General features: G+C 41.3%; 1 long non-coding RNA gene across 1 annotated transcript; it reads left to right on the forward strand.

Moving 5' to 3' along the window:
• Positions 1-39022: 39022 nt before the first annotated feature.
• LOC117063042 lies at positions 39023-102717 on the forward strand. Its single transcript, XR_004428689.1, has 4 exons — positions 39023-39328; positions 87755-87817; positions 90002-90075; positions 101758-102717. It is a non-coding gene; the product is annotated as an uncharacterized LOC117063042 (long non-coding RNA).
• Positions 102718-144179: the final 41462 nt, after the last annotated feature.

Genomic DNA, 144179 nt, shown 5'->3' on the forward strand with positions numbered 1-144179 from the left:
TGGCATATAATAGACTATTCAGTGCCTAAAAAATAACTCTCATTATGATTCATTTCTCTAAATTTTTACATGTCAGCAGCATCTCCAATTTGAGGCAATGGGATCCCCTGTGTAATGGCTCTTAATGCTTTCTAACATTCACAAAGCAGAGAAACAAACCAAAACTCTTCCTAAGGGGTGGAAACTTCTCAAACGTAACCCAAGCCAAGAACATTGACTTATTTTGGAAAGTTTCTTTAAAAATTCATCAGGCTGTTGTTTCTGGGTTTGAGTTTGATTTGGTTTGAATTATGTTAGTAATTCAAAAAACAAAATAAATTGTAAATAAATAACAGAGATACCCTTTAATTTCAGAACTGAGGAAGAAAAGTACACTTTGTGCTGGATTTGCATCCAGCCAGTTTCCAGACAAGAGTTCCTGAAGATCAGGCCTCTCCCAGTAGTCTGATTGTATGTAAACCAGTCAGCATAGGAATATTCCTACAGCCAGCACCTGGCCAAGCAGTGGTCAAAGAACAAATCATTGCAAGTTCCCTTGTGAAGAAGTCATAGTGACAAAAACCTCTTAAGGAATTTTAAAAGTCACCACCAATGTGCATTTGGGTCTATTGGCTGATAAAGCTGTAAGAAATGGCCTTAGTAACTTTCAGATAGGGACCTCTCATTGATATTGAAACAGGAAAATTTCCCTTGTCCTCCAGGCAGGGCATGCGACAGGGGGAGTGGCCAGCTTCCTCAGTGCCCCACTGCTCAAACCTCTAGGGGAGCATACAGATGGGCAGGCTGTGGGGCTGACCCCACCGCAGTGTCTAGGGATGAATGTTTCCATCTGCTGAACTCCCAGTGGGTGGGTGTGTGTTACAGGGCGCTCTTTCAGCTTAGCCATCCGCAAGGTGGCTTGTGTTTAACTGTTCAATCCCAAGGACAGGGGGCTTTCTGGATACTGGGGTTTCTTGTCTTGGTGTACCAGAAGAATCTGATCATATGTGGGCTTGGAGAATGAGTGCAAGGTTTTATTGAATGGAAGTAGCTCTCAGCAGATGAGGGTGCCAGAGGGCAGATGGAGTCGGGCTGCTCAGCTGCCCAGGTTCTCTTCCGCCTGCCCCGGCCAAGCTCCACGTTGTTCTGCCAGTCCGTGGCCTGCTGGCCTGCTGTGGTCAGTCAGTGTGCTTTTCCAACGATGGCCTTTTGATGTGCAGCCACTTGTATCTTCTTCCACTGATGTGTTCCTCTCGATGTCCAGCTACTTGTGTCTCTGCCTGCCAGGGTCTTGGGGTTTTTATAGGCACAAGATGGGGGTGTGGCAGGCCACAGTGGTCTTGGGAAATGCAACATTTGGGCTCGAAAACAGGAGTGCCTGTCCTCACCTAGGCCAATGGGCACAAGCCCAGGGGTGGAGCCCTAGCCAGGGACCATGCCCTTCCCTTCCCAGCACTTCCCTGCCCCACTTCCGTATCAATACTGTAAGGTATCACAATGACTTCGCACAGTGTCATGCTGTCCTTTGCTTGCATAGCACTTTGTCGTTTGTAAAAGGTTCTCATTTACAGGATCTCCCTTGAACTTCAGAGAGATTAAGTCACCTGCCCACATGAAATAGGCTCTCATTGCCTAACCAAATTTAGCTTATATATTTTTTGAACACTGATATGGTTTAGATTTGTGGCCCCACCCAAATCTCATGTCAAATTACAATCCCCAGCATTGGAGGAGGGGCCTGGTGGGAGGCCACTGGATCACAGGGGAAGATTTCCCCCATGCTGTTCTCATGATAGTGAGTTCTCATGAGATCTACTTGTTTAAAAGTGTGTCGCACCTCCCCCTGCTCTCTCTTCCTCACCTTCCCCTGCTCTCTCTTCCTCCTGCTCCAGAGGATAGGACATACCTGCCTCCTCTTTGCCTTCTTCCATGATTATAACTTTCCTGAGGCCTCCACAGCCAGGCCTTTTGCAGAGCCTGTGGAACCATGAGCCAATTAAACTTTTTTCTTTACAAATTATTTAGTCTCAGGTAGTTCTTTATAGTAATGCAAAAATGGACTAATACAAACACTTTCTATGTGCCAGGCATGTAATAACCATGCTCATATACATGCCCTCCTTTGATCTATTTGACCATTCCTATTTTACAGACAAGCAAATGGAGACAAAGAACATTGAAGTCACTCTCCTGCTACACACACTGAGGTGATAACCAAAGCAAGATTTGAACACCACTCTTTCTGATTGCAAACCTGGTTGTTTTCTTATTATACTGTTATAGTCAATAGCAAATATAGTAAGTTGTTATTTACTTACTTTCATGCTGCTCCCGCTGGGCAAAAAGAACAAAGGAGAAATAAGAGGAGGAGGGAGCAAGAGATAGAGGCAAGAAACTGTACTGGGAATCTACAATAACTCATGCAGGGAGGAAATGTCTTACAGAAGAGGCATTAGATCGAACATCCGGTGGTGTTTTCTCCCCCTCGGTTTCTGGAAAACTGTATACTTTCATTTATAAACTCTATGCCCAGACCCCAAAGTAGGAATCAGGAGCTCCTTTGAGAACATGCAACCCTTCTCAGCAGTCTCACATAACAGCATGAGGTAAGATGAAGGCGGCACTGCGGGTCCAACCCTGGCTGAGGATCAGGATCTGGCACCCTGATTTCTCCAGCGAAGATTCAGGTAGGATAGGGGAGAAAGAGGAGGACCAGGTGCTCCCTGCCACCTGGGAGACCCACTGCTTGTTCAAGCCTGTCTGGGCCCTGCCTGGAGTCAGCCACAGCCAAGCAACACAGACGATCCTGGAGAACTGAGGATGATTGGCTTGATTGACAGGAAGGTGGTAGGCTCCAGTAGCATCACTGAGGAGCCCAAGGGCAAAACTTGGGGCACGACAGTATCCAGGCTGATCAAGGAGCATCTGGCCAGAACCCAGATCAAGGTAGCAAGGGAGCTGCACTTCCTATGCCTTGAGGGTCTTTTGACAACCAGCCTTTTGTGTGAAGCTGGTTTCTCTAAAGGAAGTGAAAGCATATGAGTATGGCAAGCTGCAGTAGGGGAGGAAACATCTTGTTTACAAATGTCGGGCGGTAATTAGCCCATTTTAAAGAGAGGAGCCACCACTGATGGCTTTTGTTAGCTGAAAACCTCAGTGCTTTCTTGTGGCTGTGCTTGAAGAGGCCGGGTAGACACAGAGACTCTGAACCCAGTTCATAAATAGTTGATTTCATATTTTAAAATCTTGCACTAAAACTGTCACCCCCTCTCGTGGATCACAGATGGTGAAGAACTAATTTGTTACTGTTTGATAACTGCTTTTATGTATCAAAGCTCTTATTTACTACTCTGTGGGGGAAATGACAGACTAAGAGCAATTGTGTGTTTTCTTTCCGTTTTTCTTTAACCGCTAGGCTTCTTGTTTTTCCCCTGACGTGTTTCTTCTTTGAAAGATAAAATGGTGAAGCTTTTGCATATGCCAACTTGGCTGAACTCAGTTTTGGGGGAATTGGAAGATGCCTCTCCCAGCACAGACCAGCAGACTTTTTTTTTTTTTTGTAGGTACTTTTTAATGTGCCCATGCTCCATAGTAACATTCAGCCCAGCCTCTCTTCTCTCTTAACTCACAAAATGTTTCTAATTATCTATGCAAAGTGAGTCTTTGCTTGTAAGAACTGTCCGGCAAATGTAAGTGCAAGAAGATGGGTAAGCTGGATCCAGCTCATTAGACTTTCTTTCCTATAACCACTCACTCATTCATTCACTCAGTTCATATTTGATTCACTTTTTCATTCAATTAGCCAGTTGTTAATTCTTTTGGAGTTTTTGGCTAGATCAGAGCTTAGACTGTGGGCACAGTGGAGGCTGACACTGGTATGTACTCACCCCTACCACTCCTACCTATGTCCTTGGCATGTCTTGGTCATTACATAAAATGCCTAGAGAAAAAATCCAACAATTAGTTAGCTCAGTTTGGCCAACTATACACTGTAAGCTAAGAATAATTTTTATATTTTCAAATGGTTGGAAAAAGTCAAGAGAAGAACAGTAATTCTTGACATGTGAAAATTATCAGAAAATCAAGGTTCAGCTTTTTGGAACACTGCCCCACCCACCTGTTGATGTATTGTCTGCGGTTGCTTCCTGCTACAATGGCAGGGTTGAATAGTTGTGACTGAGACCATTGTCTGCAAAACCTAAAATATGTATTACGTGGCCATGTGCAGAAAAACCTTACCAATCCCTGAGCTAGCTCATCACAGCAGGAACGTGCTTCAACCATACCCATGGTTTGATTCAGGCATACGCAGCCTCATCACTTGCTACTTACCCTTCGCTCACTGTGCCCAGTCATCCAACCCAAGGTCACCTCCTGCCCTGCATCTTTGCACCTCCTATTCTGCTTAAATGCAGAGCTTTTCCTATTCTTTCTCCACATCAACTTTATTCGTTCTTTTATTTCAGATTTTATATCAAATACAATTTTATCAAAGAAGACTTCGTAAATCCCCAGACCAAATTAGCTCTTTGTCGTCTGTTCTTTTATGGACCTCCATTTTTTCTTTTTTCCTTTGATAAGAGCATTTATGAAAGTTTTCAGTTATGTTTTTCTTAGTGCCATTATTTTATTAATATCCTTACACTCGCCTTTAAGATTTCTGACAGCAAAAGCAATGACTGCTCATTTTGTCATTGCACCCAGGTGCTCAAAAAGGGCCAGTGTGCAGCAGGGAGTGCCAGTCTGAATGAAGGAAGCATGCGTGGCCTGGAGCCTCACCGTGTTCCAGGCATCCAGGTAAGTGCTCTGCACATAATACCACACGTTGCGTTCCACGATAAGGTATTCATCTCATTTTACAGATGGAGAAAATAAGGATACTTTCCAGAATTTGGCAGAGCTCTGTCTGGCAGATAGAAACAAGTTCTATTTGACTCCAAATCGCTCATCTCATTCTTATGACTATTTTACCGATAAGGAAATTGTGTGTAAGGCATCACAATTCAAATTAATTCTCACTGGGAGAGAAAAATGCCATAGAAAACATTTTATTCTATACACAAAAAGGTTTTCTCAGCATGTTTTATCAACATAATCATCGTCACATTATCATCATTAAGACATGAAAGAGGAGCATACAATGGAGAGGCTCTCCTTCCCTCCTCAGTCACTCGAGAACGCGATGGTAAATGGGGTTTTAAGCTGTGTTTTGCTCTACTTTTAATCGTGTTTCCTTTCTCGAATAATCACAAGATGCTAGAGTGTTAAAAAGAATATTAGAGGGAATCTAGCTCAGCCAGTTTCCTCGTCACACCCAGAAGTCTGAGATCACTTCCCCTGGTCGGAAAGTGTGGGCTGAGGTAGATTCCCAGCACAGACCTCCTCCTCCTGCAGCGTTTGTTCCCAGGACCTCTCCTCCACTCCACTCTTCTAAAAGCACAAAAGAAAATCTCTCCAACGCTTTCTGTAATTGAGAATACATTGCCCATTTGCAACTTCATCCTGTCGTATTTTGAGATTTGAAATTGTAAATGTATTTTCATGCATGTTCGTTCCGTGATGCCCCCACACTTACCCTGTTGCCATGTTAGATTTTGGAGTGCTGAACATAGAAAATCAAGAAAACAAATTTTCCCATGTCACTCTTTGGAAAATGTTCATGCCTCATAAATATTGGAATGCGGATTTCATCCTAAGTCAGTCTATGTTGAGTGCCCACTCTCTTCCAAACTCACACCTCCCTTCTACCCTTTGTTCAAGTGAAATTTAGAAGGGTTAAATGTTATATTATCAACAATTTGATGACATTAAAAATGAATATGAACAGAGATCAATAATTCAGCATGTAGTTTCAGAGTGTCCCTTAGCTTTCGTTAGAGTAGAAGCTGATAATAATGATGACAGTTATGATGATTAAAACAATCTCTATTTAGGAGCTATTTTACATTTGGCAAAGCCCCTTCATCATGAATTTTCTCATGAAATATTCACAACTTTTCTTGTTAGTATCATTCAGTATTATTACTGCCTTATACAAATGAAGAAATAGAGCTACAGAAAGTTTATAGGAATTTCCACAAATCATATAATAAATAAATGATAGAGCCAGGGAAATTATTCTTTTGTCTTCTAAGGAGTAGAGGGAATTTCTGTGTTACCAAATATATCTTGTCATCTTTTCTCTAATTCCTAAAATTGCAGTAATATGAAGAAAATCTATGAAAGAAAAATTCCAGTGGAAGATTAAAATACTGTAGTCAACTCACGTTGGAGCAAAAATCAGTGGCTGCGTATTTGCCTGAAAGGGTCCAGTTCCTGCTGCAGCCTCATGTCGTAGTTCATCATGCGTCCCTTGCTGTCACCAGAAGTTCCCAGTTTGGGCAACAATTGTGTACTCATGTGATCGCCCCAGAGACAAAGGACTGAGCAGGCTTGCATGGGGGTCAAGGAAGGAAAGGACAGGAGAGGATACCAAGAGCAGAGGCCCAGGGTCACCTTCTCCCCAAAAGCTAGCTCTGAAGTGGTGAAGGCACAAGCTGGATTCCACAGCAGTCACTGACTTGGTGATGTGTATCTTGACAGGACTTGGGGTTTACACAGCATCCAGGAGCCCCCCATCTAAGCTCCCTTTCACAGCCTCCATATAAACGTCTCCCATCTCCCCAGTACCCTGCTGGCCTCTCCACACTGCCCTGTCCCTCTCCAGCCATTCTCAGCTTTGCTAACATTTCATGAAAAAACACCTTCTTTCTCTTTGTGCCATGGTCTTTTTCCTTAATTATACCAAAACACTTCTCAGGTCAACTAGTCTAAGCATGTCCTACGGACATCCCGGCCTTCTTTCAGCATCACCAGTGGACAGTCTGCAGCCAAAGCCGGTATCCAACAGAGACCCTTATGTCTGACTCCGTCAAGGAAGATCACATTCCTCCCCGACTCTCAGGAAAGGCTCACATGGATCCCACAGAGTTCCAGAATCCCCAGCCCTCATTTCCTGGATTCCAAAGACCCACCATCCCAATCTCCCAAACTTTTCTCTGCAGCTTTGCACATGCAACCCAAGTGTGTGCGTGTGTGTGCGTGTGTGCGCGTGTGTGCGTGTGTGCGCACACACACACACACGCCCATGCACGTGTGTATAGGAGTGGGGGATAAAATAGAAACCTCAGATAACACATTCTGAAGTCATCCCTTCACCATCATCTCTCATATGTTTTTGTTTTTTGACTAAAAGTGACAACATGTTTACTATTACTCTGAGCCCCACATGGCAAGAGAAAGGCTCATTTCATACATTCCTTCTTGCACATTCTTCTTAGGAAACACTAATGTGCATACTTTTCACCAAAAAAGAATCAACAGTGCCTTTGTAAAGTACAGTTGGTGCCTGCAACTGAATGCATTCAAATCTTAAATACATGGAAGTATAGAAAAGGATGTCTGTATACTTCTTAAATATGTTTATATTCTAACATGGGAAACAGATGTGAATATAAAGAGAGGGGATGTGTTTCCACAAAGCCAAAAGTATGTGAGAAATGTTTAAAATGGTCACAAAACTGCTCGTATAATCCCCGACAGAGGGGTTCAGGCCGGCACTTCTCTTCGGCCCACTTTCTGTATTGCTCTGGCGGCCGTATTGATTTGATTTTTCGAGTCTTCATGCCCTGACCAAGGTCCTGCCTTCTGAATGGGCATCATTAGGGCTTCTTGGTTTGTTTCTCTCGAGACAGAGGTTTTATGACCTTGAAGGTATCAGTTTTCATTTAAGTGGAGGATTTAGAGATGCCAGGCTAAGGCATTATTTGCCTGTATTTTACCATAATACACAAATAAGTTCTGATTTTCTGCTTGGAAACAGGAAAATGGTCATTTAAACCATTTAAATATTATTAACTTGCTTAGGAAAAGCGGAAAAAAACCCCTCAAGCTATAATGGCATCTACAGCTCACAGGATAGATTTATGGAAGTTTTTATTCCTTGGTAGAAATATATCTACAGATGCCCCATGGTAAAATTAGGTAGGCTTATGGCACTTAGAAAACTGAAATCTAGAAACACATGGAATGAGTAAGATGATATTTCCAGCAATCAATGCATTCTATAAAGTGATTGGAGAGCGCTTCCTCTACACAACAATTTTGGACTTAAGATTCCAATTCAGTGTTTCTTGCCCTAAATTATAGTAAAGGCTAAATCTCATTATGACAAACCGTAATAGATCATCAAAATTCTTGAGTTAGACCTAGAAATCTGTTGCGTTATGCGCCTTGATCTAAATGTGACTGGGACTTGGAAACCTTGTTATACTGAAAAGTCTGGCTATACAGATATTTGGCTGATGTATTCAGTGATTCTCATTCCTAGGGCAGGAAAGGGAATGAAGTATAAAAGTTTCAGATTGTTTGGTGAGCCGGATCAGATCACAAAGTTGGTCGAGTCCAGGATGGGGGCACTGACAGCTCATAGGAAGCCTCTGTAACACCTGTTTACTGCTCATCCAGCAAGCAAACAAGCTTTGAGAACTCTTAGAGCTCCCTGGGTGGATTTGGTCACTGAGGCTGGCTTTGTTACTCAGGGAAGTGGGACTCAGGTCTGGATGATCTTGGCCTAGCCTGAGCATAGATTCTGCTAGGTCGTCAGAGCTGTGGACTGACGAACTTCCCCCAGGTGGGCTAGGTGCAGGTGATCCTTCAGCACCCAGTTGGCCACCCATCGTCATACAAAAGAGTTCTTCATGCGTGGCCATTATATTGGTCTACTGAAGATTTCAGTGCAGGAGGACTAGCTACAAATGAAACTGCTAAAATAGTCTCCTGAAATAAAAGATTATGCTGATACCTGATGTATTGGTCTGTTTTCACACTGCTGGAAAGAACTCCCTGAGACTGGGTAATTTATAGAGGAAAGAGGTTTAATTGACTCACAGTTCCGCATGGCTTGGGAGGCCTCAGGAAACTTACAGTTATGGCGGAAGGTGAAAGGAAAGCAAGAGGCGTCTTATATGGTGGCAGGAGACAGAGAAAGCAAAGGGGGGATGGTGCCACACTTTCAAACCATCTTGTGAGAACTCACTCACTATCACGAGAACAGCAAGGGGGAAATCTGCCCCCCAATATTCAATCTCCTTCCATCAGGTTCCTCCCCTGACACATGGGGATTACAGTTCAACATGAGATTTGGGTGAGGACACACAGCCAACCCATATCACCTGTGTTTGAGAAAACACTCTCCTCTGAATGGTAAGATAGTAAAACAATGTTATTTAAAAATATATAAAAAGAAACAGAAGCTAGCATTTTAGAACCCAATACTTTCTTCCTTTTTGATGACAGACTGCCAAATTCCTCTGGGCAAGCTCAGAAAAAGAAAACAAAAATATATGAATAGGGCAATTTCCTCTAGATGTGTAGCTTAGCGTACTCATCTTATATGGAAAAAATATCAGCTTTACTCTTCATCCACTAGAGAACTAGCAAAAGAGTGCATTCCTATGGGAGTTTGTACTCCAAGAAGTCTTTCCATATGTGACAGAAGGGGAAGAAATATCCTTTCACACACGTGCCACTGAGCAGTCTGTTCTTTTAATTTGGCCAAATGTTGTCTAGGCTCTTCTTGGAGCCTCACTCACTGAGACATTTTATTCCCTCATCTTACCCTTATTTTAAGGTATATTGAGAAATTAATAGGATCCGTGAACTGTCTTTGGTAGTTCATGCTAATATAGTTCTGCCTGAGAATCCTAAGAGGAGCTGTCTGAGAGCTTTCTAATATCAGAAAAGTTATCTGAAGTTAGGAAATAGGCAAAGAAGATTAGTAAGTATTTTCTCAGTGCAGAGCTAGTTTTGCATCTTTGATTGACTTTTGTTGACCGAGCTATTTGACAGCTTCATTAGGGGCAAAGTTAACTTATAGATTTTCATCTGCTAGAGATGCAAATAATTACCATCCACTGGGGGAAACCTCCTCCCAAATATAGCTTATGACCTCGTAAAATATCAATCAATTGTGTCTCTCACCTAAGCAATCTTTTCCTAATATTCTCATATTAAACTGTCCATAAATATCCAGCTCCTCAAATTCTCCTTTGAATCTGTATTAACATCTTAGCGGCTTCCTCACTAATTAATGAACTGAATAGAACTTGGACATTATGTTCATATTTGTGTGAGAGTTGTGTTTTTGAACCTTTTGAAAATTAGACAAGAGCTCTAGGAAATAACACAGTCCAGAGCCTTGAAATTTTCTTTGAACATTTTACATACTTCTTTGACTAGCATTCCATTTTTGTACCTATGCTCTACCCATGGAGCTTTTCTGAGAAGGATTCAATAACTATCACTCTTCCCAAGAAAAATGTACAACTCTGTCTGCACATGCCAGTGCCATCTGGATGGAGATCGGACTCCACAGCAAACAGGATGAGGCAAAGGAAGTCCAGTGGATATTCCCTCGTTTAGAAACTCAGACAGCAGGATGTGGATGTGCCAATCAGAGTCAGATGCTGCTCATGACTGTAATAACAGATGCCACTCAGAAGTCTTGTGCCCCACCCTGTGGTCCTCTCAGTCCTTCCAATCAGATCCATCCACCTAGAATGACTGTGTCTGCTTCATTCACAGAGGCAAGTAAAGTCTCTGATGAGCTTTTACCTACCTGCCCCTTTCAAATTGGGAGATTTGCCCTCCTTGTCCAGGTGCTGTCTTGGCTCCAGCCTCATGTCTGTCTCCAAGAGACCCTGCTTTGTCTCAGAATGCCACAGGGCTATTAGCACAACTCTTTGATGGTTAGTCATGATAATTTGTACCTCTGGCTTCACTACTATCTACAAAAATGTGCTTCATGACTCATTATCTGTTCCTGTCTTCTCCAATTTTCCTTTTCCAGGCATTGTACTCCCTCTTTGGGTACCAAGACTACTTGGCATCCTCTCTTTTTGTATTGTTGAGTAATTCATCTCTTCTTTTCCAGTGTAAGTCTTGGGGATTTCAACTTAGAAAATAGGACAGTAAGGTATTTTGCTAAGCAAAAGAATTATAGACTCCAAGAAATGTCAATTCTCTAGGAATTAGAAATAGCTATAGTCAGTGTTTCTATCAGTCTGAATAGCATGACTTTTAATGTTCACCCTACACTAGCAAAGGAGGCTGGATGGGAAGTGGCACCAGCCACTGAGGAAGTAACCTGGAGAAAGAATTGGTTTAGAGGGATAGTGGGAAATTTGGTTTTGAAAGAGTTCCAAGGGAATTTCCCATGGAACATCCACAGTATCATGGGATGACTTCCAAAGCTTGGAGAAGTTTGCTTCCCCGCTGAAACTTTCTGTCCTTCTGCAGAGTTGAGGAAAGTCTTTTCCTCATTTTGGCTTTTAGTCATTGGAAACCATTCGTTTCTTTCTCTCCAGTCCCCTCCCATGAGGCTCTGCCATTCTGAATTACACAGAGGTAGCTCCTTTTGATGCTCAGGGTCCTGTAAAACAAGCAGAGTTACAGACTTGGAGTGTGACCGATGCGGCAGAGCCCGACTCCTGCCCACAGCAGCCCTCCCCAGGATTGCACATATGCCCGTCCCAGTTCTGTGTGGTCTTGGCTGCAGTGGCCGAACATAAAGCTTCAGCTGCTGTTTAACAGCTTGGATTTTAAAGAGCTCATAAGGAGAGATTGAAAGCTGAATATCTAATACTATCTTCAGATGCAACATTCTATCACCTGAACAGTCTGCGTATAGTATTAGTTGCTAGAAAACTGTCCCACACATGCTTTTTATATCTCACCCTCAACCAGAATGAACTCCTCAAATGTACTAATCAACCAACCAGAGTGTGCAGATCTCTGTTAGGCCAGAGCAAAGCAAAATTGTTCAAGTTCTAAACTTACATGTATGGGAAGTGAAATTAACCTAAACGATGGTTATATAAAAACGATGTCCTGGAGGATCTTAGAAATTTCCTAGGAAATAGTTAATTACCTATTTTAGAGTCTGATAGTTAAATGTAGCTATTATGGAACAGACTTGATGCCACTTTGACCAGCCATAGTCCAACCTGCCTAGGAATCTATATTGTGCCAAGAATCTTTCAGAGGTAATTTAGAGAGTGTACATTTTTTGAAAAACTAATTAGTAGAAAGATAACTGGATAGAAAGCTGGAGATTTCGGTTCTAATTTGGGTTTGACCCCTAACCAGCCATGCATCCCTGGAGGTATGACCCTAGACTTTCAAGGCACCAGTTTAATCTGTAAGGCCAAGTAGTTGGATAAAGTACTTTCAAAGTGTTTCAGAAAGGTTCTTATAATAAACACTTTCTAAAGGTTCGTCAATAACCTTTACTTACTTCTACGTGCATTTCTAGTTAAGTTCCTTTTAAAGAAAAGGAGAAAGATAGAGCCTCTGCATTCTCCCTGTTCACTTTTTTTCCCCCAATCTAAGGGATTATGGAGCTCTTGCCATCAGGTAGACATTGGCCTAGACTATTGCTAAGAGCTTCCTCCAAACTTCCTGCTTTCTCAACAAGGCATTTATCATAATGAATCCATCTCACATTTTTTACTGCCAGCACCTGAGCATATCTTCTCTGTTTCAAGACCTTTGCTACTTTTAGGGGGCCCTGGGAGCCTTCATGGGACACAGAAGCCATCTCCCATCACGGAAATTTCAAATGCCAGGTAGTTGGCTTTGACAACCTCCCATACACCTTGGGAACAGACATGGCACTCACCATCAGACAAATATGCCATGGGCTGTAAGTCCTCAGTGGGGCAGAGATGACAGAGATTCTGTGGTGTGGCCATGGTGTGGCTGTGGAGGTTGTAGCCCAGTTGCTTACTTGGGAAGTGGTGCTGGTGCCACCATACAGGAACCAGGTAAGTGGCATTGAGGTGCAAGATACAGCCTGCTGCTGGGTCATGGGGCTGTCTTCAGCAGACCAGTTCTGTGGCCTGATTTAGGGGCATTGTTCCCAGTGAACCACCTGTAAATCTGCTGCTCAACCCCTCTCAGTGATTTTGCAAAGTAATCTGCAACATTTTAATACAATCTCTTTATGTCTAACTCAGCCACACTCAATTTGTCTTGCAACTGCATACTCTGACTTTAAGTATAATTGGGCATAAAATAGAGGTTTTCTTATTCAACAGTTTCCAGAGACCAAAGCTAGATAAAATCATAAATCTAAATTTCTATCTCCTCCACTAATCTGTTGGTTCTTTGAGATCAGGGATGGTGCCTTGTTTATTTCTACTGCTTTAGAACTCAATGCACTATGACATCTTTCACAGAACAAGTTCTCACATGGGAACCTGAGCAAAGTGTAACGGGTGTTCCCAGGAGCTGCCTATGGGATTGAAGAAACACGTATGAGAGGAGTAACCTTTGGACTGGCAGCAAAGATACAAGTAAATATATGTCAAATAGGTAAGTATGGAAAGTGCCTTCCAGTAGAAAAAAATAAGTGTAAAAATACAGAATAAGCCATTTAGAGTATAGCAATTAATTTGGTGCTTGAGGACCACAGCAAGGTGTTTCTTTCCCCGTCCAAAAGTCTAGCAGTAGAATTACAGTCATGCATCACTTAATGACAGGGATACCTTCTGAGAAACGCCTCTCTCTTTGATTTTATCGTGGTGTGCACTTACATAAACTTAAATGGTATGGCCTAGTATGTACCTAGGCTGTGTAGTATAGCCTGCTGCTCCTGGGCTGTAAACCTGTTCAGCATGTTACTGTACTGAATACTGTCATCAATTGTAACACAATGGAAAGTATTTGTGTATCTAAACATAGAAAAGGTACAGTTAAGGTACAATACTATGGACGACTGCCCTATAAGATTATATGGGATGCATTATTGGCCAAAACGTGTTATGTGTGGTACATGACTCTATAGTACTGTCTCATGAAATCAGCACACGTCAGGAGCAGCAGACAGTTAAGAGCACATTCACAGATCAGAATGGCTCCCACTTTGCCAATTGTAGCTTGAACTTGAGTGAATTCATTAATTAACTGCATTAATATATCCAGAGGCAGAATTGGCACATAAAAGGTGGGTGGGTCAGCCATGGATTGGCATCTAGTTTATAAATCAGTCTTGCTTGCTTGCTTAATGTGAGACTGTCACAAAAGATACAACCTTTCTGTTTGGATGATGATAAATTAAGGTTTCTAAACCAGGAAGGAACAAACTAAGGATAGAGGATAATTTACAAAGAAAATGCCACCTTGTGGGAAATGGCCAGCTAGCTATTCCCTTATGCCATGGTTTGGATATTTGCAAAATACCCCTTTACTTTGAGTTTTTGTATTTGGCATGGCTAAAAAGTAGGATTTCTGGCATGTAGGGATGGCATGTATGAATAGTAGAGCCAGAAGAAGAGTGTGGAAGCTAGACGTTTGAGAAAAAGCAGCCCCAATTTTGCATGCTTTATGTACTGGGCAGGAATAAAGTTTCCAGGCTATGAGTGGGGATGAAAGACAAATTAGAAAAATCACTTTGCTTCAACACACATTATTTGAGTGGACTATGGAGATGTGGGCTTAGCAGGATGACAACAGCTTTATCATGTTCTCCAGGAGGTCACTATATAGTGGGAAACAGATGAGGGTCTCAGAATTGCATGACAAGTCCAATAACAGGTACCAGCATGAGACATGGCAATCCGACTGATCATCCACATGAGAAGAGATTGGGAGGCCAAGTGAACCCACTCTGACAGCTTCTCCCTGGGAGGCTGGGTGAGGAGGTGGGCTCTGTCATTAATATCCAGTTCCACTTCTCATGCCCCTCCTGGTCTTGTGGACCCTCAGCCCGGCACCTCCAGGAGGATGTTCTGGGAGGATGAGGTTGCATCCCACCATCTCCCTGGTCCTGTGGACCCTCAGCCCGGCACCTCCAGGAGGATGTTCTGGGAGGATGAGGTTGCATCCCATCTCCCTGGTCCTGTGGACCCTCAGCCCAGCACCTCCAGGAGGATGTTCTGGGAGGATGAGGTTGCATCCCACCATCTCCCTGTGGGTATTCTCCACATCAGTTTCGTCTGATGGTTCAATTTTCGATGGATGTCCAGCCATGTCATCTTTCAGAAGTTGACTGAAGTTCTATACTGGCTGACAGTCAATCCCTCCTCCTTCCCTTTTGGGACAATTTTGGTTTACGGATTTTGTTTTGAGTATGAGTTCAATAGTACTTAAGGCAGAGGAGAGGTAAGAGGATTTGTCCAGCCTGTCATATTTTTGCATTTCTCATTTCACCCTCATGCCAGCCTGGAAAGACAGGTGATACTATTAATCTAATTTAAAAGATTAGTGTGCCTCTGTGAGTTAGGAAGCTTTTCAAGGCGGCACAGCTATAAAAGGCAGGGCCAGGCTGGAGCCCCCAGCAGCCTCTGCTGTGCTTCCTCATGCAAAGTGGGCTAAGGCCAGGGGGTGTTCAGCAGGGTGCATCCAGTGTGAGCTCAAGGAGGTTGATGGTGGTGGTGGGCTACTAGAGGAACTTTGCAAGGTGAAGGTATGTCTTAAAGCAGTTTGCTTTATATTCACACTTTGCTGAATATTAGAGCTTTTAAAAATCCCCATGCATAGCCACATGCCAGACCAATTAAATGAGAATTTCTGGCAGGGGGGTTCAGACATCCAAAATTTCTAAAGCTCCCCAAGTGATTCCACTGCAGCCAGGATAAATTGCAGATTCAGATTCAGTAGTTGTGAGGTGGGACCTGAGAGTCCACATTTCTTTCTCTCCTTTGTTTTTTCCTGATAAGGAGTCTGACTCTGTCACCCACGCTGGAGTGCAGTGGCGTGATCTCAGCTCACCGCAATCTCCACCTCCTGGGTTGAAGCGTTTCTCCTGCCTCACCCTCCCGAGTAGCTGGGATTACAGGCACCCGCCACCACAACCAGCAAATTTTTGTATTTTTAGTGGAGACAGGGTTTTGCCATGTTGGCCAGGCTGGTCTTCAACTCCTGACCTGAGGTAATCCACGCCCCTTGGCCTCCCAAAGTGCTGAGATTACAGGCTGAGCTGCCGTGCCCGGTGGAGTCTACATTTCTAACAAGCCCCAGTGGATGTGGATGCATCCGGGCCCCAGCCAACATGCTGGGGAGTAAAACCTTAGACATGTGCAAGACCCTTTATTTCAGAGTTAATTTTCAGAAAAACAAGCCTGGTTTCCTTGGAGGAGTCGTTGCTGGGAACGAGTCCGTCCTCAGGTGACGCTGCCTTGCCAGGCCACATCCCTGCTATTGCAGCCACTCTGCCAGATCGGTGGCAGTTGGAACAGCACCTTCTGCCTGCCCTCCCAGTCGTGCCAGGCTCAGCTGAAGTTTTGCCCTAAAGTGTCAGACGTGTGCGGTAAGGAAAAATCATTTTATGGGGAAATCTCCTTTGACTGAGAGTTAGTTAGTGAAGAATCAAGTTGGAAGAGGGGCATTTCAGTTGGAAACTAGGGAACATTTTTCCCCGTGGCACTTTATTACACAGTGGAATGAGTTTCCCGGGCAGTAGCAGCCACTTGTTTCATTTAAAAAGACCAATATACAAGAGGTGCTGGCAGAGGGATAGATGAAGTGACCTAAGAGGGTTTCTATTGCTCCAGCTTCTGTCGCCAAATGAAACTCAAACAGCTTTCTCATATCTTAAACAGACCTACATAGAGCAATTATGAAAATTCCATCCATTATAAATACCTCTTTTAGCAGCACTTTAGAAATATGCCTCTTGGGTCCCATTCATCCTCGGTAGATGAGATTTGGATGGTCAGGTGGGGGAGGACTTGTGGCTGGGGAGAAGGAAGGTAAGGTCTCCTCACCGCCTCTCCGGATCCCAGCCCAAGGCAGCGGGCCTGGAGCAGCAGAGGTAGGGTAGGCAATCACTTCTTCATCTTTTCTTACGGTGTTTTACAAAATGATGCTGCTATATGTGTTGGTTGTATTTAAAGAGCAGATGCAGAAAACTCACCAAGTGGACAATGCAAAGCAGGTGACCATTTGCAAACAGGTTTTCCAGGGGCAGCTGAATGCCTCACAAGGCTTCGAGTTGATCACACCCATTTTGTGTCTGATGACCGCTGGCCTCACGGGAGGAGCAGGCAGGTGTTTTCTCTCTGGCTAATCCATGGAGCAGGCCGCGTGGAGACAGGCCTGTGTGAAATTGCTTTTCACACCGTGAGGGAGCTGGGATGATCTCTCAACAGTATAACTGCACGTGCACACTGACTGGAATATTTTCATTTCAGAAAGGGTTGGAGCAAAGTTCTCATTTCTCATCAGAGATACACTGGAGCAGGCAGAAGTCTTTCTGTTCCCCTTAACAAGGTTGAGGGAAGAATGCAGAAACAGTGCAAGAAACAGATTAGACTTAAGAAGTAAAGCAACTTCCCTGACATACTCAGATTTATGGCTTTAATTAGGAAGGCCAACAACCAGGGTCATAGGAAAAGTAGAGGAATGACAGACCTGGATTCAAATATCATTTCTACAACTTGTTAATTGTAAGATTTGGGCCAAGAACCTCGAACAGACTTCGTTTCCAGTGGGAACAGTCATTCCATCAAAACCGGTTGAAGTTCAGTGTAGCAGAACTTGTAACGAAGCCTGTTACTCTGTACAAATGAGTCATGATTCCTCACTGACATGGTTTGGATCTGTGTCCCGGCCCAAATCTCGTATGGAATTGTCATCCCCCATGTTAAAGTTGGAGGCTGGTGGGAGGCGATTGTGGGAGTGGATTTTCCTCTTGGTGCTGTTCTGGTGATAGTGAGTTCTCATGAGATCTGGTTGTTTAAAAGCGTGTGGCCCCTCCCTGCTCTCTCTTGCTCCTGCTCCTCTATGTAAAACACCTGCTCCCTCTTTGCCTTCCACCACAATTGGAAGCTCCCTGAGGCCACCACCGGAGCAGAAGCTTCTATGCTTCCTGTACAGCCTGCAGAACTGTGAGTCAATTAAACTTCTTTTCTTTATAAATTACCCAGTCTCAGGTATGTCTTTATAGTAGTGTAAGAACAGATTAATTCATGCACTAAATATCCTTTCTTAGCTGAATTCCTAGGGAAAAGCACCACTGATGAATTATAAAGCTTACCACAAGTTTTGATTCCATGATTAATGCTCATTCTATAGTAGCTAGAGAAATAGTTTAAGATACCAACAAGGCACCCCAAGGTGCCATCAAATTAAGCCTCAGTGAAAATAGTTAAGACGAAGAATAAGAAATATTAGTTATTATAATTTAAACACTTACTATGTAACCTAAGTTCCGAATTAAAAGGTTCTTTTCTTGGTGGATGTGTTTGTGAAGACAAGGCTGCTTTGATTCTGTGGGAGTTTTAATATTTACATCCATTTCATTATGTAAGATGAAAACCACTTTAAATTATTACCAAGAAATGTAAATTATGAAGTAATGTATGCAGCAGAAATCCTCACCTCGTCCTTGACCTTTAACCTCTGGTTAATGGGGTGAGGGCGGGCCTTTAGGAATGGCCAAGAATGACATGATATTGAGGGACTGGGGCAGGAAACAATTTAAAAACAATTGAATTTACATATAGTTAATGAGTATACATTTTAGAATATACAAGGAACATCTGTTACTTTACTCCTGGTATATATACACTGGAAAATTAATTTAAAAATAAATCAGAATGGTTTGGTTTTGGATTTGTTATAGGCATTTGTCCCAATGCCTGTAATGTTAAACATCCAACAGTCTTTCAGGATGCCGTATGATCCCAGCAGGGCCACAGACTCATACATGAAATCTACCTTCAGCTCCTTCCAGACCATCGGGGTTGAGATGATGGAAGTGTGAGTCCACTGTGTTGTTAGACACACAGTGACCAGGGCCACAGACAGGTTGAGCCCATTTCTGTGGAAGGGAAGAAGAGAACGCCCCATTTAGAACTGTAGAGGAAAGCCAGGCTTCAAGGAGAAGAGGCATTTAAACTGCATCTTCATCTCTTATTAGGATTCGAATCCAGAATGAAAAGAAAGGAAATGTTTAGCCTGAGCTAAGGATTGGGGCAAGAGTGTAAGCTGCCAGAAGGGGAAATAGTAGGAACTTGAGTTAGGATGAGTTGTGAACAGGTGTTAGCTTTCAGTGTCTAGCTCGAGAGCTAGGCTGTTACTTCCTGGGTCCTGGGGAACAGGTGAACTACATGAGAGTAAGGACGGTGTTGACAGAAATCTGAGTCTGTTAGCATTTAGTGGGGCACAATGGAGGGTCCCGCAGCAGGGAGGCTGGGAGAAGTATTGTGACTGTCCCCATGGAGTAACAGCTCTCTACCCTGACTCAGACAACAGATGCTGAATGACAAGGGTAGTGGGTGGGTTTCTTCCGTAGAAGTGGCGGAGACCTGCTAGAACCAGATCCTGTTATTGGTGTGGATCATTCAACACATGCAGAACCAGTCCTAGAAAGGGCCTCAGACAGTTCTTCTTATTGAAAGGGACACATTTTACCCCCTGAAACTGAACAGACCATGTTTTCTGTAACAGCGTCATCAAAAGGATATTTGGTAAAAAATTGTGCTCAGCAGGTTTAGATGAATTTGTCAAGTCTGGAGTTTTTCAGGTACAACACAATCTAAGAAGAAAAGCACCACCAACAAATCCAGTAAGAATGTTTATTTAGGGTCTCAAGAGGTGAATGATGAGACTAGGTTTGAGTCTTCAGGGAATTCATAAAACATGAGAAAGAAGAAGACTAGTGATTATCAATCTACCTACATGTCAATGCATTGAATATATTATCTCTAATCTTCATAAAAATGCAAAATCAATTATGACTCATTCTATGGTTGTGGAAATTGTAGTTTGGAGTAAACAATTAGTCAAAGGCCACAGAACTCACAAATGTTGAAACTGAAGCTTGACTTTTGGTCAGACTGACTCTTAAAATCTCTCCACTGGAACTCCTTATTTCAAGGAGATTAGAATCTTCCTCAACTTCTATTTATGGAGATCATTAGAACACACAAAAATACAAAATTCATGACAGTGCAGTCTACACAAGAGCATTGGGGGTAGTATTTGAAATAAAATTCTGTGATTTTAAAATTCCTTCTTTCCATGTTTCTCCCCTGCTTCTACTAACAGTGTTCTTATTAGAGAAAGTCAGAGAGAAAAGCATTAGTCATAGCTTAGTTTTGCATTTCAAAATTTAGCTGTGATTATCAGGAGCCAAAATTTGGAGAAATTAGCATCCAGTTTATCTCCAAATTACAGGATTTCATAGACTGTTAGATGAACTGGTCCCCTTTGTCTTCTACATCCCAATTCTATCCCAGGGAAGGGAAATCAAAAGTCTTTGTGGATTAGTTGTACGTGTAAGATTTTTTCCAAAGAGTTGGAGAGAAGCAAGTGTTAGATGTGGGTGTGGGTTTCCTGATCCCATTGGTAACTTCCAACTCTTCCTAGAAAGGGAAAAGTTGGAGAAGTTAGGGATAGAAACTTCCTTAATGTGAAGGAGTCCAAGAGCCGGAGAACTTATGCCTAGCTTTTTAAAACACGTAGCCTAGGGATTATTAGGGACTACTCGAAATCTTGTTGAGATTAACATCTGCCTTCCCTTTCTCTTAATGCTAGGATATCTTGATTTCACAGATTCAACCCCTTAATGGATACAATGAGAAATAAGAGAATAGGGCTGGGGGTTTCAGGTAGCTCTTTACAGTCTAATTTTTGGTCAGGTATATTTTCTGGGAGGAAGAAACACTGGCATGTGGTGTAAAGAAAATTTTCCTAGCAGACCTGGGTTATTAGATTTCCTTTTTTTGTTTCCTGTTTTTTTCTTTTTAAATTGAGATAGCATCTCACACTGTCACCCTGGCTAGAGTACAATGGTGTGATCTTGGCTCACTGCAACTTTCTCCTCCCGGGTTCAAGGGATTCTCCTGCCTCAGCCTCCTGAGTAGCTGGAATTACAAGCACCTGCCACCATACCCAGTTAATTTTTTTGTATTTTTAGTAGAGACGGGGTTTCACCACATTGGCCAGGCTGGTCTTGAACTCCTGACCTCGTGATTCACCTGCCTCGGCCTCTCAAAGTACTGGGATTACAGGGGTGAGCCACCGCTCCCGGCCAGTTATTAGATTTCTTAGACAAACAATCTTGACTTCTCTGGGTCTCAGGCAACTTACCTATGTGCTGCTGGGCCGCTATGTGAAGATAGGAGCCTTGTTCCAAGTTTTGTCTGAAGTTATTTCCCTATCTGGGATCCTGTGAGAAGGGTCTAGAAGAAATATGAATATGCACCAGAGTGGAGAGTGAGTATCCCTCTGTAATGGTTTTGTTTTTCAGTTTACCTGAAAGGAGAATGGTAAGGTCAGTCAAGGGATGGTCGAGGGATAACCTGCACGGTAGTTCCCTAAAAAGTTCCACATCCTTCAGTAGCATCCTCCCTCATCTGGGGCAGTGAGCTGTAACCACAGACCTTAACAGATCCACCTTGAACCTCAGGCCTGTATTCTCACACCTTGAGTCTCTCACCTGCTTTGAATGGCCTCCATGTCCATCTCTTTACTGCCCCAAGGCCTGCCCCTGGCTGCTTTCTTTCCTCCTTCCCCTGGGTCTGACACATTGTTGGAAGGTCACTTCCCAGTGTGTCCAAGGTCCCGGCTCTGGTCATCCTCGTTCAGCCTTCACAGTGAGGCCCAGTCCTGGTTCTGACCAAAGTGGCAGGTTCTCATCTTGTTGAAAGGGGTGTCAGAAATTTAGCTCCAAAGGATGGAGACGAAATTTGGATTTCTATAGTCCAGATATTTAGAAAGACTTTGTGATTCCTTCAGGGAGGTTGTTGGACCTGACTAGAAATAGTCATTTCTCGCCTCATCGTGAGCTACTCCCCTTGCTAAGTCCTCAATGGCGCACCTTCTTCTGATTCAGTCCCAGGCTGTGTGCCCTGCATGTGGGCTCTCTTGCTGCCTGACACTTAACGTTCTGCCCGACCTGCTGTTCCTTGTGAGGTCTGACTTGATTATTTCAGTGCAGGCAGTGCTGAAATTCCTCTTTGAAATTCCTGATCCTCGTCACATGATCACTGAGTGCAGAGCTCCCGTGAATCTACCTGGAGAGGACATCAGGTGAAGCCAGCACCTTCTCCTGCGCGAGACAGCACTGACCTGTGATGGGTCGGGGGAGAAGGAGTGCAGGTGAGCAGACGTGCACAGCACAGCTCCAGGATCCTTTGAGAAAGCAGGAACCGAAAGCCCAACCTTACTCCCAAGGCTCAGTTATTAAAACTTACTGCTTGTCTTAGCATGGTGCTTAGTACACTGCAAGCCAGCCCAGGGAGTCTCTGACCAAGGCTTCCTGGAAGAAGAGTCTGATGAGCCTCCTGAAATACAAGCACCATGGGATATAGAGAGACAACCAGTGGGCCAATCCCATGGAGAATCGGCCATTACAAGGACAATGTCGATTGCCATCTAGGAGGAGGTAAGTGCCCAAACCTTCTCAGAAGCAGCTCTCCTGGGAGCCCAGGCTGGTGTCGGTGTGGTATGCATGTGGAGGTAGCGTCTGTGGGCAAGATTGTTCTCTGTCTCTACTTGAAGAGAACCACAGTGTCTGGTCCAATAAAGTATGGCTTAGAGCAGGAGTTTGGGGTTCAGATGCATCCCCCCGGGATGCCTTGGAAGGAACTGGCTTTGGAGGTCATGACAATTCCCCTACTGCAAGGGGTATTTCTGGCTTCCAGCCCCAACAATGAGATGGGAGCTTCCAGGGCAACTTTGAACACTAAAAATCACCCACGAGCTTCTGGAGATTTTGCTAGGAAAGGTGGCCCCACGGAAGGAGTGCTGGGTGTCCTGGAGTCTCACAGTATTTAATAACAATGTTCAAAGTGGCTGTGATTTATTTCCACGTTAGTTTGGAGTCAGCAGGACACATTGTTTACAGGCACGTTGTTCTTGAGCTTCTGAGGTATCTTTGGGGACAGCCTCATTGCCCTCCCGTGAAGAGGAGGCCTGCAAATATGGGGACTAAGCCATTATCATTTTCCCACCTCCGCATTCTAGAACATATCTGATGATCAGAAACACAAACTTCATTCTGCTTGTTCCATAAACACCTGCCTGTTATCTTTTTCCTTCTGGCATCTTTTGAAAAAGCTCATCTGAGATCATCTACACTTTGCCCCTTGATGTCCCAGGCTTTCAGAGACCACCTGGATTTTCTATATATCATGTTCTATTCACACAATTATCAGTGTACATCTCAGATAATCTGCCTTAATTTGAATTGTAAAACCCTACAACTTTCTGTATGCAATCTGTAATCAATGCAGCAGCTCCCCGGGCCTTTGTGCTAAAGTACATTTGCAGGTATTATTTGATCAAGGGGTTAGACATATTTACATGATATATTTTACTGTATGTGTTCACGTATATATGATATTTGTGTTTTTTTATTGTAAAGATTTTGAACATGCCTATTAAACGTAGTCACTGTAGATCTTCATTTCAGAAATATCGTCTTTGACCTAAAAGTAGAAATTTAAGGTATACTGACTTAAAGAACATAGTTCTTTTTATATACAGTGGCTTTGAGCATATCATATTTAGTGAATTGGGTGATAATGATCAAATTTTTAAAATAGGGAAACTGAGGCCTAAAGCAATGAAGTGACTGGGTCAGGGTCGTATCCCTAACACAGGACAGAGCCTGAATTTGAACCCAGCTCTCAGGTTTCTTCATTAGACTATTTCCAAGAAATAACACTTCTAACCTAATAAGTGAACATTTATATGGTAGGCAGCACTTCCCAGTTTACTTGGCATTTCTGAAATCCTCCTTCAAGCTTAACGACAAAGTGAACAGTGCTATTCTTAATCCCAACGAGGAGGAACTTTTTGCTGAGGACCACACAGCCGGGAACCAGGACAGCCAAGACTAGCATCCATTTATTTTGATCATATGCACTTTGGTTTGGTTTTATGTTTGTTGCTTTTTCCTTTATTGTTTTCCTCACTGTCTCTCTCTTCCCTCCTCACGCCCTTCCTCTCTTGGAGATCACTTGTTTACCTCATCCCAGTATCCTCCAGAAAGTGAGGAGGAAATACACATTTTCCAACTCCATGTCCACAGGAGGACTTTTTCCAATAGCATAATCATTATGCCTCAATTCTTTCTTTCCCAATTGTAAAAGTAACATGTGCTCATTTTGTAGGAAATTTAGAAAATACCAAAAAGTCTAAAGAAGAACATACAAATCCCATTATTTCATCATCCCCAAATAACTACTAGTAATCTCTATACATTCGTTTATTGACATATGTCCATGTCTCTTGTCATCTATGTTTCTATCTATCTAGCCATCCTATCCTCTATTTGCATATCTTTTATTCATGTTTCTATATCCTATAATTGTTTTTACAAATTTCAAATCATCATAAATATGTGTTTTATTCATAAATGTGTAATGAATAGTGGCTTGTGTAAAACATAGTTTTCAGAATAGCTACTGATATGATTTACTTAATCAATTCTTTTGTTGGCTGTGTCTGTTGTGTCCATTACTTTTCTTTTGTGATAAATAATATCACAATGAACAACCTTATAAGATGCCCTTTCTACTCCCTCAAGACTCAGGTGTCTTCTTAGGTTGCTTATGAGTTAGTTTTTCTTTCAAACAAGGGGAAGTATGTGTGGTACTGGGGCCTTGGTGAGTGCTTCAAGGACAGCGTTGGCAGCAGAGAGACCATTGGATGCTCTGTGGCCCACAGCTTTGCTGGTTTCGATGAGCTCTTGCCCCCATCAACCCTAAAAGCAGTTACCAAAGTCCCTGTTAGAATACCAAATGGACAAGGGCTTGGTGTTAGGAAATGAGTTCCTCTGCTTTTGACTCCAGTTAGATAAAAGGGCAGGTCCTGATTCCTCCAGGGGCATAAGCATCAGAAGCTGAAAACTGGCAACCAGAATCCAGAGCCTTTCGGACAGTATGGATTCACCCTTGGGAAGGCAATAGAACTGATACTCCAAGTTTCTTTGTTGTGTGCTTAGCCTAGTGTGATAAGTCTTGTTTCCTGATTCAACACATATTTATAAGTACCTGCCTCTGCGAGACATGCAGTTGGTTGCCTGACATTGTACTAAGCCCTCCTTGACTTTCATTATGTCTTCTATCCTTCACAGCAATTCTGAGAGAGAAGTCCTCTATCACTCAGTGTTTTCAGGGTAAGAAAATGGAGGCTTAGCAATGTCAAGGAATGTGCTCCCCTGATCACACAGCTCGTAAGGAGTAAAGTTGGGATATGAACCAGGCTCATCTTCCTAGAGGCTTCTCAAGTTAGCACTGTTCATTTTGGACTGGATGATTCTTTGGGGGTGAGGGGGGGTGTGTGTGAGAGAGAGAGAGAGATAGAAAGAGAGAGAGGGAGCTGCCCTGTGTCTTGTAGGGTACATAACAGCCTTCTTGGCCTCGACTCACTGGATATCTTCAGGAGTTTGTCACTGTCCCCATTTGTGACAACCAAAAACATCCCTGGGGGGTGAACCACCCCAGTTGAGAACCACTGGTCCAACTCTTTATCCCTGCTTTAACCACCATGCAGTGTTTCATCTCATGGGAAAACAAATTTTATCTAAGAAATGCAGTTCGGTAGAAAATAGTTTCTCTTGCCTTCCTGGGAGGAGGAGTGGTAGAAGGTGAAACCATGTTTACTGGCCTACCTCACCCACAGTAGGGAAGGCAGGTTTTCTTCTCAGTGTGGGTAATTTCATTCCATTCTTCAGAGGAAGCACATTTTTTTTCTCCCATCAAGTAACACGCTGGTCAAAATAGGAATCTTTTTATTAACATTCTGATCATCAGATAATTGTATGCGTGCCCATCTCTACGCACCAGATTGCTCCCTTTTCCTTTCCCAAGTTGCTTCCATGTTTCCCAGTCACTTCCTACCTGGCACTAGGGGAAGACAGCGGCATGTGAAAATGCCGACTCTTGCTTCCAAGTTATTGTGAAGAAGAAAGAAAGTTTACAAGAGTTGAAAAAGTCAGTCCCTGAAATTAAATGACAATTGCTTCTCCTTAGTTGTCCAGAGAGGAACCAGAAGTTGCCAAGATTTCTGTCCAAATTGGTCATTAAGGAGGTCTGATGCCACTCGAATATTACCACCAGAAACTGCAAATTTCATTGCTACGTGGGTCTGAAAGCCCCTGTTCTGCATTCAAATATAGCTGCAAGCAGCTGTGATAGAAAATTGGTCATTTACCAGTGCTTAATGACTAATGCCCTACCCAATCTGAATTAGCAAGATTTATGACAGAATTGCATTGTGCGGCTGAACTCCCTGCTGTTCTCAAAGAAATCGCAAGCATCCGATGTGAGGGAGAGATAGTGTTGTCTGCGCCTGATGGTCGAGGACAAGCATTTATTCTCCACCTTAGAGGGACAGGGCCTGGAGAACCTTCCATCTCCTGACGCATTTTTTTTTTTTTTTTTGAGGCGGAGTCTCGCTCTGTCGCCGGGACTGGAGTGCAGTGGCCAGATCTCAGCTCACTGCAAGCTCCGCCTCCCGGGTTTACGCCATTCTCCTGCCTCAGCCTCCCGAGTAGCTGGGACTACAGGCGCCCGCCATCTCGCCCGGCTAGTTTTTGTATTTTTAGTAGAGACGGGGTTTCACCATGTTAGCCAGGATGGTCTCGATCTCCTGACCTTGTGATCCGCCCGTCTCGGCCTCCCAAAGTGCTGGGATTACAGGCTTGAGCCACCGCGCCCGGCCCTCCTGACGCATTTTAGAATCAAGCTGCACATCTCCAGCATTGACCCAAGCAATCATTCCTGAGGGTCATCCTAAACAACCCTGGTTGAAAGGTATCTATGGTCAACTCCAACTTGAGCTTGCCAAGGCAAAGAGATTCACTTTCCTTATTCAGGCCAGATTCCAGCTCATTTCTTTCTTTTCTTTTTTCTTTCTTTCTTTCTTTCTTTTTTTTGAGATGGAGTCTCGATCTGTTGCCCATGCAGTGGTGCAATGTTGGCTCACTGCAACCTCTGCCTCCTGGGTTCAAGTGATTCTCCTGCCTCAGCCTCCTGAGTAGCTGGGATTACAGGGAAGCACCACCATGCCCAGCTAATTTTTGTATTTTTTGTAGAGGCGACGTTTCACCATGTTGGTCAGGCCAGTCTCGAACTCCTGACCTCGTGATCTGCCCACCTCGGCCTCCCAAAGTGCTGGGATTACAGGCTTGAGCCACCGCGCCCAGCCGATTCCAGCTCGTTTCTTCTTACACTTAGGGACTACACAGAGAAAGATGACATAAAGTGAGAGGCACTGTAAGGAGTAAGAGCTTTGGCAGGGAAATCAGGCTGCCTTGGTGCTAACCCTGGCTCTGTCACTTGAGAAGCCTTGAACGTTTCCTCATCTATAAAATGAAGACACTGAGAATATTTCTTCATGGAAAGTGGATAGGATTGAATGACTTAAGCCACATAAAGCTCTTAGAACACTTTTTTGGATCCTGGTGTGGGTTCAATAAATGTTTGCAACCACCAGCCTCATCAGCATCTTCATCTTCCGTAAAGGAAAGACATATTTTTAAAGGATAATAGTCTTTGAAACATGTAGACCTGAATGTTTTATTGATTCACTGGTAGATTTCTTTGTCTACTCTTTTAATCATCCATTGACATAGTCACTTAGTCTGTATTCCTTATTTGTTAATGAATATGTTCCCCACACTGAATTAGGCTCTGCAGAAACAGAGATAAGAAAGAGACATTGCCTTTGCGTCGCTCGGGGACTGGTGGGAAAATCAGCATGAGCCAGGTGGGCTGCAGTGCATTGTGTGAGGAACCGATATGCAGGTGTGTGTGGCCCTCCCTGAACAGTGGGGCTGGGAGGGTGGCAGTGCTTGATGGCAACACTGGCAGAAACACTCTTTGGCACCAGAAAACTGAGCTATGTTATTTAACCCGTGGTAACAGACCTGTGAAGTACATTTTATTATCTCAATGTTACTGAGGAGGAAGGTAAGGCTCAAAGTCTACATGCCACCTACTAGTGGTAGAGCTATGCTCAAACCTAGACTTGGCTCCAAGTCAAGGACAGCCCAGCTCACTGTACCTCTGGATGAATGGGGAGGGGTAGAAATTCAACACAGAGTTCCCCAAATCAGACTCATATTCCTTTTGCTTCATAATCTCATTTGAATGAGCCAAGCATCCATGCCATCATCTGGTAATAATTTTCAATATGCACATTATCTTATACTGGAAGCAAAGAATATAGATTGCGTAGGGAAGCGTGTAGAGGACCACCGTCAGCAACCCTCTTGATTCCCTTCTCTACCCAGGACTGACTTCTGCTTGCAGTGCATTCTGTGTTCTTTTAGGTCTTTTTTGTGCACTTACAAGACAGACATGAATATACTTATATATACACATTTCACCTATGTCTTCTTTAACCACACAATAGACCTTTGAGGGCTTATAAATGGACAGACAAGGCAATGTTTCTCTCCATTTGTTAAACCAACTTAACCTTCCTACATGGCCAAAATTATTTCTATATCTCTAGGGCAAAAGCTCCCTCCATCAAAAGAGCAGGAGACTATCCTAACCTGAGGGCATGGCCAGGGTTAGCTGTGAGTGAGGGGAGGCCACACTGTTGTCCAGTGAGACAGGGCCATCCATCTTCAGCTCACATCTCCTGGGAGCAAAGGATGCCCCCTTTGCAAGTGTCTGCTCTTGTGGAATCGGTGAATAATGCATTGTTTCTTTTTGATGCCACACACCCCAGAGCCAGGTGGCAAGCTCATGACAGGCAGTGTTTTGCTCCTGGAATGCTTTGGTCCCAAGCCGCAGGAGATGGTCCCCTGGGGGACCCGCACCTGTCAGATTGCAGGCATTGTCATTGATGAGACCACTCCTCCAGGCGGGCTGGAGCCATGCGTGCATCTCAGAGAGGAACGGACAAAGCTTCCCAGAACAGATGTTGCTGCTGGAAGCGAGGAAATTTCCCTCACTGCCTAGCACTGCTGGCGCCCAGCTGGGCACAAGAGCCAGGCTTCAGCCGCACACACACCCTGGGCTCCAGGCCCCTTGCAGGTAGCCAGACATGCAGAGGCTGACAGATGAAAGGCTGCTCTCCAGATGTCCCCTGCCGCGGGTGAGGTGGCCTGTCCAGAAATGTCGTGTTTGGCAGCTGCTGAAAGCCCCTTCTCCCTGCTGTTGGCTCGCGGTTCCTGCAGGGATAGGAGAGAGGCTAGCATTAAAGTCTAAAGAGACAGCATTGAAGATAATTTAAAGGGAATTTTTGCCCTCACTCATATTGATACAAAGCTGACAATGGGATGCACCTTCTTGGTATCTCATTAATGACATTTTATAGCGTAATGAGAGCCACAGGATTCTACTAACATGTACTTCTGATAATGTCACCCATCCATGGCTTCCCAGTGATGCCAAGACAGAATTCAACTTGTTCAGATGGCTTCAGCTTCAAAATGGACAATTCCACACACCCTCAGCTCACATGTGTAAATAGAGTGTGTTTTTTTTTTATTTTCTGTCGCTTCCATAACCTACCTTATGAGTGCTCACCCTTGTGGGCAGTAGAAAAAAGTGGAATTCCCAGATGAGGAGTTTGTAGCCTCCTTTTGAATGCATACTTTTACTTCGAATATTGACTATGAAAAAAATTCAACTCTTTCTCATTATTTCAGTGGCTGCTTTTAGCTATTGTAGTATCTCGTAAATACTAAGTGACTGTGCCTCCCTGGGGTCACCCGTGCACACCATGCTGGTGTTGTCTGTGTAAGATCCCTATTGGCTGCATGGATAACTCAGCTTGTTGCCTCCACGTTGCCCCTTCTGGGATGCGGTGACCTGGGAAGAGATGGATAAATAAACGAAAGAAGGAATGAAAGTGCTGTTGTGAGCCAGGGATATGTGGAAGCGAGGGGTCCCTGGGCTGTGCGAGTAGCTTGACTTAGTGGTGATTCATCAGGAGCCTGGAGGGGCACCGAGGAAATGGGGATCCCAGACTCTCGCTGGGGTTACAGCCCGAAGACCTTGAATGACTGCATTCTCGGCGTTTTTATGCCATTTTTTTCCTTCTTGTTTTCTCCACCCCCACCCCCCGGCATTTTTTGTTTGTTCCTAGAAATATGACCACAAAGTATGCAGTCACTGTTAGCCACCGCACCCTGAGGGGGCTGAGCCTCACAGCATGCTCGGCCACAGCAGTGGAGACTTCTCTGAAAATCTTGCCGGGAGCAGGGAAGGGGTGGGAGGTATGGGCCGAGGTCGTGATTTCGCAGCACAGGCAGTTGGAAAGTTCAGGACTTGACTCTCCTGCTTTGTGAATCCACACAGCCGACTTTGACCAAGGCCCACCTAGACAATTGTTTCTGCAAAATGTAATTAGGAATAGTAAGATTGGTGTCCACTATTTCCATAGCAATGGGTAACAGGAAGGAGGCTGGGCTGCCTTTTCCTTACTACATTATCCCATGTTGTCATAATGCTTTTGTTAATAAAATATGCTCACATCAACTTGATAAGAAAGAAAAACTTCAAACCAGGGTTATTAGTCCCTGTAGCTTTCTCTGAAATTAAATAAATAAACACACTAATAGCCAACATTCGTTTTATGTTATTCACTCTCCTAAGTACCTTACATTCATTCATTTGCTTAATTTCCATAACAACCCTATGAGATGGGTCTTCTTATTATGCCATTTACAGAGGAGGACACAGAGGCACAGAGAGGTTAAGCTACTTCCCTGGGGTCACACAGCTAGCAAATGGCAAAATCATGCTTCCAACCTGTTGGTCTGGCTCAGAGTCTGTGCTCCTAACAGCTTTCCTATATTGTCTTTCAAGAGAAAACAGAATTATGCCATTCCCAGGACAGTGACCATGATGGCAGGTGCGTTTGCTGCCAGTGAGCTAAAGGAGGAAGAGGGTGGCCCTCTCTTCCTGCCTTGGGAGGGAAGTAACTCCACCTTGCAGGATTTGCAGGAAACCTGAAGGCTCTTGGAAGTAGCAACTAGGAGAAGCTTTCTAAACTGACTTTCACCAGTCCCACGAGGCCTGGCTTCCCTAAAAACAGCTCCAGAGAATGCCTTCCTTGTGTTTGGGGCACAAGGCCCTGCTAGTGACCAGGAAGGATGCTCTACAGTGGGGCAGAGGCCATGCCACTCAGGGTAGCCCAACCAGAATCAACTCTGAAGTGTGGACGAAAGCACGTGTGGTACAGACCACATGGCGGGGGCTGGGCCCGCTGCGCCAGCCCAGCAGGGCTCCCTGAGAGTGGTGTCCACCTGCTCATGGGCCCTGTGGCTTCTTGAGGGCATCTGTTCTGTCCAGCTATGGCCCCCCTGTTATAATAAGAGGTCTAAACAGAGAGCAGTCAGCATTCCTGATGGTCACAGGGCCTACATGTACACCAAGACGTGCCTGTGTATTCCACTACTTCTCACATACGTGGAGAAAAGGGTAAGGAACATAATATGTGTTCAGTTCCACCCTTACCAGGTGTCACGTGGCCCGGGGGATGCTCTCATGTAGGTGTCCGCGTTCTCATCACCCCCCTGGGAGGTGGCGTCCTCAGCTCCATTGCCTCCGAGAAAGAATCTTCAAGACCTAGGATCGCCTCTGAGTGACCCAGCTGATAGATGTGGGAACAAGGATAAGATTTCAGGTACCACAGACCCCAAAGCCCTGACTTCTCCCCACTGTCACACTGATGTCCTGGGAGCCTTGAGGAACCCCCGAGTCCAGAGGGTGATCTAGAGAGGTTTTACCTTCCTCTTTCAATGGGACATCAGAGCTTCCCAAAGCAGAACAATAAGGCTGATAAGGCTCCTTCTCCTGTGAGGGGGGAAAAATGAAACTTGATTTCCACTGGGCCTATTAATTTCCCACCTCTGCTTTATAGAGAAATATGACACAATGGAAGAAAAATTTAAAAGAAAGTAAGTGCTCACACCCTCTGTGGCTGACTCAAAAATGTCTCCGAGTGCCCTGTATTTATAGCTGGAAAGAGCGGAGAGGAGCAGCTGCTCGCTGTTATTTCGAAGAACTTCAGGCTTCCGACCAAAATAGTCTCTGAACTTTTGAAACTCATTCTAATAGTCTCGAGGAGGAGTGAACCAATATCCTAGAATTTGAGAAGATATTTTTAGTTTTGAAATGAACGGTGCCCTCCCCTCCCTCCATCACTCTTTCTCACGCTGCCTGTTGAGCTATGTGCTTTACCAAGGGGTGGGGGCATGCAGAGGGCCGGTGCTCAGGGAAGTTGGATTAGGGTTCCATTAAGTAAAAGCAAAGAGAGAGAGAGAGAGAGAGAGAGAGAGAGAGAGAGAAAGAGAAGAAGACTTCAAAATATGTATAAATTAAAAAATGCTCCATTGAGTCAAGAAATAATTTAAAATATGTTCATCAAACTAAAAAAAATATATAAGAAGGCTGTTTTTAAGCTTAATAAAAGTGCTTATTAAAATAGATTTGCAGATGCTATGGCCCATATGCATCGTGCATATCTGTGTTCCCTATATGCATATATTAAGCTCAGCATGTTCTATGCCATATGCATCTATTCTTTCCTTTAATAAGGCAGTCCTGGTGATAGATGAGGATGAATCACAGATCATCGAGTCCATTGAGTGCCATCCTCAACCTGAAAGCTTTATTCTTCCCCTCTTCTTAACCCGGACATGGAGCCCGTCAGCAAGTGCTACTCCTTCTACATCTAAATTCGATTTCAGGTCTTTCCTCATGTCCTTCCCTGCACTGCTATGTCTGGTCCAGGCCACTTCTGGCTCCTGTCTGGGTCACTGCAGCCACCTTCTAACTGATCTCATCTCTTCCACTCTTGATTCCCGCAAACCAGTAACTGTGGTAGAGTTGGGGTTGCTTTTTATGCCCTTTGAGGATCAAAGTCCTGATTTTGGTGAAGACATCATCATTGTCCCTTGAGAACAGTTTTTCCTCCATTGCATTAACCTTGGTGGAGCTAGAGGTTGAGGATGCATCCCGGCCCCACGCTTCTGCCGAGGGGTTTGTGTGTGATCCAAGCGAAGCACTCAGATGATGACTCCCAAACTGGAATCTTGAGCAAGGGTGACAAGAACCGGGGCTATTGGAGCCTGAGGATCAGCTCCTTCCTGCTGCTGAGATGCTCAGAGAGCTTTTCTAAGAGCAAGTTTTTCAGAGGTTTTATCCCTTCAGATTTCTTCATTTAGCCAGAATTAAATCCTTTTGTTTTGAATCAGAAAGCCTTAACCAATCCAGAAGTCTACTGAGAATGTAGTGAGGAAACATTATTTTTCTCCTTGTGAGTTCAGTGGTGTCCCAGTGTGTTAAGAATAACATCCAAGCATTGCAGGGTGCTGGACAATCTGGCCCTGTCTATGTATCCAATGTGAGATTTGATGAACATCTAGTAGGCTCATTCTATAGACCAGGAAGGAAATTGAGGCTCAGATGGGTTAAACAACTTACACTAAGTAACAAAATTATAAGCAATGAAGCAGAGGCTGAAATCTTTCTGATGACATAAGTCTTTGCTCTTTCCTTCACTTCATAGGATATATGGTTTCTTTTCTCACTAACTTATTCCCTACAATCAGAGCAAAGAAACCCATACATACAATGTTTCTTATGGCAAGATCATTTTCAGAGACCCTGGAAGAGTGTATATATCTTTCTCCCATCCAACTCAATGGGTGTCAAATGACCCCAAACTCCAAATTCCTTGAAAGCTTACCTTAATATCAAGTTACTTGTTTAGTTTGTATAACATCTTTGAAGATGCTGTGCAAATTTTTTAAATTACATGGAAAATTACGTTTGCAACAGAGCAATTAGGGAGGAATTAGTTCAATATGGTAGCATTTGGGGGCATGTAATAGGCATGGTGGGATCTTGTTGTAGATCATCAAATATTTGTCCCTTTGGGTGAAAGGGCATTGTGAAATTCTCCCACACTTATAATCCCTAGTTTTCCTTTCTCTGTTACATTATTTGCATAAAATGGAAAGAAGACTTTACAGGAACCAGGGCTGAGAACAAAGTGGGCCATGTCTCACTCTTTTAGCTCCTGCCAAATAATCTGTAAATTATAGTCCATTGCTGTTTTTTCATTAATTGCACATATTCTTTTTCATTTGGCTGCAAATTCCATCACTTTGGCCAAAAATGTGTACTTCTGTGACAGCACAAAGTAAGCACTTTGAAAGGACAGGCAGTTCAGAAAGAGTAAGTAATTATACCAAGAAAACCAAATGCAAGAGGACAATAAAGCTCCAAGATTGAAATGAGAGAAAAAGATGAAATAAAAAGAAGTCACCTTATCATGTTTTATGTGAATAGATTGATAAACGGTGCAAGCTTTAAAGGCCAGATGTGCTGGCTGGCTCTTCTTTCCCCTTCTTCCATCACATGTCCATGTCTGAGTGGTGGCATTCTTTCCTTTCATCCTCCTTTCCAGATGCAATGGAGGCACCCAGACTTGAGGATGCAGGATTCAGTCCACCCCTGGTAAACACTGGACTCACTAGGGATAAGTCTTGAGTGTCGGAGGTACCACTGACTCCGTGCCTTCTACGTGTGAAACACCTCACTCTGCGTTTACTGCTCTCAGTAGCACTTGTCATAGGCATCATTGTCCCCATGATGTTTTTCAGAAGAGAAAACTAAGACTTAGTAACTCCAGTGGATTTTCCCAAGAACTCACTGGGCAATTTGGTAGGATCAGGTATAGACCCTGGTCTGTGTGACGCCAGGGCTGGGCAGACACACTTGTTGGAATTCTGAATGTCATCCATTTGTCTTCCTGCATTGGAAACCTTGAGAGACTGTTGGACGGGATGGGGAAGTGCCTCAGCACACTCTTCCAAAGACGACTTTAGATTCATGTTTCAGATCCACCTATTAAAGTCCTTGCAAAAAAAAAAAATAAAGGTATTTGCAAGGGTGGGGAGGCCAAGTATGGTGGAGATACTGTCTTGATTGTGCTGTACTGTCCAAATGTATAAACTGTACATTGGAAGGGAGAATTTCACTATACATAAATTATATCTTAATTATAAAAATAGAAACAAGTATCTCATAACTTCTATGTCTTGAGAAACAAAAACCAAAGATTGTGATGACTGACCTCATGGCTTAGCAGAATTCGGGTTCCCATCAGGGGAAGGCAAATCATCATTAGAGGGACAGGATCATTAGTTGCTCTGTCTGTCATCCCCTGAGCTGGGTACCTGTGATAACCCAATCTTATTGGAAAAAAGTCAGACTTAGAGTTGATTAAAAACAAACAAAAATCCTCTGATCTATGATCTTAGTCCATCCTAGACAGGAGGACTATGTTTGTGTGCTTGTTTTTTTAAACAAACAATTTGCTTATGGTTAGTAGACTGTAAATATTTTGCAGGACATTACTTCCCCATATTTAATCACTTAATTATATGTATTTTAATAGGAATCTAATTTGTAATTTCTAAATAATCAACATCCTGCTGTGTCAGGGCTTTGAGAATAGTGGAACAGTTTCCTTAATGTGGTGTACGTTCCCAGTGTATCTCAGAGCCCATTCCGGAGCTCGAACAATACCATTAGAGGTAGTGAAGAGCAAGGTTTTTGTTTCTTTTTTTTTTTTTTCCTGAGACGGAGTCTTGCTCTGCCGCCCAGGCTGGAGTGCAGTGGCCGGTTCTCAGCTCACTGCAAGCTCCACCTCCCGGGTTTACGCCATTCTCCTGCCTCAGCCTCCCGAGTAGCTGGGACTACAGGCGCCCGCCTCGTCGCCCGGCTAGTTTTTTGTATTTTTTAGTAGAGATGGGGTTTCACCGTATTAGCCAGGATGGTCTCGATCTCCTGACCTTGTGATCCGCCCGTCTCGGCCTCCCAAAGTGCTGCGATTACAGGCTTGAGCCACCGCGCCCGGCCAAGGTTTTTGTTTCTACTTAACTTATCACCTGTTTTCAGAATGATCAGAATGGAGAAAGACCAACAATATCTGAACTTCTCAAGCTTGTTGGATCTTTACAACTTACAAAAACAGAAAACGTGTGGTGGGCGGAAACGTGTACAAACTCCCAAATGCCCAGTGCTAGTAGACCTGCTATAATGAGGGGTTTTCCCAGAATTATTTTCTAAGGCAATATTGTTTTGCATCTCACTGGTATTGACCTCTCTGACTATGCCGAGGGCCTTCCCTCCTTAAGACTTTCCCATGCCGTGTCAACGTGAGTTTGTATAGAAAAATTGAGTTATGGTGAGTATTCTGGGAAAACGGGGCTTACTATGAGCGTTAGGCTTACATGAACACTGGGAGAGCATGGGAGAAAAGGTCAGGTGCACTCCAGTTGAAAGATGAGAACAGACACTGGGACCTTAGCCTGAAAGGCCAATGGTGGTTGTTCCCACAGGCTTGCCAGGAAACTGCTACAACTTTCAAGAGCTCCTTTGAAAACTCCCACCAACTGCTGCAGTCTGCATCAGCCAGATAGGTGTACCCACACTGCCTGCCCAGTACCCTCTCTGAAGCCCACCTCCACTTCCAGGTCTGGCTATGTCCAGCTCTAGAGAGCTGTGGAGTCAGCACCACTTCTGCTTCCAGATCCATGTAGATTTCTCTTGTTGGCAAACCGGGAACCTCACGGGAAAAAGGAGCCTAAGAAATAGCATCATTCCCAGCTTCTGCTCCCACTGTAGAGAGTGGGGAGTGGGCCAGTACCTTGACAACAGAGCATCATCACACACCTGCTGTTCCTTCCTCTGGGAACACTGTTCCTCTTACTCTATCCTTCAGATCTTACCGTAAGTGTCATAGACTTGGTGCAGTCTTCCTGGACAACCAAATCTAATGTTTGAGCTTCCTAATTAATCTTTTGTAATATTCCAATTTTTCCTTCATAGAGCTCATTATGATTCATTGCATGTATTTGTTGGTTTTATTGTTTATTGTCTAGCTTCATCCTAGAAAATAAGTTTCCAGGACGGCAGGTACCAGATCTGCTCAGTTTGCTACTATAAGTCTAATTTCTAGCATAGCACTTAAAAACAAATATATTTTGATCACATTTCTGAATTTTAAATTTTTTCTCAGATATTCTGAATTGTAAATTTTTTCTCAGACATTTCTCAGATTTTCAGATATTCTGAATTTAATTTTTTTCTCAGATATTCTGCCATTCTTTATCCCACACAAGGTATATATGCCGATCTAAACAATAAAATAAGAAAAACCATGGAACATCAGTTATTTGCAAGGCAGTCTTCTAGAATCCTAGGGAGGGGCCTACAGATATTAAACAGAATGAGGTTCATGGCTCTGCTTTTAAATAATTTAGTCTTGAACACATTGGTTCCAATGTCATTAAGAATCTCCCCTGAAGAGAACCCTTTATTTGTTTCTACTTAAGTTTGATATGGCCCCTATATCTCATAAAAAAAAATACAGGCCTCTTTTATTTATGTAGTTTATGCAATGGTTTAGAGTAGAGGAGCTTATATTAGCTTTCAAGGTTGTGAACAGGATATATGAGCTGAGAAATTTGGAATTAGTTTGCATAGCCAGGGTTTCTGACCAACACAAATACTATTGCCCCAAAACAACAAAAAAAACAGCTTACAACAAGCAGCCCATGGTGCCGGTGCTGTGGGACATGAAGCTCTATATTACTATTCCAAACAGTTTCAGGCAAGTTTAGGGCAAAAATAAAAGTATGTGAATCTCCTTTGGCTTTGGATGACACAGAAATACTATAACTTCAAGATCTCTATTTTTTTTTCTGTAGGAGGGAGAAGATTCTTTTAAAAAATTGTCTTCATTTAGATGTAGTATTATAGCATCTACCCACCAGGTTAGATGTCTATCTAGTTAAGAGGGGGATTTTAATTAAAGAACATAAAATTTAAATGGTTTGGAAAATGTCAACATGGTTTCCTATTTTGAGCCCAACACAGATGATAGAACAAGAGGGTATAAATGAAAATTAAAGAAAAACAAATTCAGAACAGATGTCAGGAAGTGTTTCTTCTTCTTCTTCTTCTTCTTTTTTTTTTTTCCATGCAGAGAATCATGAATATGTGGAATAGCTTACCAGGCAATAGTTAAGGCAAAAAGAGAGAGGTCATTAAATCAACAATTAGATTTCAAAAACAATGCGATGTGGTGAACCAAATGGTCTTTCTCTTTCCTCATGTTTATATGTTTTGGGATGAATGACATCTTTGGACATCCCTCAAGCCTTCACTATGTAGACCATGCAGACAGAATTTGCAGATATTGTAATGTCTGTATTCCTACACTTCAAATGTGAGCTTGTGGAGTGTCATCTTGGAGATTTTCATCTTGGAAATCTTCCACTCAAACACATGTGCTTCAGGAGAAACACGAAGTGTGAAAATGTTAAGTTCCAAGAAAGCACAGACGTGCGTCTAATGAATAGATTTGGAAATGATGGGTAGACACGGACAAGGATCTCATCTACTGCATTTGCTAAATAATCAGACCCAATCTTAACATTTTAGCTTGTTCTACTCGTGGTTGTCCATGTGGCAAGGGGTCTTGGAGTGATAACATATCCTCTGTAGTCAGGGCCTATGAAGGGGTGACAGACATCTGCATGTACAGGATATGCCCTGTATTTAATGAGTTTTGTCTTGTGTTCTATATTGACTTTATCAGGAAGCCCTAAATGTCCCAGACTCAGCCTTTACCAATAAATTACAAAAACTGGCTCATAGAGCTATTTTTCTGCCATGGTAATTGGCACTTCAGTCATTTACCTAGCTGACAATCATACCTCTACACACAAAAATCTGGACAACCTCTTCTGGTCTTTCCCAAAGGGTCGGCTGAGGGAAGTCCAAAAGAGGGGACTGAGAAAAATTAAAAATACATCTTTTCACCCTCAAGAAAGGGAAAGATCGCTCTCTGGCCTGAGTCCCAAGGAGTGAACAAGTTTCCAGCTGTGAATGAGAGAAGACTTCCTATCAGGGCCCTTGCTCTGAAAATCAGCCAATCCCTGATAGCCTCACTTGTGTTGTGCTTCTGAAAAGCAGCCGGTCAGCAACAGCCTCGCTCCAGTAACTGCGCTCCTGAAGATCAGCCCATCAATAACAGCTCCATCTCCTGAAAGTCAGCTTATCAGTGACAGCCCCTCACTTGTAGACGACAGCCAATCTGCCAGTCTTCACCCCAGTGACCGTGCTTCTGAAAGTCAGCTAACTCCAGTGACCAGGGGTACCGCTTCTGTCCTGAGCCTCCTACACTCTCATCTCTGGAACAGGCTGGGTTTCTTCAAACCTCATGCAGGATCAGCTCAGGCTTGATTTGAGAGAGACTGTTCCTCCCTTACAATGTCAACTCTTCCTTGGAGGAAAATGAGAAGTGCCAGGTAAAAATCTACCTGCATAATTTGAAAATGTAACAGTTCCACTAACTATTACAGAGATTATCAAAGATATAAATGCCTCACCTTTTATGGCAACTGTGGGTACAAGTAATCAAAACCAGAACAAATTTCCCTTTGCTTTTGTAATATTTTTTTTTTCTCATGTGAAGACCCTTCCAAAAGCAATTTCAGAAACAAAAGCAAATTTTAGGAAACACGTATGTAGGGTTGAAGAAGATGATAAAATTTGATGATAACATGGTTTTTGTTTGTTTGTTTGTTTTGGCCAGAAAATAATATTTCAAGAAGCTGATCAGGAAATTCAATGTAATCCTGAAGTGTGGAAAAAATAAGTTATACCATGAAACATGGTATTTTGTGCTTGAACAAATCAAATTTGAAGAGCAATTCTCAGAGTGCCAATATATAGTGAATAAACTGGTCTATAATGCTAATATTGAGCATAATTTTCAATGAACAAAGAACAGAATAAGTTAGATGTGCAGAAGCTATGTTTTGAGGTAAAGAAACAGAGACACTAACTGTAACGAATTGTGTAAGGAAGTTCTGTAAAGCAAGGAACTATTAAGAAGAGCCAAATCACATATAATAAATATAGTTAAACAAGTATAAAACATAATTATTTCAGATTAGCCACAATTAATGTTTTAGTATTCATATGTCTCTTGCAACATTTTATTTTATTTCGGTGTACATATGTATAGGCAATTAGAAATAACTCAAATTGAACTGGGTGTTCTACATTTTTATTTGCTAACTCTGGCAACTCTACCTCACTGATACTTAAGACCTATAAATTTTACTGAAACAAAGGACATGTTATCTGGTTTATTTTCTCTGTTAGCCACGAAAGAGCATGTCATAGTGCTTCTGATAACCCAATTCAGTGCAAAACATGCAACTTTAATGACTAGAGAAGTGGAGAGGAGGGATGGTTGATTCTCTTGAATTCTAAGCTTTCCTGGTCATGAGCAAGTTGACTGGGAGGAAGTTAGTTCTCCTTTCTAAGTTTAAAATACTACAATGAAAACAATGTATTTTTAATACTTCACTGCTTAACACAACAACCACAAAAAATGGCTGTCTGAGCTGTATGGGGAAAGGGAGGGAGAGAAAAGAGGGAAGGAGGCAGCAAAGCTCTGCATCCTCAGATCTCATATCTAGTTTTTGTGTCTTTCTTTTGTATTATTAATTTCAAATACATAAAGCTACTTAAACTGACATAAGAAACCATATTCTAGTAGATGTAACCAGGTTAATAGTTAAATCAGAGTAATTTTAGTAAAATACATCATTTTAATTATATGAGTATTTAAATGCACTTCAAGCTGTCCATTAAAATATAATATTCTCTTATAGGACATCAAATATTTTTTAGTCAATATAGTTCTAATAAATGGGTCTGAAACAATTGTAAATTTCAGCTAGCCCAGTTTAGTATTGGTTCCAATATCATACTTTCTTACATAGAGAAGTCCCAATTGATTCTAAAATCATAGACTATATTTTATCTTTGGTACCAATGAGAATTTTTTCTTGCCATATGAATATATTCATTACATGATGATGATGCTAATTTTTATTTTTATTTGTTGTGGAGGAATGTCAAATTAATGAACCAGTTACCCTTCTCAAAGACTCTCAACACATGTTCCTTACAATTGTCAAAGTCAGTCAGAAAAGTAAGGTTCTTTAGATGTCGCTTGCAAACACTTCCTAGATTTCTTTTGTGTATGTGAGATTATCCCCTTGCTTTAACCTGCCTGTCATCTTTGATGACATTGAGCATGAGCTGTTTTCCCCGGATAGAGTAGTTTTCTGTTTATCTTGCAGAGCTTAGGTCTCCACTGGGACCACTAAGGACTTATAATGGCCTGGATTTCAGGCACAGAGGGACAGACTAAAACATAATTCTGTCAAATAAAAACAAATCTGCATTTAGGTAAGAAAAGATATTTTTCAGGAGGATTTTTGCAATAAGGAGGGAAAAGACTACTGCTGTAGAGAGAATACTCCCACCATAATATCTACAAGTCAGAAATAAATTTTCTTTTATAGTGGGATGTAAATAAGGCTAGAAAGAATCAGGTACAGGGGATACATGTGAGCAGGTGGTGTGGTGGTTCCAGTGCTTGGGGGTGGGCCAAATTTAGCGTCCTGTAGGGGAGGAGGGAAGCTTAAATAGTTTGGTTAAGGCAAGTTAGCAGGTGTTTTGTCCAGATTGGTCAATAGGTAAAAATAATTCAGTCAGTCATTTATGGGGCAACGAATGGAATTTGGATGGTCTATTTCTGCCTGTGTCATAGGCAAATAAACAGGCGCCTTTGAGTCTGCTCTAAGTCACAGGAGGAGAAGTGTTTCTTTGCAGAAAGCCTTTCCTAGAAGACAAAATGTGAGGAGATGTCTTTACTCTTTCCTGTTTTCTAGTATCACAAGGCTTGGGTAAATTGTCAATCTCATCTTGCAGTAAAGTAGGTGATAACTAACCAAGTAATCAATACATCCATGTGAGCTAGAATGCAGAAATATAATATACTTCCTGTAAAAATGAAGCTAAGCTATTTAATGACCAATACAATCAAGAGACTAATTGGGATGATCCAAACTTCAAACATGGGACAGGGCACTTTGGCTGAATTGCCTCTAAGGCACTATTTTGTCCATTTCCACCACTCCAAACCTTAGCATACTGACTTGCACAGTCCTGCTCATAAAAGGTTGAGTAAGCTGTAATCTCACTCCCTGGCCCTCCAAGCACACTCTGCCCTCCGGCCACATGGACACAATCAAAAGATCTTTCTCTACCTCAAGATTTGTCTTCATCCTGTACTACATGAGCAGCCCTCTCCTATTTCTCTGACTATCCAAATTCCACCCATTCTTCAATATCCAGCTCAAATGCCACTTTTCCCCCCAAAATTTTCTTGGTAGCTTATTTTTTCCCTCCTTCCTTAATTTGACCATCTAGCACACTTTTGTATTGAGCACCTACCATATATAGGGGTCAAAGCTAGTTGGGCTTTCTTTTTATGTCCATTGTTTTACTCGTCATTTAAGTATTACTCACAGTTCATGATTTATGATTCAACTTTTATTGTCACATAACCAGTGGCGTGCTGGTTAATGTTTACTAATAGCCTCTGTGAGGCATGTGTGTGTGTGTGTGTGTGTGTGTGTGTGTCTTCCGATTTGTAGCATTTTCTAATTTCAATGGTGTCAGCTACTCTAAATTTTGAAAGGAATACACAGAATTGGTTCTCAGGAGCCTGTATGAGCCAGCCCCAGGATGCTACTATACTTGACTGTGTAAACAATGCTTAAATAAGAATATTAATGCCTTGTTTACCTTACCAGATGACAAGACTCTGTAGGGCAGGAAGTAGTTTACCAATTAACAATAGTAATAAGGACACTACTATTTACCGGATGAATATTCATTGAGTAAATGAATGAAAAAATAAGTGAATTGAAACATGTTCAATATAATGCATAATTGATCATGTTTCCCCAGTGGCTTGCAGAAAATCTTGCATTTCATAGGTACTGAAGAATATCTGCTCATTTGCTGAATGAGGCACTGATTTTGTGGGGTTAATTTCTGTTCACTGGCTTTAGGCGTCATCGTGAAATACAAATGTAGCATAATTCTGTTAAAGCAGATATGTAGCATCTGGATTCACTCCCTTGCCCTTCCGTCTTTATTGTAGAGGCTACCTGTGTTTGATGTCCTCCATTTTAGCCACGTGCTTCATGAGAGTGCCCAGTCTCGTGTGTATCGTGATTGGTCCAAGCCCATCACGATAAATGTTTTGCCCTCACTGCTGATTGATTGGCTGAGGCATGCCCATAGGCTGGCAATATGGCCAATAACACTGAAAGAATGCAAGCCAGGGGGCTTGTGGGAATTTTCTCTCATTTAAGAATTGAAGTCAAGGAGAGAATTTGCCTCCTCTGACTTTATTTGCTGTATAGGAATGTGTGCTGCAGGTGTCCATCCTGTGATCACAAAGGAAGTGAGCTTGAGGACAAAAATCAGCACATTAAGTATGGGGAGCAGAGAGGAGGAATGAACCTAAGTTCTTGGCAATGCAGCTGAGCAGAAGAATGGACTAGTCAAGGAATTCTCCTCTCCCTGAGTATCTTATGCAGATAATGAATACCTTTATTGCTCAACCTACTCTTACCTACAATGTATCCTGGACGTATTAGTGTTGCTATCATGATGATGATGATCAACACCATTGTTATTATTTTGTTAAAAGCTGGCCTTGTTGCCTTCTTAGAAGCAAGGAATGCAGACAAATGCTTGGGTAGGTGAGAGCTGGTAGTGCTTGCTCAACGTGGTTTACAAGTGAGGTGGGAGTATTGCTGACTGAGAGTTGGATTTGAAATGGACTGTCTCAGCATCATAGAATGGACTCCTAAATGCAGAATCTTCGGAGCTGTATTTGAAATTTTTATCTAAGCAGTCTGATTAAGAGAGAACAGATATGCAGATATGTAAACAGGAAGGCAGAACTGCCCCTTATAAAATTCTGCCCTAGTGATATGAAGTCCAGAGCAATTTGAGAAATAGATGAAGAACACAATCATAAGATATCTAGTAAATCCACTCTTGGAGGATTTTGCACCAGAAGGTAAGAAATATCCCGCTAGTATAATGCCAAGTGTAAGAATATTTCTGTACTCAAATCAGCATGCCCACTGTATTAGCCGGAATTCTCTAGAGGGACATAACTAATAGCATAGCATAGATGGATAGATAGATAGATAGATAGATAGATAGATAGATAGATAGGGGAGCATATGAAGTATTAACTCACAAGGTCCCACAATAGGCTGTCTGCAAACTGAGGAGCAAGGAGAGCCAGTCCGAGTCCCAAAACTGAAGAACCTGGAGTCCGATGTTCAAGATCAGGAAGCATCCAACAGGGAAGAATGATGTAGGCTGGGCCCACAAACCCCTGAACTGTCCCCAAAATTGGCGGTTGGAGAAGTAGTAAGGACTTCTTTTGCACAATCAAAGCATGGATGTAGGAACAGAGACAGATCATCTATCCTTTGTAAAGTCACCTTGCATTTCTATTCCACCTTTTCAAGCACAGATTTAGCACCATCATTTGTGGCAGCTCCTGGTTTCCAGATCAGGATTATAAAACTACAGGTTATCCAGGAACCTAAAAGACATATTTTTAAAAAGTTGTAAAAGAGCTTACCACTCATATTTAAAGTCAACTAACTTTATCTAGAGATCTTTATGAGCCAGACCAGGGACAATTAGGAAATGAAAGATTTAAATAAGATGAAAGTAATTGTTCGTTCCTGCTCATATCTTCCAAATATTTCAGCATTTCTGAGATTGTTTTAAAAAAAAAAAAATTTGAGAGTTGGTTTTTAGGGGAATGTTTTAAACATTGATTCTCATGTTATCATTCTCCTGATGCAGTCTGCCAGGATGTTCCATTCAGCTGCCACAATCTGCTCATCCCTGTCTTATGAAGGAAAATGATTCTCAAATGAAAATCTCTCTCTTTTTTGCACCAGTATATTTCACGAAAGAATAAAGGTGTCAAGTTTCAGATTTTTTTTTTAAATTTTAAAATATGGACATTTCCCAAAACCTGTCTTTAGATGATCACATTCAAGGTGTTCACTTATGTATTTGCTACTCTTTCTTGGATATAACTGAGCTTCACTACATACAGTTTAATTCTGCTTATTAATTTATTTAAAGATACAGAGCATTCACTGAGTGCCCAGCAAAGGTAGTATCTAAACACTGGGAGCTGAGATCTACAGAACATATATTCCCTGTCTCATAGAACTCTGGATCAAGTGGGAATATATTTATTTTGTATGTTCTTCTCATAAAACGAGTCCAGTGAGAAAGAAACTCAGAAGAGCAGTTTAGCACCAGAGCATGAAAAACACAACCTTCTCCCACCTCAGTGTTCACCAAGACTAAGCAAAAGGGGTTTTTGAAACATATATGGATTTGAACCCTTCTGCAACTTATTAGGCAGCCACATCCTCATAGTCACATATTTAATTTCTTGCAGGCCAGGATTCTGCAACCATAATTTAGCCACCTTGCTGTATTGTTATAAGGGATAAGGGAGATGTCGCACAGCAGTTACCTTGTTAGATGGTCAACACATGCCAGTGGCCTTTCTCCTCTCCTCTTCTCTGAGAACTCCAAGCCTATCTCTGTATGCTATTTTATCCTTTTCATACTTCTAATTCGGTCTATCAACACAATAGTTTTGTCATGGTATTAAGTGGGTAAATAACTTCAAAATATTGATAATCAAAATGGGGAGCAAGAAATATATCAATGGAATATTTAAGCAATTCAATAGGGTATAAATCAACGTCAGTGTGCAGTCATATGACTAAAAGAACTGGAGGATGCCATGTTTTTTCTATCATTAGCAAGTTTTGATCTACTTGAGAACAGAGTACATACACAGGAGAGGTCTCCACTCATGAAAATATCTTCATTTATTCATTTGTCCATTCAACACACACTCACAGAAAGCCTATTTTCATATATTTAAAAATATGTTATGAAACTTTATTGGTCTAGATATATTTGATAAGTGCTTGAAAAGAGAAATAGCGATGAATCCTCCCATTCCCTTTTGAGAGGGAGGTGCTAGATTTATCCTCCTTGGGCTAAATCCCTCCACCCCCCTTAAAGAGGAAGGTGCTAGATTTTTCCTTGTTGGGCCAAATACACTAGGGCCCAGCTGGCACTGCCACTGCACCCTCCACTCCATGTAGTCTGAACAGGGAGAAGCTGATGGATGTTGAAGAGGCAGCACGTGGTAGCCTTGGCTGTAATATGGAGCTTCCCCTGGGCTATGTGGATCCCGAAGAAAGTAGCTAAACTTGGGATGCTTTGAAGAGACTAAGACCAAGAGAGTAGCCAGCATCACAAGGCTGTGGGATGGAGTCGCAGGCACAGGAGCTAGTAATGCGAGGGAGGGCGCCAAAAGGGGGCTGACAAGCTCACCATGTGTTTCTGGCAAGCATGCAGTATTCATGTTGCCCATGGCTTCTGAAAAACTTGTACATCCACCTCCAAAGAAAACTCCAGTATTGGAATGTAAGTCATGAGAAGGACTTCAGTGAACATCTCATAACAAAATCAATCCAGTTAAGACTTCTGTACGTTTTCTTAGGTTGTCTTCCTCTTTACTCTGACCCTTGTGGTGCTAGTCTCAGGAGTAAGAGGAGGTAACTAAACCAGGCAAGAGCATGAATATCACAGCACTATTCACAATAGCGAGGACATGGAATCAATCTAGATGCCCATCAGTGGTGAACTGGATAAAGAAAATGTGGTACAAATACACCATGGAACACTATGCAGCCACAAAAAAGAATATCACATCCTTTGCAGCAACATGGATGGAGCCACAGGACATTATTCTAAGTGATCTAATGAGGAAACAGAAAATTAAATTGACATGTGATCTCTCTTATATGTGGGAGCTACACATTGAGCACCCACGGAAGGGAATGACAGACACCAGGACCTCATTCAAGATGGAAGTTGGGAACAGAGTGAGGATAGAAAAACTACCCTCAGGTACTGTGCTCATTACCTGGGTGATGAAACGGTCTGTACACTCAACCCACAGAGCATATAATTTATCTGTAGAGCACATTCTGCACATTTACCCCTGGAATTAAAATACAAGTTAAAAACAACAACAACAACAAAAAACAAAACAAAACAAAAACAGACCACATTTCCTTCTGCACTGAAGGCCCTCTAGCTTTGGGTCGGGCCTGAACTAGGAATAGGGTGAAGATTTGAATCAGGTGAAATGGACTTTTCTAAACCTTAAAGTAAGTCCCAATTACCAAATTAGAAGATCATAAAAGATACTGGCCAGAAATTAGTGTAAACATGAACAGGAAGGGGATTGCTCCAAAGCGTGTTTGAAAGCAGTAACGGGAGGACAAATACAGCTCTTTTCCTATTACACCCAACCAAGTTGCAGCCCCCGCCCCCCCGTACACTGCTTAGACAGCCACTGAACTCGGAGCATTCAACATATGGGGCCCAATCTGCAGATGCTACTGGATGGGGCCTGATCAAGAGTCAGAAAAGTCATGCTCCCAACTCAGTACACACATTCACTCCCTGTATAGTCCTGGACCAGTCTTTGAAAATCTCTGACTGGAATGCAAAGCTCATAGCTTTCTTCAAAGATAATCAGACTTGTATTATTTTTTGACTTCACTTTAGTGCAGACTTGAACTCGCACAAATTGAGTAATGAGAGCCTACTTAATTGATTAGATACTTATTATTAAAAAGATGAAGGGGATAGGAAAAACCAACCATATCTCCTCGCTCCTTCCATTCACTATACTCATGAAGCCTTAGATGACTCTTGAAGGTACTTTGGGGGCTATGTGCTGATATCTGTAATTCAAGAGACCTATTCCCTCCAAGTAGTGACCATAAACATGGATCCATTAATACTCATTGATGTGCAAGTAAAGAATATCTCAGGGAATAGCGTGGACCCAGAGGTGGGAGAAATCTGGGATGAGACTGATAAAATCACTAATTGTATGACCCTACAAGGTGGGCCTTCACTCAATTCTTTTGGATGAGGGGCTCTGGGAACACCAACAAATCTAGGTTAGTAGTAATGTATTTTTAAATAATTCACAAACATACTTTATAAAGGAGTAAAATGGAGGGTAAAAATATTCCTGGTAATAAAACACAAAGAAAAATACTTTTCCGTTTTATTATCATAAGCATAGTAACTACTATGTACAAAACAAACATAGACCTTGCACTTTGCAAGCCTGATTTCGCTTCACAAGTATTATGCCCAGGAAGAAGACTCTAAAATTTAGTGTCCTTTAGCTAGTCAGTGGTAAAGACTGGATTCTGTCCCAACTATGGCTGTTTCCAAAGTGAATGCTCTTAACTACTGGGTAATACTGCCCTTCCTTCATGTTTGAGTGGAGCTTGGGACAAGACTTCTTTTTTTTTTTTTTTTGAGACGGAGTCTTGCTCTGTCGCCCAGGCTGGAGTGCAGTGGCCGGATCTCAGCTCACTGCAAGCTCCGCCTCCCGGGTTTACACCATTCTCCTGCCTCAGCCTCCCGAGTAGCTGGGACTACAGGCGCCCACCACCTCGCCCGGCTAGGTTTTGTATTTTTTTAGTAGAGACGGGGTTTCACCATTTTGGCCAGGATGGTCTCGATCTCCTGACCTCGTGATCTGCCCGTCTCAGCCTCCCAAAGTGCTGGGAAGACTTCTTAAATGAAACCTCAGAATAATGCCTTGTCATTATTTCTCAGAACAGTTTGACTTCAACTGACAAACATTTATTGGACACTTACTATTGTAATAATTCACCATCCCTTGCAATCCATTTCCTTAGTAAGAAAAAGTGTTGGAACTCCTTTTTATCCACTGAAAGAATGTTGGCTCCTGGTGGCTAGAGTTTCAGATCATCTGTATTGGGAATGATTGCAATAAAAGAGGGACAAAGATGTCATCAACAGATAAAAACAAACAGAATGGAGGACATTAAAAAATGTGATTTGTGCAATGAGGTCTTGAGAGAGAGAAAGAAGGAAAGATGGAGTGATGGCAGCCTAGATGTGGCACTGCATGGCTGGGTTCCTCAGAGCTAGGCACCCCACAGGGATCTCATGGCCCGCACTCTAACATGGGCTTACATGGAAAAAGCTAGCAAAATCTAGGAAAATGGTGAAAAATACTTACAAATATTTTTATGTCTCACAAATCCACAAAACTTTGCTTGTTATGGCATAACCTAGGGTGCAAAAGGGAGGACATTTTCATACATAAGACCAAGCATTTATTGAATATTTGATGAAGGACCAGATGAAGGCAAAATAAACGACCTCTAGTCTATTTATAATCTACAACGAAGTCAGATGAATTCACAACCATCTTAGTGACACCAAAAAAATGATTATTGAGACTGTCTAAACAGTGAGAAAAGGAAATTAATTTGCAAACCGCATTATTACTCAGCTAGCATTCTTAGTATGACAGTATTAATTTGTTTGTTATAGGTAGCTTTAATATTGTATTTAGTTTGATTGCACTGTGGTCTGAGAGACAGTTTGTTATAATTTCTGTTCTTTTACATTTGCTGAGGAGTGCTTTACTTCCGACTATGTGGTAAATTTTGGAATAAGTGCGACGTGGTGCTGAGAAGAATGTATATTCTATTGATTTGGGGTGGAGAGTTCTGTAGATGTCTATTAGGTCCGCTTGGTGCAGAATTGAGTTCAATTCCTGGATATCCTTGTTAACTTTCTGTCTTGTTGATCTGTCTAATGACAGTGGGGTGTTAAAATCTCCTATTATTATTGTGTGGGAGTCTAAGTCTCTTTGTAGGTCTCTAAGGACTTGTTTTATGAATCTAGGTGCTCCTGCATTGGGTGCATATGTATTTAGGATAGTTAGCTCTTCTTGTTGAATCGATCCTGTTACCATTATGTAATGGCCTTCTTTGTCTCTTTTGATCTTTGGTGATTTAAAGTCTGTTTTATCAGAGACTAGGATTGCAACCCCTGCCTTTTTTTGTTTTACATTTGCTTGGTAAGAAACTCACTCAAAACCACTCAACTACATGGAAACTGAACAACCTGCTCCTGAATGACTACTGGGTACATAAAGAAATGAAGGCAGAAATAAAGATGTTCTTTGAAACCAATGAGAACAAAGGCACAACATACCAGAATCTCTGGGACACATTTAAAGCAGTGTGTAGTGGGAAATTTATAGCACTAAATACCCACAAGAGAAAGCAGGAAAGATCTAAAATTGACAGCCTAACATCACAATTAAAAGAACTAGAGAAACAAGACCAAACACATTCAAAAGCTAGCAGAAGGGAAGAAATAACTAAGATCAGAGCAGAACTGAAGGAGATAGAGACACAAAAAACCCATCAAAAAGTGGGGAAAGGATATGAACAGACATTTCTCAAAAGAAGACATCCATACAGCCAACAGACACATGAAAAAATGCTCATCATCACTCGCCATCAGAGAAATGCAAATCAAAACCACAATGAGATACCATCTCACACCAGTCAGAATGGCAATCATTAAGAAGTCAGGAAACAACAGGTGTTGGAGAGGATGTGGAGAAATAGGAACACTTTTACACTGTTGGTGGGATTGTAAACTAGTTCAACCATTATGGAAAACAGTATGGCGATTCCTCAAGGATCTAGAACTAGATGTACCATATGACCCAGCCATCCCACTATTGGGTATATACCCAAAGGATTATAAATTACTCTACTACAAAGACACATGCACACGTATGTTTATTGCGGCACTATTCACAATAGCAAAGACTTGGAATCAACCCAAATGTCCATCTGTGACAGACTGGATTAAGAAAATGTGGCACATATACACCATGGAATACTATGCAGCCATAAAAAAGGATGAGTTTGCGTCCTTTGTAGGGACATGGATGCAGTTGGAAACCATCATTCTTAGCAAACTATCACAAGAAGAGAAAACCAAACACCGCATGTTCTCACTCATAGGTGGGAACTGAACAATGAGATCACTTGGACTGGGGAAGGGGAACATCACACACGGGGGCCTATCATGGGGAGGGGGGAGGAGGGAGGGATTGCATTGGGGAGTTATACATGATATAAATGATGAATTGATGGGTGCTGATGAGTTGATGGGTGCAGCACACCAACATGGCATAAGTATACATATGTAACAAACCTGCACGTTATGCACATGTACCCTAGAACTTAAAGTATAAAAAAAAAAAAAAAAAAACCCTTCAAAAAATCAATGAATCCAGGAGCTGGTTTTTTGAAAAGATCAACAAAATTGACAGACCGCTAGCAGGACTAATAAAGAAGAAAAGAGAGAAGAATCAAATAGACCCAATAAAAAGTGATAAAGGGGATATCACCACCGATCCCACAGAAATACAAACTACTATCAGAGAATACTATAAACACCTCTACACAAATAAACTGGAAAATCTAGAAGACATAGATAAATTCCTGGACACATACACTCTCCCAAGACTAATCCAGGAAGAAGTTGAATCCCTAAATAGACCAATAACAGGCTCTGAAATTGAGGCAATAGCCTCAATTTATAGCCTGCCAACCAAAAAAAGTCCAAGACCAGATGGATTCACAGCCAAATTCTACCAGATGTACAAGGAGGAACTGGTACCATTCCTTCTGAAACTATTCCAATCAGTAGAAAAAGAGGGATTCCTCCCTAACTCATTTTATGAGGCCAGCATCATCCAGATACCAAAGCCTGGCAGAGACACAACAAAAAAAAGAGAATTTTAGACCAATATCCCTGATGAACATCGATGCAAAAATCCTCAATAGAATACAGGCAAACTAGCAGCACATCAAAAGCTTGTCCACCATGATCGAGTGGGCTTCATCCCTGGGATGCAAGGCTTGTTCAACATACGCAAATCAATAAATGTAATCCAGCATATAAACAGAACCAAAGACAAAAACCACATGATTATCTCAATAGATGCAGAAAAGGCCTTTGACAAAATTCAACGGCCCTTCATGCTAAAAACTCTCAATAAATTAGGTATTGATGGGATGTATCTCAAAATAATAAGAGCTATTTATGACAAACCCACAGCCAATATCATACTGAATGGGCAAAAACTGGAAGCATTCCCTTTGAAAACTGGCACAAGACAGGGATGCCCTCTCTTACCACTCCTATTCAACATAGTGTTGGAAGTTCTGGCCAAGGCAATCAGGCAGGAGAAAGAAATAAAGGGTATTCAATTAGGAAAAGAGGAAGTCAAATTGTCCTTGTTTGCAGATGACATGATTGTATATTTAGAAAACCCCATCGTCTCAGTCCAAAACCTCCTTAAGCTGATAAGTAACTTCAGCAAAATCTCAGAATACAAAATCAATGTGTAAAAATCACAAGCATTCTTATACACCAACAACAGATAAACAGAGAGCTAAATCATGAGTGAACTCCCATTCATAATTGCTTCAAAGAGAATAAAATACCTAGGAATCCAACTTACAAGGAATGTGAAGGACCTGTTCAAGGAGAACTACAAACCACTGCTTAACAAAATAAAAGAGGACACAAACAAATGGAAGAACATTCCAAGCTCATGGATAGGAAGAATCAATATGGTGAAAATGGCCATACTGCCCAAAGTAATGTATAGATTCAATGCCATCCCCATTAAGCTACCAATGACTTTCTTCACAGAATTGGAAAAAACTACTTTAAAGTTCATATGGAACCAAAAAAGAGCCCTCATTGCCAAGTCAGTCCTAAGCCAAAAGAACACAGCTGGAGGCATCACACTACCTGACTTCCAACTGTACTACAAGGCTACAGTAACTAAAACAGCATGGTACTGGTACCAAAACAGAGATATAGACCACTGGAACAGAACAGAGCCCTCAGAAATAATACCACACATCTACAACCATCTGATCTTTGACAAACCTGACTAAAACAAGAAATGAGGAAAGGATTCCCTATTTAATAAATGGTGCTGGGAAAACTAGCTAGCCATATGTAGAAAGCTGAAACTGGATCACTTCCTTACACCTTATACGAAAATTAATTCAAGATGGATTAAATACTTAAATGTTAGACATGAAACCACAAAAACCCTAGAAGAAAACCTAGGCAATACCATTCAGGACATAGGCATGGGCAAGGACTTCATGTCTAAAACACCAAAAGCCAAAACTGACAAATGGGATCTAATTAAACTAAAGAGCTTCTGCACAGCAAACGAAACTACCATCAGAGTGAACAGGCAACCTACAGAATGGGAGAAAAGTTTTGCAATCTACTTATCTGACGAAGGGCTAATATCCAGAATCTACGAAGAACTCAAACAAATTTACAAGAAAAAAAAAAACAAACAAAAATCATCAACAAGGGGCGAAGGATATGAACAGACACTTCTCAAAAGAAGACATTTATGCAGCCAACAGACACATGAAAAAATGTTCATCATCACTGGACGTCAGAGAAATGCAAATCAAAACTATGATGAGATACCATCTCACACCAGTTAGAATGACAATCATTAAAAAGTCAGGAAACAACAGGTGCTAGAGAGGATGTGGAGAAATAGGAACACTTTTACACTGTTGGTGGAACTGTAAACTAGTTCAACCGTTGTGGAAGACAGTGTGGTGATTTCTCAAGGATCTAAAACTAGAAATACCCTTTGACCCAGCCATTCCATTACTGGGTATATATCCAAAGGATTATAAATCATGCTGCTCTAAAGACACATGCACATGTATGTTTATTGTGGCCTATTCACAATAGCAAAGACTTGGAACCAACCCAAATGTCCATCAATGATAGACTGGATTAAGAAAATGTGGCACACATACACCATGGAATACCCTGCAGCCATAAAAAAGGATGAGTTCATGTCTTTGTAGGGACATGGATGAAGTTGGAAACCATCATTCTGAGGAAACTATCGCAAGGACAAAAAACTGAACACCGCATGTTCTCACTCAAAGGTGGGAATTGAACAATGAGAATGCTTGGACACAGCAAGGGGAACATCGCACACTGGGGCCTGTCATGGAGTGGGGGGAGGGGGAGGGATAGCATTAGGAGATATACCTAATGTAAATGACAAGTTAATGGGTGCAGCACACCAACATGGCACATACATACATATGTAACAAACCTGCACATTGTGCACATGTACCCTAGAACTTAAAGTATCTATATATATATAGATAGATAAATATAATTTATTGTTTATTTTGGTAAAATATAGATATTATATAATTTGTCATTTTAACAATTTTTAAGTGTCCAGTTCATTGCTATTACTGTGTAACCATCACCACCATCCAGATGTAGAATTTTCCATCTTTCCAAAGTGAAATTCTGTACCCATTAAACACTAACTCCTCATTTCCACTCCCTTCAACCCCTGGTAACCTCTGTTTTGCTTTCTGTCTTTATGAGTTTGACTGTTCTGGATACCGCACATATAATATTTATCCTTTTGTGTCTGGCTTGTTTCACTTAGCATAATGTCAAGGGTCATTCATGTGGTAGCACACATCAGATTTTCATTACTTTTTAAGGCTGAATAATATCCCATTATATGTATTTACCACATTTTGTTTATCCACTCATCTGTCAATGGACATTTGGATTGTTTTCACATTTTGGATATTGTAAATAAAGCTGCTAAGAACATTGGAGTACAAATATTGTTCAAATCCTTACTTTGAATTCTTTTGAGTAACACTCAGAAGATGAATTGCTGGATTTTATTGTAACTCTGTAGTTAAAATTTCGAGGAACAGCTACACTGTTTTGTACAGAACCTGAACCATTTTACGTGTCTAAAAGCAAAGCACAAGGGTTACTATATTATATCCTGTTGAGTGTGAAGACACTTACTTCCTAAGAGTTTGCATACCCCCTCCCCACTACATTTTCTCCACACAGATTCAATTCTAACCTTTTTTATTAGTCCATCATCATACTGCCAATAAAGATGTACCCAGGACTGGGTAATTTATAAAGGAAAGGTTTAATTGACGCACAGTTCCACAGTGCTGAGGAGGCCTCAGGAAACTTACAATCATGGTGGAAGGAGAAGCAAACACATCCTTCTTCACATGGTGGCAGGAAGGAGAAGTGCTGAGTGAAGAGGGGAAAAGCCCCTTATAAAACCATCAGATCTTGGGAGAACTCACTTATCACAAGAACAGCATGAGGGTAACCACCCCCATGATTAAATTACCTCCCACTGAGTCCCTTCCATAACAGGTGGGGATCATAGGAAATACAACTCAAGATGAGAAGTGGGTAGGGTCACAGCCAAACCGCATCACCCTTAAATCACAAATTCAACTTGGCAGGTTGCAGAGTGGAGGGATATTCTAAATGGGATTTCTGTGAGAGGGTAGAAAATAATAACAGAGCATTGACACTTTTTCAAACATTTTTTACAAATATTATTTCATTTAATCGTCACAATACTGTGAAGCAGGCATCATTATCATCATGATTGTCAATTGACAGGCAGGTTATTGGAGGTTGATTGGCTTATGTGACTTCCAATGTGCTATTGAAGTGCCCGGGGTGTGAAGTTCAACAGATCTATCTGGCTCTGCCACTCTGAGCAGGCCTTCAGCAAATACTGTGATAATTTGCTAAGGTAAGTACCTGCCTGTCCCCTGCAGCTGAGGTCCATGGCTGAGCCCTCCTACTGTGACAGCTGACTCATTCCTGGGTGACTCAGAGTGTCTCTGTCTGCTGTATATGCAGCGATTTGTATTCAATTATTAAAAATTTAGTTTGTTTGTGAAATAATTGTCCATCCCCTCCCCCCCAAAAAAAGGCCAACTGCTAGTGCAGATGATGAAAATGAAGAAAAAGTGAGACAAGCTAAGGCACGTACGTTTCTTCGCCAGAATATAAAAGTGAGTAAACTAAAGAGAGAAATTAATTCAGCAGTGGCTCAGATCTGAGGAATGAACAAGTTCACCAATTTCTCTCTACAGAAATGAGAAAAAGACATTTGTGAAACTGTTGCAAATGATCCAGCCAGTGAAAAAATTGCTCATCAAGTGAGAGATAAGACTTAAGTGAAAACTGAAAAGGGGGTTAATGTGTGGAGTGAGAACATGCACAGGAAACACACGACTTATGATGGAAACGGGGCTCGGCAGGAAGCCCAGATCCTGTACAAACATTTCCATGAAGCAGCAGATGGGAAGGCTCCAGAGTGGCTCCTCAACCAACCTTTGCTGTGAGTGCAATTGATTGGAAAAATGGAAGAAGTATTTCTTTTTCTTGGATGATGCAAAGTAACAAGGAGAAATGGCACCCATTAACCTCTTGGTCGATGTCCAGTTTTCTTCTGCACTCAAAAGGATCCTCAAGAGGAACGTGGTAGACCAGAAGAAGAGTCAGACACTGCTTTAGACATCTCTGTTGAGGCCAAAGTGTCTTCTGAACACAAGTATCCAGGAAGAAAGCAAACTCCAAGATGAAAGGCAGCCAAAGACAGAGTCTTCTAGACTTTGGGGATATGGTGGGCTTTAAGGTTGAGCCAAGTTTGCTGAACCATTCCTTAAACTCCCATTTAGAAGCAAGGCTAAAAACTTCATAGCCATATAGTAACAATGTAGGAAAACAATGTTGGGATTATGGCACATTTCCTTTCCCCAGGAAAACTATATTATCCGAGTGGAATTTGGATTTCTAAAGATCTCAAGACCCTTGTCTCCTGTTGTAGCTGGGGATGTGGATCCTAAAAACACCCTGCTAAGAGGTGGGTGGGCCATGCTTCAAACACAGACACATTTGACTCCAAAGTCTAGGTCCTTTTGACTCTTCTCTACCAACTTTCAGAAGTTGGTCAGCAAACTTACTCCCCAAAACCATGGAATCGGGGCTAAGATTTATGCAAAGGTCTAGAGTCCTTTCCTGGTCCCTCAGCCCTTCCTTCCCTCTACTCTACTGCTGGGGAGTAGTGGGCAGTTTGCTAAATGGCACCTCCATCTAGGCACATCATATAAAATACGGCAAACTCCCGTCATGTGATAAGCTCCATTTTGATTTTATATGTTGTAAAGATATTTTTCTATCAATACCGTTCACAATTTAATTACAATAATTAGCATAGTTTTCCAATATTATTTTTGCATTTGATTATATGCCTAAAAATGTTGCAGCTGTGTTTACCTATATGCCTTTTGTCTTAGGCTTCATTTAAAATGAGAAGTAAATATCATTTTTATATATAGCTTTCCACTTGCTTTGTGAACTATTTTCATAATACCCCAATTTAGCCACAAACATCCTCTGGTGTGCTCAGATCTCTCCAATTAGGGTGAGAGGGGGACAGAAATCAGGGGACAACATCGGTTCCCTGGCCCTAGCAAGCGACGATTCCAAGTACGAGGAAAATAAATATATTTTTCTTCATAAAAACAATGTAGATAATTTGTAGTCCTATTTGGCTATCCATATCGTTGCAGGCAAAATGGAACAAAACAAAATCCTTTTTGGCGACTCTACCTCAGAGGAGGGAAAGAAAGCGAGTTGCTGACCAGAAGCCAATTTCATCTTGACTGTTTGGAAAAAACGAAAAAGACAAAAGCTTTTAAAGACCACATGGCACAATTCAACAGCAGATCAGAGCATTAGGCTGCTTCTCCATGTGGAGTCTGGGTTAGGGCTGGAGCACCCTGTGGTAGGTGATGCTGCAGGGAGGAAGTGAGGTCGAACTGTCAACTCAGCATCCTGCCTAGATCTGGACCATGGGCATTAGGACCTGGAACTTCAGACAGATTCTGGGGTCCTGAATGCAGAAGGTGCAAGTGGATAATTCAGATACACATAGGGAAGTCTGAGCACATTAATTGCTGACTGGGATTGATGATTTCAGTGAAGATTGAAGAGATTGTTGAAACATAAATGCAGAAAACTCAATCGTATACTTGGGAAACATATCTAAATCATGCATCTGCCAGGAAGGCCGGGCATTAGAGTGGTTTGTTTGTTTGTTTGTTTGTTTGAGATGGAGTCTTGCTCTGTCGCCCAGGCTGGAATGCAGTGGTATGATCTCGGCACACTAAAACCTCCGTCTCCCAGGTTCAAGCAATTCTCCTGCCTCAACCTCCTCAGGAGCTGGGATTACAGGCGGGCACCACCATGCCTGGCTAATTTTTGTTAGAGACGGGGTTTCATCATGTTGGCCAGGCTGGTCTTGAACTCCTGACCTTGTGATCTGCCCGCCTTGGCCTCCCAAAGTGCTGGGATTACAGGCGTGTGCCACCATGCCTGGCCCTAGAATGTTTTTGTTCTTAATCTTGTTTGGTCGTTCGGAAAGTATAATGTGTTTACCATGGCAATCCCAGGGTGATTTTCCATAGAACTGTGTTGCAACAGGAGACAGAGCTAGGGTTGGATTGCCTGTGCGGGTGTGCAGGTTGGGAACTGAGAGGAAGAAAGGGATGGGAAAGGAAGCCAGGAAGTAGGAAGGGCAGTTCCTCATGGGTGACTTCTGTGCCTCCAGGCTTCTGATGTTGACATTCAACTAGCGCGCATGCACACGCACACACACACCTGGCCTCACAGGCACTCTGCTGGCCAACAGCTCACTTAAGGTATGACTGTGGCACTTTCAACATGGTGCCAGGTATCCCCTTGCCTGAACATTCTAGGGGCCCTGGTGCCAGAGTAGAGAGTCCCCCTTCCCCGAGATAAGGCCCCATGGTGGAGACATGAGACTGCTTGTGCTGAGGACATTGGGGCGTGTAGCTGCAGCCTCTGATTCCAATTTAGAAGTTAAGAGGACACTCTGGAATTCAACATTCTTGAGGTTCATATTTTGATTTTTATCATTACACTGCTATGTGATCCCAGGCAGGGCATTTTACCTCTTTGAACCTCTAATTCCTAACTGTATAATGGGAATCCCAGTTATGTCAGGGATTGTGAGAATTGTATGAGATAATGTGTGCGTGCTATTTTAAAGGATGTCTCAGGGCCAGCAATGATTATAATTGTTCATCACACAAATGCACCCAGATCCTGGGAGTGAGTCTTCTGATGACATTCACTCATTCAATCAAATGCCTAAAACACTATTGTTTACCAACCTGGTTATAAACTCACATAACGTAGCTGAAACAATTTGAATCATGCAAAGACAATAGAGACTTCATACATGGTATCTACGGGTATTTCTCCAAGTCAGATGGCAACGGTGACTCCTAGACATTGCTATTCCTCTTCTTTTGGGATATTGCCGTGCAAACACATAAACAAACATACTCAGCAGGAGAAGTGACTCTGTACAGTGTTTCAGAAGTGACAGTTTATTAGGTAACTCAATTATTTTAAAATAACAGTTCAATCTCAGTATTTAACAGTGTCAGAGAAGATAATTTACCCTTCTCAACCACCTGTAAGTTAATTTGGTGCTAAATATCTAAAACCAAAGAAACTAAATGATCATATGTATATAGACTCCCAAGTGTCCAGCTACATATATCTTTTATATGACTGATCAGCAACATCTCTCTCCTTCACTGAGAAATTTATTTTCAGGTATTCATTTTTTAAAATGTTTGGATTTATTACGTTTGCATTACGTAATGTTTCACAGTATTTAATTGCACAATTTTATTGTGAACTGAATAACTTTTTTGCATTTAATGCTGTATTTATCTTTAATTTATGTGATGGCATAACTGTTTACCAACAAATTTATTTGAGAATAAAAGTGAATCAATTTTAAAAATATGTAAATATTAGTAAGAATACATATTGTAAACTTGAGAATGAATAGATTTGGGAACAGTGTTCCAGGATATACATATGCAATTGATTGAATAGAATGCTCTGCATATAGTCTCGTTTTAATAAATTTAAGAATGCTTATAGCCTAGAATTTAAAGAGCTACTATGTATCCTTAGAGGTAACGTGTGATCACTCATACATGTATCCTTTCTTTTTATATAAAAAATTGCTCTATGCTCATTTTCTTTTTCATTTATACTATATATGAGACATTCTTCCATGTCACTAAAAGTGTCTTAATAATTTATTTTTTAATACATAAATGATGTTCTTTAATATGGATTTAATCTAATTCATTTTAATGACATTATATTTCTAATTGTGGACTATTACAAACAATGTTACAAAAAACAGTATTCAAATATTCATGCACATGGGTAAATATTTCCCTGGGAGAGGTTGCTAGAGATGGAACTGGTGAGCCAAAGTATCTTTTAAATCAACATATGCAATTAAAATGTCCTTTAAAAGCCTGTTCTACTTATAGAAAGCAACACTTCATGATGCGGTCTGATTTTTCACATTCTGTCTTTAAATATTATAATTCTTTGAAAATTTTTACCGATTTAAAGAATGAAAATAATGTCTTATTTTCATTCGTTTTTGTCATCTGTAATATGTCAATTTATATCCTTTATTTATTATTTAAAATTTACTAAGTGATTTCTTGTTCTTAATTGATATATAGAATTTGTTTTTAAATAGTTTGGATACACATCATATTGTGTGTGTGCGTTTGTGTTCATGTTTGTGTGTATGCACAGGTATATAGCAAAGGTGTTTCTACAACTGAAAATTGTTTTTTAAATCTTGAATTTGTTTTTCTTCATAAGAAACTTTTACATTTTTATGTGGTCATATTTGTCATTTTTTCTTTAATGCCTGTATTTTATACCTTGCATAAAAATGCCTGTCTTACCAAAATGTTACTTAAAATAGGCTTCATATTTTCTTATACTTTTTTCTTATAGTTAGTCCTTTGTATCCTTGGGTTCCACATCTGCAGATTCAACCAACTATACATCAAATTATTTTTTAAAAATTTACAAAGTGAAAATAATGATACAAAAATTAAAAATACAAATAAAAATACAGCATAATATCTATTGACATAGCATTTACATTGTATTAGGTATTGTATGTAATACATGACTTCAAGTATACAGGAGAATGTCCCTGGGTTATATGCAAATACTATGCCACTTTATTTCAGCAACTTGAGCATCTGTGTGTCTTGTGTCTTTGAAGGTCTGGAAAGCAATTCTCCACAGATAGAGAGGGACAACTCTAATTTCATTAGGGCATTACTTTTGCATTATATGGAAGAATTATAGCTTTATCTTTCTTTAAGTATAATGACAATTTTTTCAACACTACTTAGTTTACTCTTATTTGAGATTTAATAAATGATTGCTGTATTAGTCTGGACAGTTTAGGATACGCTATGGCAATACATTAACTGCAAAATCTCTGTGGTTCCACATGGCAATGCTCTTTCTTCTTATGCATACCAATATCCTTTGAAGGTAGCATGGACTCAGCTCAGCACAGCAGCTTGGGGAGCCAGAGTAATGAAGGTCCCACCGTCCTGAGGCTGCTCCAAAGGCAACGTGTGTTTTTCCTGGGCACAGCATTACAGCATAGGTGAGGCTAAAGGATCACCAGGTCCTCTGAAGCTCAGCCTGGGAAGGGCTCTCCTGGGTCCCTTCTGCTCACATTGCCTTGGCCAAAGCTAGTATGAGGGCCTTGCCTAATGTAGTAAAGACATAGAGAACAGGATGGAATGCAAGTGTTTCTCCAAATTTAATCTATTCCATTTCTAAAGTTGGAGAGTGAGAATTCGATAGCAAGTTCAGATAGTGTGGAAAACTGTGTTCTCCAGATCTCTTTGATCCCGAGTTTTGAATAGCAAGTAGGGAGAATTCATATAACATGGGGTAATCCAAAAATTGGTTGAATCTATTCAGTGTCTGAATTTAGAAAGCAAGAATTGGAAGAGCAAAGGATACCTGTACGTGGTGAGTGTTGCTTTGTCTGCCGGAGCTTTCTATAAAACTAAGTAAATGTCTGCAATGAAAACCAGAGTGATCTGCAAATATAATCATCAACTGTGTCCGCACTTGGTAAACTCTTTTTATTTAAAATCTTTAATTATGAATTTAAATTTCCAATAGTTTTCAATTACCTGTTTGCACATTCTTAAATTATACTTGAACCTGTATCTTTTACTCAATTGATAAAGAACTTTAACTGTATGGCAATGTGAAAAATTGTTAAACTTCTTTGTGTCTTGGTTGCTTCATCTATAAAATGAGGATAATAATAATATGTCTACATTGGAGGAATGTTGTGCATATTCAATGAGTGTGTGTGTGAATATATATATATATATATGTTTTTGTAACAGTGAGCCTCACTTTCCTGTCTCTGCCCTTGATGGGAATGTCGCTGATGACTCACCTTTCATACAGGGACTTCTTGTGGTTTACTGGGCAATTCCTTTTGGCAGGTTAAAAAAATTCCCTCTGTTTCAAGCTAAAGCCATTTACCAGGAAGACATGCTAAATTTTATCAGAGGGTTTTTCCAGTAACTATGGTGATAATCATGTATGGTTTTTTTTCCTATTTATTAAGATACCAAACATGAAATTTACTTGAAGTCCTGGATTGAACACTGCTTGTTTTCTATAATGTGTTGCTCATTAAATATACTGACAAATTTAATTTTTTTTTTTTTTAGGATTTGATGTACAAGTTTATACATGATAATGACTTACTGTTTTGTTTTCATTATTTCTTCCTTCCATACTTTCTTGATACCCTTTTGGTCTCTTGGTTTCAAAATTACGCTAGCGTCATAGAATGAACTGGAAATTAGCCCATTATTCTCCATGCCATGGAATGTTTTGCAAAGCATAAGAATGATCAGTTGCTTGCATATTTGGTAGAATCACCTTATGAAATACAGTGGGTTTGGTGTCTCTTCTGAGGTCCGGATACTGCTATGGACTGAATGTTTGTACCCCTCTAAGATTCATTATGTTGAAATCCTAGCCTCAAGGTGGTGGTATTAGGAGGTGGGACTTTTGGGAAGTGATCAGGCCATGAGGGTGGAGCCCTCATGAATGGGATTAGTGCCCTTATCAAATAAGGCAAAAAGAGCTCTTTAACCTCTCCCACCATGTGAGGACAAAGTGAAAAGACACCATCTATGAATCAGGAAGCAGGGCCTCACCAGATGCCAAACCTGCCAGCACCTAACCCTTGGACTTCCAGCCACCAGGACTGTGAAGAAGAAATTCCTGTTGCTTATAAACACCCAGTTTACGGCATTTTGTTATAGAAGTGTATAATGGACCAAGGCAGATGCTATATGGTATTTAGGATTGCTTCTGTATATTTTTAAGACTTTTTAATTTTGGAATAATTATAATTTACAGAAAATTTACAAACAGAGAAAGTCTCCACATGCCCCTCACCCCACTTCCCCTACTGTTAACATAACTGTGGTCCATTTGTCAAAACTGAGAAATGAGAATTGGTATGATACTATTGACTAAATTACAGACATTACTTGGATTTTGTCAATTGTTTTACTAACTTTCTATTCTGTGTCAGGTTCCAATCTAGGTACCACATTATGTTTGTTCATTGCATCTCCTTTGTTTTTCCTGGAATGTTTTCAAAATATTCCATGGCATGGAGAATAATGGGCTAATTTCCAGCTCATTCTATGATGCTAGTGTAATTTTGAAACCAAGAGACCAAAAGGGTATCAAGAAAGTATGGAAGGAAGAAAAGAATAAGTTTCTTATTCTTTTCTCATATTGCCTGGCTTTGAACTTTTGAGGAATCCTAACTAGGTATTTTGTGAACTGTCACTAAATTTTGCTTGTCTGATGTTTTCTCACGGTTAGACTGGGCTTACAGGTTTTGGGGAAGAACTCTACAAAAAGGAAGTATCTTTCTCATCTCACCTAATCAATGGATATAAGATATCAACCAAACTTATTACTGGTGATGTTAATCTTGACAACATGGTTAAGGAAGTATCTGCCAAATTACCACAAGGAAAGTTTCTATTTTTTTCATTCCTATATGCAATTTTTTGGAAGCAAGTCATGAAGTCCAGCTCACACTCAAGAATAGGGAAATTAAACCTCACTTTTTTGCATGGGGGATATCAACTTTTAAAAAAATTCTTCTGAAAGGAGACTTGCCTCTTGTAGTTTTATGTTTAATGCTTTCATACATTCATTTTTATGAATATGAACTCATAACTACTCATTTTATTGGAATAATCCATTCTTATATATTTTGTGGCTAAGAGGATTCCAGCTTTGACCATTGGGCTCTCTCAGGTTGAGTTCTGTTTCCTTTTGACATGCCTCCATCTATCATTATTATTATTTAATTTTTTTAGCACTTTCTTACTTTTGCCATTTCAAGATGTTCCAGGCTTTGTTTGTATGTTTCCTACTCTATCTTTAGAATCAGCCATTTCTTTAAGGAGCTTTGGGTTCTTTTATTGGAGAATGGTATTTAGAAAGTAAGATCTAGGCATTAGGTATGCTTATTGCTACCAGGATGTCACTGCTTCTAGGCCCTCTCAGCTGGACAGAGGTAGGACATATATGTGTGCGAATTAATCTCCATATATCAACATATCTATAATTAGCTCTGTCCTAGTCACTATTTAATTTACAGCCACTTTTTTTGGTAGATGTTTGCAATCCATATTTTACTGAGTGACTAACATTTTTAATTTTTGGTAACAATTCATAAAATAGAAAATTGTAATTTTAATAGAGCTTTTCCAAATCTGGAATTATATACTCTCTCTGGAGTATAAATTATTCATCAAAGTCTTTTCTTCTTCTGTGTTCATTGGACTTACGAAAGGCTTATGTATTTAATCTAATTGTTTCAAATATAGTTTGGTTTTACTAATAGAGCCTAATTTTTGTTTTTGTATATTTAGAATGTATCTTGCTACTTTTCCAAAATAACCATTCGTTCTAGTAATTGTTATATTCCTTGGGATTTTCTACATACATAATTGTGCCATCTAAAGAAAAAGAATTTTTACTTATTTCTTTCTAAACTTTATAATTTTTGTTTCTTTTCATTTGTTTGTTTTATTGCACTGGCTAGAACCTGCAGTATAATGTTTAAAAAGAAGTAATGAGAGTAAGCATCCTTGTCTTGACTCCAACATATTGATTAATTTTTGAATATCATAAAAATCTTCCTACTCCAAAAATAAATCTCACTTGGTCATAATGCACAATGTATACATATGCATATGTGTGTGTGTATTTGGATTTAATTTGCCAATATTTTGTTGAAGAGCTTTGAGTCTATGTTTATATGGGATATTTGTCTGTAACGTCTTTTGTAACACCACAGTCAGGTTTTGACATCACATTTACTTATCCATTTGTTGTTTCTCAGTCTGGGTTCTAAAGCACTCACTGGCCTTGATCATTGAGAAATTTCTTTGCTGTGTGCCTCCCCAGATGCAGACTTTCAGCTGACTCTGGCGTTAGTGTTCAGCTTCATCATTCCGTGTGAATCCTGAAGTACTCACTAGGCTCCTACTATGCATCAGGCACTGTTCCTGGGCACTGGACAGGAAGGGCAGAAGAACTGTCAAAATGAACATCAAACCCAACCAGTCTTTAAGTTTAAATCTCAATGATATTTTCAAAGGCTTTTGGCCAGAATACTTGGTGCTCTCCTAACTCAAGCATTTTACGTTCTGCTGAACCTTTGTAATCCTTATTCATGTGACCTGTGCTATTCCACATCTCCAGTTCCATTTGAACCTCCAGCCTGGAAACAAGTATGACTTTATGGCCACTCAGAACTGTGTGTATTCACCCCTGTTGCCTGCACCACTTCCACATCTCTCTCATCCCAGGACTCAGTGCTAAGACATTATCCAATCATTATATCTAGAGAGAACCCATACAAGCACTGAGATGAGTTAGGAAAAGATTTCCCCAACCCTGACAGCTGTGTAATTCATAATGATTTATTGACTGATTTAATAAATATTTATTGAGTGCCAACTACACGCTAAATATAATACAAGTATATATTGTATTAGATCCTGTGGAATCGATGATAAGTAAGAAAGAAAATATTCATGCTGTCCTAGAGTCTATATCCCACGGGAAAAGTTGCAGCTTTTAGTACTGCCCAGTGACATGAAAGTGTACAGACTGGTTGTGCTGGAGAATGCTAGGTACTGGGGCTCACATGTGTACATTCTCATGGAAACCCTCTAGAAGATATTTTATGTGAGACCTGAACAATCAAGAGCATATAAAATTACTCAAGTACCTGGGGAGAGATTCCAGATAACGTGGAAAAGCTTTGATGAGGGAACAAGCATGGCGTGCGGGAGGGTGGGAAAAGAGGCCAGTGGGCCAGGGCACAGTGAGCGCAGCAGGGAGCCTGTGACGTCAGGACAGCAGAGCAGAGGGCGGGGCCCTCACACAGAGCTCCCAGTCAAGGGGCGGGGCTTGGGATGTATTCTGATTGAAAACCATTGGAGGGGATTAAGCAAGGATCTCAGCTGAGCCGCTCCTTAGATATTTTAAAAGGTTATTCTGTTATTCTGGCCGGGCACAGTGGCTCATGCCTGCAATCTCAGCACTTTGGAAGGCCAAGGCGGGCAGATCACGAGGTCGGGAATTCAAGACCAGCCTTCTTGATGAAATCTGTCTCTACAAAAATACAAAAAATTTAGCCGGGTGTAGTGATGTGCGCCTGTAATCCCAGCTACTCGGGAGGCTGAGGCGGAAGAATCGCTTGAACCCAGGAGAGGGAGATTGCAGTAAGCCAGGATCATTCCACTGCACTCCAGCTTGGGTGACAGAGCAAGACTCTGTCCACCACTCCACCCGCTCCCCCACAAAAAATCATTCTGATTACGGTACAGAGTGAATTAAAGGAGAATTCCAGAATTGAAATCAGAGAAACCAGTTAGTAGCAACAACAGCAGTCCAGGTGAGACGGCAAGATGGCTTGATCTAGATTTATTTCAGTGACTACAAAGGTGAACACCCTCTGTTTTGGATGTAGAACCAATAGAATCAAGTGATGACTATACTTGAAGTACGGAGAATAGTAAATAATTAAAAATGACTCCTAAGTTGTTAGTTTGAGCAACTACATTGATGGTGGCACCATTTATTGTAGTGTGGAAAACTCCGGAAGAAACAGATTTGGTGGTGGTGGGAGGCAGAACTTAGGAGTTCTGCTTTGAAAATGTTAAGTTTTAAGACCGATTAGACACTCAAGTGCATAGTGTATGTCAAGTAGGCAATTATATGCAAAAATGTCGAATTCAGGGGACAAGTCAGAGCGGGGATGTAATTTTGAGTTATCCAGGAAGATAATATTAATTACTAGACTTGCCCTTGCACTCCCAAAGTCTAATCAAAATTGCTCTTGAAATTCATTTTGAAAAATGCCTTGCATGGGACTGACATACCACCTCTAACTAGTCCAGCACAGCCTATTTTCCTCCAATGTTCGAACATTTAACCATTTTTTAATCTGTTTCTTTGATGAGGTCACACTGGCTTGCACTTAGCAATTGTATTGAAGGGAATATACATTTTAAGTCATTATAATCACATCCAGAATAAAAGTGTAATAGACATTTCAAACTAAACATTTCCAAAACAGATGTCATGGTTTTCTGAAAACTCTATCAAATTTATTTCTACCCAGTAACCCCATCTCAGTACATGATATCCTTATTCACCTTATTGCTCAAACAACCTAAGAATAATTGTCTCTGTGAGAGGTTCACAAAATAGTAACATTGAAGGAGTGAAAGGTTTTATTTCTTCTCCCATTTGTTTGGTGAGTGTGGTATCTGGCCTGCAATGTGGGTCCCGATGCCCCCATCCCAGTCATTTACACCCTCGTGCTATCCTTTCCCACGCTGTACCAGGGTTGGTCTGTAGGACAAAGAGGATATGGAGAGCTGATGGTGTGTTACAAGACTAGATGTGAAAGGCCTGAGCTTCCATCTAGGGTTCTTTCTCTTGGATCACCTGCTCTGAGGGAACCTGGTTGCCATGTCTTGAAGACACCCAGGAAGCTTCATATGGAGAGGCCCCCATGAGGAGGAACTGAGACGCCCCCCACAAAGTCAACAGCCAGGAAGAACTGAGGACTGTAGCCACCAGCCGTGTGAGTGCACCATTTTGGAAATGGATCCTTGGTCCTTCCAGGATGTCCATGATACAGATCTGACCAACAGCCTGACTGCAGCCTCATGGGAGACCCCAAGCCAGAGCCACCCAGCTAGGCCAGGCTTCCAACCCTCAGAAGCTGTGTAAGATCATAAATGCTTGTGGTTCTAAACCACTAAGTTTTGGAGCAATTTGCTATGCGGTGATATATAACTAATAGAGCAAGAGAATATGTCCATTCTATGTAAGTTGTGATCTCCAGCTCTGAAGGCGGCTTGATCTCCCTCCTACTTGTCTCTCTCCCTCTCCCTCTTCATTAACAGTGAATTCACCACATTTCCACTAGTGCCCCTGCTCTACTCCAACAGTGCCTCTCTCTACATGCATCCTTTTAAATCTGCAAAAGAGATAAGCATGTTACTGAGCTTCAGCTGAAGGGCACCACACTTGGGCTAGAAAGCAAACCACTCATCATGTTTACTCGCCGGGCTCAATACCTAAGTTGCTTTTGATAAAAGTCCTTTTGATAAAAGGGAAAGTGATACATGAATTCTGTTGACTTTTAAAATTAAACACTGTATAGGTTCCTGGAAGTTTTTGGTAATTTCTGAAAATTAGCCCTTTACTTCCAAAAGAAAGCATAGAATACACCAATCGGAAAGGAAATTGGAGATTATTTACTCCAGTGTGCTCATTTCCTTTCTCAGGGAGAACCACTGTGGTCCACAATGAGGGAGTCAGAGACCAACATGTCTTCACCGATTGAGTGACAACTTGGATGAGACCTCGGGTGTTTCAATTCAGTGCCTTCACTATACCTCCCCGTGTACTGAGCACCAGGGCAATGACCCATTGTCACTCACGACAGAGCTGATACTCCCAGAGCTCACCATGGGCCAGTACCTTTCTACATTTGTTATATTCACAAATTCCTTCTCTTCTCATAGGCTTGTTAGGTCAATACTAGTATTATTCCCATTTTGCAGGCAAGATAACGAGATACAGCGAGGTTAGGGGGCTTGCCTGCGTTTGCTGTTAGCTATTGGCAAGCCTGAGATTGGAATTCAGGCAGTCTGATGCCAAAGTCTGTCTTCCTGTATTTATTTTGTTATCTATATACTTTCAGAAAACGTCCTTTTCTTCTCTACATTCATACTCTAGCAATATATTACTCTAGCAAGTATTCTCAAATACTCATCGGCAGTAAAGTCCTGAGTCTAGGGCAACTTTTCTCTTCATCATTAATACTATTATATTATTTGAAGTTGGAAACGGCTAAATTTTGCCTCAAACTTTTTTTCCAGTGAGAATGAGACATTTATACATTTTTTATTGCAGGAAAAATAGTAAATGTTATAGAACTACTATTAAAAAATCTTATGGGAATTATCTTTAACTTCTTTCGTATAGGTGGGAATAGCTCCTGTTTTTTGGTTCTTTTGATGAGTACATCTCGAAGTGTGCAGAAATGCTTGTGGAGTCAGATTAACGCCAATTATAAAACACCTCTTAGGGCTGGTTCTTAAGCCAAAATCTGGAGGTGATTTCATTACTACACCTTCATCTCCACTTGAAACTCTGCGCTCACCCATTGAAACACATTTTTGATACCAAGCGCTAATTATAATATGGTACTAATGGCCTTAAAAAAGGCTGAAATGACGTAAGTAAACTTGCTTCACTTTAAATTCAGGTCCAGGGGGCTCTGAGGCTAGTCTGTAAATTCACAAGCCATCTGGACAGGGTGATCATTTCATTTTTACCTTCAGCTCTTTTGTGTCTCATTCAGTAATGAGCCTGGAGATTATTTTTTAATATTGGCTGAAGAACTGTCTAGTTTGTAGTCCAGAGAGAATAAGGATGATTTCAGATTGCCTGAAGAACAGGAGTTACTGGAAAGAGGCAACTCAGTTTAACTTTTGAACACATGGGAAAGATTAAGCCCTTTCTTTTCAAGAGGACTTGGTGCTATTCCATGACTCCAGCCTGATAAGTCAGGCTCCCAGGGACTTAAGATACTGTTGCTTTGAATATGCCTTTGAAAGAAAGCTCCGATTGAGTGGAGCTTTTCTTATGGAACTAACGTTTACAGAGAGTATCTGTGAGCCAGGTAACTTGCCAGGCACCAGGGAAACAGCCATGGAAACAAACCATTTCCTATATCCTCGAAGAGTTCACAGGGTAATCTCAGAAACTGCCATGCTACTCACTCCCTGGACCTTCCGGGACACTTTCTATAGGCAGGAATCCCAGCTGCGTTTCATATGCATAGAAGATGTGGTCCCTACTCGTAAGCAGCTTACAATCTTGTTGGGGAAATGAGCAAATGCAACCGAATTAAACCCAACAAGAACTTGATTGTCTACATTGTGTGAAAGTAAAACTGGTCAATTTCCTCTCCACATGCATGTAGGGAGTGTTGAGCACTACATGGCAGACCTATGCAAGACATTGCAGGGAATTAGAGAGGGGATGCAGGCGATGCATGCTGGAACAAGCCTGAAAAGGAGTTCTCAGTAAAGTGGAGGTGGGGAGTGGAGGAAGGAGAATGGGCTTTATCTGGGAAATTAGAGAAAGATTTGCACCAGGCTCAACAGTTGCCTAAAGAGTAATCACAGATGAGCAGGATTTGAGGAAAGGATCAGCCAGTGAGCTAACAAGCCGATTTTCTAATTTGCCAAATTTTGCCTCAAACATTTTTCCAGTTAGAATAAGACATTCATGCATTTTTTAGTTTTGGTCAGGCATAGTGACTCACGCCTGTAATCCCAACACTTTGTGAGGCCAAGGCAGGTGGATCACCTGAGGTCAGGTGTTCGAGACCAGCCTGGGCAACATGGTGAAACCCTGTTTCTACTAAAAATACAAAATTAGCCAGGCATGGTGGCGCACGCCTGTAATCCCAGCTACTCGGGAAGCTGAGGCAAGAGAATTGCTTGAACCTGGGAGGTGGATGTTGTGGTGAGCCGAGATCGCACCACTGTACCCCAGTCTGAGTGAGACCCTGTTTCAAAAAACAAAAGAAAAAGAATGTGACATTTATACATTTTTTATTGCAGGAAAAATAGTAACTGTCTCTGTTCCTTTGAAAGAAGGGTAATATATCACTTTTCAAATATATTTCTTTAAAATTTCATGTTTATTTATAAAATTGAAAACTGCTATTCTTATGTCCTTGATAGTTTTATACGAGGCATTTCTGTTTTGACATTCTTAAATTATAATATTTGTGTGCATATATCTGCTAACTATAACAATAGCGTAACAAAATGTCTCCTACTTATTTGTTTACTATAAATCATAATTTCCTTGAAGTTAAGGACCGTATTTAATATGTTATCATTTTTAATGGTGCCCTGGTATTAAACAAATATATATCAAATTGAAATGACAATGGAAATAATAAGAATAATGACAATGAAAATAGCAGCTGGTAAATATTAGCCTGAAACAGCTGGATGAGATTATATCCACTAAAAACTTGAGTAGATATTAACCTCCCTAAAAGTTTGATAGCCTCTAGAGCGACATGTGGAAGTCCAGGAGCAAGTTCCCAGAAGTATTGTTCTTGAAAATATTATAAGTTTTTTGCATGGATGTGAGAATCCACCAACGGAAGCAGAGTGGGGAACCTGGTGGGGAAGGAAAGGGGTGCAAGGCATGAGATACGGGAAGCAGGCAGTGGTTCCTTCGGATTCTCTAAGGAGCACTGCGCTAACAAGACCAGACAAGATTAATGATCCCTAAGCAGAGGTTAAGTGTGCCGCTGACAGGCTCTGTCAGAAAAACTGAGGGTCGGCTGGAGCGGGGATGTTGGAATGCATGTTCCATGCACTCTGATGACACTAAAGGAATTACAGTCGAACATGCAACATTGCTGAGGCCTATTGACTAGGACCCGGATTATGACCAGGACAATTAGAGTTCAGTAGCTGGGCAAAGGAAGGGAAAACAGCAGAAAAGACTCAGGAGATAGACAGAGCTTCAACTTCAAAATTAACAAAGCGCATTCTTTCTTTGAAACGTTTATAACAAGAACTACATCAATAATGCTATGAATGAGGGGAAGGTATACCATGTTTTTTAGTCATCACTAATTTTATAGTTTATCCCCTTTTCTTTACTGACCAGTTTGCATGGCTAAACAGTCTGGGTGTTTTTCTTTTCTGAGTTGAATGAATGGCTGTCTGTCTGAGCAAAACGACAAAAGAGTTAGTGTAATTTCTTTCATTGCCGTTACTGAGCACCAGACCATGCCAGTCTACAGTGCTAAGCTTGGCAAAAAGTAGATTCACAATAAAAATAGTTATATCACTATTCATATTTATCACTATTAATTTTTTAATACGTGAGTTTGTAACTTATACGACCACACGTATGTTTACTGTAAAGCATTTTGAAAATGAATAAAAGTAAAACATAAATAAAAGCAGAAAGGAAAAGAAATACAAATTCTCTATAATCCCTCAGCCCAGAGATATCACTGCTCCTACATGGAGGATCTTTTTGTAGGCATGTGTGTGTCTTTTTTCTTTCTTTAACAAAAAAAAACACAGAAAACAGATTTCACGTTGTTTATTTATTTTTTGAGACGGAGTCGAGCTCTGTCGCCCAGGCTGGAGTGCAGTGGCCGGATCTCAGCTCACTGCAAGCTCCGCCTCCTGGGTTCACGCCATTCTCCTGCCTCAGCCTCCGAGTTGCTGGGACTACAGGCCCCCGCCACCATGCCCGGCTAATTTTTTGTATTTTTAGTGAAGACAGGGTTTCACCGTGTTAGCCAGGATGGTCTCGATCTCCTGACCTCGTGATCTGCCCGCCTTGGCCTTCCAAAGTGCTGGGATTACAGATGTGAGCCACTGTGCCTCGCCTATGTTATATTATTTATTTAGAAGACTTCAAAATCTGCTCTTATAATCTTATGTTATAACTTCTAAGTTTTAGAATCTTGTCAGGTTCAGCAGAACAACTGCCATCCCAAGAAAAACAGAGAACTGACCTCTCAGGGACTCAAGACAAACATTTTGAGAAGCAAAACCCTAGAGTCCCAGGGAGGCAGGAAGAGCCAAATAATATACTAGATTTAGGGAAAGAGTGTTCTTGTTAAATGAAAAGTGTTTTCTTTGCTAAGAATGGTCCTACTTTCTTACCTATTTGGGTTTTCCCATTTCCTCTGGGCTTAGCTTAAATTCTTTCATCTCAGAAAACTTAGCAGACAAGTCATTTCTGATTTGAGTTCTCTCCTTTAAACTTATAGCACCATGCCCAGCAGGCAGCTCAGCAGATCTCCTCCATGTTTATTGGTGAAGAAGGAAGAAGGCACTGAAATTGGCATCTGCTATGGTCGGACGCTGCACTGACTATTTTACATATGCTTGCTGTGGCCTGAATCTTTTTCTTCCCCGAAAATTTATATGTTGAAACCTAATCCCCAATGTGATGGTATTCAGAGGGGGGGTTTCCTGAGGGAGTGATTAGGTCATAAGTGGGGAGCCCTCGGGAATGGGATAAGTGCCCTTATCAAACAGGCTCAAGGAAGCGCCTTTGTCCTTTGGCCATGTGAGGATGCAGTGAGAAGATGCTGTCTGTGGTGCAGCAAACGGACCCTTGCCAGACACTGAATCTGCCGGAGCCTTGACCTTAGACTTCTCAGCCTCCAGAGCTGTATAAAATACATTTCTGTTGTCCACCTAGTTTATGGTATTTTGTTCCAGCAAACCGAGCAGACTAAAACAACCCTAATGATAGATCTGTGGAAAATATTTCATAAATAGGAAAATGAAAATGTAGCAATTCTATCAGGAAGTAGCTACATTTTTTGTGCCTTATCTTGACAAATAAATTCACTGATTCAAATAAATTATTTCATTGTTATCTCTTGTATTATTGTTTTTCATTGGAATCCTTACCCAGTTCTTAACTTCTGTCTCATGCCTTTGTGTCAGTTTCCCCGTGAACTCTTTGAGGGGAAGGTGCACATCTGATTCCCATTTGCATCGCCCTTAATGGAGTGAAAAGAAATGACAGGTGTGGCCATCAGGCTGCGGTTCAAGTGTTCCAATTATCGTTTAATGTCGTACAACAATTTGGCCTTTGAGTTTCTGCCTAGCTGTCGGAAAACATAACTTCATCATCCTGGCAGTTCCTTTCTTTCTTTATATTCCCACCTCTTGGGTATAGGTCACAATTTTAGGATCTTAAGAGGTGATAAATGTCGGCGGCTCCTTTGGTCTTTCTCCATACGGTAGAAATTGCCATGGTCCTTATCTGCATGGTGCCTATGGTGCCCTTAGGTTTGGTGGCCAGGGCTGGCTATGAAACTTGCACAGCCCTGTGCAAAATAAAAATGTGGACCCTGGCTGGGCACGGTGGCTCACACCTGTAATCCCAGCACTTTGGGAGGCTGAGGTGGGCAGATCACAAGGTCAGGGAATCGAGACCATCCTGGCTAACATGGTGAAACCCCGTCTCTACTAAAAATACAAAAAATTAGCCAGACGTGGTGGCAGGCACCTGTAGTCCCAGCTACTTGGGAGGCTGAGGCAGGAGAATGGCGTGAACCTGGGAGGTGGAGCTTGCAGTGAACTGAGATCACACCACTGCTCTCCAGCCTGGGCAACAGAGCTAGACTCCATCTCAAAAAAAAAAAAAAAAAATTGTGGACCCCCCTTGTCCAAAAAGCAGAAAAAAAAAGGGGCCACTAAGGATCCTAAAATATAAAGCTTCTTTCTTCTGGTGTCTTCCTTTCATCTTGCTGTGGTGTTTTTTATTTGCTATTCAGTATCTTTCTAAGTAAAGAAAAATAAAAAAATCTAAATAAATAGTGTGAATTCTACCACCTTATATTGCGCAATACCAGTTTTAAATACAAACATAATAGCATTTAATTTGTATGTAGAAGCACCAAAATTATATAATATGTATTTTGTAGTTTGTAGGTGCATACATATTTTGTTCTTACCAAAACAGTGAAAGCACCACACAAAACTCACTCAAAGGTTTTTATATCACTCTTGATATATCCACCTCTCCCAATATCCTCTCCCTTTGGCTTACTGATGAGGAAGAAGGAAAGGAACTGTGTGTTGCCTTATTTTCCCTTTCCTTGTATGTCATCATTTTCTGTAAAAGTGGATGTAAGGGGAGTCATCTGAGTAAGAAAGGAAATAATTGGGTTCTTTAATTGTTTGTGTTTCTTTGTACACTATTGCTTCTTTTTTGTTTTTAAAACAAGCTCTGGTTCAGTCAGAAAGCATGATATCTCTGGGCCACAGGCCTCTTGCTGACTCAGCAGTGGACCTAACAGGCTTACCTGGTATCACCTTGAGTCTCCCTGACGTCCCAGGCATTGTGGAGCCCCCAGCATTCTGTCTTTACGGGCGTTATGGGTGCTGTACGTAAATGGGTGGCCAGGAAGCACCTTGTGGACAGGCACACTGTGGGTATCATTGTGGGACAGGCACATCTCCACTGTCCCATCAGATTTTACTTACAAAGCACAAATTCAAAGATAAAAACGTTAAGAGATCCAAGATGATGCCACCAGAGCATCAGCCAAGCATGACCCCTTCCAAGTGCAGAGCTCGTGTGACTACACAGACCACACGCCCTCTGGCCTTGCCAGCAGCTTTCTGCCACGCTAGGGTGTAGAAATCTTTGTGAAACTTCCCTTGATCCTGCCTTGCCCTGGGTAAGCTGTGCTGGCAGAAACAGTATCAGAATGCCCCTTCTCTGGGATCCACAGATGTCTCTTTTATTCTCCCTATGGTGGCCATGAGAAAGGCCTCTCAGACCTCCAGCTGCAGACAGCGTGATTGAACAAGGGCAGCTCCTGGGCAACGATGCAGCAGGAATATTGCAGGAGACCTGCTCCTGGGGACTTGGGATTCACTGACACTGTCACCAGGCACTGTGGCCTCCTTGTGCCAAGAAGAGTCACCAGATGGCAGGGAGAGTTGACCTTGACCAGCAGGATAGGGTAGGATTGTTTTTATACATTGTAAGCAGGGAGGAACCTTAGACCCCTGTAACTCTGAGCAGACATGTGCAGCAACTCTAAACGGAAATGGGTGTGATGGCTAAGGACTCAAGGTTTTGGGTGGCACTGCCAGGTAGGTAAGCCACGGAGACCTTGTGAGGTGAGAGCTGAGTGGGAGAGGAATTTGGAATGAATTGAGAAGGGTGAGGAGAAGTCCCAGTGTGGAGTTGAGACCACCTGCAGTGACAGAGGCTGGCATTTGTCCCACTCACCTCCCTCTTCCTAGTTTGCCCTCAGAGGCCTTGCTCTTCTGAGTCCCTATTTGATCCTCCTTTTCTTATCTCTGGATAAGGGGCATGGCTAAGACCTGTGGCAAGCCCCATGATTTGGCTTGGCTGTGTCCCCACCCAAATCTCACGTCGAATTGTAATTCCCAGTGTTGGAGGAGGGGCCTGGTGGGAGGTGATTGGATCATGGGGGTGGATTTCCCTCTTGCTGTTCTCATGCTAGTGAGTGAGTTCTCATGAGATCAGGTTGTTTAAAAAATGTGTAGCAACTCCCCCTTCTCTCTCTCTCTCTCTCTCTCTCTCTCTCTCTCTCTCTCACTCTGTCTCTCTCTCCTGTCACCATGTGAAGAAGGCACTTACACCGCATGTTCTCACTCATAGGTGGGAACTGAACAATGAGATCACTTGGACTGGGGAAGGGGAACATCACACACGGGGGCCTATCATGGGGAGGGGGGAGGGGGGAGGGATTGCATTGGGGAGTTATACATGATATAAATGATGAATTGATGGGTGCTGACGAGTTGATGGGTGCAGCACACCAACATGGCATAAGTATACATATGTAACAAACCTGCACATTATGCACATGTACCCTAGAACTTAAAGTATAATAAAAAAAAAAAAAAGAAGAAGGCACTTGCTTCCCCTTTGCCTTCTGCCATGACTATAAGTTTCCCGAGGCTTCCCCAGTCATGCCTTCTGTATAGCCTGCAGAGTGGCGAGTCAATTAAACCTCTTTTCTTTATAAACTACCCAGTCTCTGGTAGATCTTTATAGCAATCTGAGAATGGACTAATACACCCTGCTAGCTCCAAAGTCCAAGACCCAGTAGGAGGAATGGGGTAGGCTCATTAGCACTTCAACCTCTAAACCTTCCTTTAAACTCTCCATCTTGGAGGCTGACCCTGGATGCTAGTCTGTGAGAAAGAAAGAAAGAAAGGGAGAATGGTCCCCTCTCTGAAATCCAAAGCAATGTTGCTGTGTGTGGTGCTCTCGGAGCCTGCGGAGGGCACTGGGGAGATGAGCCCCTCCACTTTGTGCCTGACCTTCACAATTAGACTCAGCACCTAGTGGCCCAGGCTGGGGCTCTGCACACTGGGGTGCCCCCAAAGGCATCTTTCAGAAACAGGTATTCAACCTGCTTTGTCTTGAGTAACAGTGGTGCCCCAAGTGTCAGATCCTCCCACAGGAAAGGGTTACGTTTACTTACATTCTGGGTTTGAAATTCTCTGGCTGCAGTTGTGTTGTGGAAGGAGTTTTTGTTGTACCTCACTCAGTCACCTCCTCCTTCCTCGCTGGAGTTCTGTTCTTTTTGGGTTTCAGTTGTTGAGATGACATAGCCTCTTCTTCAGAAGATTAAAACTGCAGGTAAGTAAACGAGGTGTATTTGCCTATCTACCTTTTCCTTCCTTTCTACCTTCTCCTGTCTCCATCTAAGCTATAGTCTTCAGCCCCCACACCCTCAGAGTTGTCTGATGACACCTTCCACTCCTGTAATTTCAAATACTCTAGTCTCACGCTAAATATGGGCAATATGTCCTGCAGCTCATAAAACCCTTGCTCAGCCTCGCCCTATTCCAGCTACTGCCCTTGTGCTTACCTTCCCTTCATGCTCAAACCTCTAAAAGCCTTGTCCATACTCCCTTCTCTCTCTCACTCTACACACACATGCAGGCACATAGACACACACATACACACACACAAATAAATAAACCACATATGTGTAACACAAAAGTTCGAATGGTGCACAGGAATCCAGTGAAAAGTGAGTGCTTCCCCCTGTATAGGCCGTTAGCCACTCATCTGCCCTCCTAGATGAAACCACCATTATGAATTATTTTTGTATATTTCCCAATATATACAAGTATATATAGGTGTGTGTGTATATATATATAGTTTCTTTCTATATTTTAGGATATGTTTAAGAGAACCTGTTTCATTTCTGTATGAATAGAACGTCCCCATTCTTTTTCATGACTGCATAGTATTCCATTATAGAAATAAGCTACAATATACTTCACAAGTTAAGTATTGAGAGGCATTTCATTTATCTCTAGTCTTTTTTTTTTTTTTTTTTTTTTTTTCCCAGGCTGGAGTGCAGTGGCTGGATCTCAGCTCACTGCAAGCTCCGCCTCCCGGGTTTACGCCATTCTCCTGCCTCAGCCTCCCGAGTAGCTAGGACTACAGGCGCCCACCACCTCGCCCGGCTAGTTTTTTGTATTTTTTAGTAGAGACAGGGTTTCACCGTGTTAGCCAGGATGGTCTCGATCTCCTGACCTCGTGATCCGCCCGTCTCAGCCTCCCAAAGTGCTGGGATTACAGGCTTGAGCCACCGCACCCGGCCTTATCTCTAATCTTATTTTATTATGATAATACTGCAATTTATCTCTGTGTGTGTGCATTTGTGTGCATGTATGTGTGTGCAATTATATCTCAAGGAAAAATTATCAGGAAAAAAGTTGCTGGATCAAAGAATATGTGCATATAGAGTTGACATATATTATCAAGTTACCAGTTTTTTCTGTTTCTTTTGCTACTGCAATAAAGAGATTGTTTTTCCTATACCATTACTAGTAAAAGTTCACCTTTTTGAACTTTTGCTAATCTGACAAGCAAAAAATTGTATCATATTTTGTTGTTAATTTGTCTCTTATTATAAATAACATTGAATATTTTAAAAAATGTTTAAGAGCCATTTGTGCTTATGTGAGTGTGTGTGTGCAAGTCTGTGTGTGCACTTGCCTATCTTGTTCTTTGCCTGTTTTTTTATTGAGTTGTTTGACTTATTTGACTGTTTTAAAGTGTCTTTATAGTTTAAGAAAATCAGTACTTTATTTACTTTTCCAAGCGTGTATCTTATCTTTTGATTTTGCTTAGGGTGGTCTTGTCAGCAGAAGTATTTTATTTTTATCTGACCTACTTTATCAATCTTTTCTTTATGGTTTCTGTTTCTGTTCCTGTTCTGAACTTTGAGATGTCTTTCTCATTATTTTAATGGATATTTGTTATAATCTGATTTTCATCTTGAAAAGATTATTCTAGTTACGGATTAAAAATTAGATGAGGTGATAACAATTAGAAGGCAATTGTAGAAGTCCACATGAGTAAAATTAACAGCCAAGCTTATGATGATGGCAGTGAAAGTGGAAAAACAGGGATGAATTCAAGATCCATTTAGGAGGCAAAATAGACAGGCAATAGACTGGAAATAGGAGAAAGGTTTTTTTGCTGTTTGTTTGAGCAAGTATTTAGAGGATATCATTTTTTTTTTTTTTTGAGACGGAGTCTCGCTCTGCCGCCCAGGCTGGAGTGCAGTGGCCGGATCTCAGCTCACTGCAAGCTCCGCCTCCCGGGTTCACGCCATTCTCCTGCCTCAGCCTCCCGAGTTGATGGAACTACAGGCACCCGCCACCTCGCCTGGCTAGTTTTTTTTGTATTTTTTTAGTAGAGATGGGGTTTCACCAAGTTAGCCAGGATGGTCTCGATCTCCTGACCTCGTGATCCACCCCCTCGGCCTCCCGAAGTGCTGGGATTACAGGCTTGAGCCACCGCGCCCGGCCTAGAGGATATCATTTACTGAGCTAATATTACTTTTTGTGGGGGGGATCATGAGTGTGACGTAATACACATTATCTTTAGGTGAACTTGAGACTTCCTAAGGGAGCCATTGAGTACTGTGTCTCAGACTGTGTACCAGGGGACGCATGCATGAGGAGCGGGGAAACAGTCACGGGTATTTGACAGCATGGGCCCAGATGACATTTCTTATGAAGACAACATGAAGAGAGCTGGGAGCCAGGAAGGCCTTTGAAGAAGTCCAGCCTTTCCTTGCTGAGTGTAAGAAGGTGATGCTGCCGAAGGCATGGCTGGTGAGCGAGCCCTGGACGCTGCCTGGCTTCCGGATGTACGAGATGGGATGGACCTCGAGCAGAAGGGGGCTGCAGGGTCACCCCGCTGGCCCGGCACAGGCAAGTATCTGCGAGAGTCACTGCGGAGAATTCATTGGGCTGAATTGCTTTGTCTACCAGGGAACTCTGGGACCCCCGTATTTTGCTTTGTGTGGTTTTCTTGCTGCCTTTGTTACCATTTCCACGTTATGAGAGAGGATTTGAGAAACAGATTTCTCTAACTATGCCCCAGCATTGACCCCAAGTGTTCTCTCTCTACATTGACTCGTTAGTGAGGCAAGAAGATTTCTTCAAGAGGAATATGCTACCTTCTTTCCAAGCAAGATGGCAGACTATATTAAAGAAATCACATTTGTACCTCAAAATCAGGAGATGAAAAACATGGGAAAAGGGTTTTTCAGCAGTTCTACCTAAATGCCTGTTACCATCTGCCTTGTTATTAGTGTGGTGTCATAGAAACAGCTTGGATTTTAAAAGTATATGGACCTTGGTTCAAATCCCAACACTGTCTCCTGCTGCAGCTGTGGCTCTGAACAAATGGCTTAACCTTTTTAAACTTCAGTTTTCTCATCTATGAGGTGAGGATAATTGTGTTATTTCCCAGAATTGAATCGAATGAGATGGCACGGACGAGGGCCAGGCAGAGGCTCTGTCACACAGCAGGTGCTTAATGATCTCTGGTGGGTCCTTTCTTCTCCATCCACAGCCCGGATCTTTAGCAAGCTCATTCAGTTCTGTGCAAGTATAGTGCTTTTTTTCTCCTGTAAAAAAAAAAAACACACACACACACAGCAAAATCCTCTGAATTTCATTCTAAGCAACAAAGGATTTCTCAGGTAAAAAGGTCCATTTGTGTTCTAACTAACATTGCCACTGGTTTCTGGGTAACTGTAGTTGGTGAACAAAATAGTTATAGAGACAGTAGAGGACAGGATCCACGGACTTGAAAATTCATCTCTTCAGAGCAAGAAGACAGCCAGTGAGAAGTGTGGTGGCAAAGGGATATGATGATTAGAGAAAAGTGTAGCCTAATTTTAAGCCTAGAGTCTGGAACTAGGGCTTCTTATGGCATTACAGTCAATCTATTAATCTTTGGAGAGGCTTCACCTAAGCCACCCCATACAGGAAGGATTGTGACATTTCTGAACCAAAGACTAATTTAGGTACATCTCATTTTAAAGCACCTGGGCATGATATTCCAGCTGATGCAAACATTCAAAGCTTACCAGGTTTTGAGAGAGAAGAGCACACCTGTGTCGACAGGTGGAACTGTCCTGGCACTGGGCCAGTGTGTTCCCACCGTGTCCACATCTCTGGCACTTGTTTGCTGGTGCATTGGGTTTTACAAAGTATTTGCCTTCTCTGGCCCTCAGAATCCTCATCTTTAAAACGACAATATGATGTGCCCTTTGACCGCTGTGATCCTTTGCAGTCTGACAAACTATGACACAGAAGGCCTGGAGATCTTTGTAACTTTGCTGGGGCCGATAATGGTATTACAATCCCAGGAAGGACTCCATCGCTCATATGAGTAAGTTGTATTTTTATTATTTGCATCTCATTGTGCAGCAAAGCATGTATCATTGGTTAATTAATGCTGCCAGCACGGCACTCTGCTAAATGATTGTTTAGCCTGGAGTAGAATAAAATGCTACAATGACCAGTACAGTATCATTATGTAACAGAAAATTTAAAATCTGATAATTTGATTGGAAGTCTCAGGTGAGTTTTTGTATAAAAATGTTAACCTCAAGTAGCTATAAGCAGGTAAATGTTTTATTCATCCCACTGATATGAAATAAATGCTTATGATATAAATTATGTATAATTAATGCTCCTGGGATAAAAAATGTATGCTAATAGGTTGTCAGTTAATTAAGAAAGGAATATGAGGTAAACAAAGGTGATTATAATTTATCTTGGGACCATAAACAGAAATCGTGCCTTAAATAATCTCTTTAAAAAAAATACATTATACAGCAAATCCTTCATTTTCCTCCAGAGCGGTATAGAGCTAGTGTTCAGTGGAGATGTTAAATGAGGAAACAGCTCAGGAGAGCAAAGCAGGCTGTAGGCTTACCAACAACAGCTCAGCTGAGGTGGTCCCGTGTGAGCAGTCCTGGTCTCCTCAGGAACATTTTCTGAAACATAGTTTTTTGGAACCTAGAAGCTATATTACAAGAGAGGAGAAAAATACATCAACTGATGAAAACTTGAAAAAGTATACCTATACTGAAGGCAGTCTTTGGCATTCTGGCTAATTTCATCTCTGAAACTGCCTAATAGATACACTATACTTTTCCCTGTATGTGGCTGGGGGAAGTCACAGTGATGGAAGATAGGGACCAGGAAAAGATAACCTCTGAGTATTTCTGAGCTCACTCGGCTACACATTCATTCACTCACTCACTCATTCATTCATTCATTCATTCATTCAACAAACATTTCTTAACTACATAGAGTGCTCAGCATGGAGGATAGAAACATGCCGTGGGTATTGCCATCTTGTCTCTTTTCTCCTCTCTCATGGTGGTTTTCGTTGACCTACGGGATCTGGGTATTCAGGTGAAAATATCCAGCTGAGAGATGGATATAGAAGCTTAAAGGTCTGGGGGAAAAATGAAGGCTTAGGCTATTTGAGCTGTGTGAGCAGGGGACAAAAGGGAGTGTCCAGGGATGATGAACATTCCTGGGCAGGAAGTGGCGAAGTCCACCAGGGAAAAGCACTCCACTCCAATCCAATCAGCAGGTCAGAAGGTCACTTGGAGAAGCCTCTAGAAAGGCAGAGTCACCCACTATGTCACTGCAGCAGAGATGGTGAGCCAGGAAAAAACAACAACAACAAAAAACCAAAAAAACAGAAGTTTCAGGTAGATTTTGAAATTATGCAAGTTTGGTGGAAGCAGCTACAGCAAAGTGGAGGGTGCAGGCTCCACCACACCCACTCAAAAGGGTATCGAGAAGCAGGCAGAAGATCATGGCAGCCTTGCCAGAGACCAGTTTAGATGAGATATGAGTGGAGGAGAGGTTTTGGATAGCAAACCAACATAGGAGGAGTCAGTTTGGAGGGTAATTCAGGTTTGAGAGTGAGACATGAAAGAGTGGCTCAGTTTGGGGGATTGTAGAGACGCACTCTTGTATAAACTGCTGGAAAGAATTCTTAAAGGAAGATGGGAGGATTGAGGGCATGGCAGAATGGTTCTGCATGAAGAACCCAAGGCAATCCTCCACCCCTGAGGCAGGAGAAAAGGGATGAGGATGGTGAGGGCCTCTCTGCAGGCATATGGGCAGAGGGGCTGGGGTGTCCTATTGGCTTCAGGTTCTTCTAAAGTAGAAGTTCAAGATCAAATGCTGGAACAGGCAAAGGAGGTGAGAGACTAAAATCATGGTGAATATTGAGAATTGTCATCAAGAGAAACAGGAGAGGAAATTCACCAGGGATGAGAAAAAGCCTAATTGCCTCCTTCAAAGTGCGGTTTCCTTCCATCTACAGTTCATTCTTTCTGTTATGCAGAGGAGATGGGGGACTGCCAGGAGACAGAGGACTCTGTGAGATGGGGAACTCTGTGAGATGGGGGACTTTGTGAGATGGGAGACTTTGTGAGGAGATGGAGGACTCTCTAAGGAGATGGAGGGCTCTATGAGATGGGGGACTCTGAGGAGATGGGGGACTCTGTGAGATGGGAGACTCTGTGAGAAGATGGAGGACTCTATGAGATGGAAGACTCTGTGAGGAGATGGAGGATTCTGTGAGATGGGGGACTCTGAGGAGATGGAGGACTCTGTGAGATGGAGGACTCTGTGAGATGGAGAACTCTGTGAGATGGAGGACTCTGTGAGATGGGAGACTTTGTGAGGAGATGGAGGACTCTGTAAGGAGATGGAGGGCTCTGTGAGATGGGGGACTCTGAGGAGATGGGGGACTCTGTGAGATGGGGGACTCTGTGAGATGGAGAACTCTGTGAGATTGGGAACTCTGTGAGGAGATGGAGGGCTGTGAGATAGAGGACTCTGTGAGATGGGGAACTATATGAGATGGGGGACTCTATGAGATGGGAGATTCTATGAGGAGATGGAGGACTCTGTAAGATGGGAGACTTTGTGAGGAGATGGAGGACTCTGTGAGGAGATGGAGGATTCTGTGAGATGGGGGACTCTGAGGAGATCGGGGACTCTGTGAGATGGAGAACTCTGTGAGATTGGGAACTCTGTGAGGAGACGGAGGACTGTGAGATGGAGGACTCTGTGAGATGGCGAACTATATGAGATGGGGGACTCTGTGAGATGGGAGATTCTATGAGGTTATGGAGGACTCTGTGAGATGGAGGACTCCTCTTCCCGCAAGGAGGACTTTCCATCTTCCTTTCTCTTATGCAGAAGAGATGGAGGCCCCTGAAGGGAAATTCTCTTCTTTGGTATTCCACATACTCCTTGAGGTGGGGGTTTAACATGTTCATTTTACCAAACCCTCTCCTACAGCTTTATGAGACATTAAATGCTCTCTTTTTTTTTACCAAATGAGAAAATAAGATTTTATCTGATTCCAGAGATTCACAATCTCCAATTTAGCAGGATGAAAAGAAGAGAAGACATTTCTGTAGATGAGACCATGACAGGGAGCTGCCAACCCCACAGGCTCTTCTTATCCCTGCCCAGTACCAGGGATGTGAGAAAGTTTTTCCTACAAAAGGAGCTGGGAAGAGCTGCTTACGATTGGCAGATCCTGCATCTCTTGAGTTATGTACTTTGATGAGGGTTGTTACAAAGCACCACAAATGCATGAGGGACCCTACACAGTGGGGGCAGAAATCCCATCAGCATTGTTCTCTGCCTCATTCAGACAGACAGAACTCCCAGCACTTTCATGTCATGGGGCATCAGTTTGAGTAACTGAGTATTTATGAACTCAAAAGGGTTTCTGAGTTACAGATGAAAAATCATGCCATTCTTTCATGAAGTGGGAAATCTGCGTAGAATCAATAAATTCTGTCCAAGAGTCAAGTCTGACTTCACAGGAGCTGGGTGACTGAACAAATTAGCTACCTTCAATTTCCCAATCCGTGCAACAGGAATTTCAATTCCTGCTTCCCAGGACAGTGTCAAGTTATCAAAAAGTCCCCAACATATTGTCTATCACCTAATAAACAGTAGTGCTATTTTCACTGTAGTTGAAGATATTTGTCATTGTTGTCATAATTATCACCATCATCTTCATAACCATGACCCTGAAACCTATTAACTATAAATTTTAAATAATTTACTCTGTCAGTCAGGAAAATGGACGACACTCCAGGTATCTCCAGGCTGAATTCTTTTAATGTAACACTTTAATTAAAGTATAAAATTTATTTAAAAACGCACAGATATTAACAGTGAATTTCAATAAAATTTTACCAACTGAACATGCCATGTAACAAGAGTCCAGATTTAGGAGTTCGACATTAACAAGAAGTTCCCCTCCTTCTAATCATTACGTCCCCCAAAGTAACCACTATTTTGAGTTCTAAAGCCATGGATGTTTTCCTGATTTTTAAACTTTGTGTAAATGGAATTATCCAGTATGTATTGTTTTGTATTCAGGCTATTTTGATTGTGAGTCATCAAAATTATGATTTGTTGGGAAAATGTGTAGTTATTTCATTCTCGTTGCTTTATTGTGTAACATATATGAATACATCACAGCCTATCCTATGGATTGATTGATGGATTGTTTGTAATATGAACTACTCAAATATTGCTGCTATAAATAGTTGTATGTCTTTTGTAAACATGTGTGTACATTTATATTAATATATGTAGAGGTAGAATTGCTAGGATGTAGGATGGATGGATGTTCAGTTTGAGTAGATAATTTCAGTTTCCCAACGACATGCAAGCATAGTTGTACCAACTTACTCTTAAAAGTAGGTGAGTTCTAGTTGCTCCAAACGCAATACTTTGTTTTGTCTGCCATTTAAATTATAGACTTTCTTTTGTGTATATGGTGGTTTTAATTTGCATTTATCTAATAATTACTTAATCTGAGAAATTTTTAACATGCTTTTGGCTACTTAGATATTCTTTTCTGAGGTACCTACTTTGAGATGTCTGTCTTTTTTATTGATTTGTGTAAATTTTTATATATTCTTGGTAGTCTTAGATATGTATCATGCAAATATCCTTTCTTATTCTGTGGCTTGACTTCTCCTAATGGTGTCTTTTGATATGCAGAGGACACTAACTTTATTGGAGTTCTATTTATCACTTTGTGTATTATGTCTAGCAATTTTTTGTGTCTTGTATAAGGTCTGCCTACCCTAAGGTTATGAAGATGCTTTTGTATGTTTTCTTTTAAAGTTATGGTTTTACTTTTCACATGTAGATCTATACTCTGTCTGGATTTTGTTTTTATGAGGGAGGGGTCAGGATTTATCCTCCACCTCAACTCTGTGTGTATCTAATTGACCCAGCACCATGCATTACAAAGATGACTCTTTTGTCGTAGGAAAATTTTAATGCAAGGAAATAAAACCTAGCAAAATTTTGGAAAAGCCGGGGAAACAAAGAACAGTGAAGTTATTGCTAAAGTTTTAAGCTTGCAACACTACAGCAGGAGCTGTAGAGGAGCTTGTCTGGGAGCTGCTGAGACCATCCCACCTGCTTCCTCCCCACATTGGTCTGTGAGTCACCTGTGCTTCTTCCCGCCACAGCTGCTGGAGAACACGGCCTCCTTCCTTTTCATGGAAGCCTATGGGGAAGGAATTCTAAGAAATGCAGTCCTAGGCTTTGTCTCTGAGACAAAGTGGTAGAGAACACTCCGGGAGGTGGAGAGGATGCCAAAGTGCAAACATAATTCACAGAGTCACTGAACATTATTGCACCTGTGATGCAGAAATTAATTTTGAAGTTGGGTCAGATGGTCTCTAAGAACTTTCTACCTCAAACATTGATTAAAACATTAGATATTATAATGCTCTCTTAATAAATCTTATTCATTCATTGAGGTATTGAACTAGGCCAAAAATATGAAAAGAAAAAGAAGGAAAAGCACTTTTGTCAGAGGCACTTCGAATACCACTGAAATAGGAGCAAGCAAACAGATGACACAGTGCAGGAAAATAATGGCTATGGCTGTAAGAACACACAGTGCAACAGGTTATAGGCAAAGGTGTAGCCAGACCACCCGAGGGCCACTCCTGCAGTGTTACTGGAAGGCTGTGTAGAATCCTGCCTGGAGGAGCAGAGCAGGAATTGGGAGCCCCAGAGAAAGAACAGCAGGTGTACCCAGGGATGCCATTGTAGTACCTGGGAAAATGTAAACTCAAGCTTTGTTTTCTTTTATCTTGAATTTCTTGAGGAAAACCACAGGTGCCTTCAAGGAAACAGATGGAAGTTGTAATCTGTTTTGTGTAACCAAAGCGTTAGGCAGTGTTTGTATGGCATTGGGCAAGTTACTTCCTCTCTGTGCTAGGATCTCTTCTCTCAGTTAAATCTCCAGGATTCTTCCTGCCTCTTGTGGTATGGGCTCTTGAGGGTTCTTGAGTTTGTTCTTCCTTTGCACTTTATTTGCAATTGCAAAAATTCAGGCATGCCGGGCTTACAAGTTAGAGACAAATGGCATCTAAACTGGCTTTCTCTTCTCTACAGGTTTCTTTCCAGAATCTTTGGACAATAGGTGGAGTGGCGGCAGAAAGGGGAAGAATGGACATGGTGGGTGTGAGCCAATCACAGCATATTCAATGATTCCACATGGATTGGAGAGTGTTGAATCATGAGGAGGCTGGCAAAAGGGCCCTCTCCTCGTGAGGTCTGGTTAATATCAGGAATTATTGCCTTAAACGCTGCAGGTGTGGATCGATCTCTTTCAGTACCAGTAAATGGGGCTGCAACTGCCTTTGACAACCTCAAAGCTGCACAGTGCTCATGCCCCGGGGCAGACAATGATGTGGGGGAGTTGCTGATTTTAGGATAGAAAATTACAATGCTTATATAGTAAACAGCACCTGGAAGTTTACTAATGATTTTTACAATTAACAGCAGCAGTGTGGTCTGATTATTCATGCATGCTTTCTATGAAAGAAAAGAAAGGAAGCAGATGTTGAAAAAAGTCACATGGCTTAGATTTTATTGGGAGGGGAGATGTGGTGGTGAAAGAAGGATGTATGAGTAGGAGCAGGAGGAAGGAAAGATTGTGAGGTGGAGAATTCTCACTGCTGTTTTCTTCAGGCTCTAATATGCAGATCATGCTCTTTCAAATTTCAAAATTAACCTCAAGGTATGTTCTATATCATAAGGACTCTTTTCTACAGCATGTATATTTAAAAGCTTATATATTTTGCAGTAGCTGGGCAATTTTATAAGTGCATTAGGTATTAATAAAACATATATGGTTGGGCATTTTAAAAGTCTTTCATTTTTCTTGTTTTTTTTTTTTTTTCTGAAACAGTCTTGCTCTGTTGCCCACGCTGGAGTGCAGTGGCACAATCTCGGCTCACTGCAATCTACACCTGCCGGTTTATGAGATTTTTGTGCCTCAGCCTCCTGAGTAGCTGGGAGTACAGGCTCCTGCCACCGCTCGCGGTTTTGTTTGTTTGTTTGCATTTTTAGTAGAGATGGGGTTTTGCCATTCTAGTCCCAAAGGACTAGAATTACAGGCATGAGCCACCACACCCAGCAGTTCTATGTATTCTTTAAATGTACCAACATTTTCTTAGTTGTTGAAAAATCTGGCATTTTTTACATACAGTAATTAACCAATTATTGATGGGGAATTTTTATTATTTTGGATATAAGAAATGTGCTTGAATAGATTTTTGCTTCTGTTCAATTTTTCATTAGGTAAAATTCCAAACAATGGGATCACCTGGTCACAGGAAAAGAGCAACAACAATCAAAGAAGGCTCTGGCTTCTCGTTACGCTATTGGACTGGACAGTGCCCTCAGGAGCTGGTGCATGCTAAATTCAGCCCAGTCTCACCACTATCGGAGTGGGAGTCTCTGTGTGTTCACGTGCACATACATGTGTACATGCATATTTTTCTATCTATGCTTAGTATCACAAGATGGTTTTAAATCTATTATTTATTAGATTATTGGCCAAGAAAGAATTTTCTGTTTTGAAATTTATTGAATTTTCTCCCATGTATCAAGGGACCTTTCATATTTCCCTCATTTATCTACCATTGGAATCTTCACATCTTATTGAAAATCTCCTCAGGCAGTAAGGTCTACGAGGGCAAAGATATATCTATATATACACAGAGATGATGAGGGCAAAGATATATCTATATATACACAGAGATGAAGAGTGACTTGCCCCACTTTTTGTCGCTCTCTCCTTCCCTCCCTTTATTTTTTCCTTCCTTCCTTCTTTCTTTCTTTTCTTTTCTTGCCTTTCTTTCTTTCTTTTTCTTTCTTCTTTCTTTCTTTCTTTCTTTCTTTCCTTCCTTTCTTTCCTTCCTTCCTTTATCCATCCCTTCCTTCCTTCTTTCTCTCCTTTCTTTTCTTTCTCTCGTTTCTTTCTTTCTTCTTTCTTTCTTTCTCTCTTTCTTTCTTATTTTCTTTCTTTTCCTTCCTTCCTTCCTTTCTTCTTTCCCCTTTTCTTCCTTGCTTTTTTCCTTTCCTTTCTCTCCTCCTTCTCCTTCCTCTCCTTTCTCTCTCTCTTTCTTTCTCTTCACTCTCCACCTCTTTCTTCAATGTTTCTGTTGCTGATGACCTCAGTAGACAATAATGGCTGTATTTGAGATTCCTAATTAACACACCAATATGGTTTAATTTTTCTTCAAATCTAGATTCAACCTGGATCAGAAGCCAAGACGAATGCTGCACTTTGAAGGGATGACTAGTAGTTCTGTGTTGCTGACCTATCTTACAGTCTTTCTCTTCTATCCGCAGTGGATCATTTGGCTGATCACGTCACTCTACAGCTGAACTTCTACCACATTTGTGCGCCCACATTGAAGACAAAAGTATGTATGAGAAATAGAAACACTCAGAGCCTGTCGCTACACACAATTTCAACACGAGGGCAAACAGCATGGTGACAATGGCTAATCCCTGCCATTTACCTTTATCTCTTCCTTAAAAGTTGAGACACACATTAAGTCAGTGTTTACCTACGAGATAAATCTCAGACCTGTCACCAAGAAAGCTCAGTGGAGATTTTGTAGGTAAAGAGAGAAAATAATGCCTCATATGTCTTTAGCAACATGTGCACAATGCTTCTTAGTACTGTGGGCAGTTAAATGCGTCTAGGAGTCTCAGTTCTTCATCTATAGGTTGTGGATAGTATAAAACACCTCACAAAATTCTTGGGTAGTTGTAAAAATGTGTGCAAAGCACTCACCACAGTGCTGATCACACATGCACATCTCAGTGACCATTGGTTCTCTGTCCCTTTCTTCATGGACAGATGGCAAGTGCAGATCTTGCACATTATAAATAGTAGAGTACTTCTCCCCGCGCCCCCGCTTTTTTTTTTTTTTGGATAGAGTCTTGCTCTGTCACCCAGACTGGAGTGCAGTGGCATGATCTCAGCTCACTGCAACCTCTGCCTCCTGGGTTCAAGTGATTCTCCTGCCTCAGTCTCCTGAGTAGCTGCCTCAGTCTCCTGAGTAGCTGGGATTACAGGTGCATGCCACCACACCCAGCTAAGTTTTGTATTTTTAGTAGAGAAGGGGTTGGTTTCACCATGTTGGTCAGGCTGGTCTCGAACTCCTGACTCAGCCTCCTAAACTGCTGGAATTACAGGCATGAGCCACTGCACCCAGTCGGTAGTAGAGTTCTTAAACCAACATCCCCTAAGGGTCTAAACACAGGCTCTACTAAGTTCTACTCACCTACTGAATTTCCCAGGTGATGAGAGAAGCCTTGTCTTTGTTCATTCAGAGGCGTTAACATCTGGATATTCATAGGCACATACTTTTATCCCTCCCGAAATGTCAAAGCTTATACAAATACAAAAATGATGGTTAGAAATTGGTCTCCAGCCTTTTCGGACTTGGCTTCTCACTTGAGATAGAATCAGAAGATTCTGGAGATATTTTCTAATTGACATGAAATGCCTTTCTGGTTTTCACTGTCCTCAATCCTGTAGGTTATAAATCTAGGCACTTCCTGTAGAGAAATGCATTGACTTCTTCCAGCAGGCTTCCAAAGTGAGCATTCATTTCAGACTAATCCGCATATACTAAGTTTCACTGGGTTTCACCAGATTATCAAGAACACAGGAACAGTATGTGCAAACAAAGAGACTGGCTGATATCGTGATAGGACATTTTCTATTTGGTTCAAATTGACTTGTTAAACCCTGCTTCAGTCTTATCAGGTAATGGACAGTGCTTACTTCTGAGCTGACAAACAAAATGTTTCTCTCTAATCTCTCAGGTTGGGGAGATAATGGAGAGGCAAGATAGCAATATGGGATTGGCTGGAAAAATGACAGACTGCATATGCACATCAAATAAATTCCAAACGCAGCCGTCTATTCCCAAGGTATCTTAACTCCAGCAGATATCATCTCACTGCTGTCTGTCAATGATTACTCTGTCTAGTTTTAATATTGAAAGCAAGTTTTCACCTTCAGCAAAGCCATGCAATGTGACCAGTGTGTGATCTAAGAATTCAAGGCTGCACCGGCCATTCTCTAGACACAGTGTCCCACCAACCATGGCAGGAAGCGTGGGCCTTGGGTTGATATGGCTGCCAGCTCACCAATCCCTCCAAATGTTCCTCATGCTACTTCTTTCTAGGAATCTCTATTCTAGGGCCTTCATTCTGACCATCACCACCTGCATCTCATATCCTGGATTCTTTATTTATTTATTTATTTATTTATTTATTTATTTATTTATTTTTGAGACAGAGTCTGGCTCTGTCGCCCAGGCTGGAGTGCAGTGGCCGGATCTCAGCTCACTGCAAGCTCCGCCTCCCGGGTTTACGCCATTCTCCTGCCTCAGCCTCCCGAGTAGCTGGGACTACAGGCGCCCGCCACCTCGCCCGGCTAGTTTTTTGTATTTTTTAGTAGAGACGGGGTTTCACCATGTTAGCCAGGATGGTCTCGATCTCCTGACCTCGTGATCCGCCCGTCTCGGCCTCCCAAAGTGCTGGGATTACAGGCTTGAGCCACCGCGCCCGGCCTATCCTGGATTCTGTTAAGAATTTTAAGTAGTGCACTAGATGTTGTAGAAGAGATACTTAAGATATGGGGGTCTTCACTCTATTCTTGAGAGGCCGTGCGTGATACATGGCGGTCAATGACATCAGAACCTTATAAAGCCTGACATAAAGATTGTGGGGAGCCCTTGGGGGAGAGAAGGTCATTGAGTCCCCATGGCTGCAGCAGAAGGTGGAAGAGGAACTGGATAGCAGCCTGGAGCCGGAGAGAATCATCACCCACAGCCAGGGAGGGGTAGACTTGTTTTGCGTTGGTTGTTTTGTTTTGTTTTTATTCTCATGCCTCCCTGAATGGATCTCTGTCAGTGCTTTAACACCACCAGAGTAAGAATAAAACATGGGTCGGCCCTGTCTCAGCCCAAAGTGAGTGGATGACGTTAACTTGGAAGGAGACCACAGCATGGGTGGAGTCCTCAGCAGATGGTGCAGCAGACTTGGCCAGCCTGGCAGAGCCCCTGAACCCCACCTCCACTAAGTGGGACATGTAATGACAGAGAGGTTGATAACCACGGGGACAAAGCAGTGCCTCGAAAGGAAATCCTAGAAAGTCTTATGGTAGGGAGAAGGCAGTAAGGAGAGTCCAGACCCTAGAATGTAACACTGGGAACTCTGTTCCCTGGAACAGCCCCAAACTTACCTGGAGGAAAATAAACTAAAGGCGTACTTTTACTCCATCATCCAGCACACATTGTAAACAAAGCAGCTAGTAGTCCTATGAGAATAAAAGATGATCTCACAGGAAATCTCTCTGGCCAAAGCACTTTGAGAACCACTGAATAAACAGAACTATCAATACTTGAGGAATGAAAACTAACAGAATGATATAGAATAAGAATATAAAATATGTATATTGTGTTCTGAAGGTTTGCTGAAAAATCATCTTGCAAAAGGCAGGTTAATTGGAGATAAGGCATATAAATTTACTTAATGTATATACATAATAGCCTTCAGAATGAAGATGCAAAGATATAGAAGAAATTGTCTGTTTTTAGGCTTAGGTTCAACAAGTATGAACAGCTGTATAGAAATATGATTGGACCAAAAATATATGCTCTAATGCTAATAGGCAGAGTGGGGACACCAACCAAGGCCTGTCTATCTGGACTCTTCTTAGCCTCTCTGAGCCTGCATTCTTTCCTTCTGAGTATTGGGCAGGACCCTCTCTGGAATGGGGTTGTATTAGTCCATTCTCACACTGCTATAAAGAAATAGCTGAGACTAGGTAACTTATAAAGAAAAGAGATTTAATTGACTCACAGTTCCACATGGCTGGGGGGACCTCAGGAAACTTACAATTATGGCAGAAGGCACCTCTTCACAGGGCGGCAGGAGAGAGAATGAGTGCTGAGAGAAAGGGGAAGCCCCTTATAAAACCATCATAACTCATGAGAAATCACTCATTATCATGAGACTAGCATGGGGAAAACTGACCCCGTGATTCAATTATCTCCATCTGGTCCTGCCCTTGACATAATGGGGATTATTACAGTGCAAGGAGAGATTTGGGTGGGGACACACAGCCAAGCCATATTAGGGTTCTTATGATCTACCGTCAAACAAGGTAGATCAGATAATTTCTCTATGGCTAGTTTTTACACAAAAAGGCAGAGAGGGCACTTACGTAGTATTTTCCGGTTTCATGATTGGTTTAGGGACAGAGGGGTTTTGGTTTCTACGACTCACCTTGGGAAAGAGAGATTTTCATTTCTATGGCTGGCTAAGGACTGAGAAACAGAAGGTTAGGAGAAAGAGAAAAGCTTTCACTGCTGAGGCTGCTGCTGAGGCCTTCTTTTTGGAGTGTTGTTTTCTGAGCTCTACATGTGTGTGTGTGTGTATGTGTGTATATATACATACATACAGATATTCCCAGAATAAAAAAGATATTGAAAGCAAGAACAAGCATACATGAAATCTTTGGGCATGACAAATGAAACTGATGAAATAAAGAGCTTAATGAATGGATTTTTACATATGAATAGATGTAGCTGAAAAATCAGTCTGTAAGTTGAATTCAAATAATGTCTTCCATACATTCAAAAGCAATAAAGTAATGTGATGACTGAGAAAAAAAAGTTAAAAGATATGGAAGATAGAAGTAGTAACATTAATTTAATAAAAGTTCCAAAGGCGTGAGGCATGGGGGCTAACTCTTATAATCCCAGCACTTTGGGAGGCCGAGGCAGGCAGATCACCTGAGACCAGGAATTTGAGACCAGCCTGGTCAACATGGCAATAGCCCGTCTCTACTAAAAATTTAAAAATTAGCCAGGTGTGGTGGCACATCCCTGTATTACAAGCTACTTGGGAGGCTGAGGCACAAGAATCACTTGAACCCGGGAGGCGAGGTTGCAGTGAGCCAATATTGGGCCACTGAACTCCAGCCTAGGTGGCAGATCGAGACTCCATCTCAAAAAAATAATAATAATAAATTTTTTAAAAAGTTCCAAAGGCAAGAAATGAAAGGAAGGAAATATTGTCATTATATATTAGAACATTTTCTGTTATTTTTCACTTTTCATAGTGAGTATTTATTTGCATATTTTCTTTTAGCCTCTGGTTTGTCTATATCTTACTTTTGTACAAGTAAAAAAAAACTTTGCTTTAAAAAAAAATACACACACAAGATAATTAACAAATCCTTCAGCCCATGAAATGGAAATACTAAAATATCAGCTTTCTGACAAAAATGATCCCAAAGTTAGAGAGAAGATGGTAGTAAATAAAATGGACTATGAAAATTGGAAAATGGCAGTAAATTAAGCAAATTACTAACTTAACATATAGTAACACTAAAAACTATCTGCCAATAAAATGGAAATCTCATTGATAATAGATGGATTTCTGAGAAGCCAAATTCAGTATATATGCATGTATGTATATATGTGTGCTCAATGCCAATTTATTTATATATGTGTTTATACATACACATATATAAATATATGTATATATGTACAGACTAGTAACCATGAAAAAAATGAAATACTAATAATATAATTGTCTATAGGTAGCTATTTAATTTTAAACTTTCAGGAAACAGATAGGTAATCCCTATCTGATGGAACTTGTCCCATATAATATAAAAAGTGAAGTCATCTCAAAACACCTCATGAGGCTTCACACTTTATAAGATTGATTATAAAATTAGATGAAGGTATTATAAGAACCAAAAAGTCAGTTTTGCTTATATATGTAGATTTAAGTTCCTAAATAAAAATTAATTTACTAACTTAATGAGAGCATGAAAAATAGTATCTCATGATCAAGCAGCATTCATAGCAGAGATTCAAGGAGAGTTCAGCCTCAGAAAATATAATTATTTAATATTTAATGAAAAGTAGAAAAAATCAAAATAATTATCTTAATAGAAATGGATACAGAAAAGAGCATAAGACAATTTCAATACCAATTTATTATTTTTAAAAAACCAGTGCAAGTAGAATACTAGAAAGGGAAGATAACTCTTTTAGTTTGTTGAAAATTATTTGTCAAAACCCTACATCCAATATTATACTGAACTGGCAAATTTTAATCACGTTCTCTTTAGGCACACGATAACGAAAACAACCATTATATGTGTAAATGTTCAACATCTGTCCTGTGAATGGCGGTCAATTGAATGAGTCAAAACATTAAGAAAAGAAAAAGAAATGCACATAGAGACTATAAGAGCAGTGACATTGTCATTAGTTGCAGATAATGTGATTATTTCAACAGAAATTATCAAGAGGGGGATGGGTAATCCAGTGGCTTAATCAATCAATAGAGGAGCCATTACTACTCTCATGAGGTTTAGGGAGATTGCCAGAGAGATAATCAATAAGTAAAAGCCATTAGTGTTCTTCCACACTAGCTAGAAACTTGACCACCAGAAAATGTTAGACAAAATGGCAATAGAAATACCATTTATAATAGCAACAAAAATATGGTATTTAGGAATAATAAAACAACAATATAAAACACTTTTATTAGAATAAAAAAAACCTCTAAGAACATAAAAGGAGCTGTGTATAAGAGTTGACTGATTGGATGAGTTAACTTTCAGCATTTTGAATTTGCCTTTGGGTCTCCATGATTTCTGAGGCGGAATCAGCTATGAGTCTTATTGAGGATCCTCATAGGTCATGAGTTCTCTGGACCTGAGGCTTTGAAGCAGCTCCAATCCTGTTCTGCCTCCTGCTAGGTTTTCATTATAAGTGTGGGATGTTGGTTTTAAGGCCCCTGCAGAGATGGAGAAAGAAGGAAGGCAATTGGGCAAGTTCAAATCCCTCAAAGCTTGCTGTTCTTACCGAGATTCTGTCACTTTTCTTAAATAAAAGCAACCTGAATTGCTTCAAGTCTCTGGCTAATTTCCAGAGTTCTGAAAAGGTTGATTCAGACCATTTTTCCCCAGGGTTTTGTTTTCATAGAGAAAGGAATTCTCATAAGTCCTCACTTTGCCATTTTTGCTGCTGCTACCTGTTGGATGAGTTAATTTTATGAATAATCAGTTTTGCTAAAATCCATTCGCCAATTCAATACAATTATAAGCAATTTCTCAATAGTACGTTTTGGCAAGTTGGAAAACCAATTCAAAATACATTCAATAGTTAAGAAACTTTGGAAATGAAGAAAAGAGATAGGGGAATAGCTCTACCAGATAAGAGGACATGTTTCCAAACATTTGTCAAACAAATAGTATTTCAGAGCAGAAATTGACATACAAACCAGGAACAGATGGAGAAACCTGCAAACTTGAAGTGTAACGAAGTAGTGAAAGCACAGAGGTTTAGCAAATGTGTTGGGAAACTTGGGTCTAAAGTTTGAAAATTAAAGGTAGATCCCCAACTCACAACACCTCAAAAATCAACTCCAAATGGAACAAAAGCCTAAATGTAAAATGTAAAGATTTAAAGCTTATGAAAATGAGGAAGAACATCACTGAGATGGGGGAAGACTATCAGTAGGATTTCAAAAGCACAAACCAAAAAGGAAAACTTAATATTAAGTGATAAATGTAAATAAGGGATAGCTGTAATATGATTACCTCTAAATTAAAAATATGTATTTAACTAAGAATGTCAGAGACAAACATGGAAGAAGGGACACTAATGAAAGACAGTTATAAAATCTTAAATTTTCAAAAAAATTCACATCTTGAATACATAGGAGCTCACATAAATCAAGAAGGAAAGGAAAACACAACAGAAAAATGGGCAGTGATAATGAACAGTCAATTTATAGGCCTTGAAATGTTAGTGATTAATAAATATGTAAAAGAAACTCAGATTCATGAGCAATGAGAAGGATACTGATTTTGAAAAGCACATGAGGTCATTTATTATAGCTTCGTGTAAGGTAAACATCAATGACCTGAATATGTACAAATTTAAAAAGCTTAACATTGTATTACAATTTTTTAAATGATTTTTATTTTATGTTTATTGTGAACACAAGTCTTAGTTTGGCAAGGATAGTCCTAGTTTTTTTTTTGTTTTGTTTTTTTTTTTGTTATTCAAAATATATTTACTCATTTTCTTTTTTTTTTTTTATTATACTTTAAGTTCTAGGGTACATGTGCATAACGTTTATATCATGTATAACTCCCCAATGCAATCCCTCCCTCCTCCCCCCTCCCCCTGATAGGCCCCAGTGTGTGATGTTCCCCTTCCCGAGTCCAAGTGATCTCATTGTTCAGTTCCCACCTATGAGTGAGAACATGCGGTGTTTGGTTTTCTCTTCTTGTGATAGTTTGCTAAGAATGATGGTTTCCAGCTGCATCCATGTCCCTACAAAGGACGCAAACTCATCCTTTTTTATGGCTGCATAGTATTCCATGCTGTATATGTGCCACATTTTCTTAATCCAGTCTGTCACAGATGGACATTTGGGTTGATTCCAAGTCTTTGCTATTGTGAATAGTACCGCAATAAACATACGTGTGCATGTGTCTTTGTAGTAGAGTAATTTATAATCCTTTGGGTATATACCCAGTAGTGGGATGGCTGGGTCATATGGTACATCTAGTTCTAGATCCTTGAGGAATCGCCATACTGTTTTCCATAATGGTTGAACTAGTTTACAATCCACCAACAGTGTAAAAGTGTTCCTATTTCTCCACATCCTCTCCAACATCTATTGTTTCCTGACTTCTTAATGATTGCCATTCTAACTGGTGTGAGATGGTATCTCATTGTGGTTTTGATTTGCATTTCTCTGATGGCGAGTGATGACGAGCATTTTTTCATGTGTCTGTTGGCTGTATGGATGTCTTCTTTTGAGAAATGTCTGTTCATATCCTTTCCCACTTTTTGATGGGGTTGTTTGTTTTTTTCTTGTATATTTGTTTGAGTTCTTTGTAGATTCTGGATATTAGCCCTTTGTCAGATGAGTAGGTTGCAAAAATTTTCTCCCATTCTGTAGGTTGCCTGTTCACTCTGATGGTAGTTTCTTTTGCTGTGCCAAAGCTCTTTAGTTTAATTAGATCCCATTGTCAATTTTGGCTTTTGCTGCCGTTGCTTTTGGTGTTTTAGACATGAAGTCCTTGCCTATGCCTATGTCCTGAATGGTACTACCTAGATTTTCTTCTAGGGTTTTTATGGTATTAGGTCTAACATTTAAGTCTCTAATCCATCTTGAATTAATTTTCATATAAGGGGTAAGGAAAGGATCCAGTTTCAGCTTTCTACTTATGGCTAGCCAATTTTCCCAGCACCATTTATTAAATAGGGAATCCTTACCCCATTTCTTGTTTCTCTCAGGTTTGTCAAAGATCAGATGGCTGTAGATGTGTGGTATTATTTCTGAGGACTCTGTTCTGTTCCATCGGTCTATATCTCTGTTGTGGTACCAGTACCATGCTGTTTTGGTTACTGTAGCCTTGTAGTATAGTTTGAAGTCAGGTAGCGTGACGCCTCCAGCTTTGTCCTTTTGACCTAGGATTGTCTTGGCAATGCGGGCTCTTTTTTGGTTCCATATGAACTTTAAAGCAGTTTTTTCCAATTCTGTGAAGAAACTCATTGGTAGCTTGATGGGGATGGCATTGAATCTATAAATCACCTTGGGCAGTATGGCCATTTTCACGATATTGATTCTTCCTATCCATGAGCATGGTATGTTCTTCCATTTGTTTGTGTCCTCTTTGATTTCACTGAGCAGTGGTTTGTAGTTCTCCTTGAAGAGGTCCTTTACATCCTTGTAAGCTGGATTCCTAGGTATTTTATTCTCTTTGAAGCAATTGTGAATGGAAGTTGATTCCTGATTTGGCTCTCTGCTTGTCTGTTACTGGTGTATAAGAATGCTTGTGATTTTTGCACATTATTTTGTATCCTGAGACTTTGCTGAAGTTGCTTATCAGCTTAAGGAGATTTTGGGCTGAGACAATGGGGTTTTCTAAATATACAATCATGTCATCTGCAAACAGGGACAATTTGACTTCTTCTTTTCCTAACTGGATACCCTTGATTTCTTTCTCTTGCCTGATTGCCCTAGCCAGAACTTCCAACACTATGTTGAATAGGAGTGGTGAGAGAGGGCATCCTGTCTTGTGCCAGTTTTCAAAGGGAATTTTTCCAGTTTTTGCCCATTCAGTATGATATTAGCTGTGGGTTTGTCGTAAATAGCTCTTATTATTTTGAGGTACGTTCCATCAGTACCAAATTTATTGAGCGTTTTTAGCATAAAGGGCTGTTGAATTTTGTCAAAAGCCTTTTCTGCATCTATTGAGATAATCATGTGGTTCTTGTCTTTGGTTCTGTTTATATGCTGGATTACGTTTATTGATTTGCGAATGTTGAACCAGCCTTGCATCCCAGGGATGAAGCCCACTTGATCATGGTGGATAAGCCTTTTGATGTGCTGCTGAATCCGGTTTGCCAGTATTTTATTGAGAATTTTTGCATCGATGTTCATCAGGGATATTGGTCTAAAATTCTCTTTTTTTGTTGTGTCTCTGCCAGGCTTTGGTATCAGGATGATGTTGGCCTCATAAAATGAGTTAGGGAGGAATCCCTCTTTTTCTACTGATTGGAATAGTTTCAGAAGGAATGGTACCAGCTCCTCCTTGTACCTCTGGTAGAATTCAGCTGTGAATCCATCTGGTCCTGGACTTTTTTTGGTGGGTAGGCTATTAATTGTTGCCTCAATTTCAGAGCCTGCTATTGGTCTATTCAGGGATTCAACTTCTTCCTGGTTCAGTCTTGGGAGAGTGTAAGTGTCCAGGAAATTATCCATTTCTTCTAGATTTTCTAGTTGATTTGCGTAGAGGCATTTATAGTATTCTCTGATGGTTGTTTGTATTTCTGTGGGGTCGGTGGTGATATCCCCTTTATCATTTTTTATTGCGTCTATTTGATTCCTCTCTCTTTTCTTCTTTATTAGTCTATCAAAACCGCTCAACTACATGGAAACTGAACAACCTGCTCCTGAATGACTACTGGGTACATAACGAAATGAAAGCAGAAATAAAGATGTTCTTTGAAACCAATGAGAACAAAGATACAACATACCAGAATCTCTGGGACACATTTAAAGCAGTGTGTAGAGGGAAATTTATAGCACTAAATGCCCACAAGAGAAAGCAGGAAAGATCTAAAATTGACATTTTAACATCACAATTAAAAGAACTAGAGAGGCAAGAGCAAACACATTCAAAAGCTAGCAGAAGGCAAGAAATAACTAAGATCAGAGCAGAACTGAAGGAGATAGAATCACAAAAAACCCTCCAAAAAATCAGTGAATCCAGGAGTTGGTTTTTTTGAAAAGATCAACAAAATTGACAGACCGCTAGCAAGACTAATAAAGATAGTCCTAGTTTTTGACTGTTATCTCAGAGTGAATATTACTAGGTGCCCACTTCACTCTCAACATTTCCTGGAAAATCAGTTGTATGGCCACTGTACTTGCTGCACAAGACTGTTAAATTTAAAAACACAAAACCTTTGCACTCATTTTCCAAGGAATACGTTGGTTTTATGTACATAAGGCCCAAAGACAAACAAATGGACAAAAAGTATGTCTCAGGGTGGAGGGGAGGGTGCAAGGGATATTTAAGAATAATGTAAGGAATCTGGGACTTGCAGCTTAGGTTAGAATTTAGGAATTTCCTATGACCCCTTCTTTCCACAGTCAACAATTGATTTTCCAATTATGTAAGGGCCACCCATGCTTTCCTGGATAAACCTGAGAAAAGCAATGCTTTTGGAGGACAAAATGGAGTCCTTCCCAGAGGAGCCAAATAAATCCCTCTGTAATGGTATGCAGCCTGTGTCCAGGACGCAAACCAATCTCAGACGTTAATAAGAATTCTCAGCTGTATAAAGCAAAGTTACAAGATGTTAAATTCAGGAAATCTCATTTTACACTAAACAAACAAGGAAAGGGGGTCTAATTGGGTTCCTCTGCAATCAGATCCTATTGCCTTCTTGGGCTCACCAAGTTGTGCTGAGGGATGGTCTGTGGGAGCTCATGCAGCCTTTTGCCGTAAGTCTCTTCCTTTACAGATTTGGACAAAACAAAGGAATGAATGTTGGACAGAAGTTTTGAAGACCTCTATGGAAAGATAAAGCTCTCAGAGGTACCAACCTCATATGAAAGCGTCCTTTAAAAGGTCGTTTTATTAAGGCTATGGCAAAGAAATAATTTTTGGAAATGGTAGTTTTCCCATTAGATGGAATGTTTATTTTCCCTTGATTTTAAACAGTCTACAGTGTGCTTTTATTTCCTAAATTATTTAATTGTCAGAACAGCCCTCTGAGCTAAGAATTAGCATTTCCACCCTTGTAGGAGAGCTGGTATGTCAACCCTTGTCTCTTGAACATGAAAATATATGTTCCGAATTATTATATCAGGAATACAGGAGCAACTCCATGTATTTTAAGTAAGGGAAAGTGAGGCTCAAATATTTTATCAAAAAGTAAAATAGAAAACAAAGAAGCACAAATTCCAAGCAAATGCCTTGTTAAATAGGATCTTTGTAAGCATTGCATCGTCTCCTCTATCTTTGGAAATGTCTGGTCTTTTGTAATAGACTGCAGCAGGGGCAACCTTTTGTTCTCTACATTGTGCCTTTTCCTGGGAACCCAGAAAAACTATGTTTCCCAGCCTTCCTTGCAGTTAGGTTGGGGCCATATAACTCAGTTCTGTCCAGTGGAATGAGAGGGAAAGGGATGTCTTTCACTTTCAGGCCTGTACTTCCTCTACCATCTTTTTGTTCTGCCACTGAATCCTTGGATTCCAGATTTTCCAGACGCCTCCAAGATGGGGGAGAGCCACTTGATCTGTAGGGACTTTGAGTGAAAATAAATAAACCTTTATTGTGTTAAGCCGTGTAGATTTGGTAGTTGTTATAGCAGCTAGCTAGTATTAATTACCCTCTTAAAGGGATGCCAAGACATTGGTATATTTTATCTTGCCTAAGAAAAATAGAGAGCTGTCAATCTATTTCCTCTACTTCCCATAAATAGGAAGAAATCAACACCTGGTAATATTATTGGGTTCCTGACTAACTTATGGACTCCTTGTGGGCAGGGACGTTGTAAAACTACATTTCGAATCCTTTTCTTCTATTAGGTTGATGCAAAAGTAATTGCACCAACCTAATAGACTAGTACCTGACACATTGAGGGTAGGCAGTAAATGAATCTACAGGGACTAAAGAAAGACTTGATGAGTCATAATTTGGATGTATTCTCATTCAATGCAGACTGAAAGTTTTTAAATTATTTGAATGGTAAATATGACTTGACTTGTTGTTTTGCTAAAAAATGATAAGCAACTAAAAGGAGGACTATAATCTCATTTGTACTAATAATGTAAGCTTATTTGAGTTTTATTACGTTTAAAATTTTTCTTATTGATTACCACAATAATGAGGAATCATCTCTGCCAATCAAAATCAGTATGGCCTCCACACACAGGGAGCTCTGATCACTGGACATACTTCTGATAAATCTGAGACGCTCTGTGCTCAGCAGTGCTCAAGGTTCTGTCAACATGAATATCTCCTTACCCCATGGAATGAAAGAAAACCAGTGATGTTTCTGACATCTACACCAGTGCCTTTGAAACTTTAAAGAATTTTAAATATGTATCTTGTCTTTTATAATTCAGTTGGTGTTTAGATTTAAAGTTAATGATGTAATTTCCTAAACTAACCTCTCTGTGCATTTTTCTACCTCTGATTTTGAACATTCCTGAAGACTGGTTGGCCTACAGTATCTAAGTGATCTGTAATGTAAGTGGCAAGAGTGTGATGCAAAATGGAACTGGAGTGGCCTAATCCCTCCTCTTAGTGACCTAAGCTATTTAGAGGAGATGGAGAAATGCTTGAAATGCTTTTAATTAACCAAATAGCTATTGGAAAGCCATGTAGCCCGCTGCCTGCCAGAAGCTGTCATAGCTCAACTATTTCAGGGTTTCTTTCACATAAACAAGACTGATTAAAAGGGACCAATATTATGTAATTGCCATTGTCTTATTCATAACTATAAAGGTTTTCTCAGAGAAACCACTGAGTCTGCTCATTTTCACAGTTATTGGTTGCTCCTCCCCTTCCCTGGAGATTCAGCCCCTAACTGGTGTCTGGAAGGAACAGTCAGGGACGCTTCTGCTGAATAGTGTGTGCTGTGTGCCGTGTTCTGTGTTCTGTGTGCTCCTGCTACACTGGCCGGCAGGGAGGTGATGGTAGGGAGGAGACAGGCCGGGGACAGGGAGGAGGCAGGGAGGAGAAGTGGCCAAGTGGGTACATTAATTATCTGCTCTTCTGGAGCAATCATGAACTCTAAGAAGAAATTATTAAGTAGCAAGCATTTGACTGTCATTTGAGTCTCATTTGTATTTTTAGAAATGGTTATTAGTAATAATGAAAAATAGAAATGTTTAGGAATATAATAGTCCTAAAGACTTTCCATCCAATCTTGTCTTTTTAGATATTTGTAACACTAATGACCTACTGCTGATGGATAACCAAACCACAGTGACTAGGAAATCATTTCATCATTCCATAAAGATCTGCTGAACCCCTCTAGGTGCTGAGCACTATGGAAAGAGGCCACAGTCAGGGGAGATGGTCTTTGCGCTTAATTGCTCAAGAATGAAGTGGGTGCAATCCTGGAACTCACAGTTGTGCAGGGGAAGTTTCCAGATATGACAGGCCTGCTTTCCTGAGATATACAGCTAAGAATAAATATTTGTGCTGCATCGAAGGGTTTTACCATTAGAAGTTGTATTCATTGTTTTCACTGATGCCCAAATGACCGAACGTGAATATAAGGGTTTGACTTGTCTTTTATTAAATCCAGATTTGCCTTTCTAACCAAATAATAGAGCTTGAAGCTAGTATAATGTTTAGGTGAATATAAAACATGGAATTACCACAGACAGTGATGTCTAGTCTTGAGAGTTTGTGTTTATCAATGCTTTGAGCCCCAAAGGGAAAAGGAATCAGAAGCCTCCCACCAGCAAAAATCTGGTGCTGTCTCCTGAGCACTGCTGGCTACACTATACCTTCCTAGCTGTGAATCGCTCTTTCTCTCCATGGGGCCGGGTACCACTCTCCATGTCTTGAAGGCTTCTCTCCCTAAAGTTTGACAATGGAGAAGGGCACAGCCTCTTGTTCCTCCAAACATTGGTCCACATGTCTTTTGGGTTTTAAAGATCGAAGCACAGTATTTAGGGCCACTGAGTCTAGATTTGAATCATATCATATTTCCATCACCCTGGCTGGGTGGCTTTAGGACCTGTGTACTCTTTTAGACATTCCACTTTAGCTTTTTCATCTTTAAAAGCAAAAATGAAGACATGCATAGGAGAGCACTCAGCATGCCGTCTTGTGCAGATCACACACTCCATAAAGAGACTCGCCCTTCTTCCTGCCACCCTATGCCCAAACTGCCTCTTTTAGAAGAGGGATAAGGATTTACACTCTGCTACATGCTTTATGTGGATTATTCCTTTACTACAAAGTTATAAAATAGGTGCTTTTATTTTTCAGACTATGGATGAGAAAGCTGAAGGCAAGGAGAGAATGAGAAATGTACTCAGTTTTACCCAGAAGCAAGCACTAATGCCAAGATTTGAACTGATGCATATACAACATAGAAGCCTTTGAGAGTCTGACATTTGTGCTTCTCTATTTTCCCTGGACATAATTATTGGAAATTGAAGAACAGGACACACACACACACACACACACACACACACACACACACAGAGAGAGAGAGAGAGACAGAGAGGAGATAAAATTTTCTATTCACAGTGGGACAACTGTAATTTATATCTTAGGACTCCAACGTATAAATTGCAAGGGTTGAGGGCAGCTTAGCTCAACCTGCAACACACAATCATCTCCACTATAAAAAGTCACATTGCTGAGCATGACTTTTCCTCTCTAGTCTTCTGTTCTGCTTAGCACCGTCACCAACATGGTAGCAATGATAAGAACTAGCAGAACATGCTTATCTTTCTGTGTAATGCACAAGCCAGTTTTCCAGTTCAATCTTCCCACCCTCTCTGCAAGGCAGAAAGGTATGTCCAGATCACACACCTAGAGGATGACCTTGTAGGGCCTTAACCCCAAGCCTTCTCTGAATGTTGTGTTCTTTTCATAGCATCCTGCTATTCTGCTGTTCAATATAACCAAGTGTACTGCTGGAAAACTAGTGACGTGGTTGAGGGCAGTCAGAATGCACTGTGATTTCATGGTAGCATCCCTTTTCATGGTAGCAAAACATAGATTCACAACAAAATAATAAAAGATACCAATGAGGACTTGTTTAGAGCAAGAGAGGTGAACCATGCCAAGGGCCAAGCCTCTTCTGGTGAATAAAGTTTTATTATAACACAGCCACAGCCATTCAGCTAGACATTTCCTGTGTCTTCTTCCATGCTGCAATGCAGGCCTGAGTAATTGTGCTGAAGACTGTGTGTTCCTCAAAGCCAGAAAGCAAGGGGGCTCTGAGAGCACTCAGTGACTAACAGGATGATGTCAAAGGACACTGAAACTGGAGGGAAGGGCTCTGGATGTCCTAACTTGGGACACTGGAGCATGAAAAAGGAAGCGGATGGTAATTGACACATTGAATACATAAAAATCCATGAGCCCATAGCAATATTCAAAATATTAATAAGAGAGACAGGGCAGAAAAATAAAAAGTGTGGAGGGGAAGAAGTTCTTTAGTGAAGAAAGCCAGCTAACAGGTGAATAATTGAATTAGAAAACAACAATTCTTACTGGTACTGTTGCTATGAAAAATACAAAATAAAGGTATTTTGAAAACTCTAATTACTTTGTTAGTCTGTAATTATTATAGGTAAAACTATTACAATGTACAGAATAAGAAACCCAGGTTAGGAATCAAGGAAAAACAACAAAATCAAGCCCTTAGGCTTCCTGAATGGTATTCACTGGCCAGCAACAGAGTCGAGCGTCTTCCTGTAAGCATGTGGCAAGGTCCCAGGCTGGGCAATGGAAGCTCCAGGTTCCCCCCCAATTCCCTCCCCATCCCCAGGCTCCTGGCTTCCAGATGTCACTTCCCAGGCCCCCATGCTCTTTGCTAGGCCAGGACAAGCCAGAGCTGAACGGCCCCTAGAGGAGACCATCCTATTCATCCCCCTCTCTTTCTGCAAGATGTGACAGTGTTTCATTTGTTTGATTACTTCGTTTTGTAACTTTGATCTCAAAGGATACTAATTTTGCAACTTCCCTAGTGCTGATGTTTGACAATCCATATGCATGGAGTTTCTCCTCCCTCATAGTTCACCTCCATCTAAGGGATTTCACTGGTCTTCCTGTTAAGACTTCATGCACATTCACCCAGGTTGTTGTATTAGTCCATTTTCACACTGCTGATAAAGACATACTCAAGACTGGGCAATTGAAAAAAAAAAAGGGTTTATTGGACTTACCACACCATGTGTCTGGGGACGCCTCACAATAATGGCAGAAGGTGAAAGGTACATCTCACATAGTGGCAGACAAGAGAAGAGAGCTTGTGCAGGGAAACTCCCCTTTATAAAACCATCTGATCTCATGAGATTTATTCCCTCTCATGAGAACAGCATGGGAAAGACCTGCCCCCCTGATTCAATTACCTCCCACTGGGTCCCTCCCACAACACGTGGGAATTCAAGATGAGATCTGGGTGAGGACACAGCCAAACCATATCAGTTGTCATTATATATTTCTCAAATCTCCATAACAACCAAGGGGCTGCAATGTGTGATGGGCTGTACAGTCAGTTGGCTTAAGTTTGAATCCACATTCTGCCAGTGATTCACTGTGAGGGAGGATGAATTACTTAGCTTTTTGAGCCTTAGCTTACTCATCTGTAAAATAAGACTATTCAACACTGTATTTATTTGATAGCGTTATTATTACAAAGTGCCCAAGACCATGTGACTTAAATAACACAAATTATTGTCTCACCATTCTGGAGGCCAGATCAAGATGTGAGCAAGGCTGTTTCTTTCTCAGGCCGCAAGGGAGAATCTGCTCCAAGTCCCTCTCCCTGGCTTGTCTTCTGTGTCTTCTGAGTCTTCTCCCTGTACCTTTTCACATCATCTTCCTTGTGCGTCTGTCTCCAAATTTCCCCTTTTCATCAAAACATCAGTCACAGTGTATTAGGGCCCATCCTGATGCCCTCATTTCAACTTGGCCATCCCTGTAGAGACCCTATCTCCATATATGGTCACACTCTGAAGTCTTGGAGGTTAGGACTCCTCCAAGCAAGAGTTGGGGGGAGCTTAGTTCAACCCACAACACACAGTCCTGTCCACTATAAAATCCACTGGAAATGTAACAATGTGTAGAACTTAGATGAGAGCCTGCTTCCTGGTGAGGCCTAAGTAAGTGTTATTTATTATTAATACATTGACTCTCTCCTTAGTGCTCCTGGAGGAGAGATTTTACTGCCTCCAATCTTTTATGCAGGTCATTTCTGAGCCTCTAATTATCTTTAGAACTCTCCTGTGAACCCTCTTCTAAAATCCCTTGACTTTTTATTTGCAAAGTCTAGAAATGGGAGATGGAAGATGAGATTATTTGAGAACAGAACATCTCCAAGGAGGGTCTGGTGGCCACCGGGGCCTGGGGTCCCTAGGGGCAGCCTTTGGACTTTCTGCGGAGTGGTCACTCCACACCCTCAAGTCCTACCTGCTCCTTGCAGGTGGAATCTCCTTCCTTCTCCCTGGGCTTCTATCCCACATCTTTCTTGGAGCAGACCTTGCCCTCTCCAGCTTCTACTGGGCATGTGTAACTTGTCTGCCTGTGAACCAAGTTCCCAGTTTTTCCAGAAGGGAGTTTAGATCTGACTCTGGTGAAAATGGACCTCACCTGTCTATCTTGGCTTGAAGCAGTCCAAGTAGGTGAACCCTTTAGGCTAGGGATGTCCTAGCAATTTCCTCCAGCCTCTTTCTATTTCTCATTTATTCCTGTAGCAGACACTTTATGGACACCCACTGGCCAGTCCCTTGTAGCACAGGTTGTGGGATACCCCAGGTGGCCCAGGCATGGCCCCTGCCCTCAGGAAGCTCACAGGCTAGTGGTGAAGACACACAAATGTCTGAGGCTGCCCCCCTTACTTCTGTCCTGTGCCCCTCCTGTCCTGTGGGTTCAAGATTTAGCCTTCTCTTCTGGGAAGCCTTCCCTGACCACAGGAGTCTGAAGAGTTCATGCCCTCTCTTAATTTCCTTTTGCACTTGTCTGTCCTGCTCAGCTGTCCGCCCTCACCTGCCTTCCCATCTCCAACACAATGAAACTCTCTGCAATCCTGCCCCACCAGACTCAGCCTCATTTCTGACTGCACATACATAAAGTACTGCAGCTCTGTTCTTGAAGTCACAAAAACCAGCGAGGCTCCTGTCGCTGCCTCTGTTTAGGGTGGGCTTCATACCCTGATGCAGCCTTGCTCACCTCTGACCACTGCTGATGGTGGTGTCAGAGTCCCTGCATGGACTCACACCAAATGCCCCTGCTCTGCTCTGGTACAGAGATTTTACAGCGAGGCACAAGTCATGGAAAGAAAGAGCTTTAAGAATAAATGTGAGCGTCCTCGGTGCCTTGTATTTGAGAATTGCCTCACTGTCTCAGCTCAGGAAGCAGCTTGGTGTCCCATTGCCCGAAGAGCACTAGGAACCTGCACTGGTCTTGCAATCTAGTAGGACTACCACAGAGAAAGTCAAGTGGGTGGCCTCACAATTGTAGGAAGTCTTTTAGACCTCATATCTGTGCACCCGCCTTGCCTCTGCCCTGCCACTCAGCGAGCAGATAGAAACCCGTTTGTTCCTCTCTGGATTGTGACAGCCACCCACTAAAGTAAGCGGGTCCTTTGGATGTAGTGGTAATATTTTACTCATGCAAACTATACAGACAAGAAATGAACCTGTGGGAGACTGAAGTTATGGGAGCTCCGTGATTTCAGAAGAAAATTAAAACTCACCAGGAAGTCAGAAATGCTGTCCCAGCCTCCCACTTCTGCCTGCAATAATTCAGGCACTTCTGCTTTCTGAGATGCTGATAAGTCTTGGTACAAAGAGACCCCCATGTAGACCTCCCTACTTCACAGCTTCATGAGAGTATGGATAACAGAACCTTGGAAAAAGACTGGGTTCAAGGAAGTGATTTGTTTAATCATCAAGTTTCTGGCTTAATCTAGGATATGGATTCCCAGTCACATTCTTTCCATGTGACCAGCCTAAACTAAGCTGGCCTATGGACACTATTTTATCAAGTTGCTTGTTGTTGTTTAGTGTTTGCATGAGACTAGAAGGAAAACCAAAGAAAGGTGAGGCGCCTGTTAAGACTTTCAGAGGAAAGGGAATCCTTTAGAGCCTGCATTCCATATTTAACCGCAGTGCCACACACATACTTCTTTCTCTGCTATTCAAAAGAGGAAATATCAGAGAATAATACACCAAAAAATGCATTTGTATTCTGCTTGGGAATGGTGTTTTCAAATTCTGCACTTGAGAAGGAGTGTATTGTTATACCATTTACCCTCTCATAGAAATTTTATTGTTTTTTTTTTTTTTTTTTTTTTTTTTTTTTTTTTTTTTTTTTTTGAGACGGAGTCTCGCTCTGTCGCCCAGGCTGGAGTGCAGTGGCCGGATCTCAGCTCACTGCAAGCTCCACCTCCCGGGTTTATGCCATTCTCTCGCCTCAGCCTCCCGAGTAGCTGGGACTACAGGCGCCCGCCACATCGCCCGGCTAATTTTTTGTATTTTTTTTTTAGTAGAGACGGGGTTTCACCGTGTTAGCCAGGATGGTCTCGATCTCCTGACCTCGTGATCCACCCGTCTCGGCCTCCCAAAGTGCTGGGATTACAGGCTTGAGCCACCGCGCCCGGCCAGAAATTTTATTGTTTTATCGAAATAAATAATTTGCTATATTAGGAAGACCAAACATTAAACTCAAACAAAAGCCTAAAGCCTATTTTATTGATATTTAATACAATAGTACTTGCAATCAATTATATACTGTTCTAATGACTTTCTTCCAACCTCTTCGAAGCCCCCATTACTGTTCTTAAATACACACACATGAACACACACACTCAGGAACACACACACACCAAGAAGAGAAAGAAGCTGTTCCTGCTTTCCAATTCCCCAAGTCCCACACCAAAAATTCTTAATTCTTAAATTCAGTATGGATAAAATAACCAGGAACTTGTTAAAATGTGAATTTGGTGCTCAAACCTCCTAGAGATTTGGATTTAACAACACAGTGGATATTATCCATGAGCTGTCCTTGAGAAACACAGCTCTATACGTATAAATTCAATCTAAGTTCACCCTGGTCAAAGCAAAGCATTCTGCAGGAGCTTCCATTGCACCAGTGGCTAGCACCTTTCGTTAGCTGAGTTTTCAGTGTCTTGGTCAATACCTGTTAGCTCTTCAGGCATTACCTGAGGTGAGTTACTGTGCTGATCTGACAACCTCTAATGCAAGACACAGCACAATACTTACCAATGAGAGACTCTCAGTCTGAATCCCGCACTGCAAGGGAGGCTTGGCCTGGTTCCTATTTTAAGCCTTGGGTAGGATTGTCACTTGCCTGATGAGATCTCTCAGTTTGGAAACTTTCATATGTTCTTCTCCTGTGGTACTTATCACTCAACCTTGTATGGCAATTTATTTAGTTCATGCTCGCAGGGTCTTAATTAGGTTTAGTTTTCACCTTATGTAAAACTTAGCACGACGGCTGGCATCACCATTAAAATCAATAATGGAATCAATAAATTCATTCAAATAAAAATTAATCGTACTTTCAATCTCTCTGGCTACTAAAAAGATAGACCACTAATTCATGCTCTCTCTCAACCAAAGCTAAATCTCCATTTACATTACTTTCTCATTATTGAGGTATTTATGAATCTTTCAAGCCCAATTGATTAGTCAATGAATTTATTTGCCTAAACAGACAGCAGATTTCTGCTCTGTCCTCCTAAGCTGCATGGCTTTTATCTCCCAAGCCTTGAACTCTTTCAGCTGGAGGCTCATTTAATTAATTTATTTAATTCATTGATTCATTTAATTAGGTGACAAATATTTATTGAACAGTTATTCTGTGACAGGCATTAGTCTTAGCACAAGGGATACAGAGAAGAAAAGAAGTAGTTTCTGTCCTGAAGAAATGTAATCTAGGAAAAGCAGAAAAACAGGCAATCAAACGATTACCTGCAGCATGTACAGAGTGCAGGTGTGCACAAGGAGCATTGCTCAACTCTTTCTAGAGGGAATAGGAAAGAATTGAGAAGATCCTTAAAGAAAACAGGCAGAGTGGGAGAAGAGCATCTCAGATAAAGGTCATCTAGAAAGTTGGAAGTGAAAATATGCACTATATAATATAGAAATCCTAAGTGACTTCAGCTGGGTTTCCCAGAGCATAGATCTTTGAAATGGAGATTTGCATGCAATACATTTCTTGAGGATTTTCCCCCGGGATCACCGAGTACGATTGCACAGAGGGAGCATGTGAACCGTGATCAGTTGCAATGCAAGCCAGTTTCAACAGGAAGCTCTGGGGCTGGGGCAGCCTGCAACACTGTCCTGCTTAGAGCAAGGACCAGGCTCTCACCCAGGGAGCCTTCAGAAGGTTCAGTCCCTACCTCTTCCCTCCTCCTGCCCCAGAAGGTAATGCTTTAAGCTAGGTAAGTCTCTTCCTTTGACTGGGAACAATTCTTGGGGAAGGATTTCCCTGTAAGCTGTCCACCACCAACACTCCCAGCAGCAGGGCAATGAATGCGTCCGTCCTAAAAGTGCATCTGGGCCACAGGGCAGCATCCACTCCAGTAAGCCCAGGAAGTATGAAGTGTGAGAGTGCAGATACCTTGCAGAGGGGACAGGAAACAAAGCTGGGAAAGTAGTCAGGAGTCAGATTGTAAAGGACACTTGCACATCAGAGGCTTGGATTTATCCCAAGAACAATGGAAGCCATTTACAGGTTTTCAATGGAAACCATGACCAGTTTTGCATTTAGAAGGATCTGTAAGTATAGGATGATAAGGATGGCTGGAAATCACTTAAGAAACTTCAGAAAACTTTCAGGAAAGGGGCAGAAGGGTGGTAAGGATGTGAGAGGTTTTTAGAGGGTAAAATAATTAAAGATGAGTGGCTGATTGTGATTAATGAAGGAGAGGAACAGAGTTATGAAACTGGTGAACAAAGAAAACTTTGGCTTCTACAGTAAAGAGATTTGAAACCACACACAGGACTTCTTAGTTCCTAAAGTGCAGTTTGCTTAGCAGAGCCAGCAATGGAAAAGATGCCTCCAGAGTTGCGAGGGAATAATTAATGTGATGGTTTGAAAAAGAGAGATGTAGAGATGTTGTTTTCATGTTTCAGTAATTCATGTATGACAAAAAAAAAAAAACATTGGAGACTGGTGGGCACTTTCTGAACACATTGCATATTTTTCAAGATAGCATTCTCAAACACAATTAGAATTATTACTAATTAAGGACATGTGAACAAATTTGAATACCTAAGTGTGTGTGAAGCTCCATATTTACGATCCTCATGGTCTCCAACTAATAGATTCTTCAACCCTACAGCAGTTCTGTGTGGGGTTATCTAGTGGAGGGAGAAGCAGCAGAGGAACCGAGGAGAGAAGACATCCAATTAATTAAAAGGGTATTAGTTCTTGCTCCTAATTAAAATCAACTAAAATAGGAATTTGACAGGTGTTTGGCCAGAAAGAGCATATTAAACAATATTCAGTCTTTAGGGGAAGAGCAGAAAAATCCCACAGAAGCATCCAGAGGCCATTTCCTAAAAAATTCTCTTTTGCAATACAATGCCTTCCACATATTTTAAGAACCCCTCCCCGCTTTTCCCCAGAACCAGTAGAGAGCTATCCTACTCTACACAACTGAGTTATATGGATTCACACCTATCCATACATCTTCATAAAATTTGTTAAATTATCTTATTGTGTGTGTGTATCTATCTATCTATCTATCTGTCTGTCTATCTATATATGAATTATAACTGGACAGAAAATAAGTTAAACAAAATGCTTGAGCTGTCAATTTGATTATTCCTAAAAAATAACATTTTTCATCAACTACATCAAATATGAACTCCATAAGGACATGGATTTTCCCTCTCATCTGTTCACTGATGTATCTTCTGTGTTCAGAACAATGCTGGGGCCATATTTTCTCTGAAGGCCATAGGGAAAGTTACTTTCTGGCCTCTTCCAGCTTTTGGTGGGGATCAGCAATGCCTGGTGTCTATTGGCTTGTAGACACAATGCTCCAATCATTGCTTCCTCATTCATGGGCATTCTCCCTGGGCCTGTCTCTGTGTCTTCTCTCTTCTAAAAATACCAGCCATGTTAGATGTAGGGCTCCCTGTAGTCCAGCATGGTCCCATTTTAACTTAATTACACCTGCTTCCAAATAAGTTCTCATTCATGGGTGAGGACTTGAATATATGTTTTCAGAGGGTGCAATTCAGCCAGCAAAATGTTCTTCCAAGATTGTTTATTCATATGTATCATACTTTTGGAGTGCATCTTCAAGGAAACCAAATGTCTTTGATATTGCAAATACTTTGTTAACTCTCTCCTGGGTTTCTCACTGCCCATTTTCCCAAGGTCAAATATAATACATAAAATATCTCCACTCTCCTCAGACATGACACCTACTGGGATTTTTCTGAAGATAGTTTAGATGAAGAGGAGGCAAAACAAAAGACACAAAGGAATAGTTGATTTACAGGGATGAGAACAGGTTGAAAAGAGGTATCTTAATGAAGGATAAAAGGATTTTGTAAGAGGAGACTCAGGATAAATTTCACTGATTTTTTTCTCTAGCCAGCTGTGTTTCTGATGATAACATGAATTGTCACTTTATTTGCATTTTACTGCATTCTTTATTTGTAGAAAAAACATTACATACATATATGTGTATACACACACACACACACATATATCCTTTATAGGGGAAATTTTCTAATGTCAGCTTTTATTCAACAGATCCTTATAAAATATGATTTGTTATGCACTGTATTAGATATTGGAGGAACAAAGGGCACATCACTGACATGACAAGGGGTGCATTTAAGGAAGGTTAAATGGGGCATTGTAAGGGGAATGGAATGGAAGAAGAGATAGACAGACTGTATGAGGGGACTGGTTTAGATACTTTTATAGTAGCTCAGGTGAGAGGCAATGAGAGTTTGAATTACAGCATAACCACAGGGCTGGGAGGTAGGAGCTAAGCCAAGACCTTGTACCAAAGTGGACATAGAATCTTGCGACACATCAGTCATCAGATGTGGGTAAATAAATGTAACTCATATGACCCTTGGAATTTATTTGACCCATAGAGATATAGATCATCCTGACCCGATATTCCGAATGTGAAAAACTAATCAGTCCAACGCCCTCTCTGTAACACTTGTGGATCATCTGTCTTCCATGCGGCTACTTCCTCCTATGTTCTGTGTTAGCTTGTGATGTTTAGGTTTCTTCTTTGCTGACTTAGACATCTTAATTCATCTCTTGATTGATGTCACTATAAATGCATTCACATTAAGATCTTTGCAACTTTGTGGATGAGTTTTGGGTCACACTACAAGGCAGTCTTATCAGAGCACACATGGTGGATCGTGATTTTGTAGGAATGCTCCGTCATCTCTCTCTTAACCACCCTTCTCAAGCTCTCAGCATCTCACATTTGCAAACACTCCTGGCATGTGACCATTTCTTGATCATTTATGTACAGTTGGATAAGAAAAGCAGAATCACTGTGGGTGATACGAAGTCATTCTCATGCTTTATTTAGAAATAGACATAGGCCTTGTTATTGACCTCATGGGTTACACAGTCTATTTAAGATAGTTACGTACGTGCTTGCCTTTGAGTTTGAAGTCATCAGGGCTTGTGGTTAAGAAGGATAGATGAATGTGACATGGGAGAGAGAGGACAAATGGGAATTTGAGGGAACAAACTTGGCCTCACATCTCTCTGTCACCCCCTCCAATCTCAGTGATAGGGTGCAGATAGGTGAGTGTCCCTCACTACGGACCTGCACGCCCACCTGACCCAGGGCTCAGAGAAGCTGAAGGGGAAGGTCAGGTGGGAGCTGGGAGCCTTGGGCCCCGCCACTGCCCACCATCCCCCAGGGGAATACACAGAGGAGTAACCGGTGCACACCAACCCTCCAGGTGGCAACACAGCTGCTGCTTCTCTTCTGGTGTCCAAATTACATGCAGAGTTCCTTTGCAGAAGAATTGAAAATTCAGAGACGTGGATTCTGAGAAAGAATTTCCAGCTTAGCTAAGTCATCTGGGGCAGTGAGGAACAATCCGCAGATCTACCATCATTATGGAAAAATGGCCCCACTCTGTTGTGTTTTCAGGAAAAACGAAAGGGCTCCCAGGCCTACTTGACGCTTTCAGATGCCTGGTGACAGGAATAGAGAACCAGGGAGGGGCCTCAGGATGCTGAGTTCAGAAATTGTGAGGATCGAGGGGTGAGAAATTGAGAGCAAGTAATTACCTTGGAGACATCAGCAGCATCACCTCCCACTTAGTGACCTCACCCAAGCAGAGACAGCTCGGATGATAAGGTGCCCTAACTCTGACAAGGTTGCCTCATCAAAGCACACATGGTTGATCATGATTTTGCAGGAATGCTCCAACATCTCTCTGTTAACCACTCTTCTCGAGCTCTCAGCATTTCACATTTGCCAAATTCTCCTGGCATGTGATGATTTCTTGAGCATTTAGGTACAGTTGGATAAGAAAAGCAGAATCACTGTGGGTGATGAGAAGTCTTTATCATCCTTTATTTAGGCATAGATATAGGTCTTGTTATTGACCTCATGGGTTACATAGTCTACTTAAGATAGTTATGTATGTGCTTGCCTTTGAGTTTGAAGTCATCAGAGCTGGTGCTTAAGAAGGAAAGATGAATGTGACATGGGAAGGACAGGACAAATGGGAATTTGAGGGAACAAACTTGGCCTCATATCTCTCTGTCACCCCCTCCAATCTCAGTAATAGGGTGCAGATAGGTGAGGGCCCCTCACTACGGGGCTGCACGCCCACCTGACCCAGGGCTCAGATAAGCTGAAGGGGAATGTCAGGTGGGAAGTTCCTATACTTAAGAATTATGTAAGGAAGGCTGAATTTAAAGCGGGTGAGTCTTTGGATTCAATCCTATCCATTAAGGCCTATTGGTTCATGTCTGCTTTTTGACTTACGGCTTATGGCTGCTATGAGTATGAACCCAACTACAGGAGACTTTAATTAAAATAGGCACAATTTGTTCTACATACATAACTTCAAGTCCCCACAATAGTACTGTATAATCTCTATTATTGTTAATTATTATTTTCTCTATTATCAGACTTTCCTAATCTCTATTTTATAGATAAGGAGGCTGGTTCTCATCAAGATTAACTGACTCGTCCCAAATTACACAACCTGTAAATGCATAAAGGAGGGACCACATTAATTATCTGCCTCTGAGACACACATTTAAAACATTTCCTCTGCCGCTTTCATTTCCTAAGGTCCTGGGGCCAACCTGAGGCTCATCTGAGGGAGGTGTCTGAGCTTTATGCAAGAGAGTGAGAAATACTACCTTGACTGTAATTTACTCTGTGTATATGTGTCTGTTGGGGGGGCACTTACATACCCACACATAAGACACATACGTGTATTTGTGTTTACACACACACACACACACACATACGTGACAAGTACAATGTATTTCCTCAACCTCAGTGTGTTCTAATAGCTAACGCAGAGTCTTTGCTCACATGTTCACATGCCAAGTCTTGTGCTGGATGCTGGGTTAGTAATGAAGAATGGAGATGGTCACTACCACATGGAGCTGGTAATCAAATGGAGGAGGAAAAAACGAATCAAATGCTTACACTAATAAACATGTAATTATATTTTATCTTATTGTAATCTCAGTGCACCAGAGATCTATGAGAATTTGTGACACAGGAATCTCTGGACTGGGGAAGCTGAGCAAGTTTTCTTTAAAGAGTGAAGGTGAGTTTATCTGGAAGAAGAGTCAGGAGAAGAATGGGTTAGAATATTGAAGACAGAAGAAACAAAACACGTAAAAACCCTGGAGCAGGCAGAAGGAATGGAGGTATAATTAATTAATTAAACACTTGCAAAGATCAAGAGCAATTTCTTTCCGGTAGGAGGCACCTACCATTTTCTGTAGTTTGCTGGACAGCCCCTCCGGAATTTTGCAGATGTTGGGAGGAATGACACATAGGCACCAATGGACGTGTGATCAAGTTTACTATTCATTTGGCAAGCAGCAAAGGGTCTCTCCAAAGAGGAGGTCAAGAGCAAAAGAAGAAAGAGCAAGCATTTGGGATTTTCACTGTGGACAAGGCTTAGAGCCAGGGTGGGAGTACCCTCCCAGGCAGGTGTTCATGTTGTTTGAAATGGCCATCTGCCTGATGATGAAGGGCAGAAGCACCAGTGCTTATGGGGTTGTCCAGAGGTGTGCAAAGAGGAAAGGAGGGGCAGGACTTGAAATTTGTCATTGGTCAGTAAAATTAGTCTTTCTCTTTACTACATAGGTGGAAGTTACTGCAAAGTGACTTTTCACAATTTCAGTGAAATGCATGAAAACACTAGTACATTTTTGCGTGGGGTGAAGGCTTCCAGAAGCTAAAGTCAAATAGTCAAAACAGAAAATAAACAATGTTTTTCCTGCTGTCAAAGCTATTACCTGAACTGTAAGGAATATACCACGGGTGCTTTAGGGAGTGCGTGTATATTTGTGCCTGTGTGTGGGGGCATATGTGTCTTTTGCTGTGTGAGAAGTATAGAAAGATTAAATAGATGATTAGAGTCGGATCCTGATGAAAGCATTCTTTTTTCACTTTTATTTACATCAGTACTTCTGGCACCCTACAAGGTATATAAGTATATACCTACAAGGTATAGAAGTGAAGGCAAAAGAAGCAAAGAAACGACAGATAAATGAAAAAGAGTTAAATAAGCAGTTTTGAGTCCCTACAATAGGGGTGCCCATTCTTCTGACTTCCCTGGGCCACATTGGAAAAAGGATTGTCTTGGGCCACACATAAAATACACTAACACTAATAATAGCTGATGAGCTAAAAAAAATAGTAAAAAAATCTCATAATGTTTTAAGAAAGCTTACTAGTTTGTGTCGGGCTGCATTCAAAGCTGTCCTGACCTACAAGCTTGCCGCCAAGCTTGCCCTACAATATAGCACCATCTGCCAGGTACATGATGTAGGTTACCTCTTCAAATCTTATAAATATGTATTATGTTAATATTCATCCTAGTTTTCAAATCAATGACCTGAAGTTCAAAGAGTTATGAAAGATCATTCAATTAATAAGTGGTAGAACTGAGATTTGATAATTGGATAATGAAGACTAGCTTCTTACTATAGTTTACCTGTTGTTTCAAATTCAGTGTGTGGATTTTGTTTAATTTTTTTTTTTCAAAAAATCATTGAAAGTTTGAAAATTCCCTTCAGGTTACTCTTGCTATTGACTAATTCAAAAAAATTTTCCTGAACAAAACTTTATATTTCCCAACTTATCCATTAACTAAGTTATTTTGAAACAAAATCTCCTTAAAACTCAATAAACACTTCTAAAATTTATTCCACAAAACCACATAACACAATTTTTCTCCCTCTTGGAAATAATCATAAAATGCTAATTTGGTCATTTTTACTCTAACTTTTTTTTCAAAGCTGTAGTTGGGAAACGTATTGGCACTACATCTAATTACATCATATTCCATTCAGAACAATGGTACAAAAAAATCACCTAGCCCTGAAGTCTCAACACATTTTCTCTTTTTTTAGAGTTTTATTGTGTTTATAATTCCATTCTAATTACTCCTTCTCTTCTTTTCACTATATTTTCATATTCCCTGTCAGAAGAGATGAAGTTGAAACCTCAGGAAACACATAACATTTTTGTTTTAGAAATCTCTTAAAAAGAATTCTCTTTCAAAACTTTTTTGTTTGAAGATGTTTGCTAACTGGAGATACATAACTGGGGAAGTATTTTGCTTCATTGAGGCAAATCCTAAGACAAAATTTTTTGAGAGTTAGAAAATATAGCCACATTCATCCATCTATCCATCTATCCATTCATCCATCCATTTGTCTGTCCTTCCATCCATCCATCAATCCGTCCATCCCTCCATCCATGCACCCATCACTGTGCAACACCTACTGAGCCATGCCAGTATGGAGCATATGAATCCACCTGTGCTCACATCTACGTACTCTCCTTTTAAAATGAACGAACAGACCCTGCTCCTGTGTATGAGATTTCATCCTGTTCTGTAAATCTTGACTCTGCTCTTGAAATAGTGCCCTGTCTTCTACATCACTATTGTTACCTCTTCTACTGGATCATTCCTAGTAGTAGAGAACATTTTCAATGTTTTTTTTTTTTTTTTTTTGAGACACGGTCTTGCTCTGTCACTCAGGCTGGAGTGCAATGGCATGATCGCAGCTCACTGCAGCCTCAACCTCCTGGGCTCAAGTGATCCTCCCACCTCAGCCTCCTGAGTAGCTGGAACTACAGTAGCACACCACCATGCCTGGATAATGTTTATATTCTTTGGACAGATGGAGTCTTGCTGTGTTGTCCACATATCCTTCTGACTACTACTTTATTTCTCTTTTCTCCTAGACAACGTAATTCCTTGATAATAATTATTCTATTTTTCTCAAACTCCACATTAGTACATCTTAGTGGCTCCACCTCCAAAATACAGCTTGAAGGAGGCCACTTTTCACCACCTCTGTCATCTTCTGCTCACAATCTTGCTTCCCGTTATCATCAATTCTCCACATAGCAGGATAATGATTAGGGAAATACATATCAGCTAATTAGACCAGAGCCCATCAGTGCCCTCCCCAGCTTCTAATGACATAATGACACATGGATTGTGACCCCACATGGAATCTGTAGCCCAGCAGCCTGCATTCCTCTTTCTACACTTCTATCTACACTTGCTTCTCTATTTCCTTCCCTTTCATTTTCATCTCAGGTCGTTTCTACTGGGGTTTGGTTCCCATCACTCCACTGAACAGGAGCTCCTTGTTAAGGAGACAATAATCAATTCCCAATCCTCATCTCTTTCACCTGAAAAAGGAATTTATTTTATTATTCCTAAAGTGCTTTCTTCACTCACCTTCCTGACACTGTACTCATTTTCTTTTTACCCTCACTGATCTTTCCTTTTTAGCTTCCTTCCCTAGCTGCTACTTCTCTCTCAGATGTCTGAAGCTTTCCATAACACACAACTCACCCTATCCTTCTCTCCTCTGATACTCTCCTCTAACACTATTTTAAGGCCTAATTGAATTTTCTTTAATAGACTTTATTCTTTAGGCAGTTTGGCTCGCAGTAAAATTGAATGAAAGGTACAGAGAGTTCCCAAATGCCCCTAGCCCCCAGACAGGCACAGCCCCTACCCCACCTCAGATCAGCATTCCCCATCAGCGCAGTCTGTTCATTACAATTAATAGACCTACATTGGCACATCATTATCACTCAGGGTCCACAGTATATGTGAGTGTTCATAATACTAACTCTTTAGGTGACCTCATCCCAGTCCCTTGTCTTTATGGCTGAAGATTCCCAAATTCCGTCTTCAGCCCCAAACTACTTCCTGGTCTCTGATTTCCTGGTGTCTCCATTTGAGTATGTAGTTGATATCTTAAATTCAGCATGTCCAAAATAACTTTTAACTTCTTGATTTCTTCCATATCTTAGAAAATGTCACCAACATTCACTGAAGAGCTCAAATCAAAATCTGGGCATCATTTTTGATGCCTCTATTTTCCTCAAACTCCACGTTAGTGGATCTTACTGACTCTGTCTCCAAAATACAGCTTGAAGGAGGCCACTTTCCCCATCGTCTTCTGTTCTCAATCTTGCTTCCCCTTGCCATCAATTTTCCACATAGCAGGATAATCAATGGGAAAATACATGTCAGCTAATTAGGCCACAGGTTATCAATACTCTCCCCAGCTTCTAATCACACATATATTGTGACCCCACATGGAAACTATAGCCCAGCAGCCTGCATTCTTCTTTCTGATGTCATCTCCCCCGGCTCCATCTCAGGCTTTGCTCTCTAGTGAACTGTCCTTCTTACTCTTCCTGGAACAAAGGCCTGCACTGAGTCATTTGCATGGATGCTTCCAAAGGTGGATACAGAGCTCACTCTCTGCCTTCCAGTGACCCTGCTCTAGAATTCCTCCTGTCATCCTTCTTCTCCTCTCACTCTCCCTTTCCTATCCTGCTTATTTTTCTTTTCTTTATGCGATATTAATAATTATTTGACATTTGATTTTTTTCTTTTTTTTTTTTTTTGAGACAATCTCCCTCTGTCGCCCAGGCAGGAGTGCAGGAGCGTGGTCTCGGCTCACCACAACCTCTGCCTCCTGGGTTCAAGTGATTCTCCTGCCTTAGCTTCTCGAGTAGCTAGGATTACAGGCACGTGCCACCACGCCCAGCTAATCTTTCTGTATTTTTAGTAGAGAGGGGGTTTCACCTTTGTTGTCCAGGCTGGTCTCGATCTCTTGACCTCATGATCCGCCTGCCTCAGCCTCCCAAAGTGCTGGAATTACAGGCATGAACCACTGCGTCATTTGATTTCCTGTGTTATGCATTGACAAAGAGGATAGTTCACTATCTCCTCTCTAGAGCATAAACTCCATGAGGGTAGGAACTTGGTCCTGTTCACTGCCCCAAGAATTGACACGTGTCTATTGAATGAGTGATCAATATCATTTCTTCAAAAAAAGGTGCTGACTCTTTTATCAGTGGGGAAAGTACGTGACTGCAAGTAGCTGAGAACTCAACCAAAACTGGTTTAAGCTTCTAATGGTATATTTTTAATTTAAATAAAAAGTCTGGAGGTAAAAGGGCAAGCTGAGTGCAGCTGCTCAGGTGTCACCAGGGACCGTAACCCTTGTCCTCCTGTATCACCGTCCCTGGCTGTGGCTTTTGTCCTCTGCATGCAAAGCAGTGCTGCTTTTCTGGGAAGGGCACCACATTCTGGACTAAAGGGAAAAGAGCCTTCTCCTAGGAAGAGTTTGCTCTTTTATTTGGCAAAGTGTTTCTATCTTTCCTTAGCCAGAACTTGAGCTGCGCCCGTTTGCAGCTGAAGTTCAGTTCTGCTCTGACAAAACTGAACTCTGTTAGGAGGGAGGAAAGGGAAAATGTGGAGTTGCAGGCAATGAGCCACAATGAGCCCTGTCTGCTACAAGCTCCGTGGGTGCCAGGCCCTGTGCTACGAGGCACTACAGATATATCTTCTCTCAAGGAATATGTGCTGTAGAGAAGATGGATAGTAAAAATAATCATCCTAAGGAAACCAAAACTCTTGTGAGAACTCAGAAGGAGCTATTGGACGCTTGGGCTGTCAATCAGAAAACACTTTGCAAAGCTTATAATCGCATCTTAAGGGAGGCTTGCTAACTGAAAAATTCTGAGAGGGTCTTCTAGGCACATGGAAGACTATTCGCAAAGGCATGTAGTTGTGAATGTCCAGAGCGTGCTTGAAAAAGGAAACTCATTTAGAATATCTGAAGCATAGATTAGCAGTGCCTGAGGGTGCGCAGGGAAGCAGAAACTGTGGGTTACAGAGAACTTTCAAAAGCTTCTAGTAGAGGAGTCACAGAATCAATACATTCATTTCTGAGAGTTCAATCACTTTTCATGAGGAGGAGGCACTAAAGAAATAGACTTGAAGCAGGTAGATAAATTCGTAGATGATTGTCTTGGTATTAAATCAACCCTCTCCCAAACGCATATGTTAGGGTCTTGTGTTACAGGTAGGTGTGACTAGATGCAGGCATAGTTTAGAGCAGTGGTCATAACTTCCAATGGCCTACAGAAGCTGGAAGGTGATATCTTAAGGGAATCAAATCAGATTAGAGGCACAGTGAGTAGTGGGACTGTAGCAAAATGAAGGGTGCACCTCCTCTCCCCAGCAAAGACAAGCAAATTTAATGTAAAACAACATATGAAATGCTGTGCCTACGAGAATGAGTATCGGGACAAATTTTGTCCAGTGTTACTGGTTCCAAGCGCAAGAGTATCCTTTCACTTAAACAGATACAGTGACGTGCATCGTGCAGGAATACGGAGGTTTGTACCTCCCCCAGGTTGAACTGGAAACAGAGAAAATTAGATATTCTTGACTCATTTACAAGCTTCATGATGGGCATTGAATTGAACCAACCAGAGGAAGAAATACTCTAAATTAGGGGATTTAATGATGGAGGCCTGAGTTTGTGTCACTGAGCATGATTTTTGGCAGTACCCGCAAATAACAGGAAAGAGAAATGGAAAAAGTCCAGTTTCTCTCAAAAAAAAAAAAAAAAAAACTGATTTTTAAACCACAATAGCAATACAAGACTTAAAGAAATAAAAATAGTTGTTGGTGACTTACAATATGCCAGAAATTCTTCCACATGTAGTTTCATTCTCATAATATCATAATATCCCTGTAAAAGAAACATCATTTCACCCATTTTATAGACAATAAAACTGAGGCTTCCAAGGGATGTGTAATGTACTCGAGGTTACAAAGCTAGTATATGCAGGATATCAGATTTTAGTTAACCCAAGTCCAACACTAATCCCAATATGTTACAGTTTCCTGCTTACGTCCCAGGAGAATAGAACAGTGTTAATCTAAACCCCCTGGCGTTATACCTAAATTAGTAAGAACTCTGGTTTGAACTTGCTTTCCTTTTGCAAACATTAACGGGCGCATCTCAGCTGGCAAAAACCACTGCCCACTTCCCTGTGGAGTCAAGCTGAGGGCTGAATTGAGATGTGCAGAGTAGCCTCACTCCATTTCATCATGTGCTGAAGAAAAGATAGATCTAGGTCAGACTGAGGTTCATTCATTTCATGTTGATAGAGAACCTGCTCCTTACAGGCGTAATGTCAGCAGAAGAGAATCAATAGCTGTTTTCTGACTGATGATTGACTTTTTCACTAAAATTCACATATTATTACCAACTAGACACCCTCTCCTCTGTGCCCCGGGTGCTGTTTATTTTGCTAATCTGGCATTGACCATATTTTACTTGAATTCAGGTGTGTACCTACCTCTACAGAGGAGGATCCAAGTATGCACATTTCCTAATTCCTGTTCTGGCTCAGAGTAGAGGCTCCATTTTAAAAATAAACGAATAAAGACAAGACAAGTAAGCATTCCACGGGGCACCTACCCCCTTCTCTAGACATTGTCTCAGCCACTATCTCACGGCAGAATGAGGAAATTTATTTTCACAGGGAAGAAACGACCACCCGTGGCTTTTTTCCTGCTCCTACAAGGGTGGAGGAGAAAGGGAGAAATAAATAATATACTTTCACAGCCTTGTCATTATTATTTCTGGGAAAACATAATAAAGCTACAGCTGGCAGGCACTTATTTTTTTCTTAGCATTTAATAATAGAATTAATTGCTAAGTGGAAAGCTTGCAACCCCCTTTCTGTTGTGCGTTGCCCTCTGCTATCATTATGAATAGATGGAAAAATCAAAGCTAATTATCATTCAGAATGTTTGAAGAAATAGACTGAACCACACACACAAAACTCATTTTACCCTCTACCCTGGCCCCAGGTTATAAAGTTGAAATATGCACACATGCACGTACATATACATACTCTAGGGTACCAACAATTCCCACGGATAATTAACTATTCCAATAATTTGGATTTTTTGCTGTAACCATTGACTGTAGTTTGGCCCTTTCACATAGAGAGGGACCAGAGCCAGCTGGAAGTCAAGGACTTGGGTTACCTCGAGAAGCCCACTTAAGAAGCATGCAGCTTATCTTCCCTAAACATGAAATGAATGACCTCTGAGCTACCAATGCCACCTGGCAATGTGTAGTGTCCAAAAGCAAGAGTGGAGGCCAGAAAAGTCGAAATACAACCCATTTCCCAAATGTGGAAATCCAGCCGTCTCCTTTTAGAAAGGAAAGGGCCATCGGTAGGGAATAAATACAGGTAAAAGGGGAATTTAGAAAGGTAAGACCTTTCATGTTACAGGATGACATGGAAACATGACAGAGAAAGAAAAGGATAATGATAAGGAGACGACTTTCCTCCCTTAGCTACAGATCCCTGAAGGCCTTCCAAAAGAGATCTGGAGTCAGCTATGGCTACTTGCCAAAACAATAGTTGTTGAGGAAATAGATTGTAAGAATGGAGGTGGTAAGACTAATTTCCTAAGGGGTTTTTGATGTTATGTAAGAATATCAACATATAATCTTCAAACAGTTAAACTCACTATTCTCAAGTAAATATAGAATAAGCACATGTCGAAGAGTCTCTTTAACCCATTAATGAATGGGTGAACAGTGAGATGCTACACTTAATTCAAAGAGCATTAAGAAGCTCAAAATGAATGTAGACACAGCTGGAGTATAGAGCTGGCTAAAGTCCAACACAGCCACCAGCTTAAAAAGTTATAGTATATGTTCCTCCACATAAGAATTGTTTATGTATTTAACAGGCAAACATTTACAAGTTAGTATGCAACTTCACAAAGTGGAGGCCTCTAATTGAAACAGTGAAACTCAGTACATCCTTCTAGGTCATGTTTAGGTGGCCTCTGCCGGCATACGACATGGAGAGGCCATAGTCTTAGACTTAGACTTATTTCCATGTTGTGCGTCATTCTTCTGGCCATCCATGGGGGTATCCTGTGAGCAATGAAGTGGAAGAAGAATGGGAGGCAGGAATGCAGTGGGAGTTGCTTTAAGGATGAGCTGCTTGCTGCTGGGTGGAGAATGGTATGGTGGAAACATGGAAAAGTTTTGCTGCATGTGATATTAAGCTTTGTTTTAAAACTCTGTCTTGGAAATCTTTAAGGAATTTACATTACTTGCTAATGCATTATAGAGTGAGTTGGGTCAAGACGCAAGACAGGCACAGAGGGACCCGCTGGGGTCTGCTGGCGGGAGGTATGCAAGCTTCCTGTCCCTGCGTTACATCATCAATCCTCAGAAGAGGCCTCTGCAGTGTATCCCATTGTCACCACTTTAGAGATGGAGTAACTGAAATACAGAGAGATTAAGCAAGTCGTGCAAGTGCATCCACAGAGCAAGTATCGACCGAGAGTCGAGTCAGTTCTGCTAACCTCTAGCTAGTGCTGCATTTTTTCCATGAACTTTCCAGATGACAACAGTCAGAAAAATGTAGGCAAACTCTGTCATTCTTCAGCTTGGAAGTAAAGCAGTCTAAGAGTATATTGTGCAATACATTCTCAGAGAGCATGGTCATTTGAAATATCACTCCATAATTTTCCCTTTTTCTATATTTAGTTCCCCTGCCCCCAACCCTCACACATCTGCAGCCATTTCATTGGCAGAGTTGAGCTGAAAGATCTGCCTTACTGCCCCAGATAACCAAGGCCACCTAGAACCAGGAACCTTTGCTCAGCTTGAATTTCATAATAAATTTTTAGAATTCTGTAGCAAAGCAATAGTTATTTCAGCAGGAAAAGGGATTTAGCTAGGAACTCTCAATTCTTGAATTTTGCTTGTCAGTATTCAAGGCTGTTAAAACTTATCATGGAATAACTCGCAGGGATGAAGGTGAGAGAGGAAGGTGAGGAAGGCAGAGATGAGACCCTTTGGTCCATCTTTCCATTTGGGAGCCAGGACTCTTCTGAGAGGCAGACACTATCTAATAAATGTGGGAGGGAGATGCATATGGGACCATTGAGGTGGGCCCTGGACCCCTGAGCACAGCCTGCGAGGCTGGCAGCCTCAGCTTCCTGTGGTGCCAGCGGGTGGTAGAGGGGACCCACTGAGCCATGGCTGAGAGTGAAGTCCAGTCAGCTGGTGGGAAATCATCCTCCCAGAGTCTCACAAGACAGCTGTGCAGAAAGTTGCTAGGAGTAAGTGGGACTCCCAAAGGGTCACAGGCTGCTAAGAGGAGAGGTCAACAAGAGAGGTCTAAACAAGAAGGTTCCCAAGCACAGGAAACTTGTAACAAGAACAGTGGAAGATTTTCAATCACCATCGATGGGTGCCTACCTGAGCAATATCTGTGGTAACTGGAGCAGGTGGGACCGGCCACATCCACTAGTCCCACAGCCACGTTTCCATCACATGGTCTTTTCTTGCCAATATGTAAGAAGTATCTCCATATAATGGGTATGAACTTTTGATGATTGCTTATATGAAGCGACTCTTTGAAAATTCCTTTTATGGTTTCTTTTGGTTAACATAAAATTTTAATTTTAATGTAGGCTCATTTATCATCCTTATCTTTTAGATTGGTGCCCTTTGTATTCTAGTTAAGGAAGCCTTGTCTACCACCCCAAGGACATGAAGATATTGTCCTACATGAAGATATTGTCCTACATGAAGATATTGTCCTACATGAAGATAGATATTGTCCTACATGAAGATATTGTCCTACATGAAGATATTGTCCTACATGAAGATAGATATTGTCCTACATGAAGATATTGTCCTACATGAAGATATTGTCCTACATGAAGATAGATATTGTCCTACATGAAGATATTGTCCTACATGAAGATAGATATTGTCCTACATGAAGATATTGTCCTACATGAAGATAGATATTGTCCTACATGAAGATATTGTCCTACATGAAGATAGATATTGTCCTACATGAAGATATTGTCCTACATGAAGATAGATATTGTCCTACATGAAGATATGTCCTACATGAAGATAGATATTGTCCTACATGAAGATATTGTCCTACATGAAGATATTGTCCTACATGAAGATATTGTCCTATGGACTGTATTATCTTCTAGAAGACTGCTTCGGTTTTACCTTTCATTCTCTGTTTCAATATGGTATGAGATAGAATCGAGTTTCATCTATTTTTATAACTGGTCTCAACTTTGTTTATTGAAACGACCTTTTTTTTGCACTCTTCTAAAAGTTTCACCTCTAACATACATCAGTGTCCACGTAAGTAGACGTTAATTTTGGTGGATTTTTCTGTCCCGCTGGTCTGTTTTCTATCCATGTGCCCGTATCACCCTCACTTCTTTACTGTAAGTGTTTAACAAATTGTGATAGCCAGTAGAGTAAGGTTTCCTATGCAGCTCTTTCTTCACGAATGCCTTATTCGTCTTCCACTGCATTGCCATATATATTTTAGAATCAGTTTTTCAAGTTTCATAAAAGAATATTGTTTGGATTTTGGTTGGAATTGCATGGAATTTTCAGATATTTTGGGAAGAATCAACATATAAAATTAAAATTTTGAGTCTTCCAATCTGTGAACATGGTATATCTCCCCATTAGAATTTCTTTACCATATCTTTTTATGTTTTAGTGTACAGATATTGTATATGTATATATTTGTTATTTTTCTATGTATTTAATTTTTATTCTATTATAAATTATAACTTTTCTCTAAAAATTGTATTTTTAACTCCTGATTGCTGATACACAAAAGTAAAATTGATTTTATGTTTCTACTTTATATCTAATACTTCACTAAGTTTATTTGTTATAATATTCTCTCTGTAGATTCTTTTGAATTTCCTATGTAGGCAGTCAATCAAATTGTCTCTGAAAAAGTGGTGTTTTGATTCTTTTTCCAAATAATAGAACTTTAATTTCTTGCCTCTCATTTTGACATAGACCAGAACCTACAGTAAAAAGTTCAATAGAACTTCCCTCAGGTCAGAAAAGAAGGCTTTCAATCAATAACTAATAAGGACAATATTCACTATTAGTGTTTTCGCATAAGCCTTTATCAGGATTTCTCCTGGGTTGCTCAGATATTTTTTTCTCCTTCTTTCCTTCCTTCCTTCCTTCCTTCCTTCCTTCCTTCCTTCCTTCCTTCCTTCCTTCCTTCCTTTCTTTCTTTCTTTCTTTCTTTTCTTTCTTTCTTTCTTTTCTTTCTTTCTCTCCTTCTCCTTCCTTCCTTCCTTCCTTCCTTCCTTCCTTCCTTCCTTCCTTCCCTCCCTCCTTCCTTCCCTCCTTCCTTCCTTCCTTCCTTCCTTCCTTCCTTCGGATGTTGAATTTTGTCCATTTTTTTACATCTCTAGATGATCATGATTTTTCTCCTAGATTATCTTAATGTGATCAATTATAATTGATTTAATATATTAAATCTCACATGTTGAATACAAATAACTTAGTAGTAATATATTATCATTTTTATACATTCCTGGATCTATTTTGTATTATTTATTTAGGATTTTTACATCTATATTCAACTGTGCAATTGACCTGCAATTTTTTTTTTCTCGCTATGTCCTTGTTTCACAACAAAGGCTATAGTGGCTCCTAAGACAAGCTGAGGTGACCTTTTACTTTGTCTTTTCTCCAGAAGAGTTTCTTGTAATTTTTTATCACTTTTTTGTGTAGACACATTTATCTATATATTTATAATGTTTGTGCTTCTTCATGCCTGTCTGAATCATTACCTCTCCACGTAGGATTTTCTTTTCCCTAAGACACCTTTAGGACTTACTTTGTTTCAGGTTTGCTAGTGACAAATTCTCTCAGATGCAGTTTAAATGAAAATCTCTTCATTTTCTCTTCATTCTAGAAGGATAATTCTTACATGATATAAAGTTTCATGTTTGTAGTTCTTTCTTTCTTTCTTTTTTTTTTTTTCAGATGGAGTCTTGCTCTATTGCCCAGGCTGGAGTGCAGTGGCGTGATCTCGGCTCACTGCAAACTCCGCCTCCCGAGTTCACGCCATTCTCTTGCCTCAGCCTGAGTAGCTGGGACTACAGGCGCCCGCCACCACGCCCAGCTAATTTTTTGTAATTTTAGTAGAGACAGGGTTTCACCATGTTAGCCAGGATGGTCTCAATCTCTTGATCTCATGATCTGCCCGCCTCGGCCTCCCAACGTGCTGGGATTACAGGTGTTAGCCACCGGCCGGGTCTTGTAGTTATTTCTTGCAGTACCTTGAGGATATCACTCTAGTCACTTCTGGTTTCCTTTTTTTACCTAAAAAGTCAACTGTCAGTCTGTTTTTTAAGTAATTTGAAAGTAATCTCTCTTTTTAAATCTGTTTTTAAGAATTGCTCTTTGGCTTTGCTTTTTAGCAGTTTTGCTGTGAAAGTCTTCAAGGTGCATTCTTTTTATTTACTCTGTTTGAGGTTTTTATGGATTCTTGAATCTCTTGCTTCATGTCTTTTTTCACTTTTGAGATTTTCTCATCCATTATCTCCTCAAATATTGAGTTTGTCACTTGCTCTCTCTTGTCTTCTGGGATTCCTACTTCATGAATTTACTTTCATTTCATTTTGTCTAATTTGTTGCATATTATCTTTTCTGTGTTGACTAATTCTCTGCTCAGTATGTCTAATCAGCTGTTAATCACATACATTGAGCTTGTAATTTTGGTTATAATATTTTTGATTTTTAAACTTTCTATTTGTTTCTCTTTAATAAATCTGCTATGTCATCTTTATAGTATTTCAGTTCTCTACCAAAACTCTCAGTCCTTTTTTCGTGTCTATGTATTTGTTTGTTTGTTTTAGCATTTTGTAACATAGTCATCATAATTATTTTAAAATATGTGTCTGATTAATACTTGGAAGCTCTGTGGTTTTATAATTGGCCTGTATTCTCTTTAGTTCTTGTACATGTTGTCTTGTCTCTTCACTTGCTTTTTTTAAATTGAAATATTGTTTGTATAAATTTTTTGAGACTAAGATGATATTCTCTTCTTACAAAGAGGATGTCTGTGCGATGCATCCTTACTCTTATGAAAAGCTCATTGGGTTCTAATGCAAGTAATCTGCATGTTAGTTATGGACCCAATGATCTTACATGAATTGGTCAAATGTACTGTTCAATTTCTTGCCCTCAGAGCCACCTTTTCCCATATTGATCAAACTCCTAAAGGAGAAGTGGCTTGAGAAGTTGAGCTTTTACTCCTTTGTATATCTGTTTTCTCCATAATCTGGACCTGGTACATTTTTTACTTTCTTACAAATTTCTAATGCCACCAAGACACTTAAAAAACATACATATTTCCAGCTTTTCTACTTTCTTTACAGTAAATGGGTCACTTTGAATTACCAAATCTGCCATTACTCGAAAAGAAAGTCAAAAATTGTTTTTATTAGTGAAATTTGTTGTATTCAAGATACATGAATTAGCTAAGATGTTTTAGAGACATTCCCCCTCCTTACATGAACACAGTTAAGTAGCTGGTGAGCCCTCTGGTCTTCATCATTAGGAATAGCAACTCAGCTTATTTCCTAAGTGTCTATGTTCAGGTATTAGTTAAAAAAGCTCTTGGTCACTTGGTTCATCTTTATAGTCAGGTCATTCCTGTGGCTCGAATATTACTGCTTTTGCCTCATATAAGCTTTTAATGCAGAGTATTAGTGGGGCACACAATAGACAGAGCTGGAATTCCATTGAACCCTGAATGCAGGTAGCAATGTTGCTCTGTGTTTGCATGTAATAAAAGCCAATCTATATGCTGATGTACTTCCATGAAACTTGATAGAAAGGTTATGGCTGCAGAGAAAACTCACCTGTCTGGCCATATCTACTGAAAATTACCTGATATTTGTGTACAACTAAATTGGCAAGCTTGAAAGAAGATTTCGAAATATCTTTATGTAGTACATAATCAATAGTCAAAGATTAGCTGGGACTAGTCAGATGAAGTCTAAAATGTGGAGAAACCTTCTCCATAAGGCATATCTGGGTAAGAGCAATGTAGGAACTATGGTGGGAATCAGGAGAATTGTGTGAGAGAGGAATCCTGCCAGGGTCAGAACAGACACGTTCTTTGCTCTCTCAGTGTGGGCTGATTTTCATCAACGTTTAAGGAAATGTATGGGACCTATAAAACTGGTAGACAATGCCAAAGGAAGAGGCAAAGCTGAATGAAAGGAGAGACATATTACAATGGAAATGGGCAAAATAAGGAATGAAGTAGGCAGAATTTTAGAATGGCCTCTAGGTTCCTGTTCCTTTCTGTAATCCCCCGACCTCCTGCCCCAGATGTGTGAGTTGGAGGGGGTAGGTTGTGACTATGATGAGATGTTATGCACAGGATTCTATTGTGTTAGATAGCAAAGGGGAAGGAATTTTGCACATATAATTAAAGTTCCAAATCAGTTCTTTTTGAGTTAATAGAGGTTATTGTGGGTGGGCCTGACTTAATTAGGTGAAGATCTTTAAAAAGAGGTCTAGCTTCTTTCTAGAGTTTCTCCTGCTGGCTTTGTAAAAAGCATGCCACCAAGACTTCTTACAGGTGTAAGGAAACAAATCCTGACAACAGCCACGGGAAATGGCGAGGTGCTCCCGCCTCAGATGAGACCCAGCCCCGTGCAGACGCCTTGATAGCAGCCTTGGGAGAACCTGGGTAGAGGACCTGACTGAGCCACGCTTCCGGGACCGCTGACTCACAGAAACTGACATGATGAGTGTTTCTTGTTTTATGCTGCTAAATTAGTGGCAATTTCTATTTCTATTGGCAATAATGAAAAACTAATACAAGGAATTACAAATGCAATAACAGAAATTAAAAATATTAGCAAACAAGATCATAAATTATTTTTGAAAACTAAACAATATCATAGTCAACTAAAAGATGAATAGAAATGAATGATGCCAAAATGGGTAAATGAACATATTAATAACAAAAGGGCAAACAAAAGTCTTAATAATTAGACATTTCAAAAATACAAAAATTGCCCCTGGAATCACTCCTGGATCAAAGAAGGATTTTAAAAAATTAATACAGACTATTTAAAGAATAATAGCCTTGCGGCTATTATGTATAAACATTGGAGAAGCATAAATATTATACTCCAAGTTACAGTTATAATCCTAAGTATGTTTATCAAGCCTTAATGATGAATAAAACATTTAACTCAGATGTTTGATAAGAGAGTGGTATTAAATTAATGAAAAAAGTTGAAGAATATATTTGAGACAAAAGCAGGCATTAACAAATTAGAAAAAAAGAAATGTGAAATATGTAAATATCAAGAGTTGTATCTTTAAGGAAAATAGTAAAGCACATAAACCCTGACAGATCTAATTAAGCAAAACAAATAGAAAAAAAAATAATACATTCAAATAGGCATATGACCAGAGGATCTATAAACTGAAACATGGAAAAAAATTCAAAAACTAAATGACCTGAATATCCTTTTAAATCAGTCTCAATAAGCCATGTCCATTTAATATCTATATCTTTATATGTGTCTTAATAATCTCAATAATCTACCTCTTAACAAGTTTGTTTTATTCTTTTGTGCTTTCCAAATTTTATGTTTAATCTGTATTATGTTTAAAATAAGAAGAAAATTGTAGCTGTCATTTTGGGCCCATCTTCCTCTCCCAAATCCTAAAGAACCAGGGGGACTGGAATTCATTTTTTTTCTCTTCCTATGAAAACTTGAGCGAGCCTCTCACCTTCCTGGGCCTCCAAGTAAACAGTGAGTAATCTCAAGGATGCACAGGATGAAAGGCAATCCTTTTGCTCACCACCTCCTAATCTCAAGGACCCATGGGATGGAAGGCAGTCCTTTTGCTCACCGCCTCCTGGCACAGTCAGGATAATCAGGGCTCGCTGTCAGGTGTCCTGGGGACTACGTCCCTGATGGGTTTCTTGGTCAGCTGGGAACTAAACAGAAGCCCTTTTGCACCAGCCCTGCTAATAAAAAGTCTCCCAGAAACTAGAAATGGAAAAATATTTCCAATTATGAATTTGAGAGATGAAATCACACATGTAGAGAAAACGAGCCCACACCTGGAAAGAAGACTGTCTAGAACTAACAGAGGGGAGGCTGCCGAGGAGGACAGCATCCCTTAGGATGGCCCCAGAGCTCTTTATCCTGTGGCCTTTTACTTGTTGGGAGACACAGCAGCAAGTTTAGGAAGCCACGTATTCTCACCTGTGCTTGATGGTGTATTCCACAAAGCCCCTGTCTCTGCAAGGACGTGCAGCTCTTCAGAAGGATGCTTTGAAGACGAAACAGGATGGAGCACAGTCCCACCATACCGCTTGCCTGGGGAAGTGGTACAAAATGCACAGGCTCCCAGGCCCCTCAGAATAGGGTTATAGGGTTGGGTTTAAGAGTGGTGTTCAAAATATCTATCAGCCACTGAGGCCCAGGAACCAAATAATCAGAATAGACCACAGCCTTTGTCCTGATGTGGAGTCGCAGAGGCCTGTGCGGTACCAGGAATGTACCCATTAGTTGGTGGATTTAGGTGCCGTTTGGGATTTCCAAGGCAGGTAGAGGAGAGAGATGAGGGGCTGTGGGGCTAGGGAGAAGGGGTTCAGGGAGCTTGGAGAAGTGGTGATTTGCCAAGCTGTGTAAAGCATGTATTTCAAGACCTTGGCAGCTAGTGTGTCCGATGGGACTTAAATATGGTTAGTGACCTCCTTCGTCTCCCCAGACCCACATTTATAATCATCACAATGTGGATCAGTCTACTGTAATGATCTGATCATGTACCTAATGCCCCAACCAAGTAAAAACATAAGACAAGAGTTATGTCTTTTTAATACGTGCACCCAGTGTCAAGAGTGATGTGTGCCTGATTTCTGTTCCATGCCTGGAGAATTTGCATTAGTGAGTTGGGGAGAGCCGCCAAGGTGTCAGGGCGGGGATGGTGAGCACAGTGGGCAGCTTGTGGCTAATGTCTTGCCACGGTGAGGAGGCGTGCGTCTCCATCAGGAAGCGGGGCCATAGGAGGTGGCCAGCTAAGGCATGGAACCCACCCTTGACCCCCAGAGTGGCTCCCATGCTCCATCCAGGATGGCAAGAGAGAACGGCCAATGCCAGCAGTCAGGTCGGTACTCTGCCTGCATTGCTCTCTTTTCCCGGCTTTCTGTGCAGATCCTGGAGCATCCAGAGGCAGCATAAAGCTGGGGAGAGAGGAGGAGGAGGAAAGATGGAAGAGACCACACTCCTCCTTCCTCCGAGGCTCCAGGAGAGGAACAGCTCCCTGGACTGGAAGGTTCCATTTCAACAGTACTAGTCTTTTAAAATAGCCGACGGTGACTCTTAATTATCTAAAATAATTATATATAATTGAGATCTGGCACAGGCTGGAGAAAGAAATCAAGCTTTTTATATTTGTCCCCTCATTGAGTTTAGCTCACTTAATCCTCTGGATACACATTTACCCTTACAACCAATACTTACTGAGAAACTATTACAGATAAGAAACTTCCTGAGGATCGAGGGCCTGTGGATACAAATTTTTCAATGATCTCTAACCTGTGGCATCTCAGTTCAACAGTGGAAATGGTGGCTCAACAACTCAATACAGCTTAACATCAAGAGGACTGTCATAAAAGGACAAACACATTAAAAATTACTATGGAGAAGGATGAAGGTAATTGCTAGGTGGCTGGCTGCCGTGACCTCTGCCCTCGCATTCACATGCTGTGGTCTCCACTAACACCCCATGATAGGAAATGCCCCAGTAGACTGATCGTGCCTGTGGGTAAGGGGTGCTTTTGAAGAAAATGAGATGGAAACAGACTAGCTAGGAGGCCACTGGATGTGGGGCAGGATGGTGTGTAGGGACAAAAAGAAAAGACAAGAACCCATTTTGATAGAATTGCTCACTGGGAACATCTTTTTTTATGAATATCAAACTAATTCTCCAAGTCAGCCTGGAGTGGAGAGTGGCTGGTGGGAATTTATGCCCCTGAAATTGCTTAATTAAAGGCACGATACCCTGCGTTCATTTAAAGCTTTAGTTCATGGTCGCTCTTTCTTATCTCACAGTAAGGTCCAGGCCTCAGTATCATGCAGAGAACACTGCGTCATCCAGAGGCCAGCATCGGAGCCTCCTGGATAACCGCAGGAAGAGGTCCTCGTCTTGGTGGCCCCAGGTGGAACACCTTTCCAGTGAATGCCCCACTTATAGGGTGGGTGTATGGAGGGTGAAGGAGAAGCAATCACACTTGTGGTTTCAGGACCCAGGGAGGATAAAAAGCAGAGACGACTGAGCGTCTGGGGAGGAAGGTGATAAACAGCTTCTCAGAGCTTGCAGCACAGACGGCTCCATTCATAACTTGTTAAATGGAAGCTCAGGAATGCTTTCAACAAGCGGGGACATCTTATCTGCAGCACGGATGAGAAATTTCACTCACAACAAAGCTCAGCATAGAAAGGGCTCTTATCTCAGAGTCCAGAATGAGGGTATTAGTAACACTGCCTGCTTCTTTCTCAAACCCTATTAGCGTCAGGTAATAGGTTTCACCAATGGCTTTTAGCATTTGCTCAGCTGCAGAGAGCTACTGAAAAAGAAAGTTTCTTTGGAAACAAGAAGATTTATACTGAGAAACATTACCCAATCATCGAGGTTGCTATTGATTCAGGTATTTCTGAATAGTTGCCTGGAAAGCATTTCTGTAGGGTGAGTCAGGCTTTTCCCCTTCACTTTTGTTATGAAGATGAGAGTAGTTGCTTCTGGGCAAGGTTTCAGGAAGACACACACACACACACACACACAACTGTGTGTGTGTGTTTCTCTGAATGTACATGTCTTTATGATTTTATGCTTTACTGAAATCTTTTGAAACTAGGAGAATACAGAGGAAGCGTCTAGGGCTCCCTGAAGTTCATGCATTTGTATGGAAGACATCTGTGGCTTCTTAAAATGTGTACTGGAGAGCAGGGTCATGCTCTAATTAATGACACAAGTAAATATACAAAGCACTTCTGCCTACATTATTGGAGAAAAGGCCTGAAAGAGGTGGTGAGAGCTATGCTTTCTATAAGGTTGGAGCAAACAACAAATGCAAAAGCCCTGAGTCAGGAATGTTCCTGAGATGCTCCAGAAATAACCAGGAAGGCAGTGTGGATGGAGCAGCGTGAGCGAGGGGAGGAGTTGTAGGCGATGAGGCCAGAGAGAGAACTGATGTGTGATGGTGTGGGTACAGCTTACACACCATCACACATTGGTTTTGGTGGCCAGTGCAGTGGCTCCCACTTGTGATCCCAGTTATTGGGGAAGCCAAGGCAGGTAGTATAGCTTGAGACCAAGAATTTCAGACCTGCCTGGGCTACCAGGTGAGACCCTGACTCTACAAAACAATTAAAAAAAAAATGCCTGATGAACCATTCTAAGGATTTCAGCTTCTGTGTCTGTGTGAGTTGGAAAGCTAAGGGAAGCTTTTGAGTCCAGAAGTGTCATGATTGGATTTTCATTCTGAATGAATTCCACAGGTTGTCCTGTTGAGAATATAAGTAAGGAGGTTGGGGGACAGGCTCAGGGTTGATCAAGGGATGATTGCAATCATCGAGGTAAGAAATTATGGGGATTTCACTTAAACTAGAAGCCATGGAGGAGATTAGACAAAGTCATTTTCTGGATGTGTTCTGTAGAGCCACCAGAACTGTTGATGGATAGGTTATAAGTGTCATAGAATGAACGGAACCATGGATGACACTGATTTCCAAAGCAATCACTCCATCTCTTTTTATTTAAAAATCCTGGCACCCCAGCGGCTTTGATCTTGGAAGCTGATGAACAGCAGTGGCCTCACACTTGTGGTCCATGCCCATGAGGAGCCGTTCCCTGCAGAGGAGGCTCCTGGCTCCGGTGGTCACCTTCTGCAGGGGTCATGGGGCTGAGGGCCCACTTAGGGGACATCCCACACCCACTGATCTGTCCTGATAACCAAATCCTGAACGGACTCTATCAGAGAAATGAGCACCCCTCACACCTTTTCACTAAAGGCAAGACTGGAAAGAGGTGGGTAGGGGGCCGGGGGAGAGCTGATGCCCCCAGAGCACTGGAAATCAAATAGTGGCCGGTGCTCAGCGAGGCCATGCTGGCCACCCTCTGTTTGCCTTTCAGACCCCTCTGCCTCCTTCCGAGTCCAGCCTGTGCCCCAGGATACACCCTTAGGGACTGCATCTGGGGCCTCTGGCTTCAGGTTGAACTTGGGTACTGAGGAGCACCCGCATAAGGAGAGTTAGAGAAGGGTCAGATGTATATCTATTTGTTTATTCATCTTATTTGTTTCTGTGTTTCTCCTTTGACATTTTCTTTTGTGTAAAACAAATTATTTTCAGTATACTGTTAGGTAATGTATTAAATTTAATGTCTCTATATACTGGCTCCTTAAAGGAATGCAATACATGTCTTTAATTCATCACAATCTAATAATTAGTGACTTAATATTTGTAACACGTGATAACTTTGCACATATATAGTTCTATGCCCTTGTCCTCTCTCTGATGGGCTCAGGGTCTGGCTGCATCTCTTGACTCCCCTGAGGCCCCCACCCCTGCCTGGTGGCCTTCCCACACTGCTGACCTCTCCGGGGGCGTGGCTGCTCCCGCCCCTCCCCTCTCAGCCTGGAAGGGTTGGCAGCCCTAGGATGTTACTAGCCCAGGATATTGGACTGTTCTCGTGCTTACCCTACACCTTGTAAACAGACCCTTTACTGAATTATACTAAAATTATCTCATTTGGTTGTGCCGTCTACTTTCTGCAGAAATATTGACTGTTACAGAGGTATACTTTTTTGGATTTTCAAAGGTAGTTAAGAATTATAGCCTAGGGATTATAACTTTGAAGACTGTTTTTAATAAACTTTATTGAAGCATAATTTACATTCAATAAAATTCATTAATTTTTAAGTGTACAATTTGATTAGTTTTGACACATGTAAATAGTCATGTAACGAGTAACACAATAAAAATGTAGAATATTTGTATCAAGATGATCTGAAGTTTTCAATTCCCCTTTGCACTCCAATCCCTCACTCCACACCCTGGTCCCTGGAGACCCTTGTTCTGGTTTCTGAGGTTTGATCAGTGTTCTGACTTCAGCTGGCGTGTCCTCTGCAAGATGTCCCAGCCTCATGGAACTGATTAAGCATACAATCTTTTAAACAGAAAGACCTTGCATGCCTCAGAAGTGCTTGGGATATTTGAACTCATTTCAAAGTCAGGCTCTATGAGTAATAGGATGCTGTCAGCTGCTGAAAGGCAAGGAGGCAGGATGACAATCGAAAGGAAAGATCAGCATTGCCTGGACACAGATCTCACTCTGAGATGGAGTTCCGAGGGGAGTCATGGAAAGGTTGGTCCTTGACAGTTCAGAAGAAAGGAATGGGCCCTGGCTTCCAAAAAATGCCAAGTTCACATCCTGGTTCTCCCACTCATCAGCCTGATGTTTCAATTCTGTAGACTTCTACTAGTATCTTTTTCTCTGTAAAATAGAAATAATCATATGTAACTTATGTATTATTGTGAAAATTAAAGTGTATTATTGTATAGAATGAGCCCAGAACAGTATAACAATATATTTGTACAGTACATAAAGTATGTAAAGTACATAGGCTTATCAGTTAATACCATTATAATCATTCCTATCTATGTTCTCGAACAGTTTACCAGGATATACAATTCGTAAGACCTTTATCTTTCTTGACATTAGTCTTAGCTTTTCCCAGCCTAGGAGTTTGTTTTGTTTGATGTAAAAATCCCAGTACTAATTTCTAAAAATTTGAACAAGGCTGACAAAATTTTGAAGTTTACTATTGTAGTGACACCTGGCGTGAAATGCTGGCTCAGCTGCTCCCTAGCTGTGATGGGAGGGGAGGGATTATCCCTGCCCTCTGCTTTGTTCCTTCCTCCTTAAAATGATCTGGTTGGGCTGAGCGATTTCTACCATCTGTGCCAGTTCTAGAATATGAGGACTGGGATCCAAAACAGGAATGCAATCTCTGAGGAAAAATGCTTTGGGTGTCTCCAAACCTGATTTGGACAGAGCGTGCAGAGCAGCTTGATGCAGCTGTATTCCTGGTGTTCAGTGGGCTCTTCCCGCTGAAACTAAGCAGAAAGAGTCATGATAAGTTGGGTAGGATAATACGATATTATCCTGTCATTAAAATTTCAAGATGCGAGAAGGCATTCTCTGTCTTCCAAATAAATAGAGCAAACCTTCTGGATTTCTCATAGGCAAATTTCTCCTTTAATAAGGTGAGTAAACAAAGTGATTATTGATGCTCACAGATGTCAGCGCTCAGACACAAAGAGATACTAGCCACACCCTCAGCAAGAAGCTCTTTTCTATAACTTTATACATGGAAAGTTAATGGCCACACAGGAATAAATGTGGGCAACTTAAATACTACAATGGCATTTAGCATTCGGGTTTCAGAAGCTACTAAGGGCTATCCTAATTTCATTCTTCAGAAAATTATTCTCCTGAGTTTCTCAAAAGGAGATACTCTAGTATATAATTTGGCAATAGTAAGAAGCTTATTTTAACGTAGCCGGCTTCTCTACTAGCTTAATTTTATATGAGCTATCCCATTTGCCACAACTCTTGAGTTAGGTACTATTATCCTCATCTTAAACAGGAGGAAACTGAAGATCCATCGCTTGGCCAATGCCATGGTATAGACAGTGAGTGAGTTGGTATTTGGTTCGAGCTGTCTGATGTCCACACCCAGGCAAGATCTTCCTCCTGGGCCTTAAAAAGCCTCTGGTCATCTTATCCGGCCAGTGAGCCAGAAATATCAGTGTTGGTATTAGAGCAATGCTTTTGTGCTCAGCAATTATTAAAAGACAAAGAGGTAGAGAGAGCCAAGACAATGAAAGCAGAGACAGCTTTACCCGGGAAGAACTGGCTTTGAGATGAGGACTGTGAAGGCTTGCATGGACATCCTTGACGGTTCAGTTACATTTCTATGATACGGTGAAGAAGATGTGTAGACCACAGCAACAAATATGGCTGCTCCTACCATGCCCCTGTGCAGAAAGAGAACTCTCCAGAGCCTCAAACTGGAGGGCCTCCGGTTTTTATTTCCCTTCCTTTTTTTCAAGAAAGTATGCTTTGCCAAGCTCAAAAACAGATCCTAGCCAGACAAAAGCCTCCTTTCTAGGTGAAGTAAGGAGAATTTAGGGTGTCTAAGCCAGAAAGCCAGCACCCATTTGAACCCCAGACGTGTATATTAAAGAGTTATGCAGCAATGATGGTTTTGTTTAATCAGCAGTGTGTTAGTAAATGTTTAACAACTGGCTTTTGTGGGAGGTAGTAGGGGAACCTTGACTTTGTAGCATTTGCTGATTTCCATGCTATAAACATCCTGCTTCGGCTGATTTCACCCTATCAAGGGGTATTACTGAACAGGTGGTTGGGAAGAGATGCTCAGAAAAATACTATTATGTGGTATTTACACCATACAGATGTAATGGAAGTAAATAACCTTCATGAAAGCATAGCTGGTGGTATACAAGCAAGACACCTAAAGCAAAGAGCATGCACATTTCTTTTTTTTTTTTTTTTTTTTTTGAGACGGAGTCTCGCTCTGCCGCCCAGGCTGGAGTGCAGTGGCCGGATCTCAGCTCACTGCAAGCTCCGCCTCCCGGGTTCACGCCATTCTCCTGCCTCAGCCTCCCGAGTAGCTGGGACTACAGGCGCCCGCCACGTCGCCCGGCTAGTTTTTTGTATTTTTAGTAGAGACGGGGTTTCACCATGTTAGCCAGGATGGTCTCGATCTCCTGACCTCGTGATCCGCCCGTCTCGGCCTCCCAAAGTGCTGGGATTACAGGCTTGAGCCACCGCGCCCGGCCGAGCATGCACATTTCTATGCAACATGGTTTTCAGTGTGTTATCCCAGGTCAGTGGCACCAGCATCACCCAAGAGCCTGTTGAAGATGCAAATTCTCATGTGCAACCCCAACTACTGAATCGAAAATTGGTGAAGTGAGACTCAAAATCTGTGTTAATAAGCCCCCCTATGACTCTGGGGCATACTGAAGTGTGGAAACCACAGATAGAGAAGCTCAGATGAGTCCTAGAAACAATATTTTGAGAAACAGTGAGGTGTAATAGAAAGCAAAACTTATCTTTGAGGCACTTGTTTTAACAGTCTTGTGTACAGGAGAGAAAAGAGAAAAGGGTAATTTAAAAAAGGGGAATACACTCCATCTGTGTCCCTGAGAAGGACATGATCTTGTTCCTTTCCATGGTTGCATAATATTCCATGGTGTCACATTTTCTTTGTCCAGTCTATCATTGTGGGCATTTGGTTTGATTCTATAACATTGCTATTGTGAATAGTGTTGCAATGAACATACACATGCATGTGTCTTTGTAATAGAATGATTTATATTCCTTTGGGTATATATCCAGTAATGGGATTGCTGGGTCAAATGGTATCTCTGGTTCTAGATCTCTGAGGAATCTCTGCACTGTCTTCCACAATGGTTGAACTAGTTTACATTCCTATCAACAGTGTAAAAGTATTCTTATTTCTCCTCAACCTCACCAACATCTGTTGTTTCTTAAGAGCATTAGGAAATATAGCTAATGCATGCTGGGCTTAATGCCTAGATGATGGGTTGATAGGTGCAGCAAACCACCATGGCACATGTTTATCTATGTAACAAACCTACACATCCTGTACATGTACCCCAGAACTTAAAATAAAAATAAAATTTTAATTAAAAAAAAGAAAAAGAAAAGAAAAAATCCACATATCACTTCCCAATGGCGTCAAAATTCCCCCAAAATCAGAGCCGTGGAACACCATCTTCATTATCAACCTTATTTTTTTTATATTAGTAACGAACAAGCACACTCTCCTTTTCCCTTTGACCACAATCTGAATCCCAACAAAGTCTCTGAGATAACCCCTGCTACCCATTAGAACAGGGGTCCCCAAGCCCCAGGCCACAAAGCAGTACCAGTCTGTGGTGTGTTAGGAACTGGGCGGCTCAGCAGGAGGAACTGGGCCACCCGGCAGGAAGTGAGCAGCGAGTAAGTATTACTGCCTGAGCTCTGCCTCCTGTCAGTTCAGTGGCAGCATTAGATTCTCATAGGAGTGCAAACCCTATTGTAAACTGTGCACACAAATGATCTAGGTTGCACACTCCTTATGAGAATCTAATGCCTGATGATCTGTCACTGTCTCCCGTCACCCCCATATGGGACTATCTAGTTGCAGGAAGACAAGCTCAGGACTTTCACTGATTCTATATTATGGTGAGTTGTATAATTATTTCATTATTTATTACAGTATGATAATAACAGGAATAAAGTGCACAGTAAATGTAAATGTAATGCACTTGAATCATTCTAAAACCATCCCCCAACCCCAGCCCGAAACCATCCTCCCAACCCAGTCTATGAAAAAATTGTCTTCCACAAAATCAGTTCCTTGTGCCAAAAAGGTTGGGGACCACTGCATTAGAGTACTTCTTACTGACTATGTCCTATGCATTCTTGTGTCTCTGAATAAATATGATAATGATGTTGTTATTTTACATTAAATGCCATCATTTTCTTTATTTGTGCATTTTCATTTTTATTTCTGGCTTGAAAGGATACACCTACATTCACCTCAATCTCTATGTATGAAATGTTGTCCTACAGTTAGATGTTTCTCCCCGGTTAGACACTGAAGCACAGGCAGCTTAG

Source organism: Trachypithecus francoisi, unplaced genomic scaffold (genome assembly GCF_009764315.1).
Source record: "Trachypithecus francoisi isolate TF-2019V2 unplaced genomic scaffold, Tfra_2.0 Lachesis_group17, whole genome shotgun sequence".
NCBI classification, from domain to species: domain Eukaryota; kingdom Metazoa; phylum Chordata; class Mammalia; order Primates; family Cercopithecidae; genus Trachypithecus; species Trachypithecus francoisi.